The sequence below is a fragment of the Mauremys reevesii genome, linkage group 16, assembly GCF_016161935.1.
Source record: "Mauremys reevesii isolate NIE-2019 linkage group 16, ASM1616193v1, whole genome shotgun sequence".
Taxonomy (NCBI): Eukaryota; Metazoa; Chordata; order Testudines; family Geoemydidae; genus Mauremys; species Mauremys reevesii.
In genome coordinates, this window is record NC_052638.1 from 11,007,592 (window position 1) to 11,129,487 (window position 121,896).

The 121,896-nt window shown below is 40.8% G+C and overlaps 1 protein-coding gene across 6 annotated transcripts; it reads left to right on the forward strand.

Annotated features, from left to right (window-relative positions):
* The first annotated feature begins 38,076 nt into the window (after nucleotides 1-38,076).
* On the forward strand, nucleotides 38,077-102,955 carry CBFB (core-binding factor subunit beta). 6 transcript variants are annotated; one of them, XM_039503230.1, is made up of 6 exons: nucleotides 38,077-38,225; nucleotides 38,413-38,499; nucleotides 45,215-45,331; nucleotides 76,548-76,664; nucleotides 84,875-85,001; nucleotides 101,533-102,955. In XM_039503230.1, exons 1-6 carry the CDS (start codon nucleotides 38,148-38,150, stop codon nucleotides 101,550-101,552), a joined length of 546 nt encoding a protein of 181 aa, XP_039359164.1. In that variant the 5' UTR covers nucleotides 38,077-38,147; the 3' UTR covers nucleotides 101,553-102,955. The 6 variants fall into 6 exon arrangements, with proteins under 6 accessions (XP_039359164.1, XP_039359162.1, XP_039359165.1 ...); XM_039503228.1 differs by having other exon boundaries at nucleotides 84,875-84,970; XM_039503229.1 differs by lacking the exons at nucleotides 38,077-38,225; nucleotides 38,413-38,499 and adding exons at nucleotides 43,262-43,285; nucleotides 44,720-44,870.
* Nucleotides 102,956-121,896: the final 18,941 nt, after the last annotated feature.

A 121,896-nucleotide genomic window follows, 5' to 3' on the forward strand; every position in this document is an offset into this window, starting at 1 on the left:
AAGTGCCTGACTCTCAATCTGTGGATTTTTTTAGAATTAAATCCAGATTCTGCTTTGAACTACAGATAAATTACATTTTGCTTTTATTGAAACATGTATCTTTTTGTTAATTAACACCAGGAAGGCAGGACAGTGTGGAAGCACTTGGAGGAAGTTCATTCAGGGATTACACGTTCTTAAAGAGAGTCATAGCTGTCCTGCTATATAGGAAGGAAATCCAAGCCTAGCAAGGATAGAGTTCCTAGATTAAGGCTGGTTGGTCAATGGCCTAGGATAGGCCTGCGAGAAATACCGCTTTGTACATGCGGCAAGGGAAACCGATTCAAGGCCAGAAGGGCCAACCGTCATCATCGAGTCAGACCTCGTGTATAACACAGGCCATAGAATTTCCCTTCCACCCCCTCAGAATTCCTGTTGGAACTAGAGAATATCTGGTTTTCGTTGCTGTGCGTTTATCCTTCTGGGTTCTAAAAGCAAAAGTAGTGTGTTAGGCTGCAACCTTCCAGCAAACAAATGTTCATCTAACTCCTCTGCGTGTATAGCAGGAACACAACCTGTTTTCTTTTCTGTGGCCAAGAATAGAACTCAGAGAGATGCACACAACATATGCAAGTAACTCCCGACAGCCATAGTAACACAATTATTTAAAAGGGTGAGAGTAAAGGAACCAGAGTGGTATTTATCCTGAAGCCCAGCTGGAATGATGAATGACTGCAGGAAAGCACTTTTACATGATGGCCATCAACACCCATTTCTAATTTCTTAGGAAAGTGCCTTGCACTGCTGACATTACAGCTTGGCCGCTATTTTTGATGCACATCTTAATGTTGCTCAGCAACAAATGAAGTGCATAAAGCTTTTGAGTGCAACTTGATGCTACACCAAATCTTGGCCTGTTCTCCTGCCATTAATATTAATGATGCAGAATATTAATGGGTTTTCAGGAGTTGTGGATATTACAGGAATGTTGCATGGGACAGCAGGGTTCTTGTAACTAGTTCTTTCTCTGTGTGGGTTTTCTTAAGTCAAGTGAACACTTAAGAGGCCATTTCAGAACTCATCATATTACTCAAATCTGTTGCTGGAGCAGCACTATACATGTCACCTGAGGAGTAAGACAGAAGGAAGCACTTGTATACAGAACAAGGTTGTATAGTAAATGGAGGCAATTTGTAAAATCCATTCATTTGAGCCTCCAAATGACAAATGGCCCATTTTTGTTCGCTGGGAATCTGTCATTCTTGGCTTCCTCATTTATAACGCCCATTGAGAGGGTAGCTCTGGGGGTCGCAATATGCTCTCTGGCTGGCCAAAGGATGTCACAGTTCTTAGCTGCAATCCACAAGGGCAAGGAGCATTGCTTTGCAAACACACACAAACATTTTCACTTAGCACATTATTTGACCTGAAGAAAAAAAGAGACCCTTCAATCTCTATGGAATCCATTATAGACTCATAGATTTTAAGATCAGAAGGTACCATTGGTGATCATCTAGGCTGGCTTCCTGGACAACTCAAACCAGAGAACTTCCCCAAAATAATTCCTGATTTAACTAGAGCCTATTATGGTTTTGACAGATGATGTTCTGAGACTTCCCTGAGCAAGGTGGCCTGATGGGCTTTTCCAGCTTACCTGTGACGTGTTATCTTGTATAACCAGTTTCAGGAAGTTTACAAGGCTTTGGTTTGGCACGAGTATTAAACAGAAATCAGAACAATCATGTTGCTGCACAGACTTCTCATATCTGCACACTGTGACCCAATGGACTTCACTAACACAAGCAGGGATTGAATACAAGACCATCTTCTCCAAAGACACAACTGCTACCACTGAAGTAAAGCAGAATCTGTTTGGCTTCAAAATGCCATTAGTTGTCATGTGATTAGGATCAGCCAGTAGAGATGACAAAAATTTCTGCACATCTAACAGGTCATCCAATCAGGTGTAATGGAAATACACATGCACCAACGAGCACACTCCAAGAGACAAACAATTGGTTATCCATGTTTAATTGCCACAAAACAAACTAGTTTAGTAGAATTGATGAGAGGTTTAAATGGATATCAGATCTCATTTACCTGAAGATCCAGAGCTTCCCAGCTACCATTTTAGGAAGTGATCTTCATTTATGTTTCCTCCACAAGATACACACACAATTCAAACTCCAAACCAATTCAGGCGGATATATCTGAGTCTCTCCCAACTCCAACTTTACAAGGCCAGACTTAGCCGTCAGGATAACACCCTCAAGGCTAGGCTAAAAGAAGCCTCTAGAGAGGAGTCCATCCCTAGAACACAGACAGCAGGATGAGGTTAAAAAACCCTATAACTCAGTAAAGGCTTGTTGAGCTTGTGAGCCTGGGTTAATTACACTAATGTCCCTTGATCTCTGAGTTTTGCTCAGTTTCAATACAGGCCTCATATCCCCACCCAAGTTCACTTGAAAACAAAGTCAATGCTAAGCTTTTGTCAAATCTGGGCTTTGTTGCAAGTTTGGAACAAACCCCAAAGCCAGGTGAGTTCTGTGGAGAGTCAGGTTCTGTTGTGATCATTGTGCACAGATGTAATTTTAAGTGAAGTGATTCATTTAATCTCAAGGAACTATATTCCTCATGGTTAACTACCAGGTTCGTGGCAGTAAAAATACGGTGCACACCCACTGAATAAACTTCACTGGATAAACTATGAAGAACTGGGAGACGAACATCTCACTGACAAAGTATCCTGGAAAAACTGTCTGGGCTGAAGCTGTTGCCAGATCCACCCAAACAAAGAAATCTCTCTGAGGCTGATTTCATGTTGTCTGAGCTTTAAAGATGCAGCAAAATGGGAACGGGGGGAGGGGTGATATTGGGATTAAGGCACTGCACTAGGACTCAGTAGATGTGGATTCAATTCCTGGCTCTTCCACAGACTCACTGTGTAACCTCAGGCAACTCTCTTAAATTCTCTGTGCCCAGTCCCTCATCTGTAAAATCGATACAATAATGATAATAATTTCTAGCTCACACATAGCACTTTTCATCCATAGATCTCGAAGCACTTTACACAGGAGGGCAGTGCCATTTTACAGGTAGGGAAACTAAGGCACAAAGGGGGAAAAGACTTGTCCATGGTCACCCAGTGGGCTAATGGCAGAGGTGGCAATAGACTCCAGTGCTCTATCCACTAGGCCATGCTGCCTCCTTAATACTTGCCTACAGGGGTGTTGTGAAGACAATGTGAAGGTCTTTGCTAATACAGAGACGAGGACCATAAAGCACCTATAGTAAGAAAATTAAGAACAGAGGCATCCAAATATTCACAGATCTCTTGCTGGGACTTTTCTAATGGATCAAGCATGCTGAACTGTATATTTAGGGGTCCATGCGGAATGCTTCGGATGGAGTTTTAGCCACGTGAGTCCCTTTCTTTTGACTAGCTGCACAGGGTTCTTCTAGGAGACAGCCCTGTCTCATGGAATTCAGGGTTAGAACCAATGGACACATTCCATTCAAAGCTACCTCTTTGCCACCCCCGCTCCCTGCCCGCTGGCCACTCCTTTTGTTTCACTGTGGGGAAGATCATTCATTGCAACAAGTATTATTTGGGGGACTGTGGGGGGAACTCAGAACTTTGAGAGCCACAACTTAGATAGGGACAGTTTCCGGTTTAGAGCTTGAAAACAATGAGCCTGTAAATATTGTGCCCTCGGCGCTACCCACACATCCATTACACATGCCCCCCCCCCTTTGTGCATGCTAATCACATAACTGGGTACCCAATCTGAATGCACAAAATGGGGGTGCATGCAAATTGCAGAGAGATTGCACAGTGGGTTTTTTTGCGGGTGCTGATTTAGAGGCTGCTTCCAAGCCAGCTGGAAATTTGTCTCTAACAATTACCTCCAGAATCTAAAAATCCCCAGTTACTGTTGAAAGGAGCAATTTGTCTTCTACAAGGCAAACTGTCATGCAGTCCAACCTGGCAAGACCCATCATTGCTTTTTCTCTGGGCAGCTCAGCTAATCAACAACATCTTCTTCCGTTTGTCTCCTTTTTCTCTCTTCTTCTCCCCAGGCTGCTTTCCCCCGCCCTAATTCCAGGGAGGGCAGACACTCAGAGGGCTGGTGAAGTAATGCTTTGCCCAAACGTAGCCAGTCAGTCACTTTTTTAGGCCGCCTTCTTGACCGAAAGAAATCTTGAGTTATCGTCTTTTTTCATTTTTTTTTCCTGGCACCTTAAAGAATTTAAGCCTCCTTGGATTTCACAACCAGCAACAACATAGCTTTTATCAAGCTTAAAACTGACGTGGAAACGTTGACAAGAAGGTCCTCGGGTAGCTTCAGTCTGCAGAATTCTGCTCCCCAAAGCATAATCTCCCAGAAGAGTGTTCTAGGGGACTCCAGCCCAACTGGTATGACTCGGGGGGGGGGGGGGGATTTCCAAAGGCACAAAGGGGAGTTTGCCGCTCGACTCTCATTGATAAGCAACAGGAGTTGGGCACTTAACCCACTTTGTGCCTTTGAGAACCTCCCCTTTTAATTGTATTTCAGTAGCATTGTGAGGCCTGCACAGGACAGTAACAGAAATGTCCCTGCCCCAAATAGCTTACAATTAAATAGACAAAGGGGAAACTGAGGCACAGGGGCATGACTTGCACAAGGTCATCCAGCAGGTGAGTGACAGAGCCAGGACCCAGCTCTTCTGAGTTCTAGTCCTGTATCTTATCTCCTAAGTGCATTTTTCCAGTTGGATGTGTGAGCTCCAGAGTTGGGAAGCTTAGAAGGGTGAAAGTCTTTACTTTCCTCTATTGGAAAAGGGGTTAAATTACGTATCATTTCACCCCAGTGCATTTCTGTCAGTGTTTTATTGCTCTGTGTTTGGTTGTGGTCTCTTTCTGGAATTTCTATTGAATGGTGCATGTAAGTGCATTTATGTAAAGCAGGGAGATTCTGAGAGGAATAGCCTTGGGAAAAGTGGGTCACCCTGATCGAAAGATAGGAGACTGTGAGCATGGAATCCAAAACTCAAGGAACAGGGAGCACTGAAGGACTCTGTGTGGAAAATATATGACGCTCTCCCTGGGGTCCTGGTGTGGCCTGGATTTCTCACGCTGGAGTCCTGTGAGTAGTGGATTCTCTGACTGGACCTTACAGCATTAGATTGGTGATAGAGTAGACATGACTCTCTGCGGCTGGTAGAGTGGACTCAACTCTGTGGGTCTGGCCCAGTGGTGATGGAGTGGACCTGATGTTGTGGAATTGGAGCTGTGGAGGCAGAGCGGAGTAGGGTGTGACACCATAAACCTCACTGGATGGAAGCAGACGGGTGGGGAAACCATCTGCTTCACCACCCACTGGATCTGAGTGAGTGGGGTTTGGATGGTGGGATGGAGTTCTTCCCCCTTGACCAGTGGAGGAGGGAATGAAGTCTGTGAGGTGGTCTATACCCTGCATGCACTGTGTGGGGTTTGCCCACTTTATTTTAGGTAAACATCTGCTGCTTGTGCTTACCTGGATACAGGTGGTGGTGGTTCATACGTGTGTTGCAAGTGGAGAAAGGACACCTGGAAAGGGGAACCAGGAGGTTACATTTTAGTTTCCTGAAGTACGGCTCTGGGTGGGGGGATGAACCGAGGCTTATCGAACCCTGCCCTTCATGCTACCATCTATACCAGGCAAAAACTTGGGACGTCTGGTTCAAGAAGCATGCGCCTCTGCTGCCTGAATTAAAAGAGCCAGGTCTCTTAACCGAGTCTGTAGTGGGCTTATAAAGTGCTCTGTGTCACCCAGCCACTAGAGGGAGGCAGAGCACCATGGTGAATAAGCATGAGTTACAGATGTAGATTAATTCCACGTGCCCTTTTTTTTAATAAGAAATATTAAAAATCCAAGAGCCTATTTACTGATGTTAGTGGAAACTATGCGTTTGCTTAGAAAGAGCATGTTAATTAAACCACTCCCTGCCATTTCATAGATCCCATCGATTTATCAGAGGGTGAGTCACTGGCAACAACAAGAGAGAGGTCAGTTTGGGTGACCCTTGCCAAAGCCCTTCCAGTCATCCTTACGCCAGGGAGTGGAGATTCAGCTGTGCGGCAATAATCCACCTCACCTAGCAACCCAGCGTTTCTCTCCTGCCCATAGAAGTGGTTGCTGTTTACCAGGGATAACAGCTCACTATCCAAATAATAGTAAGCAGACTGCAGGCTCCGGTTCAAGAGCTTCAGAAGATCACTAGTGTAGCAAGAGATTGGTTTGGGTCCTCTTTGCTAAGAAGGAGGTCTGCGCATGGGCTAAAAAAATGGATGTGTGTGAAAATAAGCTGTTATGAGACTTGAGGCTGAAAAGATATATTGCTTCAACGGGGGGAAATGAACACAGCTCACTCACCCCCCTCCCCACTCCATATAGCAAAGTAAAACTCAATATGTGGGCGTCAGTAAATATAGCTTCAGCTACAATGTTTACTTAATAATTTTGCACAATAGCATCCTTTATATAGATAGACTTTGTTTTTCCTCTCCTTGTTATGCATAAGACCACTACACAGACAAGGAGGCACCATGTGTATAAAAACTTGCTGCATCTTGCCTAGAGGCAGCAAATTGAAAAGCAAAACTGGATTCTTAGGGCCTCATGGAAAATTACTAAACCCGCCATTTAAGGTCTGCTGACAGTTACATTAACTCTCTGTGTATTACATTTTTCTTAGCTATGTCCAGTATCCGTAGGTACTCAGATACTGGGCTTGTAAGCATGATCTAAGAACCTAGATCACAAAGCAAGACACAGACAGATGGTGAAGGCTTTCTTAAGGGACAATCAAGGGCCCTGCAAAAACTGGTGGCTTAATGAAAGGAAAGCAAAGGGGAGGCAAAACTGAGGTATAGCCTGGTCTAGAGAAGAGGGCACTGGAGTGGGAGTCAGAAGATAGGGGTTCTTTTCCTTGCCTTGCGCTAAAAAGAGTACCTCATTTTTGCATAGTGCTTTTCATCAGTAGAACTCAAAGCACTTTACATATGGGGAAACTGAGGCAGAGTTGAAGTCACTTGCAGGCCAGTGGCAGAGCCAGGAACAGAATCCAGGTCTCCTGTGTCCCAGTTCCATGCACTAAGCCCCAGTGCCTCCCCCACCAGCCAGCTGTCACTTTTCTTCTCGGCTGTTTTCCTTTCCACCCTTTGTCCATCTTGTTTAGTTATTCTGTAAATTCTCTGGAGCTGAGGCTCTCTCACTATGTCTTCGTACAGCACCTAGCACAGCGGGCCCCAAATTCAACTGGAGCCTCTCGGCGCTACCAGAGTATAAATAATACTAACTACTCAGTACATTTAAGGATACTTTACAGCAGTCTCTTCGAACAGGCAGCTGTTTACTGAAGGTGGTCTCTTCTCCAGATTTCACTGGATAGGTTTAGAAGTTAAAAAGGAGACTTTTTTTGTATGAACTGTGGAATGTTTTCCACATAATTTGTGTTTGTTCAAGGTCTGGCAGGACTGGGGACTATGCTTTTTGTCACTGGCAAAGTAGATGACTTTGGGTAGTGAACTGCCTAGCTTGGCAATAACTTTTCCATCTGCTGGGGTGTTGTGTTTTGGTTTTTTTTATGAGTGGTTTCTAATCTTCTCTCATTTCTGCCTGCATAGTCACCATATTCTAGCTTTCTTCATCGAGAAATGGGCTCCCTGCTGCTCACTTCAAAGAAGAGCGAATCAGCTTTTAGTGGCAGTAAAATGGTGACTCATTCTATACCTCACCAAGGTCAGCGCAGCTCCTCCAAATACGGTTTGCAAGTGAAAACTCTCCAAAGGCAGCTGCATTTGCAAATGTATTTTTTCTTATTATCCAGCTCCCCTCCATGCTGATCTTGAGAAATCACTCTTGCCACACACCTAAAAGGCCTCAGACAAGATCAGGGACCCAATGTGCTAGGTGCTGTCCATACACATAGTAGGAGACAGCCCCTGCCCTGAAAAGAGTCCTGTGTATCTTTAGCAGGAAAAAAAAAATAGGGCTAGATTCAGATCTTAGTTACAGCCGTGTAAATCCAAATAACTCCATGGCAGTCAGCAGTTATCGGGTGTAACTGAGATTGGAGTTGCACCTTTAGTAACCAATGTAACATGGTGCCGTCTTTCCAATGTGCTTATTTCGTGGGCCAGTTTTCGAATAGGGGTGTATCTATAAACAAAGTCTTTGCATCCAGCAAGCACAGCTATCCACAGAATCCCCCAGGTGTCAAAATGCATCTTTAAGCCTTACCATAATGAGAACTGGACTCTCCAAACACTTTGACCTTCCCGCCTCCTCTCAAGCCCACAGTGCTCCCCTACTAAAAGATTCACACTTTTGCTTGCGTACAGGTTCTCTCCAAGAATGTGGTCTGCAGCTGATTACACTGAAATCTATAGCGAAAATAGGTTAGGTTCCTTTATTAAGCAATGATCTATTAGGAGTGCTTCTGTGGCTTTGGCCTACTACTTACTACAAAGCTTAGGGCTAAAAGCACTGTCAGAGCCGAGCTCTACCCATTACTGAGGTAATTCCTATAATTTTCTATTAGATTACGGGTATAAAATGTTCAGAAGCTTTTGAAGTATTGAAGCTTTTTTTCCTTTGAGAAATAACGCTCATACACCATATTTTGAGGCGCCTGCTTTCTCAAGGCACGCTGACTCCCAGCTCTTTGAGTAATACATGCTGAGAGAGGCAGAACTGGCAGTAAAAATAAATTCAGTTGTGCCAGGTGAAATTAGGGCAGTTATAACATTGCTCTGCCCTGGCAAAGTTTTGGGTACAGGTAACCTACCAGAGAAAAACATAAACAGTGCTCGCAGGGACTCAGCAAACAATTACTAGACAGGTTTACTCATGCATTCCCTGAGAGCCGTAATCTGGCCCAAATCTCTCTCTTTTGCAAACCAAATGAAAATCCACTCGTGTGCTCCTCCTTTAGACCCACTGACCTTCTCAGTAGCGATATTACAGGCCTGGTTCTGCTCTCACGTGCACATGTACAAATCAGGAGGAACTTCTGTGCAGTCAATGGAATTACATTGGTCTAAAGCAGCACAAGATCACAATAAGCCCTCTGGCAGTAGCAAAACTTCTAGCACGTTGACTGGAGCGAATGGTTACGACAATCGTTCACCTGTATCAGGCTGGCTTTTTGCCAACTGCAGCAACATCAAACAGTTTATGCCGGTTATATGGAATGATAATCTAGACAACATGCACTGTGCGCAGGCACTGGTCTCACAAAGCCCTCACTGAGTTCTGCGGCCCAGGATCTGGCCCTATCTTTGTTTTTGAAAATGAATTAAAACATTTGCTCTGGTCTTGGTTTGAATGACATGGGATGAGTCATCTTCCATGTCTTTTCAATGGGAGGTCATAAGTTTTAAAAAAACTTTCCTATAGTTTTGATCACTTGTAAAATTTCACAAGACCTACCTGGTTTAGAGCATAATGAAACAGTGCATCTTTTCCAAGTGGTCGACATGTATTTTTATGTTTTCTTGTAGCTCTCTTATGCGGCTGACATAGCCGCACAATATCCCACCATTTACGGCATCCAGCATGTGTGTCTATCTGTGAGCAACTCTCCAAGCTCATGCATATAAGCATATATCATAATCCACAGATAAGCTGAGGCTTCTAGCTGTATCTTAGCAATACAATACTAATACTAATACTATTACTGATCTGTGTTACTGTTGGCACTTGGGAGCCCCAGTTGTGGACCAGAACCCTATTGTGCTAGAACAAAAGGACACCATGTCAGCTATACATTTTGCTCAGTAGTTAGCAATGGGAGCTGCCGTTAACACGCAAGGCATAGAAAAAAAGTGGTGTTAGGAACTGGTTCAGGCTGACTGCATTCATCATTGGCCAAATGTGGCTACTCTTACCCTCACAGGTTGCAATGGGACTACTCACACGAGTTAGGCAAGTGGGATCTGCCCCATGTATGGTATAGCAAAGTGCCTCAACCCACTGTACGCTGGGGATCCCTCCCTTTGGCGTCTGTAAGAAGTAACAGCAGAACTTTGGCTGTCATGAAAATCCAGACATATTCACAGAGTGCCATGGAATATCTAACAAACCAACACTGGTTTTCTTCTTCGCCGCTTCAGCGAAATATGCAACCGAACTGGGCTCCCTGCTTTGATGATGAGACTGCAGATGTATGCAGCGTCATTAGCAGAATTATAAAGTGCAGACAGTTCAACAGCCAACACCGTGGGAAATGAAGACAGTCTAGCAGAAGAATACTGGATCAAAGGGCAGAGCAACGTTCTCCAATAACAGCGAGGCCCAGTCAGCCTCATGTGTCATGATTTTTTTTTCTTTCCATTTAGGCTAAAGAGAGAGCTCACAATTTAGATCTGCTTCCTTGTTTGTGTTTTCCTTCTGCAGAATATTTGCCCCTGAAATGCTGGAGTTAGTTGGTGTATTTGTAAACTGAAAGAATATCAGCCACAATATTATTTATAAGTTTGCTTTTGACAAGCACCTTTGGTTTCTCTTCGCAGCTATTTTTAGCATGCTAGCACGAGCCCTGCCAGCATGAGTTCATGGACCCAGGCTGGCTCCCAGCTGCAATGTAGAAATACCCATGCAGTCCAAGCCTTCTAAATGCCTCTTGTGAGGTTCTGAGCGTTCTCAATTTGTGTTGTATCAATAGGAGCTTAGGGATCTAAGCGTCTTTTTGAAACTACTTAGCTCCTCACAGAATTTGGCCCTTAAGCACTCTGTGCTTCATTTCCCTGTCTGCAAAATGGGCATAATTATTAGATACTACAATCATCAGCCCCTTTGGGGTGTCTGAAGCGCTGTGTTGAGCTCGGCACGAAGCAGTTTTCCATCCTGCAAATATTTTCGAGAGTGAAATTTTCCCCCGTCTCAAATTGGGATGAAGAGTCCATAGCTCAAAAATTTCTCATGCCCAAGCTGCTTTTCCATCTAAGGTCAATCAAAATGTCCGATTTCAGTGTCAACCTCTTTTTTATTAAAGCCTTTTGGTCAGTCTAATTAACTTTCCTTTCAAAACTCAAAGTCGCTTTGAACAGGAAAACTAGGATTTTTCATCCCAGAGATGTAAAACAAAACATTTCAACATTTTGACACCTTTCTTTTTTTTTTTCTTTTTTTGGAGTTAGAAAATTCATTGAACCTGACCTGGATTCATAAAGAGAATCCGTTTCAACAAAATCGGCTTTTTTGGATGAAAATGATTTGTCGAAGAATTCCCGACCAGCTCTGCTGTTGTGTTACATGACTCCCCTCTGCATGTTTGCTAGTTTGCTCTGTGTATTATGAGTTCAGACAGAGTTCCTATGAGCACTTCAATTAGTAGACTTTAAGGCTCTAGCATATGGTGGGTCCCAGCTAGCACCCTGCCAAGACAGCCCCCAGACACCCTGCCTTCCAGTTACCCCAGAACCTTTCCCTCCAAGTGACCTAGCTTCCGACCAGGAGGAAGAGAGCAACAGCTTTACCCTTAGCAGGTTCATCATACTCACCTCTGCTGATCTTCCTGTGCCTCAGTTTCCCTGCCTGCAAAATGGGGACAATTCTTAAATACATCACAGGGATGATTTATCTAAATATAATGGGATTCTTGTTGATTTTATCACATCAAATTTTAAGTGCTTATTCCTAATTTTCTCTAGAGAACAGGGGCATATATAGACAACCATTGCTATGAGCTTGTTATGGGTTGAGTTAAAACGTCACTCGTGCTGATGCATGAACGAGTCCTCCATGTAAGATAGTTGTAAGAGACAGTTGAGGGGCCAACCCAAAACAAAGCCTAAGAGAGTTTGCCCAGAAACTAGCGCCTTGGGGGCAGAGGGTTCGCCCGGGTATTGTGACCAATGGATGTGGGTGTTTGAGAGAACACACAGACAGATACTGAGGTCACAGACAAGAAGAGAGGGAGGCAGAGAAAACAGAGGCCAAGCTGGAGCCTGTAAACACAGCGTGACCCTGGAGAAAGCTAGAGAGTTTTTGTTGTCTTAAGATGCTTTTGGGGGGCTGGGAAGCAACTGCTCCTTATTGTTCTTTGTTCCTTCTGCATTCAGAGACACGGGACTGTGTACATTCTTTGTAAAGAAACAAGACTGCATCCAAGAAATACCTGCCTACCACCAATTTCTACTCCCAGCTGGAACACCGAGAAAGCCCCAAACTTTGACTAGCCACTTGGGTGGAAAGGAGGCAACACCATTCTGTTCAATATAATATACCAGCTTTCCTGGTTTGATTATCGCTACAATGTAAAAGTTAACAAATAAAGAATACAAATACCATTTATTTAAGACTCTACAACCAAAAACAGTCTCCCTTATTGTCTTTATCTGAACCTGGACCACTGTCTCTCAACTCCAACAAAACTAGACAAGGGGAAAAAAAAGACATCCGGATAAATTAAAAGGGCTCCTAGCCAGTAAGCAATGCGCTAGAGTCTCTATTCCACCGTTTAGCACCATTAGCTAGAGATGAGATGAACAGCAATTCACAGATGATCACAGAGGAAGCTGATCATGGCTCTAAACAAATGTTTTCTAAAATAGCCTCAAGATAGAAACACAAAAGAGAATCCCCGTTCTTTGAGAGTTCTATTTTGGAACATACTTTTTGAAAAGTAGCATACTGTACCAATCCCACAATTGCTGCAATTTCTTCTAAAGTCTTCTCGGAAACAGATGATCCAAACAATATTTCAATAAATCTCCCTAGCATGAAAACTCCTCCATGTCTCTTCTGAGCTTCCCAGCAGATTTTGGTTTGCTCTCTAGCCTTGATCTGAGTCACAAGATTGCCTGACTGATCAGTGTCACCCCATTCAATCAGCTCCAACAATGTTCTGACTCAACCGGGTCAACTGATCATCTGTGGCAACAGGAACCAGACAAGACTATAGAACCACAGCCACAGGCTTCTGACACAACAATGAATCTATCAGGAGAAGAAGTGGGGAAGAAAAGATGTGGGAGGAAAACCACTTTGGGACGCTTAACTCCTACTCTTAGGAATGGGTTTCAGTAAGTGATCCATGGGGTTGTGCCATTATACATTTCATGTCCCATTGGGAGAATCAGAGATTGGTGTTTTATTTGACTCATTGCAAATGTGTGTTTGGTTCTTCTTTGTTAACTCTGTATAGTGGGTAAGTGGGGAACTACGTGAGCGTGATTAACATTCTGGTAAGAGGAAACTGTTTAGATCAGGGGAACACATATGATTTCTAAGATACAAGCTAAATTGGGTCAGCCATCCTTGTATTACATTTTTCATATTCATTTCAATGTATCTTACACTGTCCGTGCATTTTCAGTTTGGAGTGCGTCCTGGATTTTTGTCCTGATAGTGGATCAAGATGGAGGTTTTCACAGCTGGCAAGGGGGCAGCAAGGACTTTTGGAACCCAAGGAGACGTGAGAGGTGGCTTGGAATAGTCAGAGAAGCATATTAGCAGGACACTTTTGTTAAGCACTAAAATAGCTAACTAGGTTGATATCTAAATGTGAATCACTCATGCAGCCTGGCCACCGAAGGTATCTGTTCATGAACACGGCACCCTAACACTGACCGAAACCTATATGGAAGCAAATAAACCCAAAGAACTTAGAGAGCGAGATTCATTAGTTTGAACAGTATCCAAACTGACATGCCTTGAGGGCAGATTCTGAAAATGACTAGCATCTATACAAAATGCAGACTCCCTGTGTCGGTCTCAAGGGACCGCCCGGCTGGCAAAAAGCTCAGGCTGCATTTCTCCTTATTTTCATAACTAACAAGAGCATGTCTTCCTTGCCCATGTGTTCCAGCTGTGTCTGTGCATGTAGAGGCCTGCTGACTTCTGGGTGGGCACATTTGCAGGATCAGGGTCTTAGATCTCAGTTGAGTCACTTTCAAGTGGTTTCAGGCATCAAGTTAAGATTTTGTTCCCTGCTTATCAGCTGTGTTTAGTTAGTTAGTTTGCATGACAAATGTTAAGCAATTTTAAGCAAGCTGTCCTCATGTAAAACAGGTCTACACTTGGCATTTGTGCTTGGGCAACTAGACAAGACAGATGCAGAATGAGAGAAAGGATGGATTATTTATTATCCTATTGTACCGTGGAGGAACTGAAGCACAAAGAAACTAAGTGTCTTGCCCAAGGTCAAACAGGAAATTTGTGGCAGAGTCAGGAATTGTACCCAGATGTGCTGATCCCCAATTCAGCGCCTTAACCAAAAAACTGTCCTTCCTTAAAAAAATAAAAACCAGATTTCTTGACATTGATAGTACCCTGTATCTCGTTTTTGCATACATATTTTGCCATGCCTGTGTTCTTATTCCACACAAAGAAAATAAAGTTAAAAACATGGGCCCTGGTCCTCAAGTGGGTCTTAGAATCACACAGTAAAGCATCAGAGGTGCAGTGCAAAAATGGCTTTTGATTCAGACCTACCAGTGCCCCAGGCCAGTCCCCTAGTGGAATTTAGAGCAACCTGAAATTGTGCCAGCTGCCAATCTCTCCCTGCCCGCCCCCCCCAGGGGCTGCCAGCTAGTTGTTGAAAAGCCCCGGTCACTGCCCTTCACATTCCCCACAGGGAGGGGAGTAATGTAGGAGCTGCTGTGCTGGCTCTGTGCCTCCAAAGGATTTTCCCATGGCTGGCTATGCCTGACTTAGGTTCAGTTTGCACTGGAAGAGGAGAGCAAAGAGGCCAGAATGCAGGAGAAATAAAGATCATGGGCCAGACTTTCTCAGACAGGGAAAAGTGGGATCCCGTCTGGCCTTTTGATTCCAGGTGCTGATGTCCTGTAACGGATAAGGGTAGTGAGAAAAATACTGTTCCTTTGGATTCCTGGGTGACTGAGTTCCTTTAAAAGCAGACGAGAAAATAATACTCTGTGCTTCTCGTCTACCTTCTGCCCAAGGATCTCAGTGCAGTTTCCCAGCATTAATGAATGAAGTCTCACGGCCTGCGTACAAAGTTGATAAATATTATGCTCATTTTGTCTATGAGAATAGTGCATCCCAGCAAAATTAGGGCCTGATCTTTCAGCGCCTGGCCCTATCACCTTTGCCTCTGTACATTTGTGCACCTACTTTGCATGCATAACAGTAACTGTAAATTATTAAATCCCCGGTTGCGTGCACACATGGGTAGCTGTCTGCCTGGCAAACCACATTCATGCATACATTGGGATGTTCATGAAAAGCAGGTATGCACGTCTGCACTCCAAGAGTGTGAATCTTCTGGCTTGAGATCAGGCTGCAAGTGATTTTACCCATGGTCACACAGCAGAGAATGAGGTAAACACTTGATCTCATCAGCTTTCACTAGTTATAGATTTCCTTGCTGGAATATCTAATGTATTCCAAGAACAACTTCCCCCAGGACTCGTTAAGCAGACATCCTACCCGTTTGGAAAAGCTGTTGGCTTTGGCCCACAAGGATAGTTCTCAGCTGTGGCAATGTGCATGCAGAGAAAGGCGTGAAGCTCCTGCATAGATAGCGAACTCAATTGATTGCTTCTCTGTGCTGGGGTCCAGTTGCAAAGCACAACAGGATCTAGGATCCTGGTTTTTAGGCTGTCCCTGTTTCAGAGAGAGCCTGATTCTCCTGTCACTGCAAATGACATAAATCAGGAGTAAATCTGCCAAAGCCAACTGAGCTACCCTGGTGTGAAGCCAACATGAGAGTAGGAGCAGGCCTGTAGTTTCTCATCCGTAATGACAGGGCCAGCTCCAGGTTTTTTGCTGCCTCAAGCAAAAAAAAAAAAAACGAAAAAATGTGGGCCGGAGTGCCGCCGCCGAAGCAACCGGAAAAAAAAATATCAACACCTGGAACAACGCCCCTTGAAAAGTGCTGCCTCAAGCACATTGTGGAATGCTGGTGCCTAGATCCGGCCCTGCATAATGAAGCAGGAGTGGAAACAATAGCCCTCAGATACAAAGACTGACCCCAGACAATTGTTTGCAACAAAGAGGGTTGGGGAGGCAGCTAATAACATTTAAGCAAAGAACAGAAAGTAGGGATATTACATCCAGAAAGTCTGTTCAGGGTAGAGGCAGGACAGAATGATATACGCGTTAGCCTTTCTGTCAAAATAAATGACCCTCTGGAGAGAAGTATTTTAGAGACTCTTTCTGCCCCCCCTGGAGATCATTTAAGAAATGCATTACCACTCAAAGTTTAGCCAGTAGATGAGTTGCAACAAACATATATTTCCTTCTGTGCTCTATGGACCTGTGGATGTGTTATTAGAGAACCATAATGCAAATAGTAGTTTCTGATTAGAAGGGAATATCACCAGCATTTCTCCAGTTAAGCATCAAATTCTCCTGCATACAAACAGATTGTTAGCAAACTTTTGTCTCTCTGCTGGTTACAGAAGCCGGAGAGATGCTTCAAGAATGTTACCAGCATAGTCAGAGCCTCTACTCAGGGTATGTCTCCACTTAGAGCTGGGGGTGTGATTCCCAGCTCAGGCAGATGTACTCACACTAGCTCTGATCCAGTTACCATGCTAAAAATAGAGCCTAGCTGTGGCGTACAAGCTGCGGAATGGGCTAACCGCTCCAAGTATGTGCTTAGGGTCTCTGATGAGGACACGCTCAGGGAAGCCAGCCCATCGGACCACTCACACTGCCGTGGCTATGTTCTATTCTGAGTGCACCACCAGGATGAGAGCCAGTGCGCATGTGGGACTCACACCCATCGCTCCGAGTGCAGACATACCCTACGTTTCTCTTTAAGGGCCAACTTTTCAGCTCCTTCCCATCGACATGCTCCAGCCTTGATGTGAAGGGAAAACGTCTGAGAATCAGAGGCTAGTTCATTTTTCTTGTCTTCACTCAGACCTTGGCCTCAGTGGTACCAATTTTTATAACGTGGACACCTGTCCAGTGGGAAATGAACTCAAACCACCACATTCATTTTATGCCAACCACCAAGTAGCCATCTGAGATCAATTACTCTGAGTCATTACTCATCTTGGTCAAATTTGAACCAGTGACCCACAAGTGAAAGCTTCTATATTCATCTGCCAACAGTGTCTAGACCCACTCATTGGGTTCTCTACTAGTTATTTTTATTTATTTGAAATGCTATTTTAATATCGATTTGAATAATTGTCTTTGGTTGTTTATTATTTTAAACAACCATTCATAATAAGCTAGTGAATGCAATTATGACTTTATTTATTGAAGGTATTAAATATGTAACACCGAGGCAGTATTTGTTGGACAGTGCATATTGGATGTTTATTCTTCAGGTGGAGTTATTTAATAGGTAAAAAAGATACAGGCATATTAATCAAAGGAAAGCAATCTTAACTACAACATTTGCTGCCCACAGAGGCTATAATTACTGCACATTACTCAAATCTCTCTTTAAATCTATAGAATCCAACAATCTCTTCTCTCTGAAATTTATGTCTCCATGAATTACTATGTTGTTTTCCAGTAGCAGGTGGATAAGGAACAAGACGATATGCCATTAATCTAAGTTTGCAATAAGCTTAAGAAGAATAGAGTATCTCAGCAGGTTTTAGAACGGGTAGACGAGATGTTTAGAAAGTTGACAGTTGTACTTGTTAATGAATCTGGCAATATTTCATACATGCAATGTCTAGTCCAGTCTGTTCTTACATCATATGCACATGATCCACAAAGGGATTAGATGCTTAACTGCCACTTTGGATGCCTAAATCGAAAATTTAGATCCTCAAAGCAACTGCAACTCAACCGGCATTTAGCCCCAGAGCACCTAAATTCTCTAGATGCTGACGTTTCCACCAGTAAAATCTCTGAGGTACCTACATTTCTGCTGGTGGGTGCCACCTCATAGACTCATAGACTAAGGTCAGAAGGGACCAATATGATCATCTAGTCTGACCTCCTGCACAATGCAGGCCATACAATCTCACCCATCCACTTCTGTAACAAACCCCTAACCTATGTCTGAGTTATTGAAGTCCTCAAATTGTGGTTTGAAGACCTCAAGCTGCAGAAAATCCTGCAGCAAGTGACCCGTGCCCCATGCTGCCGAGGAAGGCGAAAAACCTCCAGGGCCTCTGCCAATCTGCCCTGGAGGAAAATTCCTTCCCGACCCCAAATATGGCGATCAGTTAAACCCTGAGCATGTGGGCAAGACTCACCAGCCAGCACCCAGGAAAGAATTCTCTGTAGTAACTCAGATCCCACCCCATCTTACATCCCATCACAGACCACTGGGCATACTTACCTGCTGATAATCAAAGATCAATTGCCAAAATTAAGCTATCCCATCATACCATCCCCTCTATAAAGTTATCAAGCTTAGTCTTGAAGCCAGATATGTCTTTTGCCCCCACTACTCCCCTTGGAAGGCTGTTCCAGAACTTCACTCCTCTAATGGTTAGAAACCTTCATCTAATTTGGATGCTGCTAAGCTGCTCAATGCCTGAGCCCTAGAGGGACCCTCAAACTAGGCGTTTCCCCACCTTGCCTACTGGATCAGGCCCTGCACAAAACACAGCTACAGGAGGAGGAGGTAGTGCCCTCTTTACACCCAGTGGTTAGAGGGCTCCCCCAGGATATGCTGTTTGAACCCCAGACTCCATCCTCCCAGGTGAGTGTTCTAACCACTGGGCGACAGGGTATTCTGGGGTGAGTCTCTGTGTTTCCTATAGAAGCTGTTCCATTTTGTATAAAATACTTAAATGTTCATTGGGCCAGAGAGAGGCTCTATGCGAATGACTCTATATCCCAGAGGTTAAAGCACTCACCTGGGATACTCAGGTTCCAGTCCCTGCCCCAATGAAGATTTAAATATTTCATAAAAAGTCACAAAGGGATCGTTTCTGACATTCTTAATCAGGACAACTCAGCCACAGATGATTGCAGAAGAAGGAAGCCCAGGCTAGCTTGGTGGTATAGTGCTACATCTAATAACAGCACTGCAGAAGCCTAAAGAGTTCTGCATCTGATTTTAGAAACCACTCACTTCAACCCAAGCTGTGTTGACAGAGTAGAAAGACTTTTAAGTTGCCCCAGCTTGGAAAATGGTTGGTCTGCTTTGAAAAGTCTGGAGTTACTTTTTCTGATTAAAACGGTCTTTGTTTCAAAATTTACTTTCAAATGCTTTTCATTTCCAAATAAATCAGTGCCTCTGTGGAATTATTTAACTGGCACAAACGTATTCCAGCTAAAATAATGATAAGCCTAACAAAATGATAGGAAATTGTTAATCCATCATTGCATAACTTCTACTAGTGTATATTTCCGTAATCAAAATTCAACACACTATCCAATCCAAGGAAAACATTTCAAAGAGTTCATCAAACACCACATGCTTCCAGGAATATTTTCTAAAGCCGATAGAGAGCTGGAAAACTTTACACGTTATAATCCACCTTCCGACTCATATAAATATGTTACGAAAAGATGCCAATTCAAAGACCAGTTTCTACCCCTATTATTACAAGACATCACCTCTACAAGATCTGTTAGCTGATGTACTCCTTTGCTGCATTAAGCAGCTTTCTAATATGTTATAGCCATTCTTTTATTTATACTCAGGGGCTTTTTGGTGTTTGTTTATTTTTAAAATCAGTCTTATAGGCCCTGATTCAGGACAGTACTAAAGTGTGTGCTTAAACCCCACGGAAGTCAATAGGACTTAAATACATGCTTAAAGACCCTTCCTGAATACAGAAGCTTTCCTGAACTGAGGCCGTATTTCTCCAGTGCAATACATACAACTCAGGATACAGTGGTAGCTCCAGATAAGCCCTTTAGAATATAATACTGACAATTTAAACACAACTACTAGTTCTGAACTACTATTTCTGTCCTTACAAGTTGGGGTAACTTTAAAAGTTCTGCCTGCCAAGCCACTCCCTAGGGGCTGGGACAGAGGCGGTCTTGCAGGAAAAACTCCTAAGAATAACCATGCCTGGGGAGAAAATTTAGGCTGACGCTTATATTTTGTTGATGTTGAAGTTAGCAATAAAGCTATTCCCCCTGAAGAAGTTATATTTGACCTATATAGGTAGCGTGTGTGTATTCTGTTCAAAACAGGCTAGAAACATCATCTGGTTGCAGACATCTTTCAGTACAACAACCACTCGGACTTAAAATAGTCTCTACCCCTTATCAGACACTTTGCTTGTTTTATATTGTCATAACTAGAAAGGGAAGGGAACAGCCCTCCTGTGTACAATACTATGAAATCCCTCCTGGCCAGAGACACCAAAATCCTTTTACCTGCAAAGGGTTAAGAAGCTCAGTAAACCTGACTGACACCTGACCCAAGGACCAATAAGGGGACAAGATACTTTCAAATCTTGGTGCGGGGGAAGGCTTTTGTTTGTGCTCTTTGTTATGAGGTTGTTCGCTCTTGGGACTAAGAGGGACCAGACTTCAATCCAGGCTCTCCAAATCTTTCTGAACCAGTCTCTCATATTTCAAAGTTGTAAGTAACAGCCAGGCAAAGTGTGTTAGTTTTATCTTTGTTTTCTCAACTTGTAAATGTTCCTTTTGGCTAAGAGGATTTACCTCTGTTTGCTGTAACTTTGAACCTAAGGCTAGAGGGGGTTTCTCTGGGCTCTATGAATCTGATTACCCTGTAAAGTTATTTTCCATCCTGATTTTACAGAGATGATTTTTACCTTTCTTTCTTTAATTAAAAGCCTTCTTTGTAAGAACCTGATTGATTTTTCCTTATTTTAAGATCCAAGGGGGTTGGATCTGCTTCACCAGGAATTGGTGGGGGAGAGGCGGGGGAATGATTAATTTCTCCTTGTTTTAAGATCCAGGGGTTTGGATCTGTGTCCACCAGGAACTTGGTGGAGAAGTCTCTCAAGGCTACTGGGAGGGAGATAGTCTGGGGGGAAGGTAGACAGAGTTTTCCAAATAACTCTTAAAGGATTTGGGTGGTGGCAGTAAAACCAGATCTAAGCTGGTAATTAAGCTTAGAGGTTCTCATGCAGGTCCCTACATCTGTACCCTAGAGTTCAGAGTGGGGAAGGAACCACGACATATATTGATGATAGTTTTTCCTCATACAGTTGCCCACACCAAACAATATGCCAGCAAGAACCTGATGGGAACAATCTGAGACCACACTCTGAGGTAAGGCTGGTGGGTCCCCACGAATGTAAATGAACTGAAGACAATAATGCTGGGGCGTAGCCACAGGTTTTTGTGAACAGTGAATCCAACACTTTACTTTCTCAGTAGTTCCATAGGTAGCTCTGTAGCTTAGCTGTGTAAGTCAGCTAAAGAAAGAAACCCTAAGAAGGGATGTACTGTTACTGAGAGTCACGGCATAATTGCACTGAGAGCAGAAATGCGGCGGAAGAATATATGTTATAGCAAAAGCTCAATCTGTTAAGAAACTGATGAGAGACTGATAAAGGGTTTAAAGGAAAAATACAGGAAGTTAAGAGGAGGAAGTTGTCTAGGACAGTTTGAGAGTTCCTGAAAGGATACTTGACTTGAGGGGAAAAGGAACTGAACAGGATAGAATAGGATTTAATGCTATCTCATAATTCCAGCCCACTGTCGTGACGCAGTAGGATAAAGTGTCCTATCTGTGGGCAAAGATAGGGAAGAGTGGTTTTGTTGTTATAACACAGGCCTGGGAGTCAAAAGTTCTGGGTTCTAGTTACTGCTGACTCGTTTTGCGACCTGGGCAATGCACAACCTTGCTGCACCTCAGTCTACCCAACTGTAAAACTCAGACGATTTTGACTTTACAAGATGTTGTGAGGTTTCATTAATGTCTGTAAAATGCTTTGAGATCCTTGAACAACAAGTGATATGAAAATGCAAAGAAGTATACTCCTATTGGAGAAAATGAAGCTGGGCTACTTTTCTGGAAGTGCTAGAGAAGATGGAAGTGCTGAATTTTGATCTCCTGTAAACTAACTTTCTGAAGACTCATATGTTCCCTGAGTACATATGTTTTATTACAGAGAAAAGGCATAATCAGCTTTGTATCCTGTATAGCTCGCAGCACTTCTCAAGTTCAAAGGCAGTTCAGAGGAATGGTATTTTGGAGACCCAGATATTTCCATCCAAAAGATACTGTACACCTCTTGATTTAACTATGTCTCAAATTCTGCATCACATGTTTATTAGTTCAGGGCTCACTCTGTGTTTTGTTACTTATCAAATATTAACAATACACTTTCCATGGACAAAAAAGAAAATCCCAGATATAGTTAAATAATATGCCCCGGGGTGAATTACAGACAGTTTCAGACTTAAATGTGTGGGTTTGATTTTCAAAACACCGTATAATGTTTCCAAGAAATTACATATGAAAGTCCATGTACTGGCAACAGCACAAGAAATTAGAGGCATATAACATTGTCAAATGGGATCTAAATATTGCACATGGCTGCTTGTGTGACTGTATGGCTCAGAAATGGGTGCATAACGGGGTACATATGAATGTGTCATGATCCTTTTTTGTCCTTTATCCACTCAATACCTGGTTAGGTATCTACAAATAGCACAAATAAAACCGAGCTTTTGAGTGGCATTTTCATGGACGCGAGTGAGCTTTTCCTATTTCAGCTTGTGCCCCATTCTAATAGTAAATATAAGCGGCTTAAAATCTTGGCTACACCTTTCATTCAAGAATCGTACAGCACTTTTCACCTACATATGTGGGAGGAATATATTATCTCAATTTTACAGAGGGGGAAACTGAGGCACAATGTACTGGCATGACTTGCCCACGGTCACACAGTGAGACCGTTACACAGATGGGAATATAATCCAGATTTCCTGATTCCCGCTGTGTGAACTAGCCGCAGGAATTACTGCCTGCAACCTTCCCTTTATTTTATTTTATGTTTCTTTATGTCCCAGTCTCTCCCTTATCTCCTTTTCCCGTCACCAGTGTCACTCCCTGATGACAATTCTTCATAGTCTAGCTTCCATTTCCACTGGCCCTTTCCCCCACAATGATCTAGTCTCATCCACCCTTTCCTTCACCTGCCTCTCTTGTCCTGCTCACCTTCCACTCTCCTGCCTTCCTAGCCCCATGCTCCCCAGTCCATCTCCTGGTTCTTCCCATAACATATCTCTCACTCCAGTGTAGTGGTTCCCACTCGTGCATGCATGTTGCCTCCTCATCAGACCTTCCCAGATATGGGATGCATTCCCAGTGCTCAGGGCCACAAGGAAGGTGCTTGAGAGAGTATGAAGTAGTTGGTTCTGACATTTTTCTCCACCTGCCTACATTCAATTCCACCGTGTTACATTGAGGGTACGTCTGCACAGCAACTGGGTGGCACATTTACAGCACATGTAGGCCTACCAAAACGAGGACCATGTCTACACTACAAAGTTAAGTCAACTTTATGTAAGTCGACATCGAGCCTCCAAACTAATCAAGTCGATCTTGCGTGTCCACACCACGCTCATTGTGTCAGCGGAGTGCATTCTCCCTAGCAGTGCTTGCATCGATGCACAGAGCAGTGCACTGTGGGTAGCTATACATATATAAACGCATGCAGCTCATTGTAAAAGTGGCATGTCTGTGGGGCAGAACCAGAACAACTGTTCACCGCCCTGGTCTGCTGGTACACTTGCCAAAGCTCTTTTATTTTTATGTGGGACGGATGCGTGTCCCTGGTGTGGCCCTTCTCCCCCATGCATTGTGAGATCTTGGCATAGATGTCACGCTTCTTCTGCTGGATCAGAGCTCTGCCTCCACAGACTCTTCTCCCCACACAGCGATAAGATCCACCACCTCCTGTGTACTCCATGCTGGAGCGTGTTTGCAGCCTTGAGTCTCCATGATCAGCTGTGCTGGTGAACTCTCCATGCCGATCAAACAGGAAATGAAAATTCAAAAGTTCCCAGGGCTTTTACAGGGGAGGGGCTGTTTCCTGTGTGCCTGGCTGCCATTCAGTGAAGTTGAAAGTGCTCTCCAGAGTGGTCACAGTGGAGCACTGTGGAACACCTCCTGGAGGCCAATTCATTTGAATTACACAACATAGTGTCTACATTACCCCCATGTCAACCCATGGATGTTGAATGAAGTGCTTCGCCTCTCACAGAAGTGGAATATGGAAGTTGACTTTACGGGCGACTTAGGTCAGCATAAGGGACTTGGTAGTGTAGACACATACATTATTAGATCGACTTACCGTGGCTTCTATTGACCTACGTTTGTAGTGTAGACCAGGCCTAGCTTTGCTTGAGCTAGCTTGCTAAAAATAGCAGTGTAGCTGCAGTGACACAAGCCCTGGCATGGGCTACCCACCTGAATACAGTCCTGCCCAGGAGCCTTGGATGGTTACACTGCTATTTTTAGAGAGGTAGCTTGATCAGAGCCAACTCAGGTATGCCTCCACATCCCATCCCAACTGCAGTGTAGAAGTACCCTGAGAGGCCTATTGAGTGAAGATAGGGAGAGAAGGACATAGCAGCAGCCTCTAGTAACCACAAGCAGGAGCAGGAGCTGTCGGAAGAACCTTGCTCATTTCCTGCAGCCCTGGCTGTGAGTGATATTTCAGCTGGGATCAGTGACATTTGGGAGGCCTGGAGAGTGAAAGTGGAGAGGGGAAGAAGTGCTATTATAAAGCCGGGTGAAATGTCAGCGAATGGCCGGGAAGTGAGGTAACAAAGAGATAGAGGGGATAAAAGGAAACCAACAGAAGCATTAAAGGAAAGGAAAGAAAAAGAAAGAAAAACAGACAGAGCCATTTACTTGAAAAGTTACGTGAATCAGCTGGTGGGCATGTGAAAGGGATGAGTTGCTGGGTGGTGTACCCCAGGGAGCTACCCGCCTCTTAGTAGATATTCTGTAAGGATGTTGTTGTTACTAATGCTGTACTTAGATGGATAAATGGGCTCACAGGATAGTATGATTAGCACTTACATTATTTGTGTAGCTTGGTGTGGTAATCTGAAGTTTCAGCACTGATCAAAAGAAGAGGCTGAGTCATCCTGTGTTAATTATATCTAAGCCCCTTCATTGTCAGTTTCAACCGATTTTTACTGAAAAAAAATCCCGGGTTTTACCAAAAAAGTATTATTCGGGTTTTTTCCTATTTTCACCCTACTTTTGTATCATTCAAATATATACAAAATAACTTGTTTTATTAGGAAAATACAATGCATTGCATGAGATACATGTATTACGATAACACATTTCTCTAGGTGTATATACAAAGCTGCCTGGTGAAGTAAGGCTCTGTATTAGTCTAGAAGAGACACACAATTAAAAAAAAACAGGCACGCATGCAAACTCTGAAATGCATGCGCCTCTGAACGTATTTGTGAATCTCATGCCCACCACATGCACATTTCAAACTGCTAGCAGATAACGGTTTAAAGATCTGACACACTAACATGAGAAGAAAACGAAAATCGGTATCAGAACATATTTCAGAACACATGGAAGTATTTGAAAGTTTAAAAAAAAAACAGGAGAAAAGGATGAAGTTGAATGTATGCGTTGCAAATGGTGTGGCCCAATTATTAAATAGAACTATTAGCCTATAAACATTTGTAAGTCTACAACAGTAAACTGTTTATTGAAATGAAAAGTTTTATTTGGGGACTAGAGATGTTATTTTCTTAAACTCAGAGGTGGCATTGTGTTTTGAGCTGTGTTTTAGTTCTGCAGCGGGCCACAGTGAATTCCGTTCATCAAAGCATTCATCTACTGAATACTTTTCCCCACTGTCCTTCCGTCCACCAGAATAAACCGTGATATTTACCCAGAAAAATTATTAATATTTTTGCACTGATTTTCACCTGTTTTTGTTGTTGTAGTAATAAACACCGATAAATTCCCAGGACAAATTAAATAAAATAAAAACAAAAATGAAGGGCCCTAGTTTTATCTTGATGTAGTCAACAGGGGTAGCCAGTAGTAGCTTTGTGCCTGATGGATTGCAAATAATTCATAGATTGAAATAGACAGGGATGTTTCTAGTGGGGAAGAAACAGATATCTCTCATCTTCATACATTCATTGGGAATTGACTTCCCTAGGATACTAAACTTTTCAGGTATCTATGGCCTATGGGAGAATAAACTGTACTGAGCAATACAGCTATCAGCAGGTTACAGAAGAAAACCTGCTGAAAGTTCTGCCACCTGGTGTTAGGACTCCAATACTATACGTATGTATGTACCTTAACTATCTTTATGAGGGAAATGATAAAACTGTTCTTTTTTCTCCAATGCATGAATTTTTGATGGCAAGACACATCGAGTTACATCTCATGAGACAGATTCAGGTGTGATTCTACTAGCATTGAGGTCCAGTATTTGTTTGTAGAAGACTATAATATCTATAAAACTCAGTATTTCTGTGTAGAGAAGTGATACCTTTTAGTAGTGTATTAAGAAGAGGGTCTCATTTTGCATCTGAGCTGCATTCCTCTTTCCTCGCAGAACTTTCACATGCTTTTTCTCAGCAGTCGAGGTTCTTTGTTCGAGAGCTAGACTCTCTGATGAAACCAGATCCGACTTTGATTCACATGAATCAAATTTAGACTGTAGGGTTTGAATAGCCACTAGAAGTCTTTCTTGTGAAACTTTTGAAGTTTCCCCCAGTTTATTTAGAGCGTCAATTTCTAGCATAATTGGACTTTCCCAAAAGCTGAATGGCCAAAATAGACCAGCAAGGCAACTGAGAGGTGAAGGGCGGGGGGGTAAATCCCTGCTCCTGTCATCATTTATCCCTTGCTGTGGTAATGCTCATTGATGTGAATTTTTCTATTCTTCCTCCCTTCCTTTAGGAAACATAACCCTGAAGGGGGGAGCAACATACAAACATGCAGATTAGAGGTTATAATACTAAGGGAAGAAAAAATATTATGGTAAGGTGTCCTGGGGAATCTGCCTTTGGACATAAGCAAGGAGTACACAGTTAGCCCTTGATCTTGCAATCAGATCTGCATGGATGGACTCTTGTGCTCTCCCAGAGCCACACTGAAGTTAATGGGAACTGTGTGCTCGTGCAAAGCTCTGACCACTTGGATCCGGTTCCAGGTTTGGGACCGTAGTAATTTACATTCAGTAAAGACAAACAACTGCAGCAGCAGAGAAAAAAATCTGAGAATAAAGTTACTACCACTCCCCACGTCTTTGAAATCACTTCCAAATTCTCAAAGGATAAAATCAGTGAGAACAAAACTACAGCACTCTATTAAAATAAGGGGAGGGAGGGCAGAAAGGCAGATACACACCCAAGGAATGAGCTTGTCTTTACTTTCTCAGTACTGATGTAAGTCAGGTGCAACTAGATAAAGAATCTCTATTCCAGCAACAGCATTAATTTACATACCATTTGTAGAATGTGCAGTAAAGATTGCTAAAGGTATATAGTCCCTGGGGTCAGAGTTCTGTGAGTTTGCTTGCAGTATAATGCATTGATGAAGAATATCTTTTATAAATAGCTGTGGACTTGGATTCAAGATATCTGAGTTCAGTTCCTGACTTTGCCACAGACTTCCTGTATAAGCCCTGAATGTGTAATTAGATTATAAACTTTTTGGGGCAGGGGACTGTCTCTTCCTATGTGTTAATTCAGCTTCCAGCACAATGGAGTGTTGGTCTCACTTGAGGCCTCCTATAACTACCATAATACAAATAATAAATAATAGTAAATCGATTGGTGTTATGAAGCAAGTTGACTGTGTGGACTATGAAAGTGTATGTAGACACTGCAAGATTTTATTTTTAATAACTATGCTGTGGAACAGTTTTTTATTGCATAAGATAATTATATGTTAGTGTTATGTGGACTCCAAGGTAAAAATTGGATTTTATAATCTATTAATTTTTTATTTAAATTTTTCGCTGATTTTTGTGGGGCAACTTACAATATGATGGGGGATAATTTAGCTACAATGAGTCAGGAAAAAGATCTTGGAGTCATCGTGGATAGTTCTCTGAAGATGTCCACGCAGTGTGCAGAGGCGGCCAAAAAAGCAAACAGGATGTTAGGAATCATTAAAAAGGGGATAGAGAATAAGACTGAAAATATATTATTGCCCTTATATAAATCGATGGTACACCCACATCTCGAATACTCCATACGGATGTGGTCTCATCTCAAAAAAGCTATACTGGCACTAGAAAAGGTTCAGAAAAGGGCAACTAAAATGATTAGGGGTTTGGAGAGGGTCCCATATGAGGAAAGATTAAAGAGGCTAGGACTTTTCAGCTTGGAAAAGAGGAGACTAAGGGGGGATATGATAGAGGTATATAAAATCATGAGTGATGTGGAAAAAGTGGATAAAGAAAAGCTATTTACTTATTCCCATAAAACAAGAACTAGGGGTCACCAAATGAAATTAATAGGCAGCAGGTTTAAAACAAATAAAAGGAAGTTCTTCTTCACGCAGCGCACAGTCAACTTGTGGAACTCTTTACCTGAGGAGGTTGTGAAGGCTAGGACTATAACAATGTTTAAAAGGGAACTGGATAAATTCATGGTGGTTAAGTCCATAAATGGCTATTAGCCAGGATGGGTAAGGAATGGTGTCCCTGGCCTCTGTTTGTCAGAGGATGGAGATGGATGGCAGGAGAGAGATCACTTGATGGTTGCCTGTTAGGTTCACTCCCTCTGGGGCACCTGGCATTGGCCACTGTCGGTAGACAGGATACTGGGCTAGATGGACTTTTGGTCTGACCCGGTACAGCCGTTCTTATGTTTTTATGTAACTTTTAAGTTGGATGTACACTCAATCAGGTGAAGTGATGGTGACTCGGAGATGATTATATGGCAGTAGGAAAATGTTCACTTCCATACATGCAGGATGATCTCTCCCAAGCCAACTCAGAGACTTTGACATACAACTCCTGTAGATGTTAACCGGAGTTGTGTTTCTATATCCTCTAGTCAGCTTTGGAAATCTCTGTCTCTCTCTTTGTATCTTGAAAAGATGTAAAATTTCAACCCCCCCTATTTTAATACTCTGTTGTTTTTTTGCCAAATTTCCCAGAAAAACACGTATGCTGAGATCCAGCACATACCATTTTAGGAGGAATTGGGTTGGGGCAGGGAGAAAGCTGAGCATCGGAAAAGTTTAAAAATTCTGATTATAGTGGGAAGTTATCTTCAACCTTAACTATGATGCAGCTACCCCAGCTCCTTAAATACAATAGCTGTTCACTGTTGGATCCCTAAGGCCATGTCTATACAGACAGTCCTGCAGTGGCACAGCTGTACCACGCGAATCTCTTCCCCAGATATAGCACTGTGCACATGAAAGCTTATATCGGTGTGGGTGACTATTTCACCCCTAAGTGCCCAGAGGTGGAATATGCACACCCCATAAATTTTGCCAACATAGCTTGTTGTGTAAACATAGCTTAAGAGGAGAGAATTTTAGATGGACTTGACATGAATAACCTCTTCAGAATCTGAAAACTCGTACTCAGAGTAGCCATAATTCTGTACATTACCTGTTTTAAGAATGATGTCACTTGTAATGTTTCAGTTAACAGATGTATTGAATATAACATTAATGAAGAAATGCTATGCCACCAAAAATAATCTCTGTATTGTTTTCCTTTGTATATGTTGGAATACAAGCAATGTGTGACTGTAATGTATTATAGATTCTAGAAGCTCCAGATTGATACCTTGTTCAACCCCCAAATAATAAATCACGTGAAGATAAACACTTCTTGAAAATGAGAAAAGATGAGCTTTTCATGACTGTATGAGCAAGGCTGCTGTTAATATTCATTCCAATAAGTTATCATTTAAGAGTTATTTGAAGGCACACAAGCTGAAAATGTTTGTTTACTAAATTTACCGTAAAGCTAAAATGTCTTATTTTTGTATGTGCAAGTTTGTAGTTTTTCCTCTTAATAATTATTTGCCTTATGCTGTCACCTAGTACAATCATCACAGTATCAAACACAATAGAAAGGAGAGTGTTTGCACATGCTGTCACTGTGAAAACACCCTTGCTTCCTGTCTCAATTTGAGAACTAGAGAGTAGTGACTGCGCACAGGTCATAATCTGTGGGCCTGATTCTGATCTGACAGTGGTGTGAATTAAGAGTAATTTATTGGGTTAAATGGAGTAACAATGGCTAACATTGAAACCAGTGCTGTTTCATGAATTTAAACATGAGAGATCAGAATCAGGCCCTATTTGTCAGTTTCCGCTGCAACTTTCACTCTCCCCAGCCATTTCAAATTAGCACTCTGATAGTAGCTGGAATCTCCAAATTTTTGGCTCGCACATCTTGGATTTGAAAATGTTCTCTTCTGGTCATGCAGGAGCAGAGATGAGTGATTTTAGGACCTGATACATGTGATTTATACACATAACCTCTTTCTCTCTCCCCCTCTCAGATGTTAGCCACAAGTTTAGTTTGGATCAACAAAGTCAAAGCACAGAATATTTTTAGAGTTATATTAATGATACACTGATATTAACAACCCAGAGGAAGAGATATAAGATAACCACAAATAAAAAATAACTAAATGGAAGTGTTGTTACATTTAAATCTAGCTAGTATAGGAATCTAAAGGCTGAGACTTGAAATTGCAGAAACTATATTTAGCTTCTCCCAAGCATATTTAGAGAGAGCTGACTTGCCTGCAGCAGGGCCTATGTAGCTGGCAGACTACCCAGCCCTGATGAAATGTGGACCTTCTGCTGTCCTGGAACCTGTCCAGTTGTCTAAATTTATGGCAGCCCACTGACCACCCTTTTCCTGGCAAGACAGGATCTATGGTTTCTCCCCCTCACTGATGACTTTTGAAATACCTCAAAACTGTCAATTCAAGTAGGGCTAAGATAGAATAGCTCCTGTTTCTAAGCTTTGCTGTATTCAGGATGATATTTTCTCAAGAGGACTGCAATGATGGGCTATTTGATTACATACATTGGATTTGAGTCTCTCGCTTGACACCACTATAACTCAAGGGACTGACATGGAGTGGAGTTAATCCTATTTTACACCCATTGTCGTTTCAGGGAATGGAGTGAATGTCCTTAATCCTCAGGTCCAGCCAAACGGCTTGGTGCAGGGCCCACACCCTCATTCCGAGACTGGCCAGGAGTCGTTATTTCCAGTCCCATTCCCAGTTCTAACTGGTTCTGGCTGGTAATAGACTCCAGGGACTGTAACATCAGCTGGGGACTGCTGTCTGCTGGTGCCCCACTCTGACCACACTCCAGGCAGTCCTTCTGGTTATGCCAGCTTTATGCCACCCACAGATTCCTCCATGCTGGGTGAGTGCCGGGTTAGGGCAGCTTTACAGCCCCTCTGCCCTGTCCGGACACCATAAAGGGCTATATTGGGACTGAGGATCTGGCCCATTTTTCTCACTCTTAAAAGTCTTTATTTAAAAAAAAGTCCTGACGCAGTTTAGACTGTAAGCTCTGTGGGTCCCAGTCTCTAATTTGTATGGCACTTTTATGCTTTGTACGTTAGATGTAATATGAATATTAATATGTTAAGCAGTTAATATTTCTCTTTTCCTGAGTACATGAATAGATTCTTAGTGATTATCTGTACCAGAGCATCCCCCTTCAAAGAAAATAACAATAAAAATAATGGTAGCAATGACAAGTTTATTACAATTTTTCTAAACGCTGATTTTTTTATGTGTGCAGGCATGCGTGAATTATGCCTTTTGCCCAGTTAAAATGCTATTCTCGTGAGTTTTAGAAACAAGAGTCTGGATGTTCTTCCTTTTCTCAGTTTATGCCACAATCTTTAAAAGGAAAAGCTTTTTCAATAGGCAGCTCCCATGGTCCCATTGTCTAACTGTACATAAATGGTGTAGAATCATGCAAATTGGTATCAGTTTACTCATCCATGTTTTTAATAATGAATAGGTATGAAAAAGTCAAGTAGCCCTCTGGGAAAATCTGTTTAATTCTTTAATTGTATAATTCAATACACATTGCATCATCAGATGAATAATTGGTTCTGATGTTCTGAAGTCTGCATTCCATGCTGGTTTCTAGAAAAATGTCTGCATTCCCTTTACTAATTGAAAGAATCTGAACTGACTTCCAACTTATTATGATGGGTTCAAAGTATCAGAGGGGTAGCCGTGTTACTCTGTATCCACAAAAACAACGAGGAGTCTGGTATCTGAAGAATACTCCATGCATCTGAAGAAGTGGGTTTTTTACCCACAAAAGCTTATGCCCAAATAAATCTGTTAGTCTTTAAGGTGCCACCGGACTCCTTGTTTTTATGATGGGTTGTTTGCCTATGGTATTGCCTTGTTCACTAATCAGGGTTCCTCTTTGTGACATCACAAACTTAATGCTACTGGATATCTAAATGTAGCTTTTTATGCCTCTACATGTCCTTATCTTTTTTTAACCATATAATTGCTGGTAAAAGAATGTCAGAGAAGTTTATTAAAATAATAACACCACCTCACTTTTACACAAAGGAAGTCGGTATCATTATAGCCAGTTTACAGAAAGAAAAACTGATGCACAGGGAAGGAAATAACTTGCCCACAGTCATACAGCAGGCCAATGGCAAAGTAGAACCCAGGTCTCCTGCATCCCATTCCAATGCTCTGTCCACTAGGAAACACTACCTCCCATTTAGCTGTAACAGATTATGCAGGCTCTGATTCAGTGAGAGATATGGTGCACATATATTTTTAAATAAAAATCACTTTTTCTTTACAAAGCAGTTGCTTTGATTCATTAGATATGTATATTCTAGCAGACTGAAATTCACCCTGGTACAGAAGACTAGACCAAGGCCCTTTGTACCACTTGAGACCCCCATCAGAGTTACGTAGGGGGTCTTTGGACCACACGATGGATTTAGCTGATGCTGGTCTGGAAAAGAAGATCACTTTGGAAGTGGGCTGGAATGGTTTGGTGGGGGAAGTCAAAGGAAGAGGTTTTTATGGGGTCACTGGATCTACAATTCCCTACCCAACTGGTGCGAAGGGGCTACAGATGGAGCACCAGCTGTACATGTATGGAAATCCAGCCTGGCTAGGGGTACAGGAGAGAACCTGAACACTAGGGCTTTATGTGAATGGACTGAATTTCACACTTAGTGCTCATAATTATACCTTTCAAATAGTCTGTTATATTAATTGAACTGTGATTGGCTTGTATATACATACCAGCAGTATTTGATTATGCTCCAAATGCCACACATCAATGGTTTAGCGTACAGACATCTTGCTGATTAATTTGCACAATACGTGAAATCAGGATAAAAAAGGGACACAGCACCTGTACTTTGCACTTCAAATAATGCTCATCAGTAACTGCAACCTAAGGAATGAAGGCGTTCTTTGTGGAAGAGAACTTAGTAACCACAGCATATACACAACCTCTAATTTGAATAAAATTCCCTTGCTCAGAAATAACCTCTCTGTAAATATTAAAGCACCATCCTACTTCAAGTTATTCATATGCCTTAAAAATGTATAAAAGTTACTCTGAAAAGCAGTTCTGCTCTAAAAAGCGACTGTAAAAGCAACATGTTTATTGATGCTCAATTATTTCTACTTTCTGAATGCACACTCCATTACAGAGCTAACAGGCAGGCTACATTCTTATCTTGTGAAAGAATCTGCAGTCCAAATTAGACCCTTGGTGACACCTGTGCAACCTCAGGGTCTTCAAAAGATTTGCATAGGTGTCACTGAGAGGAACTTAGTAAGCAATTGTGTTGGTTATGCACAAGAAGAAACTAAATCCAGCTCATTCTTTGCTGTGATAGTTCTGCAGTGCCCAAAAGTTAGGGTGATCACATAGCAACTGTGAAAAAACAGGATGGGGGTGGGGGGTAATAGGTGCCTATATAAGAGAAAGTCCCAAAAAACGGGACCGTCCCTTTAAAAACAGGACATCTGGTCACCCTACCAAAAGTAAAAAACAGAAAAACATGGCTTTATCACTGTTAAGAGTCTTATAAAGAGGAACCAGACCTGTTGAGTAAGAAGGTGTCATTTCTCAGAGTAGAAGTGAATTTTAAAATATCAGCTCAGCTTAAAGACAAAGAAAAAAAAATGCATGGAGTAATGCATGTTATTTTGTGCCAGTGTTTCACAACCAGTAGTTAGCTGTCAGGGGACTTTCCTGCCCTGTTTCTGTGTTAAGAGTAATGGAGGCAACAAAGAGGAGGCAGTGTTTTGTTCTCTTGCGAGCAGTCCACTAATATTATTGCCTGATTTTATTTAAACAAAAACATTGCAGAGAAGAGAAGATGAAAACTTAAAGAAGACAAGTGACATGTAAAGGGTGGTGGGGAAGAAATCAGCCAAACTTAACTTTGCCTCCAAATAAAATGTGGAAAAAATATATGCCAAGGTGAAATCAACAAATTGTTAATTTGTATAAAGTCTCATTTCTTATTTAAGGGTTTCACAGCCAGTATCAAATTTGTTTTGACCTGGCACATATTTTTGGAAACTTTATTTGGAGGCAATGTTAAGTTTGGGAGAGGGACGTAAATTGGGGGAAGTAATAGTGGTGAAGGATTACTGACAATCAGGAAGCAGCTGGATCGCTACTGTAAAAAACTGGCAGTTCTCTTGTGAGGCCACACTGTTAGCAGATGCTGTTGATCCTGCTGGGAGACATGTATATAACCTTTTTCTTTGGTTCTTTAAATATGTTTTGCCTGCCTTAGAAGTTCACTTACTTTAAGAAGTACACATTTGAGTATAACTATTTATTATCATTATTTTATTATGTCAATCAAAATATAGTTTCTCTTCACTTTGACCATAACTAGAAGAAATAATAAATATTTGTCAATGATTTTGTTGTTTGCACTGTTGTAGCTGTGTTGGTCCCAGGATATGAGAGAAAGTGGGTGAGGTAATACCTTTTATTGGACCAATAATCTTCTTCATGTCTGGAGAAGGTAACCAGAGTGTCCAAGATAAAAGGTATTTACAGGGCATACCTTGTATTTAGCTTGGACACACTGATTACCTTCTCCAGACCTGAGGAAGAGCTCTGTGAAGCTCAAAAGCTTGTCCCTTCCACCAATAAAAGTTGGTCCAATTATTTTGTTGTCATATAACCTTTAAACAGGATAGACAGAGAAAACTGTAATGGCAAAAGGTACATTAATACTAAAAATAAGAAATTAATAAAAAGATTATTAGTAAAGTTGAAAGTATGTAGAAGTGGAAAATGGATTAAACTTTCCATAGAATAATTCTTCTACTGCAACTCCCCCACCAAAAAAAGCCAACAATAATAAAATCCTAAAGTAGGAAAGTCTAGAAATAAACAATTAAAGGATACAGCCACTTTGTTCATATCATCTGATCCTCCTTAATTTACAAGGACTGCATGTAAATCATGACTCCCATCCAGGCTTAACTTTGCTCTCTCAATTTGCATGAGCATATGTAAAGTTAAGAACATGTTACTAGGAGACTATAAAACCTCATTTCCTTACCAAGGGATCTATATTTTTAATATGCTTTAACTAGGCTTGGAAGGATTAAACTTTTATTGGTAAATGTCAGCAAATGTTAATTTCACCAGGCACACACAAACTGACAAATATTTCCATTGATAATAATTGAAATTTACAAACAGGCAAAGAAAGAAAAATGTCACCTAGGACTTACTAGAGTTTGATTAAGGATATTTACTTTATATATTTTGCCACCAAGTTCACAATTTGTGTTTTAATGGTTATAAAGCTTTAACTTTACAAATCTTGCTGTCCACTGTTGTTGAATAATTATGGTCTGACACCCCCACTCCCACAACAGTGAAAATGTAAATAGATAAAAATGGGAAAAACTGCTTAAACAAGCATCAATATTATTCATCAATATTATAAAAAAAATAAAAATTGAGTTCTGACAAGCCTAGCTATAACTTTAATAGAAAGGCTGCTGAAATAGAAACGGTCAAATATTGGTTGGTAAATGTACCTATCAGGAATGTCTACATATTCTTACATTTATGTAAGATACTGTGGATGGGATCCACAAAGGGACTTACGCATTGCAACGCTGAGCATCATCTCACCTAGAAATCACAGGAGCAACATTGTGAATCACAAAGCCATGTTAGGGACCTAGGCACTCTATATAATGAATGGGGAGAGACAGGCACCTCAGAGTGCAATCCACCAGCATGCTAGGTGGGGAGCTGCCTAAGCTAACCAATGGGAGATGCTGAGGAGAAGGGTGTGGGCTGAGCCCTGCCCCTCTCTCAGAGATAGGTACCTACGTTTTGGGGCTGCAGGGGGGGTGCCTAGTTCTGTTTAGCGATCCACAAATGGGATCCTACTTCCTGGAGTCAGGTGGCTTGGGAGCTTAAGCGATTTCTTGTAGGACTGAGTTAGGTGCTCCACAAAATGGGCTGAGGATGCCACTGCCAATCTTCTAACCTTAAGCCCACCGGTTAAAGCACTTTCCTAGGATATGGGAGACCCAGGTTCAATCTCCCCTTCTCTGCAGGGGTGGGGGAAGAAATTTGGGAGACCCCTGTTCAAATGCTATCAGGAGAATACGCTATGATGTAGGGCACCCTCAAATCTCAGCTGTTGCACTGTGGCCTAATAACTACTTAAGCATTTACAGTGGAACAGTCATTGGGCCAAAGGGGGGGATTGAGCCTGATTTTTCCACAACCCAAGTGAGTGCTCTAACAATGGGGATAAAGTTATAAAGTGGATGGTGACATCTCCTCCTGTGTCAGGATTTTGAATGGGACCTGATCAAGTAGGTGTGTACAGAGGCTGCCTAGTGGATTAGGCCCTACATGTGATTTAGGTGACCAAATAGCTATCTTTCCCTGATTTGTGAATTGCTCTGGGGCTCAGGCTGTGTCTACACTACTGCGGTAAGTCAACCTACGCTATGCAACTCCAGCTACGTGAATAACGTAGCTGGAGTCGACGTACCTTAGGTTGAGTTCCTGTGGGGTCTACATTGTGGGGGGTCAATGGGAGAAAATCTCCAGTCGACTTACCTTACTCTTCTGGTCAGGGATAGAGTTCAGGGATCGACCAAAGAGCGATCTGCTGTCGATTTGGCGGGTCTTCGCCAGACCTGCTAAATCGACCGCTGGTGGATGGATCTCAGTGTCCCTCCAGGCTGTAGTGTAGACCTGCCCTTAGGTGGGAGATTGGTCTCCCGATGCCTAGAAGGAGGCGGCAGAGCATGTGCCCAGAGGCAGAAACTTAGGCTGCGCGTTTAGGCACCCCCAGGATTCAGCAGGAGTTCTGTGGATCAAGGGGCAGGGAAAAGTGGGGTTTAAGCACCTAAGTACCAAGTACCGGTGTGGATCCCACCCCATCAGTAACGGCAAAGATAGCATCCTCCTCTTAGTCACAGGAAAATCTTAGTGCGCCTTCAAAATATTCCACTAGCAGAAAAGTTAGGGAGCTCTGAGGTACATTCTCAGGCACCCTTTGATTACATGAGGGCCCGACCATCAATCTAACAATCACTCTCGCTGCTTTGTTTTAATCCGTTGCTGTTACAAGTCACCGAAGCGCCTTTCCTCCGGGGAGCGGGACCAGATCTGGCAGCAGGCAGACGCGCTGCTCTTGCCTGGGCGGGACACAACAAACAAAGGGGGGGGGTAATTAACACCTCCCCCCTCCCAGCACCTGAGCCTGTCTGAACTCCCGGAGCCCCCGCGGGGGCTGGCGTGGGGCAGCCAAGCCCGCCCAGAGCGCTGCCCAGCCCCGAGGCGCCGTGTCCCGCGGGGTAGCGGCGCGTGACCGATCCCCGCGGGGTTCCACGGCCAGGAGCGTGTCGGGGCCCGGAGGCGGGGGGCGGTCTCGCCCGCCCTGCGGGGGCTCAGCCGGAAGCCGGCGAGACGGGCTGAGCGAGGGGCGGCCGCCCCGCTGCCGAGGTCCACGCGGGGGCGGTGACTCACGCCCGCCCAGCGCCTGCCAGGGAGGGGCGGCAGCTCGAGCCCCCGGCTCGCGCCGCGCATGCGCGGCAGCATCAGCCCCGGAGTTGTGAATGGTGCGGCTGTTTGGCCGGAGTTTACGAGCCGGGGAGGAAGTCGGGGGGGAGGGGGCTCGAGACGCGCGGCGGCGGCAGCGGCGCGAGCTCTGGCGGTTGCTGCTGCTGCTGCACTGGGCGCGAGGCGGCGGCGGCGCGGCCGGGGGAGGGGGCCGAACAAAGGGGCAGCGGGGCGAGCCGCCGGGGCGCGGGACTCCGCGGGGAGGCGGCGGCGGCGGCGGCCCCACCATGCCGCGGGTTGTCCCCGACCAGCGGAGCAAGTTCGAGAACGAGGAGTTCTTCAGGAAGCTGAGCCGCGAGTGCGAGGTGAGGGGACCCCTGGCGCTCCCCGAGCCCCGTCCCGCCGGGCAGCGCCCGCACCTCCCCACCGCAGCGGCGCCCGAGCCCTGTCCCGCCGGGCAGCGCCCGCCCGCCTGCGGTGCCGTATCGCCCCTTATCTCTCGCGCCCGGGCGGGCGGGATTCCGCCTCTGATTTGCCTCCTGTTCCTCGCAGATTAAATACACCGGCTTCAGGGACAGACCCCACGAGGAGCGGCAGGCCCGGTTCCAGAACGCCTGCCGGGACGGCCGCTCCGAGATCGTAAGTGCTGCGCCTCCAGCATCCACCCCACCCCCACCCACCCCGAAACCCACCTGGGCCGCTCGCCTGGCGGGGCCCCCCGCGGCGCGGCGCGGCACCGACCCGTCACGCGCGAGAACAACCCGGAACTGTGCGGAGCCCGGGCACCCAGCTCGCTGCCTAGCGGCTGCCGCTTGCCAAACAAAGCTGCGGATGCTGAACGCTTCAGCGGCAGGAGCGACTTCCTCCTCGTCTGCCCCGCTCCAGCGCGCACAGGGGGCGAGAGCTGGGTTCAGCAAACTGCCCGCTGGGGTCGCGGCCAGGCACTTAATCGCAAAACTTAGCAAAAACCCTGAACTCCCCCACCTCTCTAGGCTGCATAAAACTTCACGGTCTAAATAACTGGTGTTGCTACCAGCAAAAGTGTTTGGGCAACCATGTTTTCACTGCATAGGGAATAAAAAAGGGAAACTAAAACCCAAGCAGCCGAAGTTAAACCATCCAGCCACTTCTTTAAAGAAATAAATGTGTCTTTCTGTCCAGCAGCTTAACTAAAACGTATAGTAACCTTTTAAAATACTTTGAGGAAGAGGAAAAACAACAAGGAGTCTTTGTGGCACCTTAGAGACTAACACATTTATTTGGGCATAAGCTTTCATGGGCTAAAACCCACTTTATCAGATGCATGGAGTGAAAAATACAGTAAGCAGTATATATATTACAGCACATGAACATATATACTGCTTACTTTATTTTTCACTCCATGCATCTGGTGAAGTGGGTTTTAGACCTTTAGCCTACGAAAGCTTACACCCAAATGTTTGTTAGCCTTTAAGGTGCCATAAGGACACCTCGTTGTTTTTGCTTATACAGACTAACACGGCTACCACTCTGAAACCTCTAAGGAAGAGGAACACTTAAAGGCATTGATTTAAAACTCTCATGGATGGGTGGGGCAGAGTGGATGCTGTTTGAGGGATGTTTTGTAGAAATGTTTTGTAAAAACTATCAGTTTCAGTATGTAGGATTCATAATACGTATTCTATGACTTATTTTTAAATAAATCAAGGGATACTTTGTAAACAAGTACCTTAATATAAATACCTTGAATGTTGATTAAACAATTATTTACTTATCTGCCCCCCTAGGGAGTGGGCCTTGCATTGGAACATACGGTGGTTGTGCTTCTAAAGTGAAGCACCCAGTTATGGAAAGCTTTAGTTATATCTGTGCTCTAGAAAAGAAAGGGAAGATAAATGTTCATTAACATTTAATATTCTCCATATAACAGTATTTGCTTCTATAAAAGTTAATTTTAGAAAACTTCTTTTGCCTAATAGTAATAGCTAATTCTGCTATTACTAGAGGAATAAAAACATATGTATCTTGTACATTAGGATTTAAAAGTAGTGTTATGTATGTGAAAAAGTATTTTATAGCCAACAAAATGATCTGTGAGAGTATATTGGCAGTTCTTCCTTCACCGTTGCATATGTTGAAATTATAAGCTACTTATTTCAACTTTAAATTCCTTTGTCTAGGAAGTAGTGACTTCCAGGAATAAATAAGACTAATATAAAATTATTCTGAATTCTAGCCTATCATTTGGTTAAAATGAATTAGTAAATAACCTTGATATAGTGAAATTTAAAATGGGGGAAAAAATGCAGTCACCGAAAGCTTTTTGAAGTAGAGTAAATAATCTTTTCTGAACCAAATCAGGCACGTTTCAAACTAAACTTTAAAATTTTAAATATTTGATTTTTTTTCTTAGTGATGGTACTAGTAGACCACTCTGATCCATGAAGTAAAACAGAAGATTAATATGGCTCCATGTAGTCAAAAAAATTCTGCTTGATGTTTCTCGAATAAGATCTGTATCTTGTAGCATGCTTGTTAGTGATGTGGTTATTTGTACAGTTCCTTAAAACATTCATATTGAAAAGTCACCGATTTTTTTGTTTTGTTTTATTTTATTTAAAACAATGAAAATGGTGGCAGAGTTTTCCCCTTCACTAAGGGTTTATTTCACGTGATAGGAGGATTTACCTTTTTTTTTTTTTATTTCGGCTTAATAAAACACTTCCATCTACTTATCATAAACCTACATTACTACATAGTAAAACTAGGGACTTTTTTAGGCACAGTGTACATGGTGGAATACACCTTTACACAAATTATTAAAATAAGTTACTGTATTTACTTTAATTTGTGAATAGAAGAGTATTCTAATATAGCAGATTCCTATTATTCTAGTTATCATCCGTTTTCAACAGTTGTCTAATACAGCTAGAGGGGGATGTTTTATAATGTGTATTGTAAGTGAGCAAGGTTTATAGAGAATCTGTACAAAAAAGTAGATATTATTCAGACCCCTGCATAGCAAATCTCTTGGGCTTGTTTAAATTATTGTCATTGAGCATTATTATTATTTTTAATATTTTTAAAAGTTTACTGTTGAAAACAATTATGGATGGAGAAAAACATAAATTTTTAACCTTTTAAGGTTCCTGGACCGGTGGCAATGCACAGTATACATCTGTAACTGAGCACTTCACTGAAAACTTCAGATCTAAGTTTATAATTAGTTACAGCTAATACGGTTTGTTAAGAGTTATTTTTGTAAAATGGGAAATTACTGTCTCTTCACCGTCTCATTTCTATGCCTGCCATCTCTCCCTGCCACAACTCTGCCCCTTAAAATCTCTGGTGATGCCTGTTACACACAGTTTTTCAGTCTGTTGTTATAATAGGAAATAGCTTCTTTTTTTCTTGACCTAAGACATCTGGTTTGGTCCAGTAAGACTGATTGCTTGTTACGCATCCATTTAGAAAATGAGGGTACTGTAAGATCAAAGTTTTAAAAACTAACCAGTTAATTCAGTAAAAAAAAGTTATGTAGATGATTTGCTACAGATAAAGAATTTATTCTCATCTCTACACAGGGAGGTTTGTGCCTTGTGATGGCATTGTGTCCAGAAGTAGTCTCAGAGTAATATAAAGATGGAGTTGGGACATAAATGCGTCATACAAAGGTCACAGTTCTCTAACTTCAGACCAAAGTGATTATGTCATGAACAATTTTTTAAAATAAAAAAAGTCATTACTGAGATGTAGTCTTAAATTATCAGTGGTATATTGTTTTGCGTACGTTGAGGAGAAAGCCTGCTTACAGCCACAGTAATCTTCGAAAAGTGGTGGTTGTGCATGTAAAATAACTCCCCTGACACTTACTGTACATAAATACTCAGTTAACCTGAATGGTTCTAAACAAGTTCTTCTAGTCTATTAGGTAATGAAAAGCCCTTTGGAAAAGAAAAATAAATGTAACCAATAACCTTTACAGTCTATTGATCCATAAAACTACTTTTGAAACTTTAAACCCCCCAAACCCTGTGTTAAGCATATTTTCTGGGTAGATTTAAATAGTCTTGGTCTCTTGCGTATACATATTTTATAATCACCTATAAATCTTTTATGGTAAATCTTTTAAGTTCAAATGGAAATTTTTTTTTAAAATGTTGAACACTGACAAAAACATGGAGCTTTAAAGCGCCATATCCAACCTAAAACAACCACTGGCTGCCTGACCTGCAGAAAGTCTGTAATTTTTGAAGTCACTCTATAACCTTGGTATCAGTGTGCTGATGTGGTGGTCTGTTCCTCCTCTTTGTTGTGACTGCATAGTATCGGTTTAGATGTTACACGACCATCAGGTTTCCACTCGCTCTGTTATTTATGGCAGTCAGACTCATGGGAATGACATCCTGATGAGGATGGAAGACAGGAGTTCCTTCCATGGCTGACATCTAATCGACATGGGAATAACTTGAAAAGCCCTGGATTGACAGACACTTCTCTCTCCTTTCTAGAGCTCAACCAGAAAGCCAGAAACAGGGTTTGTGGGACTGTAGACTACTTGCTAGCTCCCTTCAAAACACTAATGATGATGGATGGTCAATACATCACTGATTTTTTTACGTACATACCGATAGTAGTCAGACATGCCTACTGGTGATAGGGAGAATAGGAGAGGCATCCCCAGCCTTCACACAATTGTGTGTGAGTGTGTGTGAGAGAGACAGACAGATGGTTGGGGAAACATGGCAATAACAGCCACGTTTACATGATACATTAGATGGGCTATTGGATTTTGTACGTGAACTATTGATCTAATGTAATTGGTTGGGGAGAGGAACACAATGTTTCTGATAATTCACATAAGTCTCAGTATTTTTAGATAGCCTATAGGCCAGATACAGGCTAAGGCTGCACAGTTCCAGTGGGAGTTGGCATGCATTCATATTTTCAGTCGTCTTTTTTATTATTTTCCCCGCCTTCAAGCTTTTCTATGATTTCCTGGATACATGTAAGGATTTCTTCTCTTGGTGCTTCACGCTAGGGTGACTTTTCCCCAAATAGAATATACTACTGCAGAGCTAGCATCCATGGGCCATCAGAAACTTGTGCAGTCTGGAAAGCTGCAAAATTCAGCTGGTCAGCCCTTTCAGAGTTTTGTATTAGCGTGTGCATGTTTGTTTTTAATAACAGCCTTAGTTTTTAAAGGCTAAAAATGCTGAGAGGATGGTAGTAAAGCTGCTTGGTGTTGGTGTTACTGCATTGTTGATTCAGAACAGTGTTTTTAAATCTAGAAAATTGTTTTTCAAAATATTGTATTTACATATGAGCAAACAAAAAACTACGAATTGGGAAAATAATGTAATACAAAGAATCTCCACCAGAGTTCTGATGACAATTGCTCTAGTTCAGTTCTTACGGTTTACATGTTACCTGAAGCTGTTGGAGTGTATCCTTAAGTTACACTTCTGTCTAGCTTTTTACTGCACGTTTATACTATTTAAAATGTTTTTCTTTGTATGTTTTGTATTCTAAACAGATTAATATATTTGTACAATATCACTTTGATACTAATGACTGCTGTCATCAATTTTAATGACTGTCTGTGTTGGCTTAATGGGAATGCTCAAAAACTGCTTGTAAGAGAAAGTCAATAGATGAAACCTAATCACGGGATATTAGTCTCCTTCTGTTACAAAAATGTCAGGGCAAAGCAGGTTTCATTTTCAAAGTGAGAGATATTGGTCCTATGACACTGTTCTTCTACAATGACTTATACAAAATGACGCAGAGCGAACTATATTTTAAGTGATAGTGTAGTAGAGTGATTTTTTTTTATTACCGCTAAGTTGCTGAATTCTGCGTTGCTTAGAGGAAACATCCATTTTATGCTCCTCTCAGTAAATCATCTCTCTAAATTCAGATTATTTTGAGCTATATTTTTATGTACTTTTTATGAATAAACTGTTTTCTGGTTTAGTATTCTTTTAAATTTAAGTGAATAATGGTAGCCAGTCCAGAAATTTGATTGTAAGACATTCTATTTGATATAACTATATTTTAACAGTATGTTCTGGTATAAGTGTGTATCCGTGTGTGCATATTTAAACACTGTACTATATCATAACTGAAACGGTGAATCAGAATTCTACTTCTACCCACATTGTTTTCTCCCTCCCAGCTGTGCAAGTTGGAGCTCTCTTTCCCTGTTTAAATTGCTGTGATATCAGTGGCGGCTCCAGGCACCAGCACTCCAAGCGCATGCCTGGGTGGCAAGCCGCGGGGGGCGCCCTGCCGGTCCCTGCGAGGGTGGCAGTCAGGCAGCCTTCGGCAGCTTGCCTGCGGGAGGTCCCCGGTCCCGCAGATTCGCCGGCTTACCTGCAGGAGGTCCGCCAGTACCGCAGCTCTCCCGCAGGCAAGCCGCCGAATCCGCGGAACTGGGGACCTCCCGCAGGCAAGCCGCCGAAGGCTGCCTGACTGCCATGCTTGGGGCAGCAAAAAAGCTAGAGCCGCCCCTGTGTGATATGCATAAGTCTAAACTTCTTATGAATGAAAATGAAACTTTATTTTCAGTTGAAGTTGAAGGTCATGGTTTACTTGAATACAAGGGTTCTCATTTCTGATAAGGTTAAGTCAATGTCCCTTCAAGAGTTTTTGAGAAAGAATACAACAGATTTCTCATACATGGAACATCTACTAATCTGGATTTCGCTGAAGTGTTTGCCCACTCACGCACTAGCTATGGTGGCAACAAGATTTCACAACTTGACAGTATAACATTATGCGGTATATGGAGGGGTAAATTGATGGTGCGTTCGCTCACCTGTCTGTCAGCATGCAAAATAAGGGTAAATAAATATTTTCCTTGCATTTTTGTCTTTAGATCTCAGGTAATATGCCTCCCGGATTTATATATCTGTGAAAAACAGATAGGATTTTTTTGTTCAAAATCTGTGCTCACAGTAACAAGTCTCTGCAGTTCACTTTCTTCTGAAAGTTCTTCTAACTGGGAAAAATACTACTTTTTACAACATGTAAGCACTTTTTTAGTAGGTTTTGGTACTGAGTTGTTGGTATGGGATTTCTTGACAGAATTCTGAAATAACAGATTCTAATGTCAGCAAAAACTGATTTGAAAGAAAGTATTGATTCCATGTTGTATTTTATATCCGAAGCAGCCAATGGCAAATGTTGTCAAAATGGAATCAGATGTTTGTAACTTAATACTTAAGAAAAATGATGAGTGCATGTTTTTGACTTTAAGTATTCTCTATGCTGCTTGGCTTAAGACATAAACTGATGTAAAAATAAATGACTGCCTGCATAATTTATGTAATGTCTTGCTCCCTGATCCTGTTTGTATTGATTTTTCTAAAAGGCTTTTGTGGCCACAGGAACCAATCTGTCTCTCCAGTTTTTTCCGGCCAGCTGGCAGGGGGAGCAGCGACAGACACCTACCCGGGAATATGTCGACTTTGAAAGAGAGGCAGGCAAGGTAAGAAGGAAATTGTTGCAATTCAAAGATTTTTTTATGTGCAGTGTCAGTGGGCTTTTAATATAAACTGTGTGTATTATTTGAAATTCTTAATGTTCCACAGTTCAATGTGTAGTAGAGTTAGTTATAAAAATACCGATGAAAATTATTAAGATGAAATCTGCTAAATTTCTCTAAGGATTGTTAAAAATAAATTTTAATTGTAACTTACTTTAAAACACTTTTTATATTTCTTGGGGAAAGGTATGTGAGGTAATACTTGGTTCTTTCCTTCTATTAACTTTCATTTATTTTGGAGGGCAGAAGCCCACTTCTTCATAATAAAATGTTTAGGCACAACTGAAATTTGTTAGCTTTTAATATACAGTAGACACACCTTTGGGACTTCATTAAAATAACTTGCTAGTTAAGGTTTGTAATCTTAGAGAAATTTTCATTAGTCTCACTGAGCACATTCCCTTGGCAGGGCTCAGGTTGGCAATTGATATGAAGTGTAGGAATTTGCTCTTGTTCGTCCACTGGACATTTTTTGCTTGACTTTTACCATCGCAAATTATAAAGAATAAATACTACTTTAAATACATTGCTGACTTTGCCTGTTCTGCTGTTCTGAAATGGTTGATCATAGAATACTAGGGTTGGAAGGGACCTCAGGAGGTCATCTAGTCCTCCAACCCCCTGCTCAAAGCAGGGCCAATCCCCAGACAGATTTTTGCCCCAGATCCCTAAATAGTCCCCTCAAACCCAGGGTTGTGAATTCAATCCTTAACAGGCCAATGCTCAAACCACTGAGCTATCCCTGCCCCCTGACAAAATTCCTTAATGGCACAGTAGCACTTTATTAGTGTTTAGGTTATATCTTTCATCTCAGAAAACGCGTGTGAGAGGTCACTGTGATAAACTTACTGTTTTTTTTGTTTTGGTTAATGTATGGTTTCACTGGATAGGAAAAATACTTAAGAAGAATGCTTAATGGATATGTTTCTCTGTACTATGTAGGCTATATGGGCCTGATCCAAAGCCATTGTGGTTAGTGAGACTTTTCCATTGACCATGGGCTTTGGGTCAGACAGTGTATATACTCTTGGACTCCCCCCCGGGGCTGGGTAATTTTTCTGTAGTATTGTTTTCTAATAACACTCTTTTTTTTATAAAGGTTCTTAAAGGGACTTGCTCAACTTAAAACTCACACTATCTGTTTTCAATCTTCTTTTGTTTCACGTAACTACTAACGTTAAAAACAACTGAAAGACAAGGAAATATTTCATAAAGTTTTACATAATGGCCTATTGAGTTTTCCCATGTCAGTATAAATAGGAAAATCTGATTGCAAATTCTCAAAGGACTTACTCAGGGTCAAATGTAGTACCTGAAGTTTCTTTTAACTCGTATTTTGAAATTAACTGGAGTTCAAGTTGATAGTTGTATCATGTTTGTGTTTTGTAAACCTATTCTGCTGTACTGTGGAAGCCTGCAAAAGATTTAAAAAAAACAACACCACATTTTGGGCAGGGAGCAGCGGGAAGGCTGCTGAATTGAGTTTGGCTCTTACTGAAAAATATTGATTCTGGCTCATAATTGAATGAGGAATTTTTTCTTGTGACATAGCAAACTGAAGTCTGTATTTGCCTATTCTAAAAATAAACAATTTTATTTACTTCCATGATTGATTTTTTTTTTAACTTTGTTTCCTTGGAATGAATTTTTAAAGGGGTGAATTAAGAACTTAAGAATGGCCATTCTAGGTCAGACCAGTGGTACATCTAGCTCAGTTGCCGGTGCCAAATGCTTCAGAGGTGATGCACAGAACAGGTTAATTCATCAAGTGAGCCATCCTCTGTTGTCCAGTCCCAGCTTCCAGCAGTCAGAGATTTAGGGAGACCCTGAGCATAGGTTTGTGACTGAACATCTTGGCTAATAGCTATTGATGGACCTATTTGCCGTGATCTTATCTAATTTTTTTTAACTCGGTTATACTTCTGGCCTTCACAACATTCCCAGCAGGTTGACTGTACATCATATGAGGAAGTACTTTCTTATGGTTTGTTTTAAACCTGCATCCTATTAATTTAATTGTGTGACCCCTGGTTCTTGTATTGTGTAAGGGTAAATAACACTTCCTTATTCACTTGCTCCACACCATTCATGGTATTATAGATCTCTATGATATCCCTCCCCTCAGTCATCTTTTTCTAAGAACAATCCCAGTCTTTTAATCTCTCCTCATATGGAAACTGTTCCATACCCCTAATCATGTTTGTTGCTCTTCACTGTATTTTTTCCAATTCTAATGTATCTTTTTTGAGATCGGGTGACCAGAACTGCGCACAGTATTTCGGGTATAGGCATACCATGACTGTATATAGTGGCATTATATTTATTGCCTTATCTATGCCTTTCCTAATCGCTCCTAACTTTGTTAGCGTTTGGTTTTTTTGGACTGCTGCTGCACATTGAATAGATGTTTTCAGAAGCTATGCACAATGTCTCCAAGATCTTTCTTGAGTGGTAACAGCTAATTTTGTGTGTATTGTTTGGATTATGTTTTCCAAGTGCATTACTTTCCATTTATCAACACTGAATTTTATTTGCTATTTTGTTGCCCAGTCACCCAGTTTAGTGAGATCCCTTAGTTAACTCCAAAGCTGACTGCAAAAAGTTACAATCTTGAATAATTTTGTACTGTCTGCAAACTTAGCCACCAGATTTGCAGGAATTTAGTATATACTACTGCAAAGCCAAATAGAATTGATCTTATCACTGTATGCTACTTGCTTTTTACATGTTAGTTTATAGTAAACTTTCAGAATATTTGGCTAAATGTAAGTCTCCTTCTGTATTTTTTCATTTAGGGCCATTTAGAAGTAGAAGATCATCCAATAAAAGATGAATGGTATTGTACTGTACTTGGGACAAATCATGAATTCATGGGTGTGATATCAAGCTTGTACTATACAGAACTTGGTTTAAAGTGAAGTTGCTCCCATAGCATGTTGAGAAGAGAAGCAAACAGGGTAGAAGTGTTCTATCATCAACAGAAAGCACATAATGGCATTATAGTATTGTAGTTTAGTTGTCTCATTTATTCTTTATATAACTTTGTAAGGAGTTTTATGATTTTTTTTTGCACATATTCAGCTGTCTCTATACTCAGACATGTGATTTCTGTAGCTCCATGCAACAGTTTTTTGTAAGCTTTAACTCTTGAGGCATTGGCATAATGTGTGTTTGTTCATCACTGGAGCTGTGCCAGCAAGGCATGTTTTTAATTATATGAATAAAATATAGGCTATTGAGGGAGCTGTCATTTAATTATTATTCTAGGCATAACTCTGAGATCCTGAATGTAGATAAAGTTAAACTTACAAATACTGGAATCTTTTTATTCTAGAATTCTTTACTGTTTCAGAGTGTTTGGTTAACCAACTAATGTCCCAGAAATAGTTTATTCAGGATTTGTAAGTGCATTACTGCCGACTATAAACAGTTTTTGTTCTTAATCATGTAATTTTATTCTCCAGATAAACACTTTTCTAAGGGAGCTTTAAAAAAAATTCCATAGTTGAGTCCAGTTTGTTGTCCAGGGAAAATGAATTAGCATCCTGTTCTTTATCCACAGAATAGGAGTCTGACATACGAGGCCTTTTTGAGGATAACACATTCCTTAATAGTTATTGGGACTCTGGGGGATAGATCTTCGCAGACAGATATGTGCAATTTGAGTTATTTTGTACCTACAAGGATATATACGTTCTAGAAAATTGGCCTCTAGAGCCTAAAGATCATAAAACAAAATCTTTCAACGATCTTCTAAAAATAAAAAGCTCAAAGGAAGTGTAGGAGTTACACAGTGGATCAGACTTGTGGCCCACCTAGTCCAGGGTCCTGTCTGACAGTGGCCATCACCATATGTTTCACAGGAAGGTTCAAGAAGCCCAACAGTAGGCAGATGTAGGGTAATCTGCCCACATGAATGTCTCATCCTCATCCCTATGAGTTAGAGATTGGTTTAAACAAGGTTTTATTTCTTTTCAGATTCCCTTTGCTAGCATTAACTATTGTAACTCTGGATATTTTTATCATCTATGTAAGTTGAATCTGTCTCTGAATATTGCATTGTTTTTTACATCAACAACATGCTATGGCAGTGTGGTCTGTATTGTGAGGAAGTATTTCCTTTTATCAAATTTGAATGTTACCTTTTAATTTCATTGAGTATCCCTTTTGTTTTTCTATTATGTAAAAGAGAAAATAGAAGCCCCTGATATTATTTTAAATGCTTTTATTATTGTAAAGTTACTCTCTCACATCTCCATCCATGTGAGGTTTTTCTGTCCCTAATCATTTTTGTCATGCTTCTCTGAACCTATTCTAATTTTACAACACTGTATTTGATGTATGGCAACCAAGTACTGCACACAATATTCCAGAGGAAGCTGTGCCATTGAGTCATAAAACTTTATATTTTCCCCCATATTAATCTCCATTTCATTCCTTATGCAGTTAAACATCTTGTTGTGTTTTTTTTTGACGACAGCTGCACATGATCAGAGGTCCTCCACACAGCCAGCCTCCAAGATGCCTGTGTCTTTTCTTGAGTTCATATAGTAACTTTAGACCCTTGTAAAGTGTTTGAGTAATTGAAATCTCTTCTTCCGTTTTGCATTAATTAGTATTGCCATTGTCTGCCATTCACCTAGTTTAAGTCCTTCTGACATTTATCACTCTTCTTCAAATTATGCCACGGTTGAGATCATTAATAAATATATTAAACACTGGGTGGAGTATGGTGCATTGAGGCACCCTGCTGTTAACCTTTTGCCAAGATGTAAATTGACCATTTATTCCTATTTTGTTTTCTGTCTTACCCAGTTTTTCATGCATAACTTAGTTTCTTCAGCTTCTTGTGAGGGACTTTCTCAAGGTCCTGCTGAAAGTATAAATAAATTGTTAACCAGTTCTGCTTTATCCACTACTTTATTGACAGACTTTTCTTTGCTGAAATCAAGCTGGTTAGACTCAGTCATTTTTTAATTACTTTTCCAACCAATTTACTGATGTAAAGCTTACTGATCTGTAATTCACCAGATCACCCATTGCACCTTTTTAAAATAGATTTAGAATATTTTTCTATCCTCCAATCCTTTGGTATGGTGGCTTTTTAAATGGGGTTTCATATTTTTGCTAGCAGCTCAGCTGCTTCATGCATGAGCTCCTTCAAAACTCTTGGAGGTGTATCATCTAGGCCTGGTGACTTGTTTCTTTTTAAATTATCAGTCTGTTCCAGCATCTCTTTTTCTGACACCTCAGTCTCTTATAGTACCTCATCTTTATTGCCAAAAAAGGTCAGGTCTGTAGTAGGTATTTCCCTGACATCCTTTGTGGTAAACTGATTCAAAAAATGAGTTAGTTTCTCAGACATGTCCTTATCTTCCTTAACTGCTCGTTAACCTTTGGTAATCTAGTGGACTCCTCAATTTTTTTCAGGTTTCCTGCTTCTTGTATATTTAAATAATTTGTTTTTATACCTATTTCCTCTTAAATCAATTTTTATCCTCTTAATTTCCCTCTTACATATAGCCTGCTGTAACTTATATTTGTTTGACTTCCCTAGAGTTACAGTTCTTTCAGAATTTTTTGTTTGAATATCCTCTCAAGCCTTGTTAATTAACTATATTGTTTATTGCTTGTCTTCCGGGTTCCCTTTTTTTGTTAGGTGCCTTCTGAGGTACTATTAGTGTTTCCTTAAGTAATAGGTAATTAAGGTAATAATTGGAGATATACCAATCTCCTAGAACTGGAAGGGACCTCGAAAGGTCATCGAGTCCAGCCCCCTGCCTTCACTAGCAGGACCAATTTTTGCCCCAGATCCCTAAGTGGCCTCCTCAAGGATTGAACTCACAACCCTGGGTTTAGCAGGCCAATGCTCAAACCACTGAGCCTCCATTCATTTAAGGGTTTTACTTCATTTGACCTTAGGGCCTTCTTTACTAGCCTCTTTATTTTTTTGAAATCTTTTAAAAAGTTTGGTATCATGGCATCAGGGTTTCTTTTTAACATTAGCTCTTAGGATGTAATTCAAGAATTAACAGTAGTAGAACAACTAACTCCTCTGTATTACTTAAGACTAAGTAGAATAGCCTCCTCTTATGTGCTTTAGCTCTTCCAAGAGCCAGTCACATAGTGTTAAGAAATTCCTTCTCTAGACTTTGTCCTATTGTGTCTTTTCAACAGTTTGTATGAGGGTAATTGAATCAACTGATGGTATACAATATTATTGTATTGAGTAAGTTATATAAAAACTGGTGACACACTGGTCATGAATATCATTGCATGATGTATATACCGATGGTGTGTAAATAGGTGTGTGTGTGCGCGCGCGCTGGAAATATGTTCCTAAAATATGTTGTGGGGGCAGACTTGGCAAACAAGTCTGCTCTAGAAAAAGGAATGTCGATTTGCCCATCTGGGTTAAGTTTTTTGTAAGCCATAGACCATGAAAGACCATTTACAAAAAAGGTAAACAAAGCAGTCAAGCTAACAAATAGTGGGAGAAGCAACATGGTGAGCACACTGGGGAACATACCAGAGTTTGACATCCCTGAGGTCTTCTTGGCTCCTGAGACAAAGGCAATGGACTCTGGGAAATATAAGGGGAGCAAAAAGACATTTTAGTTATCCATCACTTAGGGGACAAAGGGGACGGCACTCTCTGGTTCTGTGAACCTTGGATCCTTTTTCCTAAAGGCTGGAGATGCTAGTAACTTAAGGTGAGAAACTGTGTTGGGCAGAGACATAGCTTGATAGAATTAAGTTTTAGGTACTAGAAGTGTTATTTTTTGTTTTGTTTGTAACCTTTTTCTTTATTCAATTCTTGCTTGGTATTACTTAAATCTGTTCTTTATAAATAAACTTATTCCTGTCTTATTACAAAAGCATCTTAGTGCTAGATATTAAGATAAAGAATGGGTCCTCAGCGAGCCAGCAGTTGGTGTGTGCACTGTCTCTTTGGAGGCAGCAGGCTTGATAATTCTTTGAGTATCCAGTGAGAGTCACTGGACGCTGCAGAGAAGCATCTCTGGGGAACTCTGGAACTGAGTGTTACCTGCAAGGCAAGGATAAGAATGTCAGTGTCTTGGAACTTTTAGTGAGGTGGGCAGACTTAATGTGACAGGGAGCTGATGTACAGTCTAAATGCCAGTAAAGCTCTCCCTTGTTGAAGCAGAACGAGGTAACATAGTGGTTTGCAGTTCTGGGTGCCCTGAGCAGAGTGTTACAACAATACTGTCCCTGTTTGACCCCATTTGTGAAAGAACAGATGGTAATCAGTAGGATTCTCCAAGGGCCATCTTACCATGGTGTGCCTCCTCACAAGGAGACCTTTAGGTCTGTGTGGTCATAACATTATCACTGCCTTTGAGTAGCGCACAGAACATCTAATATGCTCTACTTAGCTGGAAGTCCAGGGAGGAACTGTGATTAAGAATGGGCTTTCAAAGTCCTTCAATTCAGATCTGTAGTAACTACATGTCCATCCCGCTTTACATCTGGAGCTTGCTTAGAAGGTTTGTATGCTTAAGGCACTTGGGCCCTTTGAGCACAATCCCGTTCATAAAAGATTTTTCTGATAGGATGATTTTATTGATCCACTGACCTAGAATTCAGGAAATCCAGGTTCAGTTCCCAGCACTGTAGACTTCCTATGTGACATTTGGACAAGTCCATTTAATCCAATGATATCTAATCTCCAGCATGAGGGCCCAAAGTATTATTTCAGAAAGGTTAGGGGCTCACAATTAATACTTTTTTGCTACTCAAGGACTGCCACTCCCTCCTCCAGACTATTTTAACCTGTACCAAGGCTGTGGCAGACAATCAGGGAGCAGTAACCGGTTTATTCTTGGTTTCGTTTTGGATAAATTCATGGTGGCTAAGTCCATAAATGGCTATTAGCCAGGATGGGTAAGAATGGTGTCCCTAGCCTCTGTTCGTCAGAGGATGGAGATGGATGGCAGGAGAGAGATCACTTGATCATTGCCTGTTAGGTTCACTCCCTCAGGGGCACCTGGCATTGGCCACTGTCGGTAGACAGATACTGGGCTAGATGGACCTTTGGTCTGACCCGGTACGGCCTTTCTTATGTTCTTATGTTCATTGCTTCTCCTTTTTCTCTTTCTTGGTCTGCTCTGGATACTTGTGGTATGGGGTAACTATCCTTTGATACTCAGTTCCCATTGACTTGGACAGAACTTGTCAATCTCCTATCCTGCTTTCCCTGGAGCTCCCACAGCCCAGAAGGGAATCAGGGAATGGTGCAGCCAGAGATTTTTTTCTTTTTTTTTTTTCTTTTTTGTGATGCAGCTGTTGGTCAGTAGGGTTGCTGTTAAGTAGCTGAAGCAGTGCAAGGACAGCAGTTTGTCTTTATAGAGTTATGCATAAGGCATAAATGCAGTAATGTTGTCATTGCAGACTGACACACTTTCAGAACAAAAACTTCAGGTTAGCAACTTTTTTAGCATCTCCATGCTTACTGAGATTCATATCATTCCTAGCAACCCTTTTTTAGGTCCCTGTAGTACTTTGTCTGCAATTTGTAAAACTGCTTTTGCCTTAACTCGAGCTTTTGTTACATGTTGTAGAATCACCACTTTATTCAATAGCATTTTATATGTTTCATCTTTTTCTAGTGGTCTAAACTCGGCCATCTACGCTGTAAAGGCAAGACTTGAAATTTCCTAATACCAGCTTCTAGCTTCCTAATATTTGCCAAGTGAGAATGAAAATAGAATAATTGTATGAGTTAACGTTCATAGTGGGGAGCCAGCTATAAGATTTATGAGTGTTGCATGGATTGCTATAGTTCCTGAAGTGCTTGCAGCATAGATTTGGGGGAAAATCCAATCTTTGGGTTTTTTGTGATTCTCCTTTGTTCACACTTCGGCCTCTGTTTACTAGACAGAGTTGTGTGTGTTTCATATTTTTTTTCAATGTAGGAGAGAAGTAAAAGCTTCATCTCATTAAAGATTTGACTGAGTCTAGCTCTTTTTGTGAAATTCAGTTAAAAGAATACCTCCACCTTTTAAAAAGAATTGTACAAACCTATGAGTTATCTAGACACTTACTACTAAAAACCTTGGTAACTTAAAATGATTTTTCTGTAAATTATTGGAATGCATCTGTGACGGAGCGATTCTGGCGGGACCCAACTGAGAGTGCCAAATCAGGACCAACTGCTCAAACAGGGCAGTTACAGCCCCAGGCTGGGGTTTTTCCACCTCTAAGGCAAACCAAACCAGCCAGACAAAAGGGACTTTGGTCTCACCCCACTGGCTAACCACAAGTCACACAAGCAATTTCCTTAGACACTCCAGTCTCCCAGTATCACCACCAGTGCACTCGTCCTGGGGATAAATGGTTATGAAAACCAACACCCCAATAAAAGAAAAAGGTTCTCTCGATCCCAAAGGACCAAGCCCCAGACCCAGGTCAATATACACATCAGATCTTACCCACAAATCACGCTGTTGCCAATCCTTTAGAATCTAAAATCTAAAGGTTTATTTACAAAGGGAAAAAGGTAGAGATGAGAGGTAGAATTGGTTAAATGGAATCAATTACATACAGTAATGGCAAAGTTCTTAGTTCAGGCTTGCAGCAGTGCTGGAGTAAACTGCAGGTTTAGATTAAGTCTCTGGAACATCCCCCACTGGGATGGGTCCTCAGTCCCTGGTGTAGAGCTTCAGTTTGTGGCAAAGTCCCTCCAGAGGTCAGAAGCAGGATTGAAGACAAGATGGAGATGAGGCATTAGCCTTATATAGACTTTTCCAGGTGTAAGAATCCCTTTGTCCTCACGGTGGAAACTTACAGCAAAAATAATATGGAGCCTGGAGTCACATGGGCCAGTCCCTGCATACTTTGCTGAGTCACAAGGCGTGTCTGCCTTCTCTCCTTGGGTCAATTGTGTAGCTGATGGCCCTTTAATGGGCCATCAAGCCAGCTATGCCGGGCTAACATCAGCTTTGTCTGGGACACTTCCCAGAGGCAGAGCATAATACAAAATATAGACATTACAGAGCCAATACTTATAACTTTAACTACAAAATGATACTCAGACATACAGACAGCATAATCATAACCAGCAACCCAGAACCTGGTCTTAGACACCTTATATGACCCCCTTTACTTAGGATTTGGTGCCACTACAGGACCTTGATTGCAACCCATGTTCTATATGGTCCCCATTTATATCAATAACGTCACAGCATCTTAAGTTATTTTATCATCCAGATTGAGTATTGGAATACAGTAGTACAGGGGTCAGCAACCTTTCAGAAGCGGTGTGCCGAACCTTCATTTATTCACTCTGATTTAAGGTTTCGCATGCCAGTGATAGATTTTAACGTTTTTAGAAGGTCTCTTTCTATAAGTCCATAATATATAACTAAATTATTGTTGTATGTAAAGCAAATACGTTTTTTAAAATGTTTAAGAAGCTTCATTTAAAATTAAATTAAAATTAGAGCCCTCCGGACCAGTGGCCAGGACCCGGGCCGTGTGAGTGCCACTGAAAATCATCTCGCGTACCATAGGTTGCCTACCCCTGCACTAGTCGGTGGGATAATTATTGGGCCTTAGAACTGGACTGATTTACCAGATACGCTTTAATTGGTATATGTTCATTTATTTTGGTGGGGATTTTTAAAGGAGCCTAGGAGACTTAGGCACTCAATTTCTAGTGATTGTCAGTGGAAACTGGAGGTCTAACTGTTCGGCTGCTTCAAAAATCTTCCTCTTTGTGTCCTTTGATGGTAAAAGCTACTGAATATTAGCAAAGCTGGTAGCAAAGGGATGCCACTGATGTGGAGAGTAAAAGGATTACCTCTGATGAGGATATACCGTTTTAAAGGAAAGAACTCTAATGCTTTGTCTATGCTTGTAGCTGTAGCACTGTAGATCTTCAGTATAGAGACACACTACAGCGACAGGGTGGGACTGTAGTTGATCCACTTCCCCGAGAGACGGTAGCTAGGTTGATGGAAGAATTCTTCAATCAACCTAGCGCTGTCTACGGTGGAGTTTAGGTCAGCATAGCTACATCTATTGGGTGTGGATTGTTTTACACTCCTGGGAGATGTAGTTATGCTGATGACTGTTCCACCCCACCCCCCCAGTGTAGCCCAGCCCTTAGTAAATGAAGATCTCTTGCATGTTATAAGCAATTCAATGCATAGTAGATATTCAGCTAAAAAGTCAAGCAGGTTGGCTTATTATCTTACCACAACAAACTTTGTGCCTGATAAATAGGAACATAATAACTTTTCTTGTACTGAGGGTTATTATGCCAACCACAGGTGTTTGCCAATGTAAGGATTATCATATCTCCTGCTTACTGGTGGTTATATTTTCAGATGTTTGGGCTAAGTAGAAAATCCATACATTTCCTCTGCTTCCCCAAGATCCAGGCTTGTAGAGAAGATAAGAGTGGACAAGAAAACTAGCATTTCCATTTGCTTTGGCTGAACTTAAAGATACAGGTATCAGAAGATACAACAGATCATGTACAGGCAGGTCCGTTTCTTCCTTTATGGAAGAATCTGGATAAACGTTTTGTTCCATTCTCTGTCTTTCTTCAACTTGTCTGGAAATCAAGACCCAATTAAGTGCATTTAGTTTAAACTGTTTTTTGGGGTAGTGTAGCTCGTGTCAGTTTATTTTAATGTCAAGAATTGGATGGTTGGTGGGGCGGTCAGGAAGTGGTAAGTGCTGCATAGGAGTTTAAGAAATCAATCCACCCCAAAAATTTGTTAATGGTATCTAACTGTTGGGAAATTCTCCTCAGTCCATCTCTTGTCTATACAAAACTGAAATGAATCTAATTTATTATTTTGACTAGAGTAAATTTTTCAGGAATTTGAGGTATAAAAAGCTTGGTGTCTAAGACAGTTTTGTGAAAAATAACTACTTTTGTTGATTCACTAAAGAAAATTCCCAGCCATTGTTGGGAATGTTCCTCATTAGAAGCTGATTGTCGTCTTTGCAGAATAAGCAAGATGCTGTAAAATGTTATTGGGTGATGAAAGCTAAATAGCTACAAAAAGTACAAAAGACAAAAATTGAATAACTTGCATTAATTTGTCTTAATACCATACCATTTATTGAATAAATATTCATACATTAGATTCTGTGTTCAATATGTGCTTAATTTCCTTCAGAAAGTTCCTTATTTAACCATGTATTCAACAATATATAAGATTTGGAATTCTAAGCAAAACAGGTAATTTTTAACTGTTTGTGTCTCTCTCTTCATCATAAACTATAACATTTACATTGATTTGTTTCTGTGGCCTATGTGAAACAAATTTTAGTTTCTCTCACGTTTCCTAGGGCAGTTTTACAAATGACACAATCACCAGAATTGTTACTAATTGGCACTCTTGTTGGGCAGTCTCAGCAGAAAAGCCAAGGATTTGAATGTATATGAAGGCTGAAGCCCACACCCCGCTCCTTGCCCCCCCCCCCCCAAAAAAAAAGTTTGAAGCACATTTCCAGGGAGGCATGAAGAAGTGTTATATAAAATGACCATTTTAGTTTAAAAGGGTGAACAAAATAATTGTTTCATGGCATTTATTACAGTGGCTCTCAACCTTTTTTGATCTGCAAACTACAAAAGCTAAAAAAAAAAAAAAGTCCCATGACCTGCTTTGTGAAAAATTAATTGCAAGTTTCTCAAACTGAACGTAGTAAAATTTAAATACACCAAAATGAATGGATTGAGAGAGAAAAATAACTAACGCATGCAATCTAAAAAGTTGAACTTGCTTTTCCAGCCATCAGTTTTTCTGTGCTGTTCTGTAGGGATGGATAGGTAAGGGGTTCTATCCTCTTCCCTTCTGCTTTCCTAAGTGAACCTGGTTTTGGTGGAACTGGTTGCATGGTCTATATAGTATCGCTTCATGCCCTCCAGAGCCGAGTTGTACATGGGAAGAAGAAGGGGGGTTGAAGAGTTGCTGAGGGATTGGATGATTGTTAAAGGGGCAGAGGAAGTGAGTTGCTTGTTTTTGACCCTTTCCTTGCCCCTATTCGATCCTACTAGCATCCATAGTTGCTGCTTTTCTTTTCTTTCAAATATTGGGTGCTTTCTAATGGGTGCTCCCTTGCTACGCGCTTCTGAGTTCACTTCACCAATTCAGAAATGGTAGTCTAACAGACTAACAATATGTAATAGCTCGCCTTTGAACCTTGGTGCTCCGTGTTCTTGGTGGAAAAAACCATGCTGCACCAGTTTTGGGATAACTCCTGTTTCACTTGCATCAGTTATTCTTCGTCTCTTGTTTATCCCTTTGTTATCTTTCTGCTGTGTTTCCGAGCTGCTTGCCTTCTCTTTCCCATCCCCCCACTTCTTGAGAGAAAATGCTATCTACCGTAATGCCATCCTAGTCAATTTTATTCCTAGTAGTCAAAGCACTGTTGTTCTCGAGTACTACCTTATTCCAGAGTAGGGCAGAGCACTGATTATTCCTCACTAATCTGCTGCCCAGATGTGTGGCAGAATTCCACTTGGCAAGCATGGTGGCCTTGCCATGTATAAGTGCTTTAAGGGGAGTGCTGCAATTTATTTGTAAATTTTGTATTGTCTACATTTAGATTAGAGGAAGCCCTTTTTGTAGTTTTTATTTGTAATTCTGTATTCTCATACCATTTTAGAATAGTGAAAATAAATTTCCTCACCAATTTTTTGTGATTTTCCATCTGGAAAGCATATAATGTATCTAAATATGGGAGAAAACAGCACAATTTTAGTTGTGTGAGTATGATTTGTTAGTGAAATGTATGCAGTGTTATAGTTAGACTTGGAAATACTAGATTTTTATCCATAAATTCTGATTTCACTGTACACTCAGAAACCAACAAAAATATTTCCACTGATGATCAGAATTTACAGATAGGCAACATAAGAAAAATATGGTCTGAGAGCTTATTACAGTTTGATTTAAGGATATTCACTTTGACTTGTGAAGTTGATAGTTTGCGTTTTAGTGGTGTTAAAGCTTTTAAGTTTTTGAATCTCAATATCCGTCATTGACACCCCCCATAGTTTCCTGTGAAAAATTTAAATACCGTATATACTCATTCATTAGCCCATTCGTTTATAAGCCGACCCCCCGCCCCCTTAAATGCTAAAATAGCATGTAAAAATGTAAAAATAGCAAAAACTGTATGACCCTTTCATAAGTTGACCCTATATTTCAGGCGGGAAGCAGCGCGGCCTGAGGGATTTGCTGGCCGCTGTTTCCTGCCACCCCCATTGGCCTGGAGCGGCGAACCGCGGCCAGTGGGAGCCGCGATCTGCTGAACCTGCGGACGCGGCAGTTAAACAAACTGGCCCGGCACGCCAGGCTTTTTACCCTGGCGGGCCACGTGCCAAAGGTTGCCAATCCCTGTATTAGATATTCAATTCAATGATTCCATAGAGTTTTTAAAATCAGCAAATTTTGGTGTAGACCCATTTATAAGCTGACCCCCACCTCTTTGTGTCACTTTTTTACCAAAAATATTTGGCTTACGAACGAGTATATATGGTAGATAAAATAAACTTCTGTATATCCATTGAAATTATAAAAAATACAAATCAAATTCTGCCAAGCCTAGTTTTAATAGAAGCACAGAAGCATTTGTCTTTTTAATATTGTGTCGAAATGACAGCATTATTCTTTTAAAAACATATGTATTGTGCCTAGTTAAAATTAAAGAATTGCAGGCTTTCAAAACCTACCTTTTGCGTAGTAGAGAGGATAAGGTTTAAGTTTAAAAGCCTTTTCCTTATAGAGTCTAGCCATTGTAATGTAACAGTTGACCCTCAAAAGATTTATTTTGGATAACCCCAAAGCATCTCTGCTCATCTGAATGTATCCAGGCATTTTAATCCTTGCTGTCTCAGTGGCAATCTGTATTTTGTTGTGTTTTGGAGGTGGTGGTGTGTTTTTGTTTTACTGTACTTTTGGGGAGTGTGGGCCTACTTGTTGAGGTTGTAAAGCCTTTTTGTTTTACTTTAGCTTTTGTTTGCAGGGTTTGGTCAAGTATAATGTGTGCCCCATGCTCAGTCCAACAGTTCAGAATTCTTGAATATGGGAATTACCTCCAGGTTTGCATGTTGGTACCTGTATTCCAGAATGCTACTGTATCACGTTGTATCACTTCAGAAAATAATTATGGGGAAGTAACTATCTCTCATTTAAGAATACAGTTTCAGTACAATTAAAATTTAATTTTTTCTCCACTGACTTCTGAACGCAGCACTGACTATTTTTAATCAAGGAATAAAACCTGTAATACTGGAAACTTTTATTAATCATGTCTTTTCTGTTATTGTTAGCAGTTCTCTTCAGAGAAACAGCTAATTAGCTTGTTTATTGTAACCAAACATTTAACAGTCCTGGAAAAGGTATCATGTTAACATAGTCACTGTAGTAGCAAAAGATAAAATTGCACTAATAGTACTATGACTCTCACTTTTCTAAAAGCTACATTAGAAAATTCTATGCTATTTGCTGTAGCAGGAAAAGTGTTTTTCTGTTTGTTTACGTCTCAGAAACCCAAACTCATAAGAACACAAGAGCAACCATAATGGGTCAGACCAAAGGTCCATCTAACCCAGTATCCTGTCTTCCGACAGTGGCCAATGCCAGGTGCCCCAGAGGGAATGGACAGAAGAGGTAATCCTCAAGTGATCCATCCCCAGTTGCCCTTTCCCAGCTTCTGGCAAACAGAGGCTAGGGACACCATCCTGCCCATCCTGGCTAATAGCCATTAGTGGACCTGTGCTCCATAAACTCATCTAGTTCTTTTCTGAATCCTGTTATAGTCTCAAAACTCAAATTTATCAGTGACTTGTTTTGGCAATATGGAAAGTTGTCTGTCACAGTTCTGAATTTTGAAACAAGTGTTTTTCTAGCTGGAGTTGACAAATAAATATTCTTTTGTGTTAGGACAAATGAATGGCACTCCATTAATATTGAGATACGTAAATACTTTTTAAAAATAATATCCTGGAAAAATGATTTTTTTGTTTGTAATTAAAGCAGGCACCATTTAAATGTTGCTAAGTTGCTTAATGACAATCCATCAGCTTTTGCTATGGAACATGCTTTTGGGAAATGCTCTAGGATTTGGAATAAATATCACCTTTATAAGACTTAGTTACTTTGAATCTGAATCCATATTTTTATATTGAGTGGCGATATTGAGGGAATGCTACTATAGTGTTGTCATTCTTGGATAGAAATTATTGCAGCATTTTTCAATATTCATTTTAGCAGCAGAATGTTCTGAAGAGTTAGCATTTTGAGCCTTATTATCAAAAGTAGTTCAGTATTTGTACATTTAAATGGATGGCTATGAATCTATTCATTTGTGTGCGAAAATACTCCCATTGCACGCCTAAAACTACTGAAAATAATTAGCACTGTTCTCCCTCCTTGTTCTTGAGTGTTGAATAAGGCAGGTGATAGACTCACTGCTGAAGTTAAAACTAAATGACAGACTTTTCTGAGAATGTGGAGGGTGAAGTTGATTCACCGTGTATCATTCCTGGAAACCATGTGTTTCTTAATTTAGCTGTAACAAGTTCCAAGGTACAAAATCAGAATCCTTTGCTCTATGGGTGGGAGAGGGAAAAGTCTCCGGAGTTTATAAATGTTAAATAGCACTATGACTTGCTTAGATATAAAGATCTGTCTAAATAATTTACAGATTAAATATTTAACACTAGGCTCAAATATTCTTAATACTTTGCCATCCCAAATTTTAGCAAAACTGCCCTAGAGTTTATTAGCAATTCATAAGAGCTTCTGGAAAGTTTGCAATTCAGTTGCTTAAAGAGTATTTTATCCCTTTTTTATTCAGCAAAACTCAAAAGATCTGATTTTTCTAGCCCTGAAATATTGAATTATGAAATGCTGTTTTTAAAAACAATATATAATTTCTCATTTTATATAAAATGCTAGAATAATTTCTAGTAGACAGTCCAGCATGTAAATGTTAAGAGCTAATGTGCCATAATGTTCATTTCCATGTTTCTTCAGGGTTTCCTTAGTTGCCCAAGGCTAATGGCGTATAGTAAATATAAGCTTTGATTTTGAACTCTAGCTTTCTAACGATTGTGGAATGTGATTTACAAAATTAATATTGTGTTTTGGATATGAGGTGTAGGTGACATAATGCAAAGGGGAGAATGGTAGAATCAGATTTAACCAATGGGGAGGCACTGTACTACGAGATCATGGAAGATGTTTAAATAAGGAAAAAACAAAAGACTCATTGGTTTACTGTGGCTCAATGAAAAGGGAAAATACCCATGGTAAAATTATTACTGTTTTGTCTACAAAGCATGGTGACATTTATTTAGTGGGGGGAAAAAAGTTATACCAATTGGAGATGGGGCCTAGTTTGTCAGGCATTGAGTATCTTCCTTTTCATCTTCATGAGATTTGTTTTTAAGACCAAATTTAAGTAACTAATTTGGCTAAATTTAGCTTTCAAAAAGATGAGTTTTGTTTTAAGAATTTTCTCTAGGTGATTATGAGATTAAACTATATTATTTTTTTCTTTTAAACAAACAACTTTCAAAAGAATGAATTTGTTAATATAATCTATGTTCAGAGTACCCATGATGTAACACTTCTGTTTAGAAAGATCTAGGTAAGCAACCCAGAATTTAGAATATTTGTATATGACGCTCACTTGCATAAATGGCACCAGCTAATATATATACATCTAAGAATCTGAGGTCAGAGAGATTAATTTCAGCCTTTTGTCTAGGAATGCCAAATAAAATAAGATTTAAAAAAAATACCTTGCACATTGACATAATTTAACAATTTGAGAGTTCACTTGGTATAATGATAGTGAAGAACTAGTAGCATTGTCTCAAGCAGAGTGTATTCTATAAGTTACTAGTCAATTACATAGTCACACTTGATCTAAATCAATATTTGGATCTTGGTGCATTTTGTGTACAAGTCCAGTGTGCCATCCAGTTTCTTTATTTTTGTTTTCTTATCACCATGGTATGCAATATTGATAGCCAGAATTACTCTTCTTCAAATGATAATTTAGAGATTGACTACAAATCTTCATTAATTAAAATTTATTTGTTTTACTTAATACTATTTTGGAAAAGTAATAAACTGTGTTTGGCTCTAAGATTAAAAAATGCTGTGCCCCTTACTGGTTTATATGTGTTTAAAAATTTGTTGAAGATTTATATCATCCATTTGAAATGAGTCAATGAGAACTAGATCTTAGTGTGCTGATCATAGCAACAATGTAAAAGCCTGCATCTTTTAGTGATTGCTAATATAACCTTAATGTACTGTTTCCTTATTGGAGAAAACTAGTTGGCACAGAGTGCATAATGAAACTAACAGACATTCTGATTAGTTGTGTGTCACCTGTAACTTGATGATGATTTTTTTCCTTAGTTTCTTTGAGCTGATTTGTGTGAATGGTCAATATGTAAAAGTATTATCTGAAGCAGGAGTTTTACATTGACTGCTCTTAAGCTATAAACTTGTTTTAAGCTTTACTGATTAGTCTGCATGTCACAATTATTGTTGTAGCCCATCCTGTTTTATCAGGATTTATTTGTAATGATATGCAAGTACTACTTTTTAAAATAAAAATTAACAGGTTTACAAAAATTCCTAATTTACATACATTCATCTTAAAACTCTGAAAATATTGGGGGAGAAAGTTCCAATCCCCTCATTTAGTGCCATAAATGCTATCATACAAAGTGTTAACATGTTTTTACTTCATAAGTGGCCTCTAGAGTATATTCTCCAACTTGTAAAGTAAGAAGCTTTGTGACTCATGTTATATTTGGGGACTTTAATAGAAGTTGATAATAGAAGTAAACATGTATAAAAACATTTAGGTTTACTAAGGTAATTGAAAGCTAAAGATGGATACATAACTTCCTAACTGAATATTTTACTTGCTTCTCTTGAACAGAGTTTGTACCTTTTAACTAGTGGGCCCGGTACATCAACCAGGTTTTGAGTAGATGAGATGATAAAAAGTTGGACTTAACCTTATGAAATTTCTCTCACTGGGAGCAAATATTTTATAAATATTTCTTACACAGGAGACAATGTTTAGTAAACTAAACCATTGGAGAGACTGCTGTTTTAAATAGCCCGTGTTGGGTATGATTCAGAGACAGGTGGGATCAACGTTGGAATTTAATTATTGTGATCAGCCAGCAAACAGGCAGTTGACATAACACTTATGAATGAAGAGATGCATGTGACGAGACTGGGGCAATGAGTCAGAGCTGAGTGTCTTTTAAAAGAATGCATCTTGGTCCAGTGTGCTGGAATATGATAGAAAACAAAAGAGAAGGGGGCATACTGTTTCACTGGGGACTGTTATTTCCTGGGGGACTGAGTTTGTCACAGTGGTGCCTGTGGCTGCTGTTTAATGTGCTGATTCATTAGTCAGTGGGTGGTGAGAACTGTGTGCAGTCTGTGGGGGAGGAAATGGCTCAGTTGCTTTAGGGAGAGGGAACACTTCTTTTTGTAACTGCAGGATGTGTGGATGAAGTGTACAGATAACATCTGAATCACATCAGTAAATCACCCTGGTATTGTGTGATAAGGATTTACCAGAGGACTTAAATAGAATGGGAAACTGAGAACTAGGTTTAGTGTCTTGAATACAAATAAATTGACCCTTTATCTCTTTCAAAACAATTGAGAACTCTCCTCTTGTCTAGTTAGTAAATGTAATGGGACTGTCATATTTTAGTTCTTAAATATATGCACTGTACTGAATCTTTTAAAATCAGTCCCTAGCCCTTTCAGAGGGGGAGTTGGTCATGATAGGGCAGCGGAATGCATGTGCCCTAATTTTGAGGAAAAACACTTTACAGTGTAAATTGAGGGGAGTAATAGTAACACTTATATTTAGGTTGCTTAATATTTTTTAAAGTGCAGTTTTTTTAACACACTGTGTGTTTTTTGTGTTTGTGGTGTGCTTGCTCCTTGACTGAAATATACCGTATAGTCTGTTTGTTTGGGGGGACCGTGTGCTGAGCTTAGCAGCCTGTTAGGAAAGGCTGAGAGCTTCTTAACAAGGCTTTGATCCCTAAGCCCTTCAGCACCCATCAACCCTTAACCTGGGGGCGGGGCTACTCAGGAAGACCAGGCTTTAAAAAGCCTGTTCCTAAGCGACTAAAGGAGCTAGCGGCCAGGAGCAGCTAAGGAGGGAGTTTTGTGAGGGAGATCGCCAGGTGAAGGAGGAGCAATTATGTGACCCTTGGGGTAAGTTTGTTGTCTGTAGTGTGTTTGTGGGATCAAAGCCTCAACAAAGCACCGATCTGCAGGAGTAAAAAAGCGAATACATGCAGAAGTTCAGCAACAGAGTAAGGGCTATTCAGTTTATTGCACCCAATGCAGCATGTGTGATTACCTGCCCTATGGGCAGATGGCATATGTGTGCGTTCGGTGCAAGGAGCTTCTGGCCCTCACAGACCATGTACGGGCTTTGGAGACCAGAGTGGCTGAACTGGAGGAGCTAAGGGAGACAGAGAGGTACATAGATGAGACTTTCCGGGACACAGGGTCCCACCTGTGCTCTGACAGCCTCTGTGCTGTTGAGGAGGATGAAAGTCTCAGGGAAGGAGAACATCCAACTGGAGCAGAGGAAAATGATCCCATAGTTGGGAACCTTCTTCCAAATGATGTAATAGTATCATCTTGCACTGAGAACTCCAATTATTAAGAAGAGATGGGTAATAGTTATGGGGGAGACAATCATTAGAAACATATATAGTTGGGTTTGCAATGACTGGGAGAACCACATGGTGACTTGCTTGAGGATCTCTTGAGACACATAGATAGACTTGTGTATAGTGCTGGGGAGGAGCCTGGTGGTCGTGGTACATGTAGGTACCAAGGACATAGGAAAGGATAGGAGAGAAGTCCTGGAGGCCAAATGTAGGCTACTGGGTAAGAGATTGAAGTCCAGGACCTCCATGGTCACCTTTTCTGAAATGCTTCCAGTTCCACACACAGGGCCAGTTAGAAAAGCAAAACTGCAGGATCTCAATGTATGGATGAGATGACGGTGTAGGGAGGAGGGCTTTAGATTTATTAGGACCTGGGGAAACTTCTGGGAAATGGGAAACCTATACAGGAAGGATGGGCTCCACCTAAACCAAAATGGAACCAGATTGCTGGCACTTAAGATTAAAAAGGTCATAGAGCAGTTTTTAAATGAAGGAAAGCCAGCCCGTGCAGAGGAGCATGTGGTTTGAACAGAGATATTCCTTGGGAGAGGATCTATTAATGGAGATTCTCTATGTCCTAGTAAAGAGGAGAGAATGAAGATGACAAAATACAGGTAGGATCTGATGAGAAACAGTCAAATGAAATAGTCCCATTCAATTATATCATGTAATGGCAGACAGCTAAAAAGTGACAAGTTTTTAAAATGCTTATATACAAATGCTAGAAGGTGAACTAGAGTACCTCGTATTAAATGAGGATATTGATATAATAGGAATCACAGAAACTTGGTGGAATGAGAATAATCAATGGGACACAGTAGTACCAGGGTACAAAATAAATTGGAAGGACAGAACAGGTTGTGCTGGTGAGGGGCTGGCACTACTGTGTCCCATTGATTATTCTCATTCCACCAAGTTTCTGTGATTCCTATTATATCAATATCCTCATTTAATACGAGGTACTCTAGTTCACCTTCTAGCATTTGTATATAAGCATTTTAAAAACTTGTCAAAGCATAGAATCAAATGAAGTAAAAATCTTAAATGAACTGTACCATAGCATCTCTATGGATAGTAATTCCATGCTCTCATAATAAAAATATAGCAGTAGGTATATATTACTGACCAGGATGGTGATAGTGACTGTGAAATGCTCAGGGAGATTAGAGAGGCTATAAAAATAAAAAAACTCAGTAAGAATGGATGATTTCAAGTATCCCCATATTGTACATGTCACCTCAGGATAGAATGCAGAGATAGTTTCTTGACACCTTAAATGACTGCTTCGTGGAGCTGCTAGTCCTGGAACCCACAAGAGGAAAGGCAATTCTTGGTTTAGTCCTAGGTGGAGCACAGGATCTGGTCCGAGATGTGAATATATCTGGGCCACTTGGTAATAGTGACCATAGTATAATTAAATGTAACATCCCTGGGGAAAAACACCACAGCAGCCCAACACTGTAGCATTTAATTTCAGAAAGGGGGACTACACAAAAATGAGGAAGTTAGTTAAACAGAAGTTAAAAGGTACAGTGCCCAAAGTGAAATTCCTGCAAGCTACATGGAAACTTTTTAAAGACCCCATAATAAAGGCTCAACTTAAATGTATACCCCAAATTAAAACACAGTAAGAGAACCAAAAAAGTGCCACCATGGTTAAACAACAAAGTAAAAGAAGCTATGAGAGACAAAAAGGCATCCTTTAAAAAGTGAAAGTTAAATCCTAGTGAGGAAAATAGAAAGGAGCATAAACTCTGGTAACTGAAATGTGAAAATATAATTAGGAAGGCCAAAAAAAAATTTGAAGAACAGTTAGCCAAAGACTCAAAAAGTAATAGCAAAATATTTTTTAAGTACATCAAAAGCAGGAAGCCGGATAAACAGCCAGTGGGGCCACTGGACGATCAAGATGCTAAAGGAGCACTCAAAGGCGATAAGGCCATTGTGGGGAAACAAAGTGAATTCTTTGCCTCAATCTTCACAGTTGAGGATGTGAGGGGAAATTTCCAAACCTGAGCCATTCTTTTTAGGTGACAAATCTGAGAAACTGTCCCAGATTGAGGTGTCATTAGAGGAGGTTTTGGAACAAATTGATAAACTAAACAATAAGTCACCAGGACCAGATGGTATTCACCCAAGAGTTTCGAAGGAACTCAAATGTGAAATTGCAGAACTACTAACTGTAGTTTGTAACCTATCATTTAAATCAGCTTTTGTACTAAATGACTGGAGGATAGCTAATGTGGCACCAATTTTTTAAAAGGGCTCCAGAGGTGATCCTGGCAATTACAGGCTGGTAAGCCTGACTTCAGTACTGGGCAAACTGGTTGAAACCATAGTATAGAACAAAATTGTCAGACACATAGATGAACATAATTTGTTGGGGAAGAGTCAACATGGTTTTTGTAAGGGAAAATCATACCTCACCAATCTACTAGAATTCTTTGAGGGGGTCAACAAGCATTTGGACAAGGGGGATCCATTGGATATTGTGTACTTAGTTTTTCAAAAAGCCTTTGACAAGGTCCCTCACCAAAGGCTCTTAAGCTAAGTAAGCTGTCATGGGATAAGAGGGAAGGTCCTCTCATGGACTGGTAACCGGTTAAAAGATAGAAAACAAAGGGTAGGAATAAATGGTCAGTTTTCAGAATGGAGAGCGATAAATAATGGTGGTCTCCCAGGGGTCTGTACTGGCTGAGTCCTAGTCAACATATTCATAAATTATCTGGAAAAAGGGGTAAACAGTGAGGTGGCAACATTTGCAGATGATACAAAACTACTCCAGATAGTTAAGTCCTAAGCAGACTTCATAGAGCTACAAAAGTATCTCTCAAAACTGGTTGTCTGGACAACAAAATGGCAGATAAAAATTCAATGTTGATAAATGCAAGGTAATGCACATTGGAAAACGTAATCCCAACTATACACACAAAATTATGGAGTCTAAATTAGCTGTTACCACTCAAGAAAGAGATCATGGAGCCATTGTGGATAGTTCTCTGAAAACATCCACTTAATGTGCAGTGGCAGTCAAAAATCATTAAGAAAGGGAAAGGGATAGATAATAAGATGGAAAATATCATATTGCCTTTATATAAATCCATGGTATGCCCACATCTTGAATACTGTGTGCAGTTCTGGTCACCCTATCTCAAAAAAGATACATTAGAATCGGAAAAGGTTCAGAAAAGGGCAACAAAAATGATGAGGGGGATGGAACGGCTTCCATATGAGAAGTGATTAATAAAACTGGGACTTTTCAGCTTGGAAAAGAGATGACTAAGGGGGGATATGATAGAGGTCTATAAAATTATGACTGTTGTGGAGAAAGTAAATAAGGAAGTGTTATTTACTCCTTCTCATAACACACGAACTAGGGGTCACCAAATGAAATTAATAGGCAGCAGCTTTAAAACAAACAAAAGGAAGTATTTCTTCACACACTGCACAGTCAGCCTGTGGAACTCTTTGCCAGAGGATGTTGTGAAGGCCAACAGGGTTCAAAAAAGAACAAGATAAGTTCATGGAGGATAGGTCAATCAATGGCTATTAGCCAGGATGGGCAGGGATGGTGTCCCTAGCCTCTTTTTGCCAGAAGCTCGGAATGGGCGACTAGAGATAGATCACTTGATGATTACCTCTTCTGTCCATTCCCTCTGGGGTAACTGGTATTGGCCACTGTTGGAAGACAGGATACTGGGCTAGATGGACTTTTGGTCTGACCCAGTATGGCTGTTCTTATGTCTTACAGCAGGACTTTGAAATGTAGCAGAGGGATAGTAATAGGGGATAATAAAGTACCTTTTGCTGGCCTCGTGAAGTTCTGTTCAGTGTTGTCTGCATTACAAGTTGCTGAAATTTCCATTGCACATTTTTGTTTCATGTGGCACTGCTCGTTTTTGGCTTACTGCCAGAAACTCTCAAGATTCCATTAATGCTATGCATAATACCACCCTGGTTCCTTGTTTCAGCAGTCCACATAAGGAGCAGGAATTCTGGATAGGTACAGAGAAGTGGTTTTTCCCATCAAAATATGTTTTGGCATAGATGAAGATGCACTGTGCTGGGAGCCAGAAGATGATGGGTTTTGCACGTGGTTCTTCTATTAAATTAAATTAATTCTGTGCCCTTCACAATCCTTATTATTGAGAAAGGCCTCACAAGTTACACAAGCTGGTAATAGAACCCAGATCTCTAACATGGTAGACCCAAGTCTCATCCAGTTAGCCCTACTCTATCTTAGAAGGAGTCTGCCAAATATTTATTCTTGGCTGTGCTACTGCATATGTAATCCACAGTTTCAGATTGTTAGGCAGCATCCTCTAATAAATAGTCCCCAAAGGATATTAGCCTTCGCGTGCTGCTTGCTAATCTGCCTTATCTTTTAGCTGACATGTCAGGGGACTGCTGCTGCTGCAGTGCTGAACATTTAGGGTTCAAAATCTGCTGCAGATGCACGAGAGGAAGGTTGTTACAGGTATACATAATAGAGATTGAGTTTTATGTTCTTTTTGAAAAAAACATGAGAAATTACATATGACTGCTTGCTTTTGTAATTTTTCAGAAGTTAGAAAATACAGTAGCAGGTTTATGGTTGCCTATGCAACTTGAATTCTGCTTTGTGTGTATGCATAGCTATACAGTGTTTAGTTACATGATCAGCTTCTATCTTCTCCACAGGACCCCTGCTTCATTCAGTACACAAGACAGGCTGCTCTATGGATGAGGCAGCTATTTAATATTTCTTCTTAATTTCATCTTTCATTGTATGGTCCCATGTGATGGTTTTCTTTACATTATCCAAACACTGAACTGAATATGAACTGTATTGCCTTATGATCTTTTCTGTGCTCATAGCGATAATATCTGAGCTTCACAAACCAGAATGAATTTCAGATATAATGACAAGCCACATTAGGGGGAAAAATGGCAAAATTTTGGTAAGCCGTTTTAGCTTGAAAATAGATTCTCCCTTAAGTTTTGATGGTATTGTTGTTAACAGCTACATTTCTCAGCCTAATTTTAATCATAAACTGTAAAAATAATTTTGTAATATGAAAGGAGAATCTTGGGGTTTTACTAGAATTACTGTAGTCTTTGACTGCCTTCTAGCAACTTCTGAATAAATGACTTTGGAGTGCTAATATCAGATTTTAAAAGATGCTATGCCTTTGGATTTTGAGATGTGTTGGCGATAACAGCTCTGCAACAGGAATTTATTACTATTTGTCAGAGTTTGGAAATTGAAGGGAACCAGCAGAGTTATATCTAAAAAGAAGGAAATATGTGGTTAAACGGTTTAGGCTACAATGGCAAGCTGTTTCCCTTCTTCCAGAAAGAGGGGAGAGAGAAACAAACCTTTGTTTTTCTCTAAAATAAAGGAAATTTCACCAATATGCTTGCCTGGATGTTTTGATGGGAAAAATGTGTTTTGATGTAGGGAGAAAGAGGGCGACATAAATAAATACAGCTTCCAATAAGATTTTTTTTAAAAACAGGTTTTGTTTTTTATACAAGTAATTTGAAAATTGTCAGTGTACTTATATGCAGTGGTGGTGTAGCTGTGTTGGTCCCACGATCTTAGGCTATGGCTACACTTGCACTTCAAAGCGCTGCCACGACAGCGCTTTGAAGCGCTAAGTGTAGTCAAAGCGCCAGCGCTGGGAGAGAGCTCTCCCAGCGCTGTCCGTACTCCACCTCCCTGTGGGGAATAACGTACAGCGCTGGGAGCCGCGCTCCCAGCTCTGGGGCTTTGACCACACTGGCGCTTTGCAGCGCCGCAATTTGCAGCGCTGGAGAGGGTGTGTTTTCACACCCTGCTGCAGCGCTGCAAATTTGCAAGTGTAGCCATGGCCTTAGAGAGACAAGGTGAGTGAGGGTAATATCTTTTATTGGACCAACTTCACCTTATAATTGACCCTTAGAATATGTGCTAACTACTTAAGCTAAACTCTCTGTTCTACCTTGTATTTAGTTGTGACACTGAATACTTATCCCAGACCAGAGGAAGGGCTATGTGTAACTGGAAAGCTTTTTTCTCTCAGCAAAAGAAGTTGGTCCAATGAAAGATATTTTACTTTACCCATCTTGTCTTTCTAGCATAGTTGTAGATCATTCAAAAATCCCCCCTTTCACATTACAATTAGATTTCACTCCTGAGTTGTTGTGATGTATGCTTGCTGAAAGCAGTACAACTGAGGGTTAAAAAATGGAATCCCAGAGCTTCTTAAGCTTCTCTGGTTACCAGATGAAATTTAAGGTGTTTGGTTTTGACTTGTAAAGCCCTAAGTGGTTTGCATCCTGGCTGCTTGGTTGTCTGTTTGCAACTCCATGGTATCACACAGGGAATCAACAGAGGTACTCTGCACAAACAGCTCCTAGAGTCAATGGGAGGGGGCTGGCAAGCAAGGTGTTATCAGACTGGGCTCCTTGGCGTTGAAAGTCACTTCCTTTGTCTGTCTAAGACCAGATTTGGTGACTTTCAGGAAGTGCTATACAACTCCCAACCCAAGCTTTTTGTGGTTGATCAGTGCAGTTAATTGGAGGGATTGGGAGGTTTGGTGAAAGAGGGGCCTTTTGGGAGTTGGAAAAGCTTGTTAGCTTTGTGGTGCTTTTGTTTAAAATAATTTTATATTTTAATGAGCCTAAAATAGGCATAATTGATATCCTCTTAACCTCTCATTTCCTTCTAGTTCCTATTCTCAAAAAAGCTGACTCGTGACTCTGCCTGTCTCTCAGGGTATGGCAGCGCTTTAACGTGGCTGTGTAGTCACAGCACCAGCTCGGGGAGAGCTCTCCCAGCAGTGTAAGAAAACCCACCCCCACGAGGGGAGTAGCTACCAGCTCTGGGAGCGCAGCTCCCATTGATGGTGCACTGTCTACACTGTTGCTTTACAACGCTGAAACTTGCATTGCTCAGGGGCTGTTTTTTCACACCCCTGAGTGAGAATGTTTCAGTGCTGTAAAGTGGCAGTGTAGACAAAGCCTCAGAAAGCTAACTTTTGATATTACCAGTCTCTTCAACTGTCTCTCTTACTTCCTTTGTCTCTGTGCTCATTGAATGGGCTGTTTACAACTGCTGCTTTGTTCTCTCTCTCTCTAGGTACTTTGGTCCCCGTTACATATATCTGATTTACTATATTTAAAACCTGAAACAAGATCTTTTTTTCCTATCCCAGTGTGTAGGAGAAATAATGTTTGTTTGGCACTCTGTACGTGTGTGTGTAGATCTTGCTGAGGGAAAGCGAAGTTGTATTTTAAAATGTGTTGAAGTTAGTAGCCTGTTTTAGTTCTTGGAGCAAGTTACATAGTCTAGATTCAAGGTCCAGCTCAGTCTCCTGCACTCAAAAAGCTCCTCTCTTGGTCATCAATTCAGTTATTTAGGTGGAATGCAGCACTTGTGGGATGACATTGTCACGGAGGGAGGCAACGTCTCAGGTAGCTAGGTTTGACTAAAAGGACAGACCTTGAACTGACCTCTTGTACTCGGTGGAGAGCCAGTGCAGGATGTGTTTACTGCAACCTTTGTTTTTAAGCTGATGAGCTGCTGCATTTTGTGCTAGTTCAAGCCTTTTCAGGCTGTGTTATTTCATACTGAGGTATGTTGAGTTCCAGTAACCAAGCCTTGAGTTCACAAATGCATTGATTTTTCTTTGGATGGAGAGTAGAACCTCTGGTCAGTCATCTGGTTTGTTAATCTCACTCTCCCATCCCTAGTCAGTCTCATATGTAAACAAAGACTTCATATCAATCTTCCAGAAGTAGGGAAAGTTTGAGTTTTTCCCTGTACCTCCCAGAGTGTGTGCCTCTACCCTTTCTGTGGATTTCCTTCCTCAGGGGGAATAGCTCAGTGGTTTGAGCATTGGCCTGCTAAACCCAGGGTTGTGAGTTCAATCCTTGAGGGGGCCACTTAGGGATCTGGGGCAAAAATCAGTACTGGGTCTTGCTAGTGAAGGCAGGGGGCTGGACTCAGTGACCCAGGGTCCCTTCCAGCTCAATAAGATAGGTATATCCCCATATATTATTAACTGTGAAATGAGGAACTGGGGCAGGGGGAGTTAGAATCCCAAATGCATCTGGACAGGAAGTGTCCTTTATTTTGGGATACGATATACCACCAAACACAGTATTGCTCAATAAATTGATGATTTAGTTGGTGTTGAGCAGGGGGTTGGACTAGATGACCTCCTGAGGTCTCTTCCAACCCTAATCTTCTATGATTCTATTAAATAAAAATGAGGATCGGTGCCAAGATGGACCTAAATTCTCTTGCAGGCCCCCCTGGTTTACCTACCACTTTGGTGCAGCAGCTAAGGTAAATCCCAAAATGGAATTTTTTAATTGATAATTTAACCAAAATGAGTAAACAGTCCATACACTAAGCCTTTTTTTGATATTCAATTCAATTTACTTTGTGCTGTCAGAGTTTTCACTATGCTGCAGCTTGCATATTGATTGCATAACTGTTGTTGAAGTTGTCAGGAGAAACAGGAGATTTTGCTAGCTGGGTCAGGGACAGTTGATACTCTTGGTAATTAGGAAAGTGTGGGAGACAGTTAAGGAATATGGAATAAGTACATTAATTTACGGGTTTCAGAGTAGCAGCCGTGTTAGTCTGTATCCGCAAAAAGAACAGGAGTACTTGTGGCACCTTAGAGACTAACACATTTATTTCAGCATAAGCTTTCGTGGGCTACAGCTCACTTCTTCGGATGCCTAGAATGGAACACACAGACAGAAGATATTTATACATGAAAAGGTGGAAGTACATTAGTTTAGATGTTTCGCCTAAAATGATCAACACTGAAATAGTTAAGAGATTGTATTTATGTTGTTGTTAGGTGTCAGAGTTCACCTCCTGACTGAGTTGTATCAGGGTAACTCATGCCTTTCTTAGAATAAGCTTTTGTGAAATAAACTGTTCTGGAATATAGGTTTTCCTTCGAGCTATGCGTATTCCCACCTGTGGGTACCATGCCACCTTGTGGTGCCTTATAGTAAAACCTTCCTCTAGCAATGTCAGCTAGAGCACTCCCATGCCACTCCTCCCCTCAGCATCACTCTGTACTGAGGGCAAGACAATATAGGGAACAGAGCAGCCTCATCACCTCAGTTCCTCCCCACTGTGTGCCTGGATGGATGTTGACTTCTCCAGTCCCATTGGCCCCAGTTGGCTGAGGTGTGACAAGGGGATGAATACTTAGCCTCATGCCTCCCACTTGCTCTATATGGTGTTTTGTAGTCAAGGAGAATTGCAAGTCCCGAAGAGGTCCGTATGCTTCTGCTGAAATTGGAGTTGATGGAGGATGGATAAAACAGCTATCCACCCTAGTTTAAATGTGGCAGAAGGAAAGCGGATAAACTTTTACTCCGGGTACGGTATGTCTACAGAGCAGGACAGTATTACATAGTAACTACTGAAAGCTGCTTAACGTTTTCATGAGTTATGCCACACTGCTCTGTTTGACATTTTAAAAAGTCAGCAAATGCAAGCTGTCAAACCCCTTTAACACAATATCCATTTCTTTTTAAATTTCCTGTGAGGAGATTCATCTCTGTTCTTTGGAGGGGGAAATACTTCAGCTTTAAATCACAGTATTATGTACTTCTATGTAGACTGTAGGTTCTTAGTAGCAATTACCTTACACAGTAATAGGAGAAATTGTACCATGCCAAGTGTGATTCGGTAGAAATATTTAATCCCCTGTCATTTTTCAATTTACCTTTTACAAATATTAGAAAATAACATAAGAAAATAGGCTTCCTCAGTCTTCTGTACATTAAGACATGCCACACAAAGTCTTTGTGGTTTGGATAGTGTATTACATTAAGCTCCAACTTTTTTTTTTAGTCTTCATTTGTTTATTTTAGGCTTGAGAAGGAAGAGAAATTGGTGTTTATTCTTCTAGTATTAAGCAAAATAAATTTGTGGCAAAAGCAAAATAAAACTCCCTCTGAGTGTAGAAAAGCATTTTGTCTAACATTTGTCTAACACTCCAAAACAAATTTGTGATAAATCTGACATTGCTGATAGTGTGCCACTATATATATAAAATAACATAACATTATAAAACAAATGAACATAAGAAGTCTGACAAGAAACACAAGTGACTTTAAGCAGAAACGGAATTTTCACCAAACTCTGGTGCATACTGGTTTATAAACTGGGAAAATAAATAAATTCCAGTATGTATAGTAGGCAAAATACAATATCCAGATTATTAATTATAGTATTTACAGACTTTTGATTAAAATGTAGTTGGTGGAAAAAACAGTTAAGGGGAATGTCAAGTTACCAACTGGTTCAAACATGTTTTGTATGTAGCATTGCTTTGTATCAGAGTAATAGTTATAGTTAAAAAATAAATACAGTAACCATTTGTATATACAAAAGCATGTGTCAGATGCATGTGTCTGCCTATATTTCAGGTGTACTTAAAGGCACCTATGATTTTGAATGGTGTCTGTGTTATCTGGAAAGGCTGGATAGATCTGCAGAGACTGGATGGTATGGGCTGCCTGGAATTTGATGAAGAGAGAGCACAGGTAAGGCAGTCTCAAACCTTCTGGGCTACCCATGTACTGAATCTGTAATAAGTGTAACTACTACTACTTTTTAAACAAATGTATTTTCTTTCAGGAGAGAGAATACATGCAGTTAAGAGGCTTCAGATTTAATTAGTCATCAAAGTAATTACACCCTTTCATTTGTCTCTTTTGCCTTCACTTATGTGTAAAAATTTCACAGAAAACTTCTAGTGTGGGAATCCATTTACTTAAAAATGTGTAGCTGTGGTTAAATCCATTATTAAATGAGATTGAGAGTTATTTCAGGCATAGATCGTGGGCCATTTACACATGCTGAGAGGCACACAGCACAAATTTGAGTACTGGAAAACTAATAATTCTCCACTCTGCAGGAAAGGATTGGCAAACTAGTAGTGACACCAAATAGTGCAGATTCTGTTTGAAACTTACGAAAGTTTTCAATGACTAATGCCATTCACCTAAAAACAAACAAAACAAAAAAAGCCCATTCCAATTGATTACTGTCCTCCCTCCTTCCCCACTGAACAGTTTTGTCTTATTACTTTGCATTTCTTTATCTTCTTTATAGTGGCTGACTGCTTTGTATAGGTATGACCTCTTCTGAGAAATCTGACAGTTACTAGAGTAAAGTGAATAAGTCTTTCTGAAGCCTACAAGAGTGCAGCAAACATTTACAATCTGTGGTTTCATTAGATGGGGAGATGACTCTTTAAAATACAAATTGTACATAAAAATTTGATTGCATCTCTGCAAGATTACTTACTAAAGACTTGGTTCCAGGACAGAACCATGTGCTTAAAAAACATAAATTCAGAATTTAATTCCTCTGCTTGTATCAGAAAGCTGATGCTGCAGTTTGTCACAGCTGTCTTATGTGGGCTGCCATGATGACTGCAATAGACTGAGTCTACCTTTGCTTCAAAAGAAAAAGAATTCAAAGGTATACAATGATAAATAATACCAATAAAGATCATTTAGATCATCCATTATTAACCTGCATTTTGTGGAACTACTCAGTATTTATTTTTATAGTGCCAAAATTGTGGTAGATACATCAGAGATAAATGAAGACATGGTCCCTACCCAAAGAGCTTCTGAATAAAGAGGGAGGTAGCAGATGAGGGGAAAGGATGCAATATAAAGCAGAAAGATTGAGCAGATATGTTACGCATATATTTTGTTCCTTGTAGGGGATCAGGTATCCCAGCAAATCTCTCTCTAATCTGTTGTTTTAGATGTGAAGTGATGGTGCCTTGATTACTCCATTTACTCATTCTATTTACAACTTTTTTCTTAATTTTTAGCCTAAACAGTACTTCATTAACTTGAGGCCATTGCTCCTTTGCCTAATGTTTCATTTTCTATATTGCTATTTTTAACTTGAAGGTCTTTTTCTCTCTGAGTTTCTCATCTTTACGACTATATAATTGCATCTCCTTAATCTATTTACATGTTTTGTCCATCATTTTAGTATTTTTGCTGCCCTTCTTTGTATATTTCCTACTCATTCCTATAGCTTTCCTAAATTTTGGGGCCCATAACTACCCCCTGTTCCAGATGTGGTTGAAACAAGGCCATTTTGAATGGCAGTATTACCTCCATAGCTTTATGTGACTTCTTATATATAAATCAGAGAATAGCATTGACTCTTTTGCAAGATGTTGCTGCAAAATTATATTTACTACTTTCTCAAGCTTCTACTTTAGATAGTTGTTTTCCAGTTAATATTTTTATTTCTTATTAGCACTCTTCCTGGTTCAGTGTGATTTCATATTTCTTGCTTAGATTTTGTTTCAGTAGAATTGGTGCATCGTTTCAGATGGGCACTTTCTGTAAATTGGAAGACCATAAACCTATTTTTCTCCAAGAGTTACTTTTACAGATCCCCATCATTGGGATACGTGCCCCTCTGAATACAAGGCAAGAATCATCTTTAAAACAGTGACCATTATGGCTACAAGCTCCTTGCTCATGCATGGAATGATCTGTGAGATTAGAAAAGGGAAGTGGGGTTGGATTCTGCAGTAGCTTGGAAGCTGTCTTCTTTGACACTACTGCAGAGAACCTCAAGACACATTTGACAAACCTTTCACCTTTGCCTTTCCTGTTCCCTTTTGGGGATATTTTCTTTTTTTTGGAATTACTTCAGGCAGTTGGGTTCCACAGCAGTATGAAAGTCAGGGATTCTATTCCTTTATTCCAAAAGGGAAGAGGAGGCTTAAGTCTTATACCGGAATGGAGTCTTAAACTCAGCAATTCATTTAAAGTTCCATATGGTGATATTAATGCTCTAATCCCTTTGTGTCCTCAGGGCTCTCAACTTGAGAGATGCAAATTTCCACATTTCAGAGAGGCCATGCCATTGTGAATACATATATTTCTGGGTCAGACGGAAGCACTGTCACTAGTGGGACCTTCCCTTTGGAATGTCCACAGCACTATGTGTCTATATGAAATGCCTATCATTGGTGACATGGCATTTCTCAGGAGTAAAAAGATGTCATGTCTACCCTTACATGGATGATTGATAAGAATTTGAATGATTCAGGAAATAATATTGTTTCAAAACAATTTGTCAGTTATTCCAGAAGGGGCTGTGGTTATATTGGAACAAATCCACTATACTACTAGTTCAGAAGCAAGCCTTTATAATGTATGAGCACTACTAAATATCTCTATGCCTCAGATTTCACCTCATTTCACCTCATAGTTGTTCTGAAAATGAATCTGCTAGTTCTGTTGAGAATATTTATTGTTTGAGTCATATGGTCTCTCATACTGGGATGACACTTTGTCATATAACGCATGAGACTTCTTCAAAATTGATTTGAATGTGCTTTCCTTGGAAAGCTGTTAGAGTGCCCGATTAGACTAACTTAAGTTATAGACACTGCCACAGCATGTTACATAAGGTGCTCCAATCTTTCCCCAAATACTGGAGGTTGTGATAGGCACACAATCTACAATTAAGAACATCAGTGCTGGCACCATCATTCTTCAAATCTTAAAACAAACAAAAATTTAGAAGCAGAAGTGGAAATTTTTTCTGTGTAGAACCACGTATTTGTTTCACTTCATAGCTAGCACGGTTTCATTTTGCTTTGAATTCTTTGTTTTAATTCCATGATGAGCAGTTTGATGGTACTCCAGGGAGAATTTCCATTGCAGATCACCAAACTCTTGGTGTTTTGCATGCTCTTGGCACCATGATCACAGACATTTCTAGAAAGCAATGAACTTTGGGGTAGTGTGCATTCTGAGCACACTGATCTGAGCTCTTGGTGTTAGGTCCATGATTCCTTATCTACCCTCTGCTGTAGGCGTGATGTTGGGAGCATCCTTTAACTCTATCAGTTTATTTTGTCCAGGTAATTTAACTAATACTGCCTGTGGTGAGTAAGCATTCCTGGGTGGACGAAGGGGGTACTGATGCCAACAACTTGTATAAAGGCTGAGGGCTTGGCTACACTTACAAATTTGCAGCGCTGCAGCAGGGTGTGAAAACACACCCTTTCCAGCGCTGCAAAGCGCCAGTGTGGTCAAAGCCCCAGCGCTGGGAGCACAGCTCCCAGCGCTGTACGTTATTCCCCACAGGGAGGTGGAGTACGGAAAGCTGGCACTTTGGCTACACTTAGCGCTTCAAAGCACTGCCGCGGCAGCGCTTTGAAGTGCTAAGTGTAGCCACAGCCTAAGTTTTCATAGAGCGGGAGAAGGATTTCTAGCCTTTTATGATTTAAAGAAATCCAAATAAGATATGGAAATGCGCAATTAAGGTGCCCAATCAAACTTATCCCCCGACCTGTAGTGATACCATGAAAGGAAAACTATGAAAAAACTGTATCTTTTAAAAATCAGGTTAATATAATCTAGAACCACTATCTATTATTGCATACCACTGCAGGCCAGAGCTAAGGCTGTTCGGGTTCCTTAGTTGCCTGTTTCCATACCCTAACAAATTTGAATTTCTTTTAAGCCTAGTCTTAACTCTGAATTTCCTGAGTTTATACCACTTCGTTTTCACCCTTAAGCTACTAATACATACTCTCAGCCTTAACGCCATTTTAACAAATGTTTTTGTCTTGGAATATATCCTCGCACTGAACATTTAAATCCATGAGGGAATGTACATGCAGCCTCAAATGTCAGTGCTTTCTTGAAGTTTCTGAGCTCAGGGTGCTGAGGTGGAAGCATCACACCAAGAGTGTGGATCTGCATAGGTATATACCTGTGCAAACTCAAAATTACAGGTGAGTAATCTTCCTTTTCAGTTTCTTCTCTTGCGTATCTTAGTATTAACGAGTACGTGGTTATGTTGTGTTGCATTTTCCATTTAAAGAAGAGGTTACATTGCTTTTTTTAAAAGAAAATTACCCATTACTGAAAGTGTGCCATTTGAGCAATATAATTCTTTCTGTTTTAGCAACCCCTCAAAAGACGCATTCTAATTTTCTTGTATTTAAACGTGTATAAGTATTGTAAGCCACTGGGCTATTTCTTTAACACTCTGTATTTCTTTTTCCTTTGTAATTTTAAATTGGTTAAACTATAATTGGTTAAACGATAATTTAATTCCACTTCTGAAACTCTTGCGTAATGTTAATGGAGGATGACTGGCTGGTATATTCCACCCCAGAACTGATTAATTTCAGAGGACTAAGTGGTCTCTGTGCATATTACACACACAGCTACTATATAAACAATTTTGTAATTTACATAGCCTCCATTTTTTGAAAGCTTACCTTATAAAAAATGTAATTTCTCCCATTTTCTGATTTCATCACTATTTTAGTTAATATTGGATTCAGACTAAATTGATCTTTTCTTCCACCTTTCTGGAATAAGAAACTATCTACTACTAAGTCAGTCTTTTGACAATGAATTTCATATATGCTTTTTTCAAAAGATAACTTGGTAATTAATTTTAAAAATTAAAATTATAATGACTTATTTTAATGATTTTGCTGTTTGATATGTAATGTACCAATCTTCTCATTTACTATTAAGCAGCCTATAGCACACTACCCTTATTTAAGGCCCCATTCAGCTAGGTGTTCAGGCACATGTGTAAATTTAACATGCATAATGTCCTATTAAATTCAGCGGACCTACTCTTGTATTTAAAGTTACTCTTGCTTGAGTACTTTGCTGAATGGGGGCCAAAATTCCCATCTTTTAATCCATAGATTTTTGCTGTTTCTATCCCACATCTGTCTGTGCTTCAGTGCTTGTGTGCTTTGATATATTAGCACTAAACTAGATCCTTTCCTTCTAGCTCTTGATATTTGCTATGTAGATCTAGATTATTTCACTCCTATCTTTTCTGACCAAGTAGCTGCAATGCCTTCTAAAGCAGAACTGTGTTTATTCACAACAGCCTCTACTACTTCCTATGCTCATATTGAGACACCTCAGAAATGTTTTGCATGCTTTTCTCATTGATACTTTGTCAGTATTTTGTTACTAGATACATTATCTTCCTTGTAAAAACAAGGTCTTGAGTTAAATAATTTTGGTATATTTTTTTTGTACTGTACAATTCTCCAGGCTGAAACTGTCAACTTTTTTCAGGTGTCACCCCAAATCCACTGTCTATAAAAGTTCTTGATGAATGTTCATTTAATTTACTTCATAATGGGCTGCAATAGCCTGAAAGCAGAATTTTTTATTTAAGAAAATGACAACCTCACATTTTTTTCCCAGGCGTTGGTGAGCCAGCCTTTCAGCCATCAACATACATGGCTAGTCTGGATATCAGCAGATTGTGTCTCTCCCTCCTCTGAAGTCTTAATTTGGGTTTTATTCCAGGTTTATTTGTTTGTTTGTTTTTTAATATTCTGGCTGAAGCTAGAACTTAGAGAAACTATTCTGATTCATCTTCTAGTTGCTTATTTAACAAAATCCTTCTATGGCTTCAAAGCTTTAAGCTAACTTTTTGTGATCCCTTGCCACCTTTTGAAACCTTGACTTCCAACCTGAAACAGTGTTCCTGCCTGAGAAGATGGAATAGTTATTTAATTATTTTTGTTCCCATGGAGCCTTTCAGAACTGTCATTTACTTAACTTCTTAGAATTATGGTATTTTCCAGCCTTCCATCCAGACAAATGCTTAAAAGACTTGTATCTACATTTCCAGTATCTAAATGGTTACCAAATTGTTATTGGAAACTAAATGACAACATTTTTGGGCTGTTCTCCAGATCAAAGATACTCTTGGGGGTTGGGGGAGTGCTTCTCTTCATCAGTGTGTACACACACACGCGCGCGCGCGCGCACACACACACACACACACACACGCATTTTTTTAATTTTTAGGCTATCTTGAAAACTTGTTTTTCCACTTCGTTTTGCTTAGTTTAAAATACTGCTGATCTCTTATTTTAAAAAATCCATTTTCGTTAAAAATTTTGGTAAAGTAGGTAATTATGAAATTCTGCATGGGTTGCCTAAATTTAAAAAATGAGAGCTTTTCTTTAGTCATCAGTAATCAGCTAGACTACCTCTTCTAGTTCTGTCCTTCTCAATTAAATGAAATGAACTCTATTTTCCCTTCCACTGTCCCACTATAATTGATATGTTACACCAATATAAAAATCGCCAAAAGGAGACAAAGTTGTCATTTAAAAATAGAAGTTACTGTCAAAATGGTATCTTAATGGCAGCTGTAAACATTGTCCTTTGATATATCTTTCTGGAGACTGATCTATGAAGATATATTCATTGACAGATGCTTGTATTAAACTGTGTTAGGCCACAAGAGACACTCTTTTTTGCATCATTTCACAAAGTAGCTTTAGGGTGTAGGATAGTGCTGCAGGCAAGAAAAGCAATTTGACATTCTCTTAGGCTAGAGACATGTTATCTTAAATTTTAAAGTTAATGCACTTAATCCCTTGGTATATAAAAACTGAACTGAGTTCTTGGGAGTGGAACATTTTTGTCCTCTATAAATCAAGGTTAACATTTCTGTTTTTTAAAGAGAGAGAGAGACCGACTTGAAAATAACACATGACAGTTACTAGTGCAATCTATAATTACTGTGACTGAAAAAAGTTAATGGTGAAAAGAGATTATTTCTTCTTTTTTTTTTTTTCTTTTTTTCTTTTTTTTTTTTCTGTTTCACTGTTGACCTGTATGGTCAACTCCTCTCTTGCTGATCCTTAGAAGCATCAGTGGGAGAAACAGGAACTCACCTTTTTATTTTAAATTTGCACAAATTCTTCTAAACTGACTAAACATATCCCTTTAAGTAAAGGGTATATGCAGATTTATTATTGTGTTAATATTGGCTTAGACAACATAAAACTTAAATCCAAAATGTTACCATTTTTAATAGAAAATATTGAATAGATTTTAAAAAACAATTAAATTAAGATTACTGTCCATCCTTTTTGTTGTAAAGATGTACTAAAATCTGGTGGGTTTTTTTGTTTTTGGAGTTCCCCCCTCCCATGAAAATATGAAAGTCCACTGATACCAATTTATGTGTGTGTGCACAAGAACTGGGGGAGGAGTATTTTCTAGCTCTTTACACCTTATACAATTTTGTATTTAAAATTATATACTAAGGGATGTAAATATTAATTTTTGGTCAGATGTTGCTATAGATGCAAAGTGATGAAGAGTTTTACTGCTAATCTGTTAAATTATGTTTGTTTTAGAGCATAAAAATTGAATGTAAAGAACCTGATCATCTCATTTACAGTTATCATTAGTTTGTTTAGTTCTGTCATCTACCTTACAAAACTACTTAATTTTTCAAGATCAAGAATGAAAAATATTGCCTCTGTGTAATATAAGCTTTGAGGTTTCCTTTAACTTCTTGGTTTAAGAAATTTAGTCAGACTCCACTTTGAAACAATATTTTTAATTCTTTAAAACGCAGTTCTGATCTGCAAAGTGACTTTTAAAAGTGGCATTGCATAGCTCCAGATTTCATAGATGATTTCATATCCCATTTGCTCAGTTTCCATGTGAATGGATATCTTGTCTAACTGCTAAACCTGCACATTCATTCTTCAGTCTGAAGTTCAAGTTCTGTCCTTTCTGACTTCTGTGTCATCATTAGTAATAGATTCTAGAGGTCAGATTTTTCTCCCCTACTCCCTGTGGTCAACCTTGGTGTCCTTAAACAATGCTCGGAGTTAAATAGAACATAACTTGGGAGAAACGTATGTAGCCTCGTAATTTTATGTCTTCTGGTTTGGTAGCAGGAGGATGCATTGGCACAGCAAGCCTTTGAAGAAGCTCGGAGAAGAACTCGTGAATTCGAGGACAGAGACAGGTCTCATCGGGAGGAAATGGAGGTGAGGGTTTCACAGCTGCTGTCAGTAACTGGTTAGTACTTTACCAAAAATCTAGATTATTTCCTATAACTTGTCTGTATGTATAATTATCGGGGATTCCTATTTGTTTTAATTTTGCTGTTAAGAAAATAGTGTAAAGCATGGTTTAATCTCCTACTTAAGTTATTAAAACTTGAAAAGGCACATGGAAAACAACATGGTTTTTATTTGCGTACATATAAGTTGGTGTTACCATTTTCCCTGTAGGTGGCCCAATTACTGGTTGCAGACTCATGACTAGGGCCCTACCAAATTCATGGTAATAAAAAATGGGTCATGGACCGTGAAATCTGGTCTTTTTATGTACTTTTACCCTATCCTATACAAATTTCACAGGGGAGACCAGCATTTCTCAAACTGGGGATGCCGACAAAAAGAAGGTCGGGGGGGTGGGGGATGGATTTGCAAGGTTATTGTAGGGATGTTGCAGTATTGCCACCCATACTTCTGCGCTGCCTTCAGACCTGGATTGCTGGAGAGTGGCGTCTGCTGGGCCAGATCTGAATGCAATGCCATACCACGCCATCCTTACTTCTGCACTGCTGCCTTCAGAGTTGAGTCAGGACCCCTACAGTTACAACACCGTGAAATTTCAGATTTAAATATCTGAAATCATGACATTTACAGTTTTTAAAATCCTTTGACCATGAAATTGACCAAAATGGACCCTACTCATGACATACAGGCTCACTTTCAAATCCTTAAATAAATGCTAGCAGCTCTGAAGAGGGCATTTTAGGAGTGGTAGTGAGCGTCTGCCACCTTCTGCCTCTTCCACAGACACTGGAGAGGCCTGGAAATGCTGGCTGCTGCTCCTGTAGCCTGGCAGTCCTTTTCTTTATGGATAGCAATGCCAATGAACTGATTCAGACCCTGCTAACTATTTTCCCCTGCTGGCCTGGCCGTATTCCACTCTGACCTTCCCCTCTCCTTGGGCCTGCTCCCTAGCCCCATCTTCATCCTTTCTCATTGGGTTTGCTCCTCTGGCCAGCTCTGTCCTGTCTCTTGGCTCTAGCTCCTTCTCTTCTCAGTGAGAAGAGAGCAGGAACTCAGGGAGCCTGAGGAAACAAAGGAGCTTGAAGGGAAAGCAGGAGCTCAGTGAGGCCAGGAAGGGGAAGCCTGAGGGAGGACTGCTAATGTTGATAAGGGAAGTGTTGGGGAGCTAGAGAAGCTGTTGCAGGCAACAAAAAGAATAAGAAGGGGGAATCAAGGTGGTGACGGTTTATTTGAATTCCTTTGCCATGCAGGGTTTTTACTTCCTACTCCCTGCCCATTCAGCTCCCCGTAATGGCAGCATGACTAGTTCTCTCTCAAGCTTTAGTAGATTTCTTTCCTGGTATCTCATCTCCTCTTGTCTTCATGGTCATGCAGAGCTCTGTCTCCTTGCTAAGTGAAAAGGGAAGATCTGGGGAGTGAGACCAAGAAGAAGGGCTGGTTCAGAAAGTAAGTCAAGCTGGGGAACAGGCCTACGGAGACTGGTGAAGTCAGTAAGCTAAGAGTGGAAGGCATGTAGAAGAGCTGTGCTGAGCTAGTCTCTAAGGAAAAGCTGGTTTGAAAGGCCTCAGGCAATTTACTTGGTTAGTTACGAGAGAGTGCCTTCACTTCCTCTACTCTAGGAATCACTGCCATGCATTCTTGCCATCCCCAAAGGTTTAAAAATGCATAATCGCCCCCACCCCTAAATGATATAGGCTTAAGTCATGAGATTTAAAATAAAATAAATGTTGGGTACTTTTTGTTTGCCTTCAGGTGCTGGAGTCTTTAGGGCTCACAATTTCAACCTTTTCTCTGCAACCATAAGGGGCTAGAAAGTTACTGTTTTTAATGAAAACTGAGATTCTACTGTTAAGCTTGTACAGCCCCAGTGAAGTCTAATGGTGGATGAGTTCAGAGGTGTAACTAAGAGCATAATTTGGCCTTCAAACATCTTATTCATTGAGTTTTCACAGTGCTGACAAAAGAAACATCTTAGAATTGACATCTTGGAAACTGAGCACTTTTAAATCTGTAGCTGTTGAATTACAATAAGGGTGGAACCTCACCAATATCAGTATTGGTTTCTTTTGAGAGTAAACTACACTTTTAATTAATATTAAAAATTTGGAAATCTTTAAACTTCTTTTATACTGTTTAGGATGGCATGATCAGCAAATCTGGGAACCACTAGACTTTTTAACATCTCATCAGTTAGTTCTCCTATGGATTGCAACAATGTCTGTATAAAATTAGAAAATTTCAGACTGTAGTACTATAGTTGAAATAGCTTTAATAAAGACCAGATTCCAGTTTGAGAGAGAGAGAGAAATCTTGTAATACTCCACCCACCGCTACCCAAAAGAGAGGCGCCAGCTCTTTGGAAATATTCATCCAGAGCTTGGCAGCATATGAAAATGATCACAGATTTTGTTCTTTATTTATACAGCTTGCTTTCTTAGTAGAGATGTTTGCTTATTCTTAGTCTCTACATAGATTATTTTTCAAATGTAACAAACGGGTAGATCATTGCCAAAAAACGATCCCTAAACTAGGCATTTGAACAGTTAAACTATTTTTTGTTAATAAAGAGCGTGTATTATTTTTAACAACAATAAGATGAGGCACAGTGATACTTTTGGAAACATAAAATAGAGACTGCAATAGCTGCACCGTAATGAAACTTTTGGTAGAATAATAGAATAATAGAAAATAGAAATAGTAGAAAAGCCGTGCTTTTTTAAAAAAAAAATCTGTTTACACCTACAGGCATAATAAAAGCTTTTTAGAGAATATATACAGTATATCTGAGATTATTTGTATCTTCTTCCAATCTCTTTCTGTCATGGTCTGTTTTCAATATGGATTACCCAGGGATCAGTGCTAGGACTGTCATTATTTAATATATTTATTTAAAAATCTGGAAGCAAAGGTGAATGGTGAGGTGCCCAAATGTGTGGATGATGATTATTTCAGATAATTATGGTTGGACAAAGCAGCAGTTATTGAGTCTTTGCTGAAGTCTTGGAGCTGACAGGAGGCTCTCAGCTGCAAAGTGATATTGCTGCTCCTGCTGTGTCTCTTACAGGAGTCTATTTCCACACCAGAGAGGTGGGTTGGAGGGCTCTGGCTCCTGAAGAAATTAAGGTGTAGTTCCAAGAGTAGCTTTCCATGTTGTGTGGACATAATACAGTTTATTTAAGTAGAAATTTCACTTTGTATTTTAACTGAGCTTCTAATACAGTGCCAGCTAGAAAGATTTTGATGAAGAAATGATTGCAGGACCTCAGGCTAGTGGAGTCAGAATATGTTGGAAGTAACATGGTCTGTATTCAGTCACAGAAAGCTGCAATCATCTACTTTTTGCCAGCTGTTTAGTGCAGCAGAAAATACCAAAATGGTGGTCTTACAGCAAGGAATGGGTAACATGGAATGGAAAAATTATATGCTCCTGTCATGGTGTCTACAGATAATTTTTGTGAGGGTTAGCTTTGTATTGTGGGAATCAGTTATATAATGGAAACCGTTTTTTGAACGCTTGGATTGTATACATTGTATGACAAAAGCTCAAATTTTAAATTTTTCTCCCAGCCCATTCTGTTGTGCATGAGGTTGGCCAGAGATGTTCTGTTGAGTCTAATTTTCTTGAATTGAGTTGTCCGAAGCTTTCTGAATACATTTCATGCAAAAAAAAATCAGTGGTTTAAAATTTTATTTTTTCTTGTTTGTGTTCATTTCGCATATTACTGCAGTTCTCTCTCTGTAGCAACACTGCAAGTAAAGAAGCAGAGTGGCTTGTTCTTCCCTGAAATAGCCCGGTCTAGCAATTGGTCTGTTTGGTGTCCTGTGATAAATATATGCATGTTTTTAAATCTAGGATATACACACACTATAACAAATTAGTTTCCAACATACCTCTCTGGTAATGCCCCCACAAGGATTTTTCTCTTACAGCTCATTCTCCCTAAATTTTTCTCCATTTTACTTATGCTGTAATTCCTAAATAAATAAATGATCTTCACAGTTCAAGTTTCCCAATTTAAGGACACTTCATTACTTTTTGATATCTTGCTCATTCTTCCCTCAACTTGGGGGGGAAAAAATCCCAGAAATTTTGCAGGAAATCCTTCTACATGTACAGGATAAAACCTTGGCTCTGGATCCCATCCATAAAGGTTCCAGGGATGTATAAGGGCCACCCATGCAGAGGCCATGTGCTTCTTTACCAGCTGTGGTCCTACTTTCCCCCAAAGAGCTCTAAATCATGATCAGGCCAAGAGTTGTTAATTTACATTCATAATTTGGATTGTGTGAATTCTTGATCTGTACTGTTGCCTAGAGCCATCACAATAGCTGTTTCTTTGTTTAAAAGGTAGCATGAAATTGCAGCTTTTTGGCATCTTATGCTGAAAAATTGACCCAACCCAATATCCTGTTTTCTGTAGTGAAATGTCAGTTTTTGGGGCAGTGCAACTTTATTTTATATTTAAAAACTTTTCTTTAATTAAGATTTTATATTGATGGATATAGGATAAAATCTGAAATGTTTTCTTTTGAGGAAGTATTGTTTAAAGGCTAGTATAGCTGTTATAAATATATAATTAGTATTGATCTCTTTCAGTCAGTATTTTTCCGTTGCTCAGCCCCCTTCTAACCTTCATTGACTGAAAGAAGATGCTTATATTACAGTATTTCCTGATTTGCAGAATTGATTTTCTCTGTACTATATTCAGCATTAATTGTGTACAGAACATAAATTGTTGGGATTTTTTAATATATGCACTTTGTAGCACTTATAGGCTAATATTAGCTGTTTTGAACCTCTTGTAGAACAGTCACAAGGCGAAATGATTATTGGAATGTTTGACTACATTCACATCTTATATCTCAGACATTTTTTTAAAAGTTATGATTGATTTGAAATTGGTTAAATACAGTAAAATAACAAAAGGTCGGTTATATCAGGGTGATGGATTCCATTAGACTTGAAAGATCCAGTTTGTCGTTTGGACCAGACTCATTACCAATATATGATAAGCTGCAATATGATTGAAGCTTCTGGATGAGCTTGGCATATGTCCAGAAGGAAAGTCTCACTTGTATTGTCTGTGCTTGAAGTCAGTAGCACAGTTTCAGATCTTTCTTACACTCAGCACTTAAGCACAAAATCCAACTAATCTATTAGAAGTTGAACTGTTCGTGGGTTTTTAGTAAAGGGAACTGTGTCTTTAGAAAATAGAATTTACAGGAAACACAGAATGGAATTTTGATGGAGGTTGATGTTAAGTGCTTTGTATAATCTTTGTCAAGAAAGCTGCTCAATTTTATGTTCCCAATGATTATTTTAAAAGCTTGTCAGCGGGTAGGTAGTCCTAAAAGCAACTAACTGCCATTCATTGTTCAGGTTTTTTTATTGTTCATAATGTAGCTTGATTTTTCATTTATTATTTAGTAAATAGATGCAGATACTTGGTGCCAAAGAATATAGCATATCTACTCTGTTTATCCCAGTAGTATGTAGCTGCCAAAATACAATTAAGAATCACATTACAGTTGCCCATGAAAGAGACTTCTGTGACCATTTCTTGATTCATCCTCCGTTGTTTTAGAATTTTCTGGTCTCTTCTTCATCTCTCCATGGGAAATTTATGCTTTACATATGGAGACATTTGAGGGATATCATATGATCTAATAACTGTAACCAACTAAAAAACTAATTTTTTTTTTTGTTGTTGCTGGTCATCAATGTGTACCATTTCCATTTAAATGAATACTGTATATGTTCTTGTCAGCAATCAAAGTATTGATACCCATGGCCATGATTTTCCAAAATAGGGCCTAAAGGTAAGGTCCACAAAAGTTTCCAAAGTGTTCAACCCAGTAGCTCCTATTGAAGTCAGTGGGCATTCAGCATTTTGGAGAATCAAGCTACCTATTTACTATCCGACATATGGACTTAGGAGCCTACATTTAGGCTTCTACTTTGGAAAAAATGGCCTAAATTCATACCCATGATTATTATTATTTAATATTCGTTTTAAGCACCCAAAAGCTCAGTCAGTATCAGGGCCCTCCATTGTTCTGGGTGCTGTCAAAACAAATAAACTGGTCCCTGCCTTGAAGAGCTTACTGTATAAATAAACAAGGTAAAGGTAATAATTGGAGATTGGTATATCTCCTAGAACTGGAAGGGACCTTGAAAGGTCGAGTCCAGCCCCCTGCCTTCACTAGCAGGACCAATTTTTGCCCCAGATCCCTAAGTGGCCTCCTCAAGGATTGAACTCACAACTTTGGGTTTAGCAGGCCAATGCTCAAACCACTGAGCTATCCCTCCCTGCAGACTGTATGTCAGCAAAATGTCAGATCCATAACTCCGTACTTGTAATTTACTTAAATTGCATATTCTAAGACTATTATTTAAAATTAGGTCCCAATTTAATTACCTGACAGGTCTGCACTAAGAATTTTTGTTCCCGACAGCTACTGATGTGCTCTCATGCACCAAATGAGGCGTACAAACAAGGAATCTTCAACTCTGGACTTGATAGCTGAATGAGTGACGTGTAACTTTCAAATATTTGGTCTTCATTGACCTTTAAACTTAGGTAATGGTGCCTCTATATACATTTTATCTATCCACACCTAGTCATGGGACCTTCCAGGGACTGCTTTAGCCTCCAGTGCAAGTTGGAGCACACTCAGCTGGCTGTCATGACTCCCACGGGTTTGTTCTGGCAGCCCTGACATGCCCATGTGAAAAGTAGGGTGGACTAGGGCAGGTTGTTCTAACTTTATTCCACCCAGAGGTTCCTCTGCACCAGGGAAATACCTAATGAACAGTGTCTACCAATTTTCCAGTAACTTTGTGCCATTGGCTAAGAAGAAAGGAAATTGTAAGCAAAGTAGTTTGTAGTTACTAAACACAATGCTGTTGAGGGAAGATCTTATGGACTCTAAAATTGTCCTTTGCTGTTGCACATTCTTTTTTTCTCACCCAATTGTGCTAGTACTTTAATAGGTGTTAGCCAGATCATCTCCTTAACCAGAAGAACCTAGGGAGGACTTCTGGGGATGGACAGTGTCATCTAAAATTCCCTCTGAGATTATTCTCTTTCCCTCGGCCCCACATGCACGCAGTTCCATTTTGTGTGTGGAGAAAGGGGATGGTCTGTTGTTGTCGTCATCTCTCTGCCCCTAAACCTAGCTGGTGCCCAATGGTTCATGATAAGCCAGAGCCATCTTCATGGAAGTCCTCTCCCTTCCCCTCACCTTCCCCCCCCAAATCTAACCCTCAGCAAGGTTTCCACGTGCTTTTGGATCCCCTTACCCATAGCTGCCCCCAGGATCTCTAGAGAGGGGCAGCAGCTTGGGGCTGTATTGTCTTTTCTGGGACAACTCCAGTGGGCTAAAGGGATAGTTGTTCATACCCCTCTCCAGGCTCCTTCTCCAAGAATCTCTGAATCCATAGAGATGCTTCTGTAAGCTCCAAAGTGGAAGTGAGGTCACAGTGCCAAATTGATGGGAGGCTTGTGTATATAAGGTTCTCTCTGCATGGATTTATGGGTGATAATCAGGGATATTAACATCTGATGGTCTCTGTCCTGCAGAGCTCACAATCCTAAGGTCCTAATCCTGCAATGAGCCCAGAGCTACTTGCGGAATCGGGGCCTAAAACAAGACCACATAAATAGGTGTTACAAATGGAAGAAATGTGGGGAGGAGGATAAGGTAATAACAATAATGTATGGTTACATAGATTAGCTATTTGTACAGTTTAGATTGTAAATTATTTGTATTGTGCTAGCACCTAGGAACCCAAAGTACAGACCAGAGCCCCACTGTATTAGACGTTCTACAACCATAGAACAAAAAGATGGTTACAATCTAACTAAAGAGTAGTTGCTTTTGAGTCATCTATAGCTTTTGTTTTTAAGTAACAAATTAACAAACAATAAAATGTATTCTGTACTAGCCTACTACCTAGCTATTATCCATTGGCCTATACGTATACCTGAGTAAAGTTCTGACATAGTTGGCCAAAGTGAGTGTGCAGAAGAGCATTGCAGCAAAATTGACTCCAAACACCCTTTCTTTTGTTGATCTTTGAGAACAATGATGATTATTTCTTTTTTAAATTCTCTTTGTAGGACTTGATCGTAGTACATTCTCTACTTTTTCCTCCCCCCCCCCCTTTTTTTTTTCCTCCAGAGTCTGGACCAGTTCAGTATAAATAACAGTCTAGACTAACATGTCATGAGGAGGATTTCAAATGTCTGCTGCCAAATAGGTTCCTGTATTTCTTTCAGTCATCATACCATCTCCTACTTTCTTTAGAGATTTTAGATGGCTTGTTGCCAGTTATAATTCCTTCCATATTGCAAAAGACTTGCATGGTTTCATGTGCTGAGAGTTGAGTGAAGTTTCTTGGGTGTGGGAAAATCCCTGTTTCCACAGCATTAACTGTTCTATTTCAGGATACTTAGAATGAAACTGTCACTGTTAATCATAAAACGTTAGGTTTAAGAAACATCAGTACACTGGGTTCTGTCTATGTTTTTGCAAAGTCAGCAGATTGGTAAAATACAAGCTCTTCTCATAACCAAATGTTTATGCCAAGGTAATTTCTATTTTATCACTTTGAATAATTGTCATTCATCTGTTCTTAGTGAAAAGTACTAAACTCTGCTGATACTTTTCTACTGATTGTTAAGCAATTCCCTGAGCATCAAACCTAGGATTTTCAAATACTCTCATTCAAATTTAACTTCAGCATCCTACTGAAAAGTGGAGTATGCAGTAGTAAGATGATGATTTTTTTTCCCGCAAATTTGGTTTGTGATTCATTGAAAAAATATTTTGTTTCTAAATTGAAAAAGGCAGGTGCAGTTTTTGTTTAAATGAGTCTCCCTCACTGTTCAAAAACTCTGACAGCACAATATTTAAGGACAGATCTGTGTGTGTGTGACTTTTTAGTATTTTCTTTAATTTTTGAAATATGCATCTTATGGCTAATTATTACAACAGTCCCATAGGGGATTGCTTAATGGTGTAGATGCATCAGATTTAAAATACAGAGAGCATTCTTCAAATCCTAGGTTTTAAACATGGCAAAGTTGACTTACGCTTTTTATGTTTCTGTGGTGGATAAATTGAATTCCTGATAGTATACTGTGTGGAGATTTTCCAGATACAGCCTTACTGAAAACTGAGGTTCTGTCTTGTGTGAATACTAAAGATCCCATAAATTGTAGATTAGCCCATGGCTATGGCCAAAAATGTCCATACTTTTGCCCTGTATTATGCAGTGTTCTTGCCACCTGCACATTGCTTGGTTCTTACTCTGCACCCAAGAAGTGACAAAGTTTTAGTGAGGAAGTGTTTAATTTAGTGTGTGTGTGTGTGTGTGTGTGTGTGTAGTATAAAAAATAAATAATATATATAGTTCCTTCATATTCCTAGGATCTAAAGAACTATCTTGTTGTTGTTTGTATGTATTAATTATATACAGTGGCCTACATGGTTTGGCAGACTGGTGATTGATAGAACAAGTACATGTTTCATATATTTATACGTGTACAGGTCAGTACAAATAAATGGGGATGACTCAGTTGGGTTGGGCTGTCATTTCACTGTCAGAATTGCCTGTGTAACTCCCCACTTGTTGAAACGAAAAATTACATCTTTGTCAATATTTACTAGTAAGATAATAAGATACTGTAATGAATGCTTTTCAATACACTTGAGCATAATTTGTCATTCCTTTCACATTATTTGAAAGGGCAGAGCTGGTGGTAGTTCCACAGTGGCTTGTGCAAAAACTTACAACTAGCTATGATGTCATAAATCATGTGGGTACTTTCATAAATTTAAAAGAAAAGGCCCCGTAAGAAAATTATAAATGCAACCATATGCTTTGGAGTCTTCATTGAGATTTGACAGTAAAATTATTGTGGAAATTATTTTTTTATTAAAATAAACTTTTTTTAAAGCAGGAGTATGCTGTCAAGTGATTTTGCTGTTTTTCACATTAGATGTGAAAACATGCACTGAAAGTAAATTTAATAACTACATTTATCTAAGGTTTTGCATTGAGACAATCAGCAAAATCATAAATGTAGATCGCATTCCACTTCTTTCCAAACAGCGGGAGACTCTTTAAATTAGAAGCAATAATCTAAGCAAAAAAATAAATAAGGTTAACCTTTTGCTAGCAAGTCTCAATGATAGTTTGGTTATACTTTTCAAAATTACAAATTATGTTTTGTAGTAGGATATAACTATGCATCACAATTCTCCTTTTGTGGGAAGAAAATTGAACTGCAGCTTCATTAAAATTGAATAATTCAGGTTGTACCATCATTAACACTGTAAAAAGGTTAATGAATTAATGCGAAAAAACTGATTTAAACAAAGTCTCTAAATGATCTGTAGTTATATAAAGGAGGCAGGCAGTTTACAAAAGCCTTCCTTGGGTGCAAGGGACAGATGCCCACTAGCATTTAAAAGCTTTAGAGCTGCGTGTGACTAATAGACTATTTCCTTTTTTAATTCAATTGTCTGCACACAGAAAGCTTTCTGAAAAATCAGGCTTTGTATACATTACAGTGATGAGAGCTGGAATTGTCAATTTTCAGCTGAGAGGCTGGCAGAAAGGAATACAGCTTGCTCTGAGTATCACCAGTGTGTAAATGGTATAATAAAGGAAGACCCAGCAGTCCATGCCCCAAAGATCTTATAATCCAAAGTGGACAGTAATGTTTGGACAGACAAATGCATCAAATCACTAGATGAAATTTTGATCTCAAATTTGGTGGACCAGCTGTGGAGGGACTTCCAAGCATAAGGATCTGCATGGAAGAAAGGTGATTAAAATGGCACTTGTGTGGGGAGCTTGGAAGGAGTGTAGATAATTGGAGTAAATGAGATGTAGACAGGAGCTGAGTTGTGCAGAGCCTTGAAGGTGAAGATGAGGAACTTGGATGCAGAAGATGAGAAGAAGCCTTTGGAAGGAATCTAAGAGCTCAGTCATATTATCAGAACATTGAAGTAGTAAGATCTTAGCAGTCACAGTCCATACTGAATGGAAAGGTATGAAATGCTGGGTGACCAGAGAGGAAGTTACAAAAGAGATCAGATGACCACAAATGGACAAAGGTTTTTTGTTGTGGGAATAGTAAAGAGAAAATATAAATTTTAGAGTAATTGTAGTGGAAGGAGGAATAGACAGAATTTAGCTACAGTCTGATAAAGTGGAAGAAGTTGAATACAAGTCACAAGTTTCCATTACGGGCGAAAAGGTGGAGTTCACAATAGTGATGGAGAACAGAGTAGATGCTTTAGTTTGGAAAGAGTTCAACTTTTGCCACGCTTAGTTTGAGCTAATGATAGGATATCCAGCAAATCATGTCAGAAAGACAGTTGGAGGTGCAAGACTGAACAGAGTGGAAGAATTTAAAGAGAAGTAAATTTGAAAGTCATCAGTTTAGCTGAGGTGGGGGGTGGGAAGACAAGGACAGTGTGAGGGAGAGACCGGAGTACTCTGAAGTATGCTTGTGGAGAAAGAGAGCATGCAGTGTCACAAAAGCCCAAGATTAAGGGATGGAATACTTGACTGTTAGAATTGGCAAATAAATAAAGGATGAAAATAGAGAAGAGGCTATTCTGTTGAGTTTGGGTTGGTTTTTCTTTGTTAAAATGAGATAGCGTTGTACTTGAAGGTAGAGATAAAGGAGTCAGGTGAGAGGATGGTTTCAGAGTAAGGAAGAGGAAGCAATGAGAGAGCAAAAAAAAGTCTGCGGTTAGGAGGGAATGGAGTTGAGCATATGTGTCAAATGATTAGGAGTTGAGGTTAATTAATACTTGGAGTTAGCAGAGAACAAGTTGCATGTTCTACAAGTAGGTTAACTGCAGTAATGATGGGGAAACTTCCTCTGTCAATAAATTCAGAAAGTATGACTCAGAAGAAATACAAGGAACAAATAAGTACTGTAATGATGTAATTTTTAGTTACTGTTCTGAAGTCACATTTAATTATATTATTTGCATTGTTATGTGTTGACTTGTAAATTGGATCATTACTAAGGCTCTACTTAATTCGCAATATTGTGGATCCCGCAATATTAGGCATTCACTGCAATTTTGTCATCCAGGTGGCTGACAGTGGGGGCCATTGGCCACCCTGGGCGGCTGACAGCGAGGTCGGGTTTTCCAAATTACTGCAATAATAAAGGTCCATGATTACTTTTCCGCAATTTTCCTTGTCTTGTCTGTAACACAGCTGCAATTATTTGACAATCATACAGCAATTCAAGTAGGGCCTTAATCATTACTTAAATAACTGATGTCAACGTTACAGCAAAGAGGAGTGAGGCCTTACATGGTGAGACTGTAACCACAAAAAACATGAAGAGCCAGATCCTCAGCTGGTGTAAATCATTGTTGCTCCATTGACTTCGTGGGAGCTATGCTAATTTATACCAGCTGAGAATATGGTCTGCAATATTATTTGCATTTGCAGTAGTGCCTAGAAGCAAGACCTGATTGTGCTATGCACTGTACAAATATAAAATAAAGAAATATATCAAGATATTAGAATACTTAAAATTGTGAAACATTTCCTGGACATTAGAAAAATATAAGAACTAATTTTAAAAAAATCTTTTTATATATTGAACAAGGAAAAACACCTTTTAGAAGAGCTTGCTGAGTAAAAGACTTTCTTGTACTATTAAATCGTGGGGTACGTTGTTAGAATATCACTCTGAAAGGAATGAAAAAATCCTGCTTAAAGAGGCTTTGATAGTTATTAAAGGCACAGTTTGTAATATGTTCTTCCAATCTTGTCAAGTTGGCTGCAGCTGTTAACACCTTTGGCACTCTTAAATAGGAAGTCAGTAATGTTTCCTCCATGACTTCAAATTAGCAGAACTGGAGGCAAAAGTAAACCCTTTTAGACTAGTTTAAACTGAATTAATCTAATGAAAAGCCTATAGGGAATAAACATGATCATTTTATGTAGATCTTGAACAAAAAAAACTCTTAACTAGATTTGTCCTGTGCCTCTGTCACTTTTTATTCAAATGCAAAGAAAAAACTATTATTGTTTGTGGTACCACTCATTGCACTCTAAGTGGTTTCCAAACAGTTATGAAGGATGGTTCCTGCTCAGAGGAGCTCACAGTCTAAGCACAAGGAAGCAGAAGCAAGGCATGGGAAGGGAAGGGAAATAATAGGCAAATTATATACAAGTCTGCTTGATTCATTATAAGCAACATGGCAGAAATGGGTCTTTAAGGGTATGTCAACATTGCAATTAAAAACGGCTTGGGCTGGAGGGCTGTTTTAATTGCGGTAGAGACATCCAGGCTTGGGTTGGAGCCCTGCAAAGTGGGAGGGTCCCAGAGCTTGGGCTGAACATCTACACCATAATTAAACAGCTCTCCAGCCTGAGACCCGTGGGTCAAGTCAGCTGGTGTGGGCCAGCTGGGGGTGTCTAATTGCAGTACAGGTATGGGCAGCACGTGAGCCGCTGGCTGTGGGAGGCTAGCCCCCAGCCCCGCCCCTTCCGCCCAAGCGTGTCACCCCCCCCCGAGCCAGGACAACTGGTAAGATTTCCAGGGCTTACATGTAGACTTGCTGTGATACTTGTCATTAAGAGAGTAGACAGGGTGGGGATACACTGGAGAAGAGAACTAAGGTTAGAGAACTTAATTCTCCACTTTCAGATTTATATTTTTTAATTGTCAGCTTAGAAATTCCTTGCTTTTGGACAATGTGTTTATGAAAAGTACAAGATGTTTATCTTCTAAGATTATATTTATAACCCTAACTGCAGGTTAATGATGTTGTTTTTTGGCTGGGGATTTATTTTTACTCTTAAAATGTTCTCACCAGAATATATATGATTTCAAAATTATTAACAGTTTGACCGTTGTCAGCCTTAAATGGATTTCCTCTACCAACAGATCAAAAAAAGTGTCAGCCTTTATACCTACAGGCAAACACCTCTGTAAATAGAATATTCTTCATCGTTTCGGAATCCTGTTATTCTGTGTTACTTCTTCACTTGAGCTTGTTGCTGCTTGCACAATAAGGAAATAAAAACTTCACTAGTCAGGCAAGCGAGACAGTTTGACACGCCACCAAGAGGACAGACCTGCCATATTACTGTGTTTTCATTATGTTGATAAGTAACATTTTATATTAGCTGAACAGCTTCTTCTCAAATTGTTTTGGTCAGTCTTGATACTGGTGGAGTTGGTATTGTGATTAAATCTTTGAGTTACAGATTCATTTCTTGCATTTTTAGAGGCATTGACATTAAAAATGTGTCTTCTTTCTGTCATAGAACAAGAAAATACATCACATACACTGTTAGATGTTTTACTGGATCTGCATGAAAGGTGGAAGTATGCATACCAACAGGCAGAGTCTAATCAATTGAGATGAGCTATCGTTTAGAGGAGGAAAAAACTTTTTGAGATGATAAAGAGATGGCATAGAAGAGTGGTGAACCTTCAAGTCTGTCACTGAGTGGTTAGAGAGGTTGAAGTGTTCTCCACTGGTTTTTTTTTATGTGTGATGATGTGTCATGTTTGTGTCCATTTATTCTTTTGCGTAGAGACTGTCCGGTTTGGCCAATCTCTGTCTCAAATTTTGGTATTATTACTCTTGACTTAAATAGCAGAAAATCTGATACAATATTAATGGATTTATTTATATTTCATGTGTGTGTGTGTGTGGAAGTTCTTCACTCCAAAACAGGATTATAGTTAACATCCATCATATTAATAAATTTCAGGAGAGGATTTATTTGGGATTAATGGTTGTGTGTAAAGCTGCCCTGTTATACTGTAGACGTCCCATCTAAGGTCCTGCAAATGCTTACGCGTGTTTAATTTTACACATGTGAATAGCCCCGCTGACTTGGTTAGGACTACTTATGCATGAAGTCAAGCAAGTATGTATTTGCAGGATTGAGGCCCAAGTTAAGTTTTCTTCTCTGGCCTGGCGTTGGAGTCACTGAGATGTATTGTCCTGATTGACTTCAAGTTCTGAGTGGATGAAGCTCTTACAGAGTGTTTGAAATTCTATAGTTTCATGGTAGTTATTCCAGGTAAAGGAGAACTCATTGAACAGGTGGATGGATGTACTACAGATCTTAAACAAAACGTTAAGTTTGGATACTGGGAGAGTGAAGACCAAATCCATGTCATGATTTGACTGTTGTCTCCAGGCTGCTTGTCAGTTGAGAGGTAGAATCCCAGCAGACATAGATATGCCATACTGAGGATCTAGATTTTTGTCATGGAAAATTTGGGGTACAGACAGAGGTCATGTGTCCATGATGAGTCTCCTGGAGCTGTCATCAGCCTTTGACCATAGTATTAATTCTGAGGTTACAGAGACTTTTTTCACATGATATCTAGCAGGAATGGACAGACTGTGCTTCAGTGACTCTTATTCCTTCCTGTCAGAGAGATTCCAGAGGCTGGTGATGGGCAGTTTCTCATTGCCCTCAGCAAGCATTTTTGCAGGCTTCTGTTCTCACTTTGGTTCAGTTTTTGTATGTGGGTAGTAGGGGAGATTGTGAGACAGGATGGGCTGCATGGTCACCACTCTGTGGCTGGCACTCAGCTCTGCATTATTGTCTGACCAAGATGATGCAGTCACTTGGCTTTCCGAATCGTTGGCCTCATTTAAGGCATGGATAAAAAGGTCAGTAGAAGCTCAAGTCAGACAAGAGGGAGGTGATGCTGGAGGGTAGGGGATGAATTTACAGGAAACAGCACGGTTGATATCTGCACCTCCAATTAAAGGAATGTTTTTAAAATGAGGTGTGCAGTTCTTTGGGTGCAAAGAGACTACATAAAGGTCTGTCCTCGGATGCAGACTTAATCATACTTATCCATGTCTTAGTTACCTCCAGATTGTATTATTGCAAAGTGCTCTCCCTAGGGCTGCACTTGAAGACATCTAGACACTTCATTTTTTTGACAGAATGCTGCCATTTACCTTCGTGGTGCAAGTTTATTGCAACTGTGCTCTGTAGGCTTCCCTGTCCTCTAGCTGCCTTCTAAGAAGAATGCAAGGTGTTAAATTTGATCTATGACGCCTTAGACGGTTGGAGTCTGTACTATATTTAGTAGCCATTCTGCTACCTCTGACCTCTCCCATCTGTTAAAATAAATTTAGTAATTTAACAGCCCTTAGATTTGAATATCAGGAACTTGTGACGCAGCATTTTCAGTGTAGGGTCTTCTACTCCAGAGTGCTCTTCCTCTGCTGGTCCATCAAAACCAGAGCCAGACCTTCAAAGGATTGTGTGAAGTCTTGCTTTTACTCAGGTTTTTGCACAAAGGTGGATGATTAAGTAGGAGGTATTGATGGTATTTTTGTATTTATAGTATTTATTTAACAGTTTGCAGTGTAAATTTTGTGTCATGGAATTATTTGTGGTTATAAGCTTGTAATTAATGCATTTAAAAAATCAACTAATTTGATATTTCCAAACCATACCTTTGACCTTGAATATATATTTATTAATGCAGGCAAGAAGACAAGACCCTAGTCCTGGATCTAACCTAGGAAGTGGCGACGACCTCAAACTGCGTTAATCAACAGCAGCAGCAGACATGCCATGGGTCTGCGCATATGCATTGCTTATACTTGGCAAAAGATTAAATAAAAGACCAGAAACTGTGATAACTGGGTTACTATGGTCTATTTCCTGACCTGCGGCAGTCACAACCAGCATGAACTGCCATGGTTTGCACTATGTTTATGTTACAATATCTGCATTTCCTATTGTAAGCATGTAGCCAGTGGCAATTTGAGATTGTTTTTCTATGCAAGCTTATTTTTGTTGGCACTATTTTAGTGAAATGGAAACTTAAGCAGCTATAAACCATTTTTCTCAACTGTAATAAAAAAAATTGTCACTTAAAAATAGGTCAAGACATTGCAGATTACAATTTTTTTTGTTTTTGGTAAATTGCTGGAAGCCAAGGCTTTCTAAGCTTAATTTTTTTATATGGGCTTTTGGAAGTTTTGGTTGTCATTATTGTGCTCCTGCTCTATTTTAGATATGCATTCTTGTCTTTTTTGCAATTTTCTTCTTTATCTTCAAAATTTGCAAGACATTTTAAAGACTGCTGACATTTTTTGCATTATTTACGAGCTAAACCCAGTAGCACAGAGCTGTCAATCAACTTTCTAACATGCATGTATGTTTGTTAAAGTTGCAATATCCTTTTAACTGCTAGCAATTCATTGGTTCCATTTTTTTAAAATAAAATGTTTTACAAATATTTTTGATGTCAGTGCATTCTGCCCCAGGATCTAACCTAGTTTCTATTCTGTACTAAATGAGTTTGAGTGGTTAATATAGCCCTGTATATAGTACCTACTGAGACTCCTAGGAAGTTGCAGGCTGGCTTCTGTTTTATTCAGGGATTTTTTTAAATAGTTCTGGAAAGGGATATTGCAACTTCACGATTGGATTTGACAGCATGTTAAACTGGGGACAAAGGTGATCAGCTGCAATGGTGATATTGTATTAAAAATCATGTTTAAGATACCTGCTTTAAGTGTATTTTATATCTTATGCTTTTTGTAAATTTATGCTGAATGATGAAAGGAGAGATTTGGGGTTGTGTGTAGAATCTCTCATACTGCCCGTGGGACACTTCCTTTTATTAAATCGTCTACATATCAAACTAATTTACAGTATATATGGCATTTTCCAACAGGGTAAGATTTGGGATGGATTCATTTGTATGAATAATTTTTGTAACAGGTTTATTCCCAGTTTTCCATCAACATCCATTACTTTAAAGAAACAACTGGAAACAGCAGTGTCATCTGGCATTGTTTGAAGCTGATGCTTTCTGTATAGCTTAATTAATTTTTTGTCATTTGAAATAATCTTTAATATTAAAATGCTGAAGCTAGACCACTTATTTTAAAGAAAAATTATGGTTTCATGATTAATTTTGAAAATGAACTGAAATAGTGTATGATTAGGATCACTAAATATTTATTTTTATATGGTCCCCTTACTGATGGCAAGGTCTTGCAAAACTATAAACAAATAATGGAAATGTGACCGGGACTCCTTGTATGTTAATACCATGAATATTTAACAGTTCGCTAAAACACTTATCTGTAACTGCGGTGACAACATCATAAAATGGAAATACTTTGATATTGATACATAAATTTAAATTTGGCTAATCTGACAGATAAGGTTTCACATTCTTTGTGGCTCATGTTATTTTTCCTCTCCTCTTCCCGGAAGAAGCATTTTTTTCTGAAAAGCTTCTGCAATGTGATATTTAAGATACCCATCGTTCTAGTCCTGGATCCTCTCTGCATCCCCTGTATTGTCGATGGAATAGTATGAAGATTTATTTTACATAATGTTCCTAATGGTTTCAGATCATGGTTCCAAACCATAAGTACACAGGAAATTATACTATCAGGTATAAACATTACTATCTTCGTGTAAATACTGAACGTTCCCTATCATCATTTGGCATTGTGCTGCTTACTATATCTTAATGCTGGCATTAAGATCAGAAACCCTTACCCTCTGCTGGTTAGTGCAGACTTTTTAAAGTACGTTTTAAGTTATTGATGCAATTTGATATTTTTCATAATTTCTAATTTAAACAGAAGTTGCATCATCCTTTTCTTGAATTCGTCTCCTTTAAGAGTTGCCTTAAGCTACAGGATTGCTTTTGCTACCTTTTGTGTTGTATGTTTAACTTTCATAATAAACTTCTGTGTAGTGAAAACAAATGGCTGTCAGTTTTATTTCTGACCCTTTTTTAGTGATCGACACTAACAGGTTTTGTTTCCAAACTGCTGTCATTTGTCATTTCCAAACTTGCTGTCCATTCTAAAAGCAACAGTGACATCCAGTGGTCATTTCATCTAATCCTAAAATTCCCTTTTAGCATTGATATTCCAAAAATATTAAAGATTCCCAAAGTACTTACAATAATGGTAAGGGGACGCTGTCAAGGTTGAAAATTTGACTGACTTTTCTTGAAAGGGTTTTTTTTACATGTAGTTTGGCCACCAGATTTACTCTAACCATATATACTACAACTTCAGACAATGGCAAATAATTAAAAAAAACAAAAAAACTTTTATTTACCATCTAGCAAAAAGCTCTGCGCACACATAACAGATCGTTTGCATGCATATTTTTGTATGAACCATTAATCCATACTGCTAAATACAGTGGCTTTAAAAAAAAATACCTTCCAGCTTGCAGGATCCATTTTAAAAAGTAGTACAGTGCCCTAGGAGAATCTGGAAGTTGAAAGGCCAGAGAGAGAGAGAGAGAGAGAGAGGTGCTGCAGCCTGGTGCGAGGGGCATTCAGCTGGGAGATGTAAGACCCAAGTTCCTGCACCAGCTCCAGTGATTATGTAATCAGTATTGCCAACCCCAAATGTTCAAAAATCATGATTTGGTGGCTTTTTTTATTTACCTTCTATTTGAGCCTTTGGGGTACACTGGGGTCACATTTTGAAGCTTTCTCCCCAGCCACGAGGGCTAGAAACTTACTTTTTCTTTAAAAATGAAGGCTGAAATCTTCACACATCCATTTGACCTCAGGAGCTGGGGCTTTAAGGAAAACAATAATTATCATGAGACTTGTGACAAAATCATTAGAGTTGGCAACACTGTAATTATCATCCCAATGCCTGGTGGTTAGGGCAAGGGAGACCCAGCGTCAAATCTCTTCCCCACATCCGGTAGAGGGGGGAATTGAGCCTGGGTCTCTCACATCCCAGGTGAATGCTCTAACCACTGGGCAAAAGCTTATACGGGGACATTCTCCTCTTGGCATTTTGTGAATCTAGCCCTTTGAAAACAATGTTTTGGCCTGAACAAAATTTTTCAGAACTTTCCCACTGGCGAACCGTGGCCAGTGGGAGCCGTGATCGGCCAAATCTGCCGATGCGGCAGGTAAACAAACTGGCCCGGCCCGCCAGGGTGCTTACTTTGGTGAGCCACGTACCAGAGGTTGCTGGCCCCTGTTCTAACATCTAAATCATCGTAGTTCAGAGTAATTGCCCTAGTATTCCCCCTTCATTGCTCAGCAAGGGAACCCACTCCCAGCCTTGTGGTCTCTCCAGGTATTGCCTCTCATGGGTGGAGATGGGCATCTCTCCCCCTACTGCCCAGGGTATTTCTAGGCTCCTCCGCTCCCTGACTGTACTGTGACTTTTCCCAGCAAAAGATAGGCTGCCTAAATAGGCCTGCTTCATTTCTCTCCTCCAAGATGGTATATGGTGAATTTCTACAGCTGTACAGTACCAGATTTCTCTAAGCAAGATGATTTATTTATTAAGGTAGAAAGGATTATATAGAAAATATATTAACAATAAAAGAACCTGCTAATAAGCTTCCCAGAGATCTCTGGCCACATTGACAAGGGCTCTGGGTGGTGATTTGTCCTTCCAGCCTTTCTCTAAAATTGGGACACCCTTAGACCAGAAGCCCTGTCTGTTTGCTGGATCAGTTAAAAACCCGGCTATTCATCCGAAAATCTTTTCTTTGTCTCTTGGTCCCTGGGGAATAGAGTTTGAACTAGTCTAGGCAGACCGCTTCAGACGGTGGTGTTTCTCTGGAGATGTTACAACCTGTGTGAATTTGCCTGGTCACCATGATGCTGTTCTTTTCTTTACTCTCCCAGTGGAAATACATAAAGTTCCTGAATAACATCCAGACAATTGCATTTCTAATACAATGGACTCCAAAGATATTCAACTCAATAAGGTTTGTCTGGGCTATTCTAGGATACTGTCAATCTGTCACAATTGGTCAAAAGAAAAAAAATACTCATTGAAAAATGCAGTTTTATGCAATTACGCGGGTGGTACAAAACATCATTAGTTCATTTTGAGATAAGTAGTTCTGCTGTATTTGGGTTACTGCCAACAATTTATTTCAGGGGTTGAGGGTGTGTAGAGAACAGAACATAACGGCCATACTGGCTCAGAGCAGTGGTCCATCATTCTAGCCCAACATCCTGCCTCTGATGCTGGCCAGTGCCAGTTGCTTTATAGGGAGTGAACAGGACAAGACAATTATGAGTGATCCATCCCCTGTTATCCAGTCGCAGCTTCTGGCAGTTATTGGCACCCAGAGCATGGAGTTGTATCTCTGACCATCTTGACTAATAGCGAATGATGGACCTATCCTCCATTAGGTTATAATACCCAGTTATGCTTTTGGCCTTCACAACATCGCCTGGCAACAAGTGCTGCAGGGTGACTGTGCATTGTGTAAAGAAGTACTTCCTTGTGTCTGTTTAAACTGCTGCCTATTAATTTCATCGGGCGATTGCTGGTTCGTGTGTCATATGAAGGGGTAAATAACACTTCCTTATTCACGTTCTCCACACCTTCATGTTATAGACATCTATCATATCCCCTCTTCGTCATCTCTATTCTAAACTGAACAGTCCCATTCTTTTTAATCTCTCATGTGGAAACTGTTCCATCCCCCTAATCATTTTTGTTACCCTTCTCTGTACCTTTTCCAATTCAAATATATATATATCTTTTTGAGATGGACTGACTAGAATTGCATTCAGTAGTCAAGAGGTGGGTATACCATGGATTTATAGCTGCATTATTATATTTTTCTGTTTTATTAACTATCTCCTTACGAATGATTCCTAATGTTCTGTTAGCTTTTTTCACAGTTGCTGTACATTGAGTGAATGTTTTCAGAGAACTATCCACCATGACTAGAAGATCTCTTCCCTGAGAATTAACAGCTAATTTAGACCCCATTATTTTGTATAGTTGGGATTATTTTTTCTAGTGCACATTAATTTGCATTTATCAACGTTGAATTTCATATGCCATTTTGTTGACCAGTCACCCAGTTTTGTGAGATCCCTTTGTAACTCTTTGCAGTCATCTTTGAGTAACTTTGTCGTCTGCAGATTTTGCCACCTCACTGTTCACCCTCTTTTCCAGATCATTTATGAACAGCAGAGGTACCAGTATAGATTCTTAGAGGATCCAGCAATTTATCTCTCTCCATTGTGAAACCTCACCATTTATTCCTACCCCCTAGTTTCCTATCTTTTAACCAGTTACTGATCCATGAGAGGACCTTCCCTTTTATCCTATGACTGCTTAGTTTGCTTAAGAGCCTTTGGTGAAGGACCTTGAAAGTCCAAGTATGCTATGTCCACTGGATCACCCTTGTCTGCAAGCTTGTTGACACCCTGAAGAGATTCTAATAGATTAGTGAAGCAAAAGCCAGGTTGATGTTTCCCAGCATATTGTGATCATCTATATCTGATCATTCTTTTCTTTACCATAGTTTCAACCAATTTGCCTAGTATTGAAATGAAGCTTAGTGGTCAGTAATTGCCAGGATCACCTGGGGAGCCTTTTTAAAAAAAAAAAAAAAAAAAAACAGCACTGCATTAGCTATCCTCCAGTCATCTGGTACAGAGGCCGATTTAAGCAATAGGTTATATACCACAATTAGTAGTGCTGCAATTTCATATTTGAGTTCCTTCTGAACTCCTGGGTGAATAAGTCTTGGCTTAATACTGTTTAATTTATCGGTTTGTTCCAAAACCTTCTCTATTGACACCTCAAATCCTCAGATTTGTCACCAAAAAAGAATGGCTCAGTTGTGGGAATCTCCCTCACATGATGCAAAAAATTCATTTACCTTCTCTGCAGCGGCCTTGTCTTCCTTGAGGTTTCCTTTAGCACCTTGATTGTCTGTTGGCCTCACTGACTAGCAGGCTTCCTGCTTCTGATATACTTTAAAAAAATTGCTGTTATTTTTTTGTTTTTAGCTAGTTACTCTTCAAATTCTTTCCTGGATTTCCTTCTTATACTGGTATGCTTGACTTACCAGAGTTTCTGCTCCTTTGTATTTGCCTCACTAGGATTTGACTTCCAAATTTAAAAGGATGCCTTTTTGTCTCTAATTGCCTCTTTTATTCTCTTGGTTAACCAAGGTGGTATTTTTTTGGTCCTCTTCCTGTGTGTATGTATTTATTTGAGTCGTATATGTTAGTTTGAGCCTCTATTATTATGTTTTTTAAAAGTCTCTGTGCAGCTTGCAGACATTTCACTTTGGTGACTGTTCCTTTTAATTTCCATTTATGAGCTTCTTCATATTTGTGACATTCCCCTTTTTGAAGTTAAATGCTGCTGTGGTGGGTTTCTTTGATATTTGTCCCCTTATGAGAATGCTACATTTAATTTACATTATGGTTGCTATTACCGAGTAGTTCAGTTATATTCACCTCTTTGACGAGATCCTGTGCGCCACTTAGCACTAGATCAGGAATTGCCTCTCCCTCGGTGAGGTGCAAGAGTAGCTGCTCCAAGAAGCAGTCGTTACTGGTGTCTAGAATGGTTATCTCCTTATCCCGTCCTGAGGTGACACGTACCAAGTCAATATGAGGATAGTTGAAATCCCCTTTTATTATTGTGTGTTCTGCCTTTGCAGCCTCTCTTGTCTCCGAGTATTTCAAAGTCACCTGGTCATCCTGGTCAGGTGGTCAGTAGTCTATTCCCACTGCTTTACTCTTATTCAAGCACGGAATTTCTATCGTTTGATTCATTAAGATTTTTACTTTTTTTTTTTTTACTCTGCTTTCTTTCACATATAGTGCCACTCTCCCATCAGCATGACCTATTCTCATTCGTATATATTTTGTATATAAAAGGATGGTTAGTTTTTCCATACAAGGTGAGGTGTAAACATCCGCGCCCCTCCCCGCGTCTCCCCCCACCCCCATATCTTAGGTAAGTCATCTTTCCTAACTAAACACTTCCCGTATCTTCAGTTGGAGATGATGATCTTCACTTTCTCTCCTAATTTTTCCACCACTCTCTGTTTCTAACAGCAGCTGTGTTCGACCCCGGAAATGTCCCACTGGGCAGAGCACCTCTACCAAGTAACCTTCAAAGGATTATGGTAACGTTTTATTTGTTGGTAGATGTAAGTGCTTTAAGATCCTCTGACAAAGAATTGTGAAGTGTTGTGATTAATGGCTCGTACTGCTGAAAGGGAAGTTTGAGGCCAAACAATATTAGCCTCCACAATTATACAGTAATTCTCTTATATATTTACAAGGTTTCTGTTATCATAGTATCTGCGCATCTTGCAATTTTTGATGTCTTATCCTCACCCAGAGTTGGATGTATTATTATCCCCATTTAGGGCACACGGGAATCCTGTGGTGAGAGGGAACTGAGCCAAGGTCACCCACATTCCAAGCTAGCACCATAAACAATGCACCAACGTGCTCATTGGGACAAGATTTTAAAAAAGAAACTTCGTGTTTAGATTCCCAACCAGCCTGATGTTCCACAGTGCTGAGCACCCGGCCCCTCCTATTAAAGTTAGAGGGTTTCCCACTCTTGAAATTCAGGCCAGTTATTTAAACACCTAAATATAGCCAGTCTTTGAAAGCCTTGGCCCACAGTCACTCCATGGCTGTGCTAGGCTTTGTGGAGGGAGGCTATCTGGGTATAAGGTCTGGGTTACGCTGTCTTCCAGCCAACCTGGCTAATTTAAAATAAAATGATTAAAAGCAAAGGCAGCAGAAAAATAGAAACCCTACACAGCTGTTGGAAGTTCTTTAAAATATTCTTTAGTCTAAAGATGCCATCCAATAAAAAGGAGAGGGGAGATTTAAAGCCTGAGCTTGCAAGCTGGGTTCTGGCATTGACAGCGGATAACCTTTAAGCGAGTGCTCTGTTTATGACTGGAGGATGTTCATGCGTGAAAGACGGCATCCTGCAGCTGCAGTTTCTCTGGGATGGTTAGGAGTTCACGTCAAGAGTTAGTGGAGAGAAGTAGGAAAGAATTGGCAAACCATGTTTTTTGCATGTCTAGGTTTTTTCAGTTGGGTTCATCATTGTAACTCACAGGTGCAATATTCAGTTAATATTTCATACAGTCCTGGCAACATGGGCTGATTCTTGCCCCCTTGAAGCTCGGGTAGGAGGATGGGAAAGTTTATTCATAGCTTGATGCACATCACTGGGTTTCTTTCTCTCCTCCTCCTCCCGCCCCACCTCCATTCCCTTTTTTTCTTATCCAGTATTTGGAGATGTCACTTGCCTGTCTTTCTGGATGTGACACATCTCCTGGATGTGTGTGTCATTTTCCAACCGGATACAGACAGTGATGCTGGAATAAGAGTGATGGAATTATTTGTGGTGGGTCGAATAAGATCTACTGGGAAGTGTCTGTAGAACATTTGTGATGCACAGATCTGTACAAATGTGTTACTCATTGTTAGACTCTGCCTGTGTGCAACATAGGATCCTTAAAAGTCCCTAATATACTGATTCTGCACTCAGCTACGTTGGGGTAACTCGAAGTCAATAGAGTGATGATGGTGTAAAACCCAGTATAGGTGAGAAGGCAAGCAGGCCAGAGTGTGTTTCTGTTTCAACAGGACTACTCACAAGAAACAGCAGCACCAATCACTTAGCATCTTTTCATTCTTATTATTTAACTACAATTTCAAATTTGTCAGAGGAGCTAAGTCAATTAATGCCTTTTGCATCTTATTTGGTATTACACTACGCACCAGATGATCAAACAATTCTGGCTTCTTGTTTGTTATCAATGGCCTGCTAGATCTAATTTAGCTTACACAATATCATCCGGAGGGGGGTGTGCACACAAGAGGGAGACACCAGCCAACACACCCCAAACTGGAATTCTTACAGACAGGTGATGGGTGTGGTATCAGACTAGTAAAGCTGGGGCAGCACGTTGAGCTGCCGGCTGGAACACTTGCATGCCAGCAGGAGACTCCCCCGATGTAGATGACATTCAGATGTTGGTGGGGTGTGACGTTTCGGAGCTCATCCAGGCCAATATGGGGGTCGGTCACTGTCTGTCTTATGACCTTGGGTGTCTTGTGGCTGTGCAGCTTTGGTCCAGAGCTCTGACTCCAGCATCCTGCCAGCAGCCCACAAGCTTCACCCAGGCTTTGCCTGACCCCATTACTCTTTGCAGGCTGACCTTAGTATCCTTCCAGCCCCAAATTCACCCCAAAATCATCCTACTGCAGGGACCAGTCCCTCTCACTGGACCCTCCTAGAGAAAGGGTTTGGTTTGCTGCCTTTACAGACACACACACTCCAAGCTGTCAGCTTTCTGGAAGAACACGCTTTACTTAACTCACGCCGCCCTGATGATTTATAAGGAACACCCAACAAGTTTACGAACAGAGGAGCTTGGACGAAGTGATGCCAAGTGAGAGAAAAAGGTAGTGATGGTTACAAGCCAATAAAAGTGGGGAAAAACTCATCTAAAATCTTTGTTCAAGATGGTTTCTCTCACCCCTAGTCTCCTTTCCAGCCGTTGCCGGCCAGACCAGGACCCATCACAGAGATCAAATGGCTTGGTTTCTCCATAAAGATGGAGAGTCTCTGTGTTCCTTATATCCCCAAAGGGATGTCTTTGTCTTACACGTTAGGAAGGCCTGCTGGGGAATCTGTCTCCTGTGTCTCTCTGGGATACAGGAGCCATCTTGATTGTTTTAGGCTCAGGCTAACCCTCACTGGTTCATCTCAGTGGCTTTTTTTTTTTTTACTGGTAATATATCAACTAAGGTAAACTCACGTTCCTTTGTCTAGGACAGGCCTGTTTATCACCTTTACCTAGGCTAGGCTGTCTGGTCTTAAACATGTTCTAGTGACATCAGAGGGAATCCCTAACGTCACATATACCATTGACACATGCACTTTGCAACGATATTAATAACCAGCGGGGTATTAGCTTTCATATGGTACCTCACAAGGCATATTTTATACAAATATTATTGCAGAAGTGTGTAGGGTGTGAATTCAGGGGGCCTAGATTCACATGGGTATAATGTGCCTGGCCCTCTGAGCTGGGGGGGTGGAGAGGGAAGAGGCAGGGATCTCCACTGGAGGGCACTGCCTTGGAAGTCAGGAGACCTGATCTTTTTCTGGCTCTGTAACTGACCTGATGGATGACCTGGGGCAAGTCGCATCCCTTCGCTGTGTCCGTTTCCCTCCTGCCATTTATCTATTATGTCTGTTCAGACTGTACGCTCTTTAGGCAGGGACTCTCTCACTATGTGTTCGTGCAGAGCTTAGCACCGTGGGGCCCTGACCTCATCTGGGGCCTCGGGCTGCTGCTGTTATAAATAATGTGCCCAGAATAGCTTTTCTATGGTGGAACTCATGATGTAGTCATGGTGTCAGATTTAGAGGAAGCTCTTGGCCGTACCTCTTGGTTCAGGATGAAATTCTCCCTGGATATCCGAAAGCCTGGAGAAGACTGGAGACACTCGGGTGGGGTGGGAGATTGCACAGAATGATGTGTCATCTTCCCAGAGAGAGAGCAAAAAGCTCTCCTCCCTTCCCACTGAAAATAAAATGATTTGCATCCAAATCTAACCCGTCTCCCCCGGGACACCTGTGGCAGTGACAACGCTACTGCAAAAGGGAGGCAGTCTTAGAAACCATGTGGTTGCTTAAATTCTCATTCCTGCACGGTGCAGAATGCAGCTTCTTACCTTTTAAGGCCACTGCACTGGTTACCCAGCAGCTTCCCGGTGCAATTTAAGTTGCTGAGTCTCTTCTATGAAGCCCCAAGTGTCCTGAGACCTGAGTAACTCTCCGGGCCTGCCAGTCTCCCTCCACCTCCCCAAGGCTGAACACGGGAAAGCTGGCAGTACAGCATCCTTGCTGGAGCCTGTATGTCTCTGGAATTTCCTTCCTCTGGCAGCCCCATGAGAATCTGTTGCCTCTAACGCTCTTCCCCCGCCACCTCCCCATGTAGCTTTTTCTTAATTGCAGGGTTCCTAGTCTGGTGTGCTTTGCGGGTTGGCAGGTAGCAGATGGCTTAGGGCAGAATGTGTTTAGTGGATTAAGTGAAGTGTCTGGGTTGTTTATTTAACTTTAATGATGCTCAAGTAGAAGAGAAATAGCCTAAAAAAATCTTTGCAATAAAATAGCTTGTTATCCATCAACAGGTACATTGCTTTGCACACACTTCGGCTCAAGGAGTTCAATCCGTTAAAAGCTTAACAAAGAAGGTGATGGGTGACTTAGTGGCAGTCGATAAGCACCTACTTTAGAAACAAAGATTTGCTAATAGAGGGTTCCTCAGTCTAGCAGACAAAGGTGTAACACGATCCAATGGCTGGAAAATGAAGTTAGACAAATTCAGCCTGGAAATAAGGTGTAAATTTTTAATGGTAAGAGTAATGAATCATTGGAACAATTTAACAGGGGTTGTGGTGAATTCTCCCTCATTAATAATTTTGAAATCAAGACTGGGTATTTTTCTAAGAGGTCTGTTCTAGGGATTATTTGGGGGAAATTCTCTGATGTGTGTTATACAGGGGGTCAGACTAGATGATCACAGTTCTCTCTTCTGGCCTTGGAATCTATGATACATACAGAGCATCGTGCTAGTGAAATGGCAGAAATCGAGGAAGCATTTTCATACTAAACCTTTGTTCCGGGTTCTTCACCCTTTCTGCTCGAGTTTTCCTCTGAACTCAGATTTCTCAGCCTCGGGTCAGACATGATTTTATTGTTGATAGTTTGCTAGGATTCTACTTAGCTATTGTTGAGCAACCTAGATGTGCAGAATTGATTCCTAAATACGCTGCAGCCACTATGGCATAAGCCCCCATAACTGAACTACTTGACAGGATATTCCCACACAGAAGAGACATCCTCTTTTTAGTTCTGCTTTCAGTTATGTTTTGCAAAAGCACGTCTTGTGTGACCACAAGGACACACTATCAGTTGGCTTGTGAAGCACGTGACTCGCTTTCTAAAACGATTGTAATTTACGGTGCTGCTTTTTTCACAGGAGAACTCATCCAATTCATTTTAGGGTATGGACCTCCCGCCACTGCAAACGTTGCCTTCTGATTAGTAACAGAGCCCAGAATCTGGTCCAGTATGGTTACAGTGATAACACTTGGTAGAGCTGTTGTTCCTTTCACCAGGGGTCTCAAGTACTTTACAAAGGTTAAGCCCCATGACACCCCTGTGAAGTAGATACTACTATCCCCAATTTACCAAGACCAAGTGACTTTCCCGACGTCCTGCAGGGAATTGGTAAGAATAGAAACCCAGGAGTCTGCACTCTCAGTTCCTCGTTCTGACTGCACTTCCTTTGACAGTTTTCCTCTATTTGAGTTGTCACGTGGTGATTTATGATGTGTTGAGGATTTTCCATAAGCTGTGAGGTGGAGCTGCTGGGTTGAACTCCATCAACGGAAATCCTCACCAGTCCCCCACCACCATCCTGTCGCCTCCAATAACTGACTCTGAGAGGCCACTGTTGGGCAACTCATCAATACATCTGGTACTAGCAGTCTCCAGTGTCAGCCAGGAACTCTGGAAAATGTTCCAAAGAATTTGGAACATGAGGGGCTGCCAAGGAACTAAAATCACTAGATATGACTGACACTGTTTGCTGGCCCAGAATTAGGTGCCATGAGTGAGCAATGACTAGTGTGTTTAAAATTACTGCAGTAAGGGAGATGATGCAAGGGCTGAAGTTTGAGGGAACAAATGAGTGATCTCCGATCTTGAGAGCATAATGCTGCAGAAAGCACTGAAGCCCCACAGCCATGCTTTCAGACTAAGCCAGCTGGAACAAACGCTTCCTTTCATGATTTAAAACCCATTCAAGGCTCAGAATTCAGTGACTTGTGGAAATGGTCTATATTTATGCTAGGCTCACAGATGTGAGAGAGTTTCAGTTTGGCCAGGATTTTCAGAAGTGACTAGACCCTCCACTTCTAGGTGCCCCATATTGGACACTTATACATGTCCTGATTTTCAGAAAGTGCGGCGCACCCACCCCTCTGAAAATCAGGCCCCTCTCCGGTATCTTGAGTTGTGCACCCCAAACACACTTAAGTGTTTTTGAAAATCTTTAACTGCAGGCACTTCTACACTTGTCAGTTAACTTTCCAGTGGGTCCCCTTAGATTCCTCATTACACGAACCCACAGTCCCCAGTTTCAGGGACACATCCTCTATTAGTACAGGAGACTTGAGGCCAAAGTCTCTTCTGGCCGTACTTTATTAGGCTATTCTGTCCTGCCCTTTCCCTTCCACCTTGAAAGAGCAGCAGTAACTTTTTGTAGATCTGCTCTATGCTGAAATGTATTTCTGGCCTAATTCAGTCATAAAACTGTAATCTATCTTGATTGGTGAGTGAGTGACTGGGGAAGTGAGAAGTCCAGCAGAGACCGTGCACTAGTTTAAAGAATGCTTGGTTTAAAGTTACTCTTTCGTACTATGGTAAAGTCATCCTTCCACAGCTTCCTAATCCAACATTGAGAGGAAACCCTCTATGGTGACGCTAGGCAGCAGAAGTTGCATTAGTCTGAGCTAGAGAGCTGGAGAAAACTGCCGAGTGAGTCTGAGTCCAGCAGTTTCAGTAAAGCATCCACCTTACATTCATTACTACCAAGTCCTGTGCCTTCCCTTCCATAACGTACCCTGCACAGAGCATGCTCACTCCATTGAAAAGCAAGAGTGAGGATTTTTAAAGTGGCGGGCTTTAAAAAAAGATACCATGTTATCAGACACCATAGTGATAGCACATTAAATAGATTAGAGAGAGAAGAACTGTTCTCTCTTTCACTCCTCCCCTAGCAGTGCTAATATCCCACCCCAGTGCTGAGTAAGATTCAGCACTTTAGTACCCAGTGTATGCAGCAAGGTAAGTGAGGGCTCTGCTGTCAGGGAGATGAATTGCGCGGCCTGATACCACAGGTCTATTCCAGCTAAGGGGCTACACAGCAGCTGGATGGTGTGAGTCACAGCATGGGTAGACATACATGTGCTAGCTCCGCTCGAGCTAGCATGCTAAAAATAGCCATGTGGCTGTGGCGGCGTGGGCTGCCATTTGAGCAGCGGCTGAGGCTAACCACCCGCTCGGACCTCGGATGGACCTTCCAGCTGTGGTGTAGACGTGCCCTAGAAGTCTAGGCAGTGCTCAATCTGTAATGAAGGAGGTGCCGGGGCTCAAGCAATTGTTTTATTTTCATAACTGACACGCCAGGCCCGGAGGCGCCCGGGGGGCTCTGAATGGCCAGGCCCGGAGGCGCCGGGGTGCTACGAACCGCTGGGCCTGGAGGCTTAGCTCTGGGACAAATTAAACACTGAGTCTGTGACAGTTTGGGCCATTCCCGGGCCCCATTTTCTCACTGCAGAATGTGAGCCACTCCCACTGCGTATTCCGTGAGTTCAATGGGAGACCTGGGCAGCAGGGTGTGGATACTTTGAGATAAGCTTTGACTGGCTCTGGTTCTTTTCTGGCTTGCTCATTGCTCTGTGTGTGCAAATGAAAAAAGCCCATGGATCCTGCAGCCACGAGCAGCATATCTCATCATGCTGTGTTCACTATGAGATCACAAAATTGACTGGCATAAGCACTATTTTGTTCCATGTCTTTGTTAGAGGAATCTGGAGAGAGGCAGCATTAACTACCAAAGTACTGAAAACTGTTGATTGTGACAAGAATAAATCTTGTGCTATGACTCTCTCTCGACTCACGTTATGCTGTAACGAGTGCTTCAGATCATTCTGCTTGTTATGGATAATAGTCCCCTTGCAGATCTTTCTTCGTTATTGTATTGATGATCTGCCCCTATTTTAATCCGCTGTACTTAGTGTGATTGAACCAAAGACTCACTTGTGTGATTGCCCCATTGCCTTGACTTTAATAGAGCTGTGACTGATGGGCATCGTCTCACTTGTGTTTACATTTTGCGTTTTGAACAGCGATTTCTTGTTTGCTTACCCTCACTTTCATGGCGTGGGTTGTGATCTACACATCTCCGGAGCAACTTTGCTCACATGTTCTATTCATTTCACCTAATCTGCTGTATTATGGTAAAACCTCCCTTTTCTTTTAATTTCCTGCCCTTTTAAACAACTTTCTCCTGAAAAGTATTGATAAATGCTAATTATTTGCAAGGAGACCAAAGCTTTTATTATAAGGGGTCCATTTCCTATAAAAACAATTTGAAAGTGGCTATGGATATTTTATAAGTATCCTACCAGGTGGACTGGGTTGCTCATGAGACAGGTGATTAAGAATTTGATCTAGTGCCCATTGAAAGGCCCCGCTGTCTTCAGTGGGTGTTCGTTTGGCCCTGAAATAGATCCTTTCATAGACAATTAGGGCTGGAAGAGACCTCAGAAGGTCATCTAGTCCAATCCTGCTCAAAGCAGGACCAACCCCAACTAAATCATTCCAGCCAGGGCTTTGTCAAGCCAGGCCTTAAAAACCTCTAAGGATGGAGACTCCACCACCTCCCAAGGTAAGCCATTCCAGTGCTTCACCACCCTCCTAGTGAAATACTGTTTCCTAATATCCAACCTAGACCTCCTGCACTGCAACTTGAGACCATTGCTCCTTGTTCAGTCATCTGCGACCACTAAGAACAGCCGAGCTCCATCCTCTTTGGAACCCCCCTTCAGTTCCATCCTCTGCTCAACTCTGGCTTTGGTCACTGAACTGAAAGTTATCATCTGAGAACTATGTGATAGAAGGAGTTGGTGGCCTCACTTCAGCTGGACTGCAGGAGAGGTGGCCACGTGATGAAGCCACAGCTTGCCATTGTTACATTTGGTGGCAATCTCAGCAAAGAGACTGCATGGAGACTGAATTGACCCTCTCACCAGGTGAAGTGGACCTTCAAAGGCAAGGGGTGGACCAGTGCTTGTGTTCTATGTTGATCTATCACCTTTCACCGGTATTTAAAAAAAGGCAAATTCTTCTTCTATGGGAAACACACACAGTCCTGGCCTGAATGAGCTGCTTTTAGAATAGTGTACTGATGGCATCTCACCAGACATTTCACTGACTCTTCTTTTGAAGTCAAAAGAGAGAGTGCCAACTAAGAGGGAGTTTCAAACTATTGTTTTACATTTACTTTGCCAAAAAAAGAAAGGCACGTAATACCTCTCTATGTGCATGCTGCAGGGTGCAATGTCTCTGGAAATCAGGCTAAGATTTGCAAATAACATTTAGTAAGCAATTTCCCCCCTTAATTCAACCTTAAGGTTTAGATTCTTAAAGTCACCTGTGTGACTTGGGCAGCCAGGTTCCAGTGGAAATGAATGGGTATTACCTAGCCAAATCTCTACAGCGCCTTTGGAGAAACTGCCCATCTGATAGGGCCACTGGGAGAAAAAGGGCCCTATCCCTTGTGCAGTCATTCGCACCTCCAGCACGTCGAGGTAAACCAGAGTGGCAGTATTTTGCAGAGGAGTGAATGGCTGCACAAAGGATAAAGCCGTGGAGACTCAATCCCAGGATCTCTCAGCAGATCTCAACACATACATGACCTGATTGTGAGTCTACAGCAACGGAAGTCAAAGGTCAGATTCTGGTTCTCTTGGGTGGGTGTGGGAGAAGGGAAGGCACCGTGACCCTTCTCTCCTGGTGCTGTTGCACAGTGGGCCTCTAGAATCCCCTTCCCCCTACTTACACTCCCTGAGCACAGGGGGAGGATGGTGGGGTCCTGCCACCCCACTTCTGCACTGGCTGGCAGATCAGGACTGGAGGTGCAGGGAAGGGGGTATGCTCTGTTATGGAGTGTGATAGACTCGGGCCAGTTGGGTACAGCAGAATAGCAGAAGGCAGATATACTGGCCACTGGATTAACAGTTTTCTGTTCTCTGACTGACCAAAGCAGGGGCTGTGCCAGGCTAATGAGAACACCTGACTCTAATTAACCTGTAAAGAGTCAGGTGAGGCCATTCAGTTAATGTGACCACCTGACTCTAATTAAGGCCCTGCTGATACTATAAAAAGGGCTCACTCCAGTCAGGCAGGGAAGTCAGGGAGCCAGAGGAGAGGAAGTGCGGCTGAAGGGCTGGTTACTGAAGACACCCTAAAACATCGTTAAAGGAGCCCTAAGGTAAGGGTGAAGAAGGGAGAAGCAGGAGAGCTGTGGGGAAGTGGCCCAGGGAAATGTAGCAACTCTGGCAGTGAAAGGTTAGCTGCCAACAACTGCTACCATTAGGGTCCCTGGGCCGGAACCCGGAGTAGAGGGCGGGCCCGGGTTCCCCCCAACCCACCACTACAGGAACATCTCCTGGAAGGGGAAGTCAGGTCCCTGTCAGGACAGGAGGCTGAACAGAGACTGTGGGAGTTCTCTCACCAACCTCCTTGCAGCCTATGATGAAAAGGGCTCAGTAGACTGTAACCCTGGCCTTAGAGAGAAGGGCTACGTGGAGGGTCACAGTGAGCCACTGAGGCTGGCATAAACCGCCTAGAAGCGCAGGACCCACGGGAGCAAGGTCAGAGCTCTGCCACGGGAGCGTAGTGGTGGCTACTCCTACATGTGCTCACCCAGAGGTGTTCTGCCTGCATGTGGTCTCTACCATGCCTCCAGCCCCAGCACTGGAGCAGCATCCCCTCCCCACACACTCCTTCAGCAGCAGTGGCTTGAGAAGCCACACTCTGGCGCTGCGTTTGCCACTGTGCTCTTGGCTGGCTCTCCTTCGGTCAGTCCAGTCCCTCTGGAGCCGTAAATGGTTGAGCCTGAGTGGCTGAGGCTGTTTGTTGCTAGATTAGCTCATTGGTTGTGATGTCACGTCTTTTGCTTGGCCTCTCATTCAGAAAGTTTCATTCCCTGCCACATAACTCCATAAATTACTGTAGGGGTGAGGTTCTCAGGGGAGGCCTGAGAAAAGCACAGCGAGGAAGGAGGGTTTTACAGAGCAGTGTTTGCTGACGAAGGCTACGCAGATACCCCTGTTTGCATGCGACTTCTTAATGGGCCACTATCCACCTACAAATCACACTTCCTCCCACAAGGAGCATTCCAGATGACTGTAAATGGAAGAGATTTGCTGGGAAGAGTATTCTCTTTTTTTCCCCCAATGTGTTTCATGCCTTTGAGAGCATGTTAGTCAGTTACATTGTTTCCCCCATATAATTAGTCAGTTTCCCTTGTTGTTTGTGCTGTTTTAGTCATTTATTTATTTTTATTTTTGCAGACACGCATAGGTGCTGGAACTCGGGCGGGGGAGGGGAGTGCTGCCGCACCCCCTGGCTTGACGTGGTTTCCATCATATGCAGGGTTTACAGTTTGATTCAATGGCACTAAGCACCTGTGGAGCCTGTGTCCCCTAGGGCATGCCGGCCCTTAGAGCCCCCTGCTGAGCTCATGTGGCACTCGCTGCCTCGGTTTCCCTTCTCTCCGGGCTCTCCACAGAACTCCACACAGGCCAAACGGATGTAAGACAAAAATTTCCCCCGCTGGGGTTCTACTTTATTAAATCCAAAATAATCTTGAACTACAGTCTCTTCCCAGGCCTGCACAGTCCTCGGCCTGGGGCCTGCGGTTCTCAATCCTGGGGCCATCTCTCCTGCGCGTCTCTCTTCGTGAGCACCCCATGTAACTGAGCCCTGATGGCCTTTTATCAGGCCCGGGTACTTGTTATCCGACTAACTGCCTAGATGGGCTTCTTAAATCATCTCAGGTAGCTTGGGCCCAGATTCCCCTTTAAAGGGGCCAGCAATCCCGTGACACATGGAAAAGAGTCACATGATTGTAAAACTGTCCAGAGGAGTCTGGGGCTGGTGCAGAACCTGAAACCACCTACAACGCCTTTATATAATTGTCTAGAGTTCAAATGGGGGGTGTCATTTTAACCCCGCCGGAAACTCATCAGTGCCCATGATGCTGTCATCAGGGAACTGGCGAATTTTCTAGGTTCTCTGGGGGGCACTGCAGCTGGATGGGAACCTCCCTTTTCCCCAAGCCAGACTCCACTCTTTACCCCCACCTGCATTAGAGCTCCCAGAGTTGCTTCCCTCAGTAGCACTGGAGTGATAACAATGGTGGGAGGGTTTTTTGCTAAACTCCCCTAGTTAGACCAGACCTTAGATTCCAGGAGTAGACAAATATTATGTTGACTTGCATTGATAATGTTTCATCTTTTCCATGCAGGACAATGAGAGACCTTGTTCTGTTATATTTTCCTGGCGGAGTCTGTGACCAAATGCACCACTTTAGTCACACCGTGCGACGCTGGCAGGCCAGATGCCTGCTCTTGCACAGGCTGCAGGCGTTAGCTAAGACCTGACAAACTCATAGCTGTATGTTAGTTTTGCTCAAAATAGGTTTGGTCTTATAAGAATGTATTTCGCATTTAGACTCTGTGAAATGCTTGTAAATTGCTGCATGCATTTATCACATTTGTGATGTCGGTATTCCAGGCTATAAGAAAATATGCAAGTTTTGCTTTATAACTTTGAAAATATTTGCTCTGAACTTGAGAACCCAGGTATGGAAACCGGCCTCGCCAGCCATCCAGGAGGAGTGATGGGCCATTATAAGACAAAAAGCTTTGTTAACTGCCCCATCCATCCATGGAGTGGTATGTGCAAAAGGCCTCGTCTCATCACTTTGAATGCTGGAAGAGGGAAATAAAAACAGTTGATGTGAAGATTTTCCATCTCTTCGCTGTTTGAACTCTCTCAGGGCCAGAGACACTAAACTGAAGCCAGAGATCCATAGGGGGTCCCTCCTGGGTCGCCCTGAAAGACGCTTTGAATTGACAGATCACTACAACTCCGTCGCTCTTCGGATTTAGACTGTAACTCGTTCGTGCATATGTTTGCTTACATTAACCTGTCAATAACTCGCTCATTTCTCTTTCCTAGTCAATAAACCTTTAGATATTTTATTACAGGATTGGCTACAGGTGTTGTCTTTGGTATGCGATCTCGGGTACCCGTTGATTGGGGGTAAGCTCCTGGTCTCTTGGGACTGGAAGCAATCTGAATATTGTGTGATTTTTGGTGTAAGTGACCATTTATCACAAAGTTTGTCTGGACATTATTGACTAGAGAGGCCA

What these genes read in the sequence shown, in the direction of transcription:
- CBFB (XM_039503226.1), top strand. Translation starts at nt 43,263, where the DNA reads ATGTTACCTGAAGCTGTTGGAGT. An exon ending in AATACTACTTTTTACAACAT is followed by an intron (nt 44,871 to 45,214) that starts GTAAGCACTTTT and finishes TTTTTCTAAAAG; the next exon opens with GCTTTTGTGGCCACAGGAAC. An exon ending in CTCATCGGGAGGAAATGGAG is followed by an intron (nt 84,971 to 101,532) that starts GTGAGGGTTTCA and finishes TTATTAATGCAG; the next exon opens with GCAAGAAGACAAGACCCTAG.